This window comes from Rattus norvegicus, chromosome 16 (genome assembly GCF_021556685.1).
Source record: "Rattus norvegicus strain SHRSP/BbbUtx chromosome 16, alternate assembly SHRSP_T2T, whole genome shotgun sequence".
Lineage (NCBI taxonomy): Eukaryota > Metazoa > Chordata > Mammalia > Rodentia > Muridae > Rattus > Rattus norvegicus.
The window spans coordinates 1552501-1671345 of record NC_141549.1 but is presented as its reverse complement, the minus strand read 5'-3'; the positions used below and the strand labels follow the sequence as shown (position 1 = coordinate 1671345).

Genomic DNA, 118845 nt, shown 5'->3' with positions numbered 1-118845 from the left:
CTCATACTACCTCCTCTGCATCTCAAGCTCAAAATACAGCCTGTGGGAGGGGCTAGCCTCAGGAGCAAAGAACCCCATGAACACAGGCCTTGAATATTTCATGAATTCAGGGTGCTTTCTGGACTTCTGTAAACCAGTGGATGCCACATCCTGGATCCTACGTACTAGGATATCCCGGTGCTTGCTAACCTCCTCTCCTGGCCTCAAGACAGTAGAGGCAGGAAGTCCAAAGGGAGGGAGCCAGGGTTGCATGACCTCCCATAGTGGGCCTGGAGTGGGCAGACTTACTCTCTTAAAAGTTCCCAGGAGTCTGTGCCACAGGTTAGGACCCACCAGAACTGTGAGATTTCTCCTATCTTTAGACAAGGATTCTTGATTCTGGGTTCTTATTGCTACACCAATCCCCAGAGAACATAATCAGTATTCCAGAACAGAGACCCAACATCACAATGACTATATAAATTACTTAGGAAATCCCAATGTGCCACCAAGTAAGTACTGGGGCCAAGAACATTGCTCAAAGTCACCTGACATCTCTTGGAAACTGAGACAGGCAACTCTAAAGGCCCCACCTCCTACTTTCAACTCTCAAAACCCTGAGTAACAGGAACACACACACACACACACACACACACACACACACACACAGTTAGGATGTCAAAGAAATGAAGGAAGGTGGCATTGTCTCAGAGTATGAAGAACAAGATCAGAGAGGAGGAGTGTTGAGCTCAAGGCCTTCTGGTCACACACTAAGCAGAACCAAATATAGCCAGGTGCCTCCTGCTGTTGCCAAAAGCAACCATGACCCGAGCACCTGCTGTTTAAATACAAAAGTTCATCACAACTCTCAGGACCTCGAATCTCTCACAAACCAATGCCAGTCAAGGCATCTTAAAGTGCATGTTGAGAGCTCACATACTACAGTTCTTATCCCAGACTGGGATTCAAGATACAGGCTCTGCTTTTTGTTTTTTGGTTTTGGTTTTTGGTTTTTGGGTTTTTTTGTTTTCTTTTGTTTGTCTTTTTTTTTTTTTTTTTTTTTTTTTTTGGAGCTGAGGACTGAACCCAGGGCCTCTACCACTGAGCTAAATCCCCAACCCCAAAGATTTATTTCTTTATTTTATGTACAGCATTCTGCCTGCATATGTGACTGCAGGCCAGAAGAGGGCACCAGATCTCATTACAGATGGTTGTGAGCCACCATGTGGTTGCTGGGAATTAAACTCATGACCTCTGGAAGAGCAGTCAGTGCTCTTAACCACTGAGCCATCTCTCCAGCCCTCTGCTTTTCATTTGGAGGAAGTAGAACAGCCTGTGTCCCCAAATCACTCCTACCCAGGTTTCAAGTTCTGCCTAACATACATTCAGGAAAATTAGCTTGGGCATGAGGACACCCTGGAGGTTCAGCCTCATATCCCTGAGGACAGCTGGGCTTGACACAGTGGAGACAACGTAGACAAGAGTGAACTGGGCAGAATGACTACCTATTGTTCAAATCCTTGTTAGTATAGTGGGCCAGGACCACTTTTGCATGTCTAAAGCATATGTTTCTACTACCCTGCTTTAAGCTCTGGGCAGACTATATTACCAGCCCTATCCAGGTTCCCTTGGAGTTGCAGATCACACACACACACACACACACACACACACACACACACACACACACACACACCTTATTTTTAACATGCCTTTAGCTCAATGGCAGACCCTTCTAAATCTCCTGTACCTAACATGCCCCTTTTTTTCACTCCCAACTCAACACCTCTAATTCTGCCCTCAGCTTAATTGCTCAGTTAGCTTTAGTCCTAGCTCAATACCTCTAAATCTGCCCTCAATTTAGTTACGTTTTGAATCTCCCACCTGCTATCTCAGGCCCAGTCTGGGAAGCAGCCAATGGCCACTCCACCCAAGATCTCACATGGCTGGTGGTTCTCTCTCCCTCCAAAGCATGGTAAATTCTACTAGCCTGTCTGTGGGAATCTGGAAGTCCCGTCTCTGCTGCCCAGCCATCTAGTATCTTTATTGATCGATCAAGAATCAATTGGGGAACAGGACCATCAGCATTCACACACAGATTCCTGATCAGAGCATCAGAACCACCCCTTATTCATGTCATCTTCTGCAGATGAACAGTTGGTTTCTCCAACTTCTTCATCTGCTGCTCCTGCTCAGTGATGGTAGAGGGTTGGGATAATGCCTTCCCAGCAGAGAAACGCACATGAACTTGCATAGTTGATGGCACAGGGATGGAAAAGACCATGCTGAGTCCCAAGAGGAAGCCTGAGGAAGAGGGAATGCTAGAGACCCAGTAGAGCCCTGATAGACCAGGGAAGCTATCACAAGCCATGTCCTTGTCCCCAACCCCCATGGCTAGACACTCTCTACTTGTCAAGTTCTGCCTGGCCAGGCAAGGAATGGAATAACATGGTTCCAGTCCCTGGTACAGAGCCAGAAGGGTGTGGGCCTCCATGAGTATTGATAACTGCTATCAGCGTAAGGCTTGTTTAATAATGTACATATTTTCATGATCCTTTTTCCGGGAATGTCCTCTCTGCCAAGGTTATGATAACCAGAGACATCACAAGTCCAGGAAGTGAGGGTGTGGCTAATGTCTCAGAAAAATGGTAACTGCTGAGACATTCAGGACAACCCTTAAGGTTGTGGAAAAGAACTCTGAAAACATGAATTCAAGAATATATAATTTCTCGACTATGCAAAACATAAAGATGTACTATGAGTTATATAAGGAACTTCGCAGACCTAAAAGAACATAGGCAGTTGCATGATGAGTCAACTTTTCAGAAAGATACTAAGGAAGGAAATAAAGAGATCTAGGGAGTGGTGATTTCAGGGTGGGATCCAGCTAAGTTTTTTGTTTGTGCTTTCAAGGGCAGTCAGAGTTCAAGGTCAGCCTGGGACAGAGCAAGGCTAGGCTCAAGCATAGTAGGAATGTTGATCTCATAGCAAGATCCACTCAGCTAGCTTATTATCTGTGCTTACAAAGGAAGGCAGATTTCTGTATTCATTTTCAATGTTAAAAAAAAAAAGTAAAAAATGTACTTGCTGTCTTTTTCTAAGAAGCAGGGGCCTGGGGTTAGGGAATGCTGATTCATGGAATAGTCAAAGGGGACCTGGGGTGAATGTTTGAATTGATATGGAAATAAAAGACTGAGATTTTGTATCTCAAAGAGATGAGCTGCCCAGAGAGGTTTTTTAGACTCTTTTTTTCTTGAAGAGAGAGCTGTCTCAAGCACAGGACTGTCTGGAAAGCTGTTTTGAGCTGAACACAGGTTGTCAGCTTGTACCCACAAAATTTTACTTCAAGTTGTACTTTGCCTCTCCCAAACACCCCTTCCTCAGAGCCCTAGTTCTTACTGAAGTGTAAGAGCTATTAAGAGTCTTGGCCTGGTAGAAAGTAGGTAGGTTATGGGGACTCTAGCAGCTTTCACCAGTTTTACACCCACTGCCTCAGGTCAAGATTAGGCCAAGTACCAGCTTCTTGCCTCGGGTTAAGGCTAGGCCAAGTTCCATTCTCCACCACAATTTTTGGGAGAAGCAGGGACAGGACATTTTTGAAAATCCACAGAATGTACTGACAGATAGTCTCTTGACCCTCTGGTCCCAGATAGAGCTCCAATGCATGCCATATAAGTTTACACTATAAACTTTCTGATGTGACCTGTACCTCTAAAAGTATAAAAACTGCTTGTTATAGCCATTTGGGGTCACCTTCCAATCACTCACCATGAGGGACTGATTGAAGGTAGACCCCAAGGTACCGGAAAATAAACCTCTTGTATTTGCATCAAACTCTGTTCTTGTGTCTCACTTGGGGGGGGGGGTCTCCCGGTAGTTAAGACTCACTTTGAACCTTACAGTCAGCTTGTACCCACAATTTTACTTCAAGCTGTGCTTTGCCTCTCCCAAACACCCCTTCCTCAGAACCCATCTTCAAGATGAGGCTGGTCCTTGGCACCCACTGCAGTCCTCTTGGCCCTAGAAGGCATAAGCTGAGCCAGACATGAAGATTTGGAGGATGATGTCAGCTCCTATCTGATGTGATACAGGTAAGTCCTAGAGTCCCTATTGTATAGCACCACCAAGCCCTGGTCATGTGTGTTTAAGACCAAAGATCTAAATGTCCAAGACCTTCATGCATGCCCAGGGAGTATCTCCACCCCCTGCCCCTGCATGCCCCGTAATTATCATCAGATACGTAAGGAACCTAAAGCAGTCAGCTGAGGATGAAGTGTATCCACACCTTTCCCTGAGAGGAGGCATTTTATTAGTTACTTTGTGCCTCCTTTGCCACTCAAGGCGAAATTAAGGATCTCCCAGAAAAAATAGCTGTAGCTTTGGCCATGTCCAATTCCTGACTCTGCAAAGTGAGTCAAAAATTCTTGACTCTGGGTCTGCTCTTTGGGAATTCAGAGAAGCAGTGTACACCCTCTGTTTCCCAGAGGCTCCCAGTTGCAGAGCCCCACTACTGGAAGACCCAACTCGAACCCACCTCCTCTAGGAAGCTCCCCATCCATTGTGAAGAGTTCACTGTACCTTTTCCAGAACCATTTTTTCCTGTTTTATACTGAGACCAAAGGCCAGCATCCTTCTGCCTGTCTGTGGTTTCTCTATGCATTGGTTCTCCCTCCCAAGTAGCCTGCTCATTCTTGCCAACACATCTATGGGTGAACTGTAAGTTCACTGAATGAATGTCCTACTCAGTGGCAGTTGTTGTAACCACAACACAGGTGACATCGTAACAGATTCCAGGGCTCTCCAGGATACAATAGAATGGCCAGTAAGAAATGGCTGGTGTCATATGGTACAACCTTTGCCTCCCTGCCAGAAGTCTTGCTTTCTGCCTCATTGGAAACTTTATATCTGTGGGGAATTAGAGGCTCAATTTCCAGACACTGCCCAAGAATGGTTCTTCCCCTTCGTAAAATCCATACTCAATATGATGAGAAATAAGGATGCTGAGAAATTAAGTCAAGAGGAGGAGGAAAAGGAGAAGGAAGAGGAGGAAGAAGAGGGAAAAGGGGAGGAGGGGGAGGAGGAAAGGAGCCCCTGAAGTGAAAAAGCACATAGGGAAGATCCTTGGATCCCTGGATTCATAGTTTGGGAAAGTCAAAACAAAGAGAAATCACAATACGCAGTGATGAGTATTTTTCCCAGGACCCCAGTTGAGCTCATTCTAACACTGAGACTGTTAGCATAGATGTGATGAGCTGTTCACAGGTCTGGCCAGAACCACATGCACTCTGGGTCAGCCCAGTTGAGCCATCAGACATGAAAAGCAAGCATTCCCAGAACGCACATAAGGACCCAAACCTGGAATCAGGAGGCTGACGACAGAGTAGTGGCAAGTTAGAGGTCAGCCTGGGCTATGAAGAACAGCATGAGTAGGAAGACACATAGGTGTACACACACACACACACACACACACACACACACTCACACACACACACACACACACACACACACACACACACACACACACCAATAAAACAAAACACACAGAGCACAGAGTGAGATGGGAAAACATGCTGCAGATCACTGCTACGGTGCTTCAACCAGTGAACCAAAGTCAAATTCCCTGGTCTGGAGCCATCTGTGACAATTTGAATACTCTTGAAGAGGTGGCACAGCTAGCGTTGGGGACAACATCCATTAGAAGAACGTAAGAAGGGAAGAGAGGGAATAGGTAAGAAGAAAGAACCATAGATCTTATACCATAGAGCTTTATGAAAGCCCCACCTCACCTTTCCACTTATCCTGATTGTAAAGAGAAGTGGTTAGCCTGGAGCCAATGTTCTCCAGGTCTCTGAACCATTTCTTCCACTCTGAACCAGTTTCTTCCAAAGTGTTTTCCTTGGACCCTAAGCCCGAAGAGAGCTGTTGGGTGATCTTTGTCTTTTCAGATATGTGTTAGGGTTAGTTCTCTAGAGTAGCAGAACTTATAGAGAATAATCTCTCTCTCTCTCTCTCTCTCTCTCTCTCTCTCTCTCTCTCTCTATTCTCTCTCTCTCTCTCTCTCTCTCTCTCTATATATATATATATATATATATATATATATATATATATATATATATATATATATCAGATTTATAAGAATGACTTACAGGCTGCAGTCCAACTATGCAGCAATAGCTGGGTGTGAATGGAAAGTCCAAGAATCCAGAAGTTGCTCTGACGATGGGCTGGATGTCTCAGCTGGTCTTAGGTAGATGCTGGAAATACCAAAGAAGTCGGCTCTGATGCCAGTGAAGGAATGGACCTACTATAAAGGCAAGGGAAAGCAGACAGAGAGCAAAACCTTCCTTCTTCCATGTCCTTAGATAGGTTCCCAGCAGAAGGCATGGCCCAGATTAAAGGTGTGTCTTCTGGCCTCAAGAACCTGACCAAAGGTGTTCGTCTGTCATACCTCAAAAGTCCAGACTAGAAGAGGATACACCACTTCCAACCAAGTGAAAAGAATCTCTCACAGGTATGCTCTCCATTTCTGACTTGTAATTCATTCCAGAAGTAGTCAGGTTGACAACTTAGAATAGCCATCACAAACCCTGTCTACTAAAGAGAGATGTCAATTTTATTTCTAAATGGGGTCATGTAGATGCCACCAAGGTGAGGCCACGCTGGAGTTTAGGATCAAGGCATGTGCATAAACTAATATTAAAGTGTCCTTATGAACATAGAGACAATTATGGGTGGAAGGCAGAGGGAGATAGAGGACAACTCTGTGTGTGTGTGTGTGTGTGTGTGAGAGAGAGAGAGAGAGAGAGAGAGAGAGAGAGAGAGAGAGAGAGAGAAGTGATGAGTATAGTCACACTGCTTTGTGTCCCAACAGGTCAAGCACTTCCAGCCACTTGTCCAGGAACTCTTTGGATTTGTGAATGAAACACACACACTCATACACACACATACTCACACACACTCTTACACTCACACACTGACACACACACACACACACACACACACACACACACGTTTTAGAGGCAAAAAAATAAAGTTAAGTAGGTTTGGGAGAAAAACCTTTTCTTAAGTATATATTTGAAACCCTGAGGTCTTGGTGGTACCTAGGGGGCAGGTGCCTCAGCCTGGGCCTGCTAAGGGACCCTTCCACTGTATCACAAAATATATCAGAGACCATAAGAGATCAAACGTATCAGACTCCAGGCAACATGGTAGGGAAGGCGGAGTTCCCCTCCCTGGAGCTTTGAGTCAGAGAACAAAGAGGAACCTCAGAGGAATTCCACAGATGCACGATAATAGCCTGCAAAAATGCACTCAGAAGATCTGAGATCTGGGCAGAAAACACACCTAAGAAGAGCCCCCTGCACTCTGTAGCTTGCCCGCTGGTGCGATGGTGTGGCAACATCTCTTTTTTTTTTTTTTTTCCCCCGGAGCTGGGGACCGAACCCAGGGCCTTGTGCTTGCTAGGCAAGCGCTCTACCACTGAGCTAAATCCCCAACCCGGTGTGGCAACATCTTAAGAGAGGTCTTACCATCGAACCTCTCTGCCTTGGCTAACTAAGCAACCACTCTGAGAATTAGTGTGAGCCCAAGAAACTGGCTGTGACTTCCAAAGAGACCCTGGTATAGTGTTATCTGGCTGCTGGCAGAAGCAGAGGCCACCTCCATTTGGGAACTGCAACCTGACCTCTGGAGAAGGGAAGAAAGAGCCTGAGGTTTGTGAATTAAATAGGGGCAGGGACCTGTGCAGCTGAGCCAGCATCGGAGGTGCCTTCCCCTCCTCACTGAGAATTTCATTTTGGCTCAATGGCTTTCTAGGAGACTTTGGGTGGAAACACAGAAACCCTGTAGACATTTTCCACACACACACTGGCAGAGTGCCAGGAATGTAGGACAGCCAAGCAGGCAGTTCCTAGACTTAGCTGACAGGAGAAGCTTAAGGGCAGTTTCCTATGCCTACTGGGTGGCTGAACCTGCACACGGAGAATCTTGGGAAGAATTTGACTCTGCAGCAGTTGTAGAGACATGTGTGCCAGGGAGGGGAAGTCAGGCGGGACCCAGCCTGCAAACAGCACTTTCTGGTCTGACTTGTTTGCACCTCAGAGAGAAAATGCCTCCCAGTTCTCCCACCCCATACGTAAACAAGCCTGAGACCAAAGTGTCTCCACTGCTAGGAAATTCTCCCTCTCCCTTTCCCTCAGTTCCTCCCTCCCTCCTTCCTGTCCCAGCCCCCATCTCCCTCCCTGTCTCTCTCCCACTTCCCTCTCCTTCTCTGCCATTTTTGCTTATCCCACTCACCCCCCTCTCCTCTCACTACTGCTTCTGGCATTGTCAAACCCTCTTTCCCTTCCTTTCTTTCTAGCTTGCTTTCTTTTCTTCATTCCCCCTTTCTTTTTTCTTTTTTTGGGGGCTGGGAATTGAACCCAGGACCTTGCGCTTCCTAGGCAAGCGCTCTACCACTGAGCCAAATCCCCAACCCTCATTCCCCCTTTCTTGATGCCAAATCAGTACTTTCATTTTTCTTTATCAAAAAACAAAAAACAAAGAAACAAAACAAACTAGTTTGACCTATATTGATGTTTTTGTTCCCTTTTCTATCCATATTGGGGTTGTAAATATTTTAACTTTGGGGGTCTTTCTTCCCTCGAGTCTAAGATTTATTTATTATATATAAGTACACTGTAGCTGTCTTCAGACACACCAGAAGAGGGCATCGGATCTCATTACAGATGGTTGTGAGCCACCATGTGGTTGCTGGGAATTGAACTCATGACCTCTGGAAGAGCAGTCGGGTGCTCTTAACCGCTGAGCCATCTCTCCAGCCCCCCTCTAGTCTAATTACCTGGTTTGTTTATGAGTTCATGTGGCAGCAGTCTGCTTCCTGTCCTTTGGGAAGTCATTACTAAGTGGAAGTCAACATAAAACTATAGGAATGCTCATCCCAGCACACATACGAACTATAAGTATACCGAAGAAGTAATATAAACAAGCCAGAAATATGCCTCCTCCAAATGCCTGTGACTTTAATAACCAAAACCAGAAGTCACTGAAACGCCAAAGAATTCAAAAGCCTACCTTTCCCCAATGATCCGTTACCACACAAAGTACACAGCTAGAGAGATGAACAAAGTGAAGACATCAGTTCAAATCTTAGGTAAGAAATTCACCACGGAAGCAAAAATTTCTTTTTAAATAATAAGATTATAAAGGGCTAGGGAAAAGGTCAGTGGTCAGTGGGTAAAAATGCCTGCATCCTGAATGCAAATAGGGACATGACTGCTCCTGGTTGTAGAGAGGGTTTTTATTGGAGCTACAGCCAGAGGTATCTGGAAGAGGCCAGACTGAACATGGCCACTGGAATAGACCAAAATATCAGAGAAGACTCAAGAGGAGGACAAGCGAGGAAGGAAGGCAAAGGGGGCACACAGGCCAAGAAAACCAAAGAGGATCTATAGCTAATATGGCCGGGTTATATAGGAATCAGGAGATGGGGAAAGAGAAGCTCCAGGCTGAAGAGGGTTAGGGTAGGTGACTGGATAAGAAATGCTGGGAGGAGACACAGGTACTGAGTAAGATTTCTTCCCGATCTCTTTGGGACTGATATCCCAGCCTTTTCTTGATGATAAGGGGTGATATAATCTCTTCAATAACAGCTTCTGAGATACAACTGTGGTGTCATTGCCAGGGCGCCCAGGAAGGCTGGAATGTTGGTCAAAGCCAACAAGAGAGTGAGGAGGGCAGGCTGGGGGACATCTGTTTCCATTGCTGCCCAGGTTCTGCAGAACCCTCTGGGCCTGGTGAAAGGAAGGCCTCTTTGAAGAAGTCTGGGATGCAGGGTTCTGAAGGAGCACCTGTGTTAGGGATTGGTTCTAATGCTTTGAATTAATCGGGAATCTGTGTGTCCAAATACTAAAGGCCCTTGTCCCCAGTTGGGCTATGATTCATCAATAAAGATCCAATAGCCAACGGCTGGGCAGGGAGGGGTGTGTGTGTGTGTGTGTGTGTGTGTGTGTGTGTGTGTGTGTGTGTGTGTGTGTGTGAAACTTTTAGATTGTGTGGGCTAGGAACTGGAAAAGAAGGGAGAATCACCAGGTTTTGGAGAAAGACGATCAGATATAAAGCTGCAGAAGGGAAATCATCTGAAATGTAGAGGAGATGGAATGCTGCCCCCAGAAGGACTGCCCAGAAGTGTCTTGGGCAACAAAGACAAGGGGGCCGCCCAGAAAGAACAGGGCAGCAACGATAGATCATAGATTTAGAGGGTGTTGAGTCAAGAGCTCCAGAGGGAAATCTGATAGCTGGACAGAAGATTTGAACTGCCCAGTCTTTGAGCTAGCCAAGGAATTTCAAAAATAAGCTAGTGTGTGTGTGTGTTTCATTCCCAGATCCAAAGAGTTCCTAGGCATGTGGGTGACCCACCGTGATCACAAAGCAGTGTAGCCCAAATTGCCACTATACACCTGAGGCTGGCTTGTGGCAGGCAGTTTTGAAGCATTTTGCAGTCTGCGGTTGATTGGAAACTGTCTGAGATGGATATAGACTAGGGACAGAAGGTAAATTTAAGGGACATAGGAGAAACATTTTATCTTGGACTTCCAGGACCAAGACCAGGAGAGAGAGATTCCACCCACGGGAATAAGCAGATATGGAAACTTAGAATGTTGACTGTCAGGAGTACTTATCTGGAGTCCTTTTGACCTGTGAGAGGAGGATCCCAGTCTCAGTAGCCTTGCCACTTGTGATAGCCATTCTTGGCTGTCAACTTAACTATATCTGGAATGAACAACAATCAATAAATGGAGGGCACACACGTGAGAGATTTTTCTGTTGATTTGAAGTGGGTGAATCCACTTCTAGTCCAGACCTTTAGTGTAGGAAGACATCTCTGATCTGGGTCTTGAGGCAGAAAGACATCTGGACCTTAAGACTGGAAGACACGGGTCTTTAGTCCAAATCTTAAATCTACATAAGAACATAGAAGGAAACTTTTGCTCTCTGCCTTGCAAGTGTATCCATTCCTCCATAGCAGGATTCCAGCATATACAGAAGACCAGCTGAGACATCCAGTCTTGTGGGACTGAGCAACCACTAGATTCTTAGACTTTTCATTCACAGCTGGTCATTGTTGGAATAGCTGGACTGCAGCCTGTAAGTCATTCTAATAAATTTCTATTTTATATATAAGGAGATTTATTCCATAAATTCTGACTGATTAATACACAGCTGTTTGTAATCTGAACTGAAGTCCTCAGTGTAGAAAAAGCAGTAGACTCATGTCATCGACTCATAGTAAAGACTTGGGGACACCACCACCAAAAAAAAAAAAAAAAAAAAAAAAACCAAACATAAAAAACCTCTGGGTTAAAAGCAGAGGGTGGGATATACTTAGAAGGTGACTGTCTTAGGGTTTTATTGCTATGGAGAGACACCACCATAACCACAGTAACTCTCATAAAGGAAAACATTTAATTGGGTCTCACTTAGAGTTTCAGAGGTTTACTCCATTGTCATCATGGTGGGAAGCATGGTGGCATGAAGACAGACAAGGTGATGGAGAAGGAGCTGAAAGTTCTACATCTGGTTCCCAGGAGACTGCGTGCCACATTAGACCTAGCTTGAGCATATGAGACCTCAAAGTCCACCTCCATAGTGTCACACCTCCTAACAGTGTCACTCCCTATAGTCCAAGCATTCAAACACATGAGTCTATGGGCCATTCCTATCCAAACAACCATAGAAACCAAAGGAAATATAAATTCTGATCTTGTGACTCTGATAATAGAAGCAATACTTTACTGGGGTTAAATTACTTGCCTATCAGAGCTTCATTGATTAATATTAAAACTCTGGACTTTTTAAACCTTAGTATAACAATAGCATAGAGTAGGAAACATTTCTCACTTTTATATACCTTAACTCACTTCATTAGACCTTTACAACTTCCATTTCTGTCTTAGACCCTTACAACTTACATAAACTTTAAACTTTTCCTCTTTGTCCAAATGTTTACCATGAGACATAAGTGCTTGATGGCTGATAGTCATTTCCAAGTCATTTCCAAGTGAGTTCTTTTAAATAAAGGAAATAGAAAAAAAGTTACACTGAAGCCTGTGTACTGGCTAGTTTTGTGTCAACTTGACATAAGCTGGAGTTATCACAGAGAAAGGAGCCTCCTTTGAGGAAATGTTTCCATGAGACCCAGCTGTAAGGCTTTTTCTCAACTAGTGATCAAAGGGAGAGGACCCGCCTATTGTAGTTGGTGCCATCCCTGGGCTGGTGGTCCTGGGTTCTATAAGAGAGCAAGCTGAGCAAGCCAGGGGAAGCAAGACAGTAAGCAGCACCCCTCCATGGCTTCTGCATCAGCTCCTGCCTCCAAGTTCCAACCCTGTGTGAGTTTCTGTCCTGACTTCCTTTGGTGAAGAACAGCAATGTGGAAGTGTAAGCTGAATAAACCCTTTCCTCCCCAACTTGCTTCTTGGTCATGATGTTTGTGCAGGAATAGAAGCCCTGATTAAGACAACCTGTTCTGTGTGTTGATCTCGTTTACTGCGAAGTCTGCCAGCAAGGTACCTGTGCTGAGTTTGCCTTTTCAGCAGACCTTAGTAGCTCTAGGAAAATGAAGCTGGATTTTACACTGGAAATGAACTCACCGGGTAGCTGCAGCCTTAGGGAAAGAGCTGGGTACCTGCTGCTGCTGAACTGAAAAAAACTGCAGCTAGCCATCAACACCATCAGAGATCTGAGAAGGATAAGTTATAGCAGAAACTATAATGCAAATGGCCCCTTATCAGCAAAAATGGTAGAGACCTACCAGTACCTGAACTGTTACCCTAGGCTCCCATGGTCTCAATGGCTTCCTTGGGGGACAAAGGTCTTTGGTTCTCACACAGGACAGCATTGCATCTTCAGCTGCTACACAGGGTAGCATTAGCTTTTGACTGCCAGAACCAGGTCTCAGAGATTTTCCTGCAGAGGAGGAACTAAGGAAAATGGATCCATCTTGGCAAGACAGAGTAGAGCAGCCAACCCAATAGTGTCCACAGTTTGGGCAGGGCCCTGGCAGCAGCAAGTGAGGCATGGGGCAGTTTGTTGCCCAGTGATAAGTATTTCCATAACCCAGGAGGAGTTGTCTATATCCCATTGTCCTCTTAGAGACCTTAGGGTCACCTCTAGAAGCTGGCAATTCTGTCCATCATGTGAAGCTTTTTCATTAAACATTTTTAAATGCCGTATTCAACAGATCTTTAAAGAGTTTGAGGACCAGTATCTATTAAGTGTGCCTGATTTTAAACAATCTTTACTTGTTTTTTAGTTCCTTGCTTTAGGCTTAACCTTGAAAACATATAGTTTTGCTTCTCATTGTAAATGAACAATATTTCTACTTGGCATGACTCTGAGCATGACTCTTAACATATTACAGAATCTGGTCATTTGTAAAGTGACTGAGCATTAATTTGCGTGTCTTAATGTAGAGTGACTAAGCATTAGTTTGCATGTCTTAATTATCAGATTACATCAAAAGTTAGCAGCTTATATAAGGCTAGGATTTTACAACTTTAACCCTGTTAGTTTGACCCCTAAACACTTGGACTAAAGATTTAATTGAAGATCCTTCAGCATCAAAATAAAACTTTAAGCCATAAATACAGTTCACAGAGATACTGGGAGCTTTACTTATTTTTTTATAGTTTGCCATTACAGAATATCATAGTTTCTTGTAAGACTCAGTTTATCCGAATAGCTAAAACTCAGCCATTAGCAAAGATAATGAGGCTAGACACCAAAAATGTCAGTTACTGTTAACCTGAGTAGACCTTAGGAATCTGTAAGTCCTAATTATTAAGCATGCTGTGCTGGCCAGTCTTATGTCAACTTGACACCAGCTGAGTTATCTGAAAGGAGAGAAGATCAATTGAGAAAATGTTTCTATAAGATTTGACTGTAGGACATTTTTTAAAAATTAAATATTGATAGGGGAGGGCCCAGCCCATTGTGGGTAGTGTCATTCCTGGGCTCCTAGTCCTGGGTTCTATAAGAAAGTAGGCTGAGCAAATCCATGAGAACAATCCATAAAGCAGCGCTCAGCTATGGCCTCTGCCTCAGCTCCTGTCTCCTGGTCCCTGCTCTGAGTTCCTGTCCTGACTTCCTTTGTTGATAAACTATGATGTGGAAGCTTAAGCCAAACAAACCCTTCTCCCCCCAAGTTGCTTTGGTCATGGTGTTTTATCACAGCACAGTAACCCTAACTAAAACACATACCTTATTTATCAAACATATGTGATTACTTATTTTAAATGTTCTAGACACCTAGTGATGAACAATTAGCAAAGACAATCTGAATAGATGTTTATAACCTTAGAAATGTATACACCGTATGTTTCAAATATCCCTTACTCATCCAACATAGGTTGATACTTATTTAAATTTTGCTAGAAGCCTGGTGTTAGACACAGTTACCAAAGACAAAAATAGTTAGACATATAGGACCCATATCTAAAAGGCTTCTGCTAACCTGGGTACGTCTTTATAACCTTAGGAATTTATAATATAAAAATGGAGCTTAATTCAAAATATTTTGGAGACCTGCTGTTGCTTTCTTTGTCCAAAACGAGACATAATGATAAGCAGAGGGTTCAGTTGGACAAAAAAAATTATAATTGGTACATAATTGGTTTAAACCATACGGTCATCTTAAAGTTACATGGCACTGTACCTTTTAACCTTGGTAAGGATAGCTGCCAGCCATGTGGCTGCTTCCGTTCTAATGAGGTCATTGGCCAAGAGGGAGGGAATTCACATGGTTGCTATTTAAAAATATCTATTTTCCTAAAGAAGAGTTAAATTCAAGTTACATATACAGTAAGTAGATCTACTTCTCTAAATAAGAGTTGCACTCACATATAGCAAATTAAGATTCAACCTTTTGTAACAAGTTTTTTTTTTTTTTTTTTTTTTTTTTTGGAGCTGGGGACCGAACCCAGGGCCTTGCGCTTGCTAGGCAAGCGCTCTACCACTGAGCCAAATCCCCAACCCATTGTAACAAGTTTTAAGCTTGGCTTTTTGTTACAGGTTTTACAGACCCTTTAACTATGTCCAATGAACTTACCAATTCTGATAAAGGATTTTACACAGTAGTCTTAATCTTGAGAGCAGAACACAGAGAAATTACAAAGATAAAAGATTTTCAAGAGTGGAAAGTTGAAAAATCTTGAAGGTGAGAGACTTGCCTGAAATGTAGACCATAAAAAAGTTCAGCTATTAGAGACCTGAGGGATCATTCATTTGTGCAGTGGCAGAAGTTGTCATGAGTTGGGAAATGAGTTGGGACTTTGAAAATGGTAGCATTTGGCCATAGACTTATATAGAGGCTAACTAACCATTTACAGTAAGATACTGAGGCTTTAATAAAAGCACTGGTGGCTTGGGCAGAAAAGAGAAAAAACAGCAAAATTAACTGGACCAGAGGGAGGATTCCTGTGAGCTCCCAGACAGAACTGAAAGGCAGAGGACAGTGTTGCAGGTAGGAATTCTGCACAAGGAAGGACTCCAATACTGAAGAAGCCCAGGAGGGTGTTGAGAAGCTACAGCACTCTGCAAGCAATCCTGGAGGAGTTACAACCCATGCCTTCGGGGTGCTGTGGAATCAGAATAACACAGCCAGTATGGAACTGTCGTAGCAATACACAGGGGACCAGAGCCTGTTCTGCAGGGAAATACATTTGCTGCCACACCTGGCAACTTGACTTCGATCTCTGAGACCCGTGTAGTAGAAAGAGAACAGATTCCTGAAAGTCATCATCTGTGGCATATGCATACTTCCCACTAATAATGTACAAAATAAATAACTCTAATTAATTTAAAAGTAGACGTAAAACCAAGTGGACTATAAGACCCAGAAGTGAGCCCACATAGCTACAGCCATTACATCCTCAACAACATTATCAGAAAGATAGATTAGAGAAAATCTTCCTCTGGTGAGTGGACGAGGGATGCTCAGATGCAGAAGATTGGGGCTAGATTCTCACCTCTTATCCTGTACAAAACTCAACCTCAAATGGATCAAAGACCTTAATATAAACCTGCTTATCCAGGTAACGGTGGCTTAGGCCTTTAATTCCACCACTAGGATCCCTGAGTCCAAGGCCAGCCTGGTGTACAGAATGTATTCCAGAATAGCCAGAGCTGCCCACTGAAATCCTGTCTCAAAAAAATATTTTTTAAATTAAAAAAAAAAAATTGAAGCTCTTAACCACAAGAAGGAAGCAGAGAAAAGACAGCTGAAGATCGCAAGGTATAAGCAAGGACTGCCTGAAGTGGACTCTAAAAGCTTGGGACAGAATAGCAAGAGTTGACAAGTCATTAAAGAAACATAAGCCAGAACTGCATTGAGATTGCACCTCATCGAGGTCAGAGACGATCATGAAGAAAAGAAGAGCAAATGACTCAATAGTTAAGAACACTGGCTCTGCTTCCACAAGTCCTGAGTTCAATTCCCAGCAACCCCCGGTGGCTCACAACCATCTGTAATGAGATCTGATGCTCTCTTCTGACACGCAGGCATAGAGGCAGATACAGCACTCATATACATTGAATAAATAAATAAGTAGGGGCTGGGGATTTAGCTCAGTGGTAGAGCGCTTGCCTAGGAAGTGCAAGGCCCTGGGTTCGGTCCCTAGCTCCGGAAAATAAAAAAAAAAAAAAAAAGAACCATAAGTAAATAAGTAATAAAACAAACTAAAAGTCTCAAGGTTAGCATGTAGAAAGACGACTCAGCCAAGTAAAAGCAGTTGCTATGGAAGCTTGATCATCTCGGTTCAATTCCCATGACCCAAAATAGGAAACAGAACGAACTTCTAGCCTACACAGGCACACGACAGGCACACAGGCATGCAGGCTCAAAGTCAGCATGTAGTAGAAACACCCTTGAACTCATATTTGCGTGTCACTATCGTGTTATGTAAGTGTGCCACTATCACATGTGTGTGCACATTTGTTAATAAAGCACATATAAAAAGTAAAAAGACCTGAAGTTGACAATCTAACTTTGCAACTCAAAGCACCAGAAGAAGAAGATTCATGACACTGCTTTGGCCCATGGTTTTGAAGTATAGGCAATATATATAAAACAGACAAGTAGGACTACTTCAAATATTAAGACTCTGGGCTGAAGGGGGTGTATAAGTGACACTTGGCATGTACAAGACCCTGGCTTCAATCTCCAGCAAGGATGAACTCACCTGTCCCTCAAAGCACACAACACAGAGAAAAAGCAAAGTTACGGAATGGGAGAAAATGTTTGCAGATTGTATCTTAAACAAGGCTAATGCTGTAAAGAATAAAATGTTAAGGGGCTAAAGAGATGGCTCTGTGGTTAAGAGCACTTACTATATTTGTAAAGTTTCCAGGTTCCATTGCCAGCACCCACACGATGGCTTACAACCGTCTATCACTACAGTTTCAGGGGATCTGATGAAGACAGCAGACACATACATGCACGAAGGCAAACACTTACACATAAAATAAATACACACACAAAAGAAGAGTGTATTTTAAAAGCATTTAGAATTCAACAAGGAGAGCAAATCTGCGGTTACATGGAGAGGAAAACAGCACCATTACCAAACCCCACCTCTCACCCATTAGAACAGCCATTATCAAAGCAAGGAGAACTAAGAGGCCCTGGTGAGAATGTCAACAAACGGCCCTGTGCTTTGTGGGAAGTGGAAAGGGATGGAGTTACTATGGAGAAGAGGATAACAGCTTAAGCAGACATCAGGATCCAGCTCTGAAGTTGGCATTGATCATCAACATAACCCAACCTAGAATCACTTGGGAAGAAGGTCTCAATGAAGTGTGCAAAAGAATTCTATCTTTATATTATCTTCATGCCGCCATTCGCTGTAACACCATTTCCTCTGTCTAAGAGGTAGGGGCTACCCAGTGTCCACTGGAGGTGGGCAAAGTGTGGACCCCACATATAATGTAAATTATTTATCTTCAAAAAGAAAAGAAAATCCTAACACAAGTCACACAATAACACACCATGAAGACATTATGACAATAAAAATAAGCCAAGTACAAAAGCAAATATTGTACGAATTCACCTACCCACGGTACCTAGAGTAGTCAAGCTCACAGGAGCAGTAGGGCTGAGGAATTGGTTCCCTTGGTAACGTGCTTGCTCTGCAAGCCTGAGGACCTGACTTGGCATCTCCAGAATCTATGTTAAAAACCCAGGGGCCGATGCTGAGAGCATCCCTGAAACCCAGGGAATTCAGCTGAGGAGACCAGAGTGAGGAAAATCCCTGGTGCTGCCTGGCTAGACAGTCTCTCAATCAGCAAGCTCTAGCTTCAGCGAGAGACTCTGCCTCACAAAATACGGTGGATGGACTAGCGAGATGGCTCAGTGATTAGGAGCAAATATTCTTCCAGAGAACTTGAGTATAGTTTCAACATCTCTGTCAGGTGGCTCACAGGTCTAGATTCAGAGCACCTAAAACCCCAGGCCTCCACAAGCACTTGCCTTCATGGGACTATAACCACTGCCACCCAGACACATATACATACATACACACATGCATACATAATACACACATGCATACATACATACATGCATGCATACAGACATACATATACACATGCATTCATACATACATACATACAAAATAAATAAATATCTTTTGAAAATAGAGAACAGTTTCTCTATTTCTCCCCAAGCAATGAAGAGCCCCCAGAACTGCAGGCACCTGCCAATTGGGCTTCTGCCCTCTACAGCTGTGAAAATAGACATTTTCTATGACTTGGGACGTTCCGTCTGTGGCATTGCTATGGTCGTTCAAGTGACTCAAGGACTGTGGAGTTTCAGGTTGCAAGATGAAAGTTACAGGTACATACCGTCAGGAATAAGCACATAGTTAACACTACCGTGCCACACACTGAGTGACGGTTAGGCTGGTAGCCAGTAAGTATTAGTTACTTCTAACTCACTGTGACCAAAACATCTACCAGAAGCAACTTGACAGAAGAGTGTTTATTGGGATTCTTTTCAGAATGTTTCAGTCCATCATCACAGAGAGGCATGGTGATGTGAATCTGTCTACACTTCGGGAGTGTGTGGTACATGCTATTCACGTGGTGGGTATAACTTTCTTTTTTCTATTTTTTTCAGAGCTGGGGACCGTACCCAGGGCCTTGTGTTTGCTAGGCAAGCGCTCTACCACTGAGCTAAATCCCCAGCCCTGGGTATAACTTTCAAGGTATCACCCTGGCCTATGTCTGCCTGTCAGGACCCATGTAAAAACTCCACAGATTCAAACCGCCATCGGCTGAGAGGCAAGATTTCAAAGCATGAACTTGTGAGAGACACTTCAGATTAAAAACACAACAGATGGTAAATGAAACCGTGACTTTTCTATATGATTTTTTTTTAAACCATAATTAAAATTGAGACCAAGGTGGACATGGATGTATTTGTAGTGCTGACTCTTGAGGAGGCGGAGGCAGGAGACTGACTTAAGCGCAGGAGCTCAAGGCCAACCGGAATAACAGCAAGATCAGATCTCAAGAATAAATTAAGAATAAAAATAATGGCTCCCTTTGTGTGTCCATGAGGTTTATGCATATACTAACTTGAACTTGTTCTGTAATTCTGCATACCTAGGCTTCAATAAATCCACTGATTTCATGCCCAAGGACAGGTTTCTCCTGAATCTGACTCACTGATGTACTTCTCCCCATGTGAAGAAGAACCTGAAACTCTTCTGAGAAGCTCCCCGAGCCATGTGCAGGAACCCATGTTGGGGACTTGGATGCAGAAAGAATAGAAAATCCATGTCCAAGAGGAATTAACGAAAAAGGCTTGAGGCTTAAACCGGCTGCTGTGGAGTTTGGTCTGTCTGCTCAGACACATAGAGGAGCTGCAGCAGCTGTGCCTGCCACGGGTGCAGGTCAGTTTTCACGGCCCAGTATCCTTTGTCAGGCATCCACTCGGCAAGCATGGATTGGAACCATTCGTCCCAGTGTTGGAGAAAGGCGAGATCTTTTTGGTCCGGTTTCCGGAAGTGTTGATTGACAGCTGAAACCTGAGTAGAATCTTCTAAGGGCGGTACAGACAAACCACTGTTCTCACTGGGATTATGCCCTCTTTTTTGGATTGGGAGCTGTAAAGGAGCCTGAGTATGGAAGCCCTCCTTCTCTCCTGGACTTTTTACCTCTGATAAGTGATCAATAAACAGTGAGGGATTTTGATCATCGCCCCTTCGCTGTACAACCTGGGAGGGCTGTAGTACTGTGGTCTCTGGTAACTGCTTCTGACGGCCCCTAGAGAGATCCAAAGGACCATTTGGCGTGTGGGGTGGAGAGAGAGGCAATATAACGGAACAGCTGCTGGTGGGATCTTTGGAAGGAGCAAGTTGACCAGTAGTCTTCTGGGCAGGGCACTGGCTGCTCTCAGGCGGATGAGAAGTTGCCCGAGTACCCTGTTTTGGGTCTGGGTGCCGTGCTCTCCGGTTCTGAAACCATATCTAAAACACATACACAAAAAGAGTCCTTTAAAACACATACATAAAAAGAATCCCTAACAGCAAAGGCGATTCCACCTGTCTCTCTTTTTTTTAAAGATTGATTGATTGATTGATTGATTGATTGATTGATTGAAGTTCTTAGAACTTCATTTCCTCCAGTTAGAGCCCACATTCTACATCTCTACCACCTCCCAATAACTCATTTGGATTTCGAACAGATTCTTTCAATCTAGCTCTGAGCTCTTCTGATCCAATGAGCCCTGGAAACGCCTCGCCTCACTAACACACCTGGAGATGAGCTTGACTAATCTTCCATGTTTCTCAACCTAACTAAGTTGACAATCAGGATTAAGTAAGCCGTGGCACGTGGTCATGGGTAAAATAATATCGCGGTCGAAAAGGTAGACTCCACCCATCTGGTAGCCAGCACTGATAGAGGAGTCAAGTTCTCAAAGGCAGGGCAGATTTCTGCTTACCAAGGAGCTCCTAAGAACAAGGAGCTCCCAGGGCATGGAAGCCCAATGGCTGATCCAAAAAATGGGATTATCTAAGGACATGCTCCAGAAGAATGCTTATCCACCTCCATACACACAGAACAGGGATTCTCAAACTGCAGGCTGCGTTCTAGATTTCACCTCAGTCAGAGGTGAACTGAAGGCTAGGTGTCTGGACGCTAACTAACATCTTAACACACAGGACAGCACCCTTGCCCTCTGGGGTTCAGATTCTGGTAATTTCAAGGACTGTGTTCGCGAAACAAGAGTGGCTTTCACACTTTCACCTGACTGTTATTTCTTACTTCCTATGATTCTGCAGGTCTGACGTGACTGTTTCTCCAGACTGTCACTGGCAATACCAAGTGTCTACATCCTATGTCTAGAGCAGAGGGACAACCCCAAATAGCCTGCCTTTGACCAACCACAGCTCAGGCGAGAAGCAGCTTATAGTAAGGACAAATAAGCTGCCAGAGACAGAGAGCAAGCGCAAGAGACAGAGAGCATGCGCAACTTACATGAATTCTGGATTCTGGGATGCCTGTTTCTTGAGCCAGTTTTTCCCTGGTAACGATCCCTGGGAATCGATTCTTCTCAAAAGCTTCGATTAGAATATCAATCTGAAACTTTGTGAAATGCGTCCTGCTCCTCCCAGCTTCTTTAACTAATTCAATGTAAGCACACAAACAGGGTTTGCAGGTCAGTTTTTACATTCAAACTTGAAAAAAAAACATTTTGAATGAACGTTGTTCATAAAAACAATGGTTTGATGAAACCCCAGAGGTGACAGGACACAACCTTAATAAACAACAATGGAAATAAAAGGGGGAAGCTTTTCTTGCTAAGAGACCATTCCTGTAGCCCAGGCTAGACTCAAACTTGTTACATAGACAGAGATGACCTTGAACTCTCTCTTGATCCACTAACTTCCACCTCCCAAAGCAGGGATTATAGCTACCACACCCAGTGAGATAATGCTTGTATCTCTGACCCTGAAATGCCCAGAGTATGCTCTAATTGGTTCCTAGTTTGAGCGTCCTCTACAGAGTATTTCTCCATAACATGGAGTCACTTATGCTCCCAGAGAAGCCTGTGAAGAAGCTGTGTTTGAGCTCGTGGATCTCACCTCTGGGTTTATCCTGTCCTTGCTCTTGGCTTTCTTCAGAGCAACATTCAAACTCTACTTGTTTCCGTATTTTTCTGTGCTTCTGAAACCAAGTCTATACGGAGAAAGAAAATGAGGAAAGGGGACACAGGAAGTGGATGCAGCTCTATTTAGATCCCTCCGAACATCAGCCAAACAAACTGACTGGGCATCCGCCCTCAAGACCATGTCCGGAAGAGGAAGATATATCAGTCTGTTATTTTTATTGTTGTGTTTATTTAAAATACCAACAAGAATCTCTACACTCTTTCTCCCTCTTGCTCCCCCAACCTCCTACCACATGCGCGCGTGCACACATGCGCACGCACACATGCACACACACACACTTAAAAATAATAAAGAGGGCTGGAGAGATGGCTCAGCAGTTAAGAGCACTGACTGCTCTTCCGGAGGTCCTAAGTTCAAATCCCAGCAACCACATGGTCATTCACAACCCTCTGTAATGAGATCTGATGCCTTCTTCTGGTGTATCTGAAGACAATTACAGTATATTAATATGTAATAAATAAATCTTTTAAAAATAATAATAAAGATAAGGTTTGTTTTTTTTTTTTTTCGGAGCTGAGGACCGAACCCAGGGCCTTGCGCTTGCTGGACAAGCGCTCTACCACTGAGATAAATCCCCAACCCCCAATAAAGATAAGTTTTAAAAACTATATTCACTACTATAACTAGAGTTATTTGCTATGTGGGGTTTTTATTTGTTTTTGTTGTTGTTGTTGTTTTATTATGTTTTGAGTTATTTCTGAGTATTTTCTTTGGAAAACCTGATTATTCATTCTAGCACTCACAACCTTAAAGACCATCCTCAGCGGCCCGGTTGTTAGCCATAGGCCTTGCGGTCATAAATCACCGAGTCCAAGCTTTGTGCTCAAAGGATCTTCATGTTTTCCAGATTCGATATTCAAAATAAGTTTTCAAATTACGGCCTTATGAACAGCTGGGAGCTTCCAACTAATGAGTAGACAGAAAGGTCCTCAGAAGCCACCGGCATCCTCGTGACTCTGAGCCTTTCCATCAGTTCAAGTCTCTCGGGTACCCAGTCACCAGGTGTGCCTACATGGAGCGATTTCATTAGTTCACGTCTCTCGGGCACCCAGTCACCAGGTGTGCCCACATGGAGCGATTTCATTACCATTGTTTGTGTAGACCGTCTCCCATACCTGGACAGTTTATCAGGATATATGAAAATTATCTTCTCCCCAGGATTTCAAAAGGCTAAAGTCATTATGGTAAATCCCCGTGTGCCGAATATAAGAACTGGAGTCTATTTTCTCGCCTCTAAAGGTTTAAAGGTTTATCTTCACTGGTTTAAATACCGATTCTTGTGATAAAAACTGTACATCCCACTCCTCTAGTTCATCTTTGATTATCAAATCTGCAATCCCGAAAAACCAAGCCAAAGCAGCCCACGGTCCAGTAAATAATCCCATACCTGTACACAGACAAACAGCTCTGATAAACGTGTCAGATTATAAAGAAGGAGAAAGTGGGGGAGGGGGAAGGGAAGAGAAAAAGAGAAAGGAAGAAAAATGGAGAGGAGAGAGAGAGAGAGAGAGAGAGAGAGAGAGAGAGAGAGCGCTGCGATGTACACCTCTGATCCCAGAACTCCAAAAGCAGAGGCAGGCAGATCTCTTAGTTCCAGGCTGAGGTCAGCTTGATCTACACAGTGAGATCCTGTCTAAAAACAAACCAGGCGATTGTTGGTACACACCTTTTAATCCTTGCAACTCAGGAGGCAGAGGCAGAGACAGAGGCAGGAGGATCTCTGAGTAAGAGGACAGCCCGCTCTACAGAGAGAGTTCCAGGATAGCCAGGGCTACAGAGAGAAAAAAAAAAAGAAAGAAAGATGAAAAGTAAGAAGGAAAAATGAAAAAAGATGTCCAGAGGGACCGGTAGGAAAATAAGAGAAGGCGGTCCCCAGCTCCGAAAAAAAGAAAAAAAAAAATAAGAGAAGGGAATTCAGAGAAGATGGAATTGTCACAGGATAAGTTAAAGTATTGATAAGTAAAGGGGAAAAAAGGACTAGCTTACAAACCAGCAGTTTTCATAAAACCTTGACTTCCCTAATTTCTTACAGATGTGTGGCAATTTTACTCCATGTGCGCTAACAATGAAAGGCTCCGCATTGCTCTGCTGATGACATCACTTCTTAAGTTCTGTAACTCTTGAGATACAGAGTTTATTATCTCCTACGGGGAAACCATGAGCTGGCCATCCCTTTCCCTCTGTGCATTGCCTATGGAAGAAACTTAGCAAAATATAGCAGCACACTTACCAGAATTGCCCAGAAGAATATAGCCTAGCTTTGTTCTTTGACTCAGAGAGAGAAGGAGACCCAATGCCTACCATTATTTGAGACTCAGAGATGCCGAGTTTCTTAGCCAGATGTCCCCTGGTAGCTAAGTCAGGATTGGGATTCTTTTCAAACCACACACGAAGGGTGTCCTTTTGACTCTGGTTTAGAATAATCCTCCTTCTCCGGGCTTCTTTTTCCAGTAGGCCTAGCAAAGAGAAGACAGATAAAGAAGTGTGAAGGATCTTTCCTGGCATGAACTCCTGCTCTGTCTGCTCCATGCAGAAAGCCCAGACATACAATGGTGACTATGTATTTTTACATTAGGAATAGTCTTAAGTCATGACAACAAGGACATACACATGCATAATAGAAAGGATGATAATCATGTAAGACTAAACGCAGGAAATGACAGGACCTCCCTATGGTACACACAGAGAGTAATGGATACCAGAAACATGAAAAGTAATGAGATGAGCACATATTTTACATGAAAGTTGAACTTTGGAATAAAACACTTCCATAAAATTAAACTTCAGGTGTTTTATTCTCTTCATCCAAAGTGTCAGCTTTTAATACTCTAAGTAGAAGTCTCCTTTGAAAGAGCCCTAGAGGTCATTGTAAATTGTAAGTTACAAGAATTCAAAATACTTGTCCATCTACCCACACAAACTGTCACTAAAAACCCACTCTTGGACACTGTAATGATCATGTGTGATATAAAATTCTGAGGTTTGAGGAAACAAAAGAGGGAAACCCTGGACGTTGCCACAAGAACCAGCAGGGAGGGCACTTACCACCAGTGCAGTTCAGATCCATGCTGCAGCCACCTGGATCCCACGAGGCCCAAGAGAGCTATTCACAGAGACACAGGATGTAGCAAAGCCCAGAGTGGCCCACCCATCCCTTAAATACCTGTTGTTTAATCCCTTCATTAAATATGCGACAGCACTGGCCAATCTTGACAGTCAACTTGATTGGATTAAGAGGTTCCTGGGAGATTAGTGAAACCGGCCTCTGGGTGTGTCTAAGGTGTCTCCAGTGAAGATTAGATCATAAGAGAGTTGAGCTAATCACTGGTTTAACCCTCTGATGGACTGAAGTTTAGGACTCCTGACAGACAATGAACTATGGATGCTGTGTGACTTTAAAGGACAGGTCTTGGCCCTGGAATAATGCATTCTTTTCTCCCTCTCCCTCTCCCTCTCCCTCTCCCTCTCCCTCTCCCTCTCCCTCTCCCTCTCCCTCTCCCTCTCCCTCTTCCTCTCCCTCCCTCTCTCCCTCTCTCCCTCCCTCCCTCTCTCCCTCTCTCCCTCTCTCCCTCTCTCCCTCTCTCCCTCTTCTACATATCCAAGAAAAATGAACCTCAGACTCACTACCACAATGCCATGATATTCTGCCTGACCTTGGGCCCACAGCAATGGACCCCCCATGATCACAGATAGAGCTCTGAACTAGTGAGCAAGAAATGAATTCTTCCTCTCTTAAGCTGTCTCTGTGGGGGCACTTGTTAGAGCAATGTAAAATTTGACTAAAACAGCCACCTAAGAGGAATTTGAAGTAATTACCACAAAGGAGAAGCTGAATTTGGAGGAAAGTACAGATTCTTCTGGGTAATTCTGCCTCCTCCATAACACCTCTCCATGTTTTACTTCTGAGCTCTCTAGGTTGTACCTGCATGTTATTTCTATAATCCTTGATCTCCTCCTCCTCCTCCCCCTCCCCATTGTTTGCTGTGCTTGGGATGGAAGCCAGTCTCAGACAGGCTGGGTAAGGAAGTCTTCTGTCACTGAGCTGCAGTCCTGGGCCCTCCTATTCCTTTCCGGTTGTCTTATCTCTTAATCACCTGGACTTGGCCATATTGTGTAATATACTAGGAGTCTCCCCTTTTTCCTTATGTTTCAACTTTTTCTCATCTTCTGCTAGAACACATTTCTGCTTTTGTTCTGCCCTTGCTGACCTGATTGTACACCCAAGAAGCCAGCCTAAGCTCTCTGGGGTATTGACTCAACCTCAGTGTGGGTGTGCCGTGAATGGGCTTGGGAAATGTGATTAAAGAGAAGAACTAGGTTCCTTAATCCAGTAGGGTGGGGTTAACCGTCTAAGTAGGAAGGGGAAACAGTATAGCTGAAGACCTCACCTGGAGAGGGTCAAGGATGTAGAGCCACCAGCACTGTGGCTCTGGCCAAGTCCCAGCCTGCTTCCCTCTCCTTTCTTAGCCTGTCCTGCTGCTATACATGTGCATATGTGTGCACATTATATATACGTGCTTTATGAGCATGCTTATATGCAGACTTGAAAGACTCTTCCATTACCTTCTCTAGCGATACACCGTATATTAATAACAGATAACTCCAGAGGCCTGCGAGGTGGCTGAGCAGGTCAAGGTGCTTGCTGCTAAATCCTGACAATCTGAGAGAGGCAACTCCCACAAGAGGTCCTCTGACATTTACAGATGCCATAGCACCAATGTGCCCCACCCCATACACACGCAAGCAAAGGAATGAGTGAATGAAAGAATAAATAACTTTACATAGCCACATTCTACGTTTGGTAAGGAAAGAATGAACCTCACCCAAGAGCCTTGTCCTCCTGAGTAAATGTGTTCGCAGGGGAGAAGTATAGACAGATAGAACTATGATCTTGCTGTTTTTATATGCATCTATGAATAGCTTAGAAGAGACATAGGCATGCCAAGTTTGCATGGCTATTGTGCCTCTGTTGAAAGCAACAGTTGAATTAAAACTGCTAGTGAGGAATAATTTCAGTTGTCTCTGCTGCTAAAGAAGAAAGAGACAGTTGGTGCTTCGGTGAGTCTAATAGGCTCGGGATATTTGAGAAACAAACTTAGTTACCTTTCTGGGTGTGATAAATCTACCCTGACGCAAGCAATTTAAGAAAGGAAGAGTTCATTTTGGCTCACAGTTCCAGGGCACAGTCCACCATGCAGGGATGTCGGGGCAGCAGGAGCCTGAAGCAGCTGGTCATACTGTTTCCGAAGTCAGGAGGAAGACAGCCATGGGCGCCGCTGCTCGGAGCCACTTCTCCGTTTTAACGCAGTCCAGAACCCAAGCACTATGTCCCGGGAATGGAGTACCCTGCTTGAAGTGGGCCTTCTCGCTTTAGTAACCTAATCGAGAGAATCGCTCACAGATGTGTCAGGCTTTTTCCTTCTAGGTGCGTACCAAACCTGTAGAGGTGATCCATTCAATCACAGCAATCCTACGAAAGCTAAGGCTTTACCACAGGGGGTCTGTTCTACCGTTGAGTTTTCTAGTATGTTTTATATTATAGTCAGACATTAATGTCTTAAAGATTACTTGCTGACCCCTTAATATTGCCAATTTTCTACTGACTGTAGCCAAAACTTACATTTCATACGCACGTAATGTTAAAAATATATATATATATATATTTTGTCGACAAAAGATAATATTCTTGTGGCTTGGGATAAAACACATTGTTGTGTTCACTTAAAAAATAATTAAGAAAGCAAAAGTTAAAAAAAAAAAAAGCAAAAACCCTGGGAGCCCCTGTACCTAGATGCAATTGGTTGCATTAATTAACCTTTATGGAGTGTGTTACAGATATCTGTGTATGATACGAGTGTTAGTTTTAAAAAAGCCACGTGACTAAACTAATGAAAAAAAATACGTGTGTGGAAAAATACTACCTCGACCCACAGGAACCTACCCGAACGGCAAAGCAAGGAAAGACCCAGTAGCCGTTCCTCCCCTCCCATGTAATTGCAATTACAGGAATCAGGGATCGAGCCTGGGTGTTTCAGTCAAGCAGCAGAAATTACCTAATTAGGGCACTCGCATCTGAAACTGAAGGATGTGGAGAACATCTCTCCAGCAGCAACTTGGTGTCCCACTGATACTACCTCGTCCTCTTCGTAGTCTCCTCCTCTCCCCACTCCACATACCCACTTCCCCACTGTATCAGAAGGGAAAATGTTTGCTTTCTGGGGTAAGATGGCGGATTGGACGCTTCCTCCATTCAACTCCGAGATAGAAGAGTCAGAGTAACAAAGGATAGACCATATCCTCGGGACGGAAAGAAAGAATGAGCATCAGAAAGAGGTGACAAGACAGATGAAAAAGGACGGTAAAATAGAAAAACTAAGGCAAGGACAGGCGGAAGCAATCTGCAGCCCCAATCGCCGCAGGGGGAAAGAAGAGTCAGAGCCCCAACCACTCGTAAGCCTGTCAGCCTTGGTGACAAAAGACTGGCAGTCCCAGCTGCAGGATAAACCCTCAGTACTAGCAAGCCTTAATCCAGGGGGGAGAGGGAAGGGGGGAGGGGAAATAATGCCTCCTCCGGTGGGGCCCGTTAGCTGCGGAAAAAAAAAAAAAATCCTGCATCCAATCCCGGCATCCAAACCCCTACCCAACCCGGTGCTTCAGGAGTGCTGCACCAGATGCCTAGCGGAGAAAGGATCTATTGTTTGAGACCAGGCTACTCTGGGACTCTGAAAACAAGGAACAGTCAGTCACAAGTCAGAGAGCATGGGGCCACTCTGCCATAGAGCCAGAGTGACAGCCCGCTACCAGACGCAGATGCAGAGGGGGCGGGTCGGACGTGGGCCGGCTGGGAAGTTTTAGGGGCGGGAGCTCAGCGGAGGCGCCCCCTCCCTGAGTGCTGGGAGCCGGGGCCCCACAGCCAGCGGATCCCTGCAAAGACACAGAGAGATCCAAGTCCTGGCTGGCGGATTCCTCGGCCTCTGGAGTTGCCTCTGGTTTGCTGCGTATTGAAACAAAGCACCAGGAGCCTAGAGGGAGGTTTGCTGCTGGGCTGGGGCTGCGTGCCCGGAATCAGGCAGACAGTTTGTCATCCTCACCCAGTGCGGAAATCAAGCACTCCTCGATTCCCCATTCTGATTCACTCCCGGGACATCCCTGTCCTTACTGGATATACAAACTTAAGAGGTGGGCGTCTATGGGTTGGGAAGCTGCCCGGCCCTCAGGCCACAGAGCATACTTGGACCAGCAGCAGCTGTCAGGACACAAAGAGGGGAAGCTAATAGCTCACAGCCCACCCTTGACTGAGGCAGAACCCCCTGCATGAACAAACCAGAGGCTTTCAGCAGGTTTCAGCACTGATTCACCGCCCTCCACCTGGCAGAGTTCAGTACTAAGAACCCAGAAGAAAGTCTCTTGATCCCCCCACACACTTTTTAAAAAAAAAATTTTTACTGTATTATATTTCTACTTTATTTTGTTGATATTTTTAATTTTCTGCTCCTCTTTTACATACCTTTACCTACAGACTTTAATTTTTTTTTTCCGGAGCTGGGGACCGAACCCAGGGCCTTGCGCTTGCTAGGCAAGCGCTCTACCACTGAGCTAAATCTCCAACCCCAGACTTTAAATTTTTACTTCATATTTACAGCCTTTTTCACACCTTTGCTTAACCTAGTTTCACCTCTCCCTTTTCTTTGCCCCTTCCTTAATTTCATCCTTTTACTAGTACCTTTATCTTTACTAATTTTAAGGCTTTTTATTGGTGTGTATTAATTAGACATGGCAAGGCATTTCTGTTCTTTTCCGTGCACGTATATAATTTGATGGTATTCATCCCAGTTGCTTGTCTTACTGCTGAGACAGAATATCTGACAGAAGCGACTCACAGAAGGGTTTATTTTGGCTCCCAGTTCCAGCAAATGGCAGGGAGAGATGGTGGAAGGAGCTGCATGGAGCTAGGCATACTGTGTCCACACTCGGGAAGCAGAGAATGAATGCTGTGTTTTCTCAACTTACCCGTGGCTATGCCATTGTGGAAAACACCTCTCCCTCTGCAAGCAACCACTGACTGTCTGTACATCCTCAAGAAGCAGCAAGGCCCCTGAAGGCCCTCTCCCCTCATGCAGGATGTGGACCAGCCCAGTCTTGTTCAGGTCTTCAGACACAACTACTGAGCGTTCAAGAACACAACAGCCAGTGCTGCCTGGATGACGTCTTTATAGACCCTGCCCCTTCTCTCGGCTCTTGGGGTTGTTTTTTTTTTTTTTTTCTTCCCCCAATTCTGAGCCTTGGAGGGCAGGACTTGGGGCTGATCAGTGAAAAGTCACTTATTTTTAGCCCTTAAACCAATTGTGAGTCTCAGTACTAACTACTACCTTTTGTGATAAGATGGTTCTCTGGCCGAAACTGGCAGAACCACTAATGTAATAGCTGGATTCACACTTGAGTCCCTCGGTATTCCTTAGCTTTATTGAAAACTTTTAAAAGATACATTTAATTATTTGCATGTATGTGCCTATGCATGCGAGTACACACAGAGGTTCCTGAACCTCTCTGTGTGCATATGGAGGCCAGAAGAAGGCAATGGGTGTCTTCCCTTTATTCCTTTGAGGCAGGGTCTCTTCCCATGGGGATCATGTTCTCAGCTATACTAGGATCCAGCAAGTCCCAGGAATCCTCCTGCCTCTGTCCTCCTTGGAGCTGGGGTTACTGGCATATACTAGATGCCCAGCTTGTTACACAGAAGCTAGGATCTGAACTCTGGGTCTTGTGAGCACTCACTTAGCCCTCTCCCTCTAGCCCTATTAATTTTTAAAATTTTTTTAAAATTTATTTAATGTACGAGTGCTGTACTGCATATGTATCTGCAGCCAGAAGAGAGCACCAGATCCCCTTATTGTGAGCCAATGTGGTTGCTGGGAATTGAACTGGGGAATCTCTGGAAGAAGGAACAGTGTTTCTAACCACTGAGCCATCTCTCCAGCCCACTCTATTAATTTTTAACTATAGTTTATTGTCATAGGTTTTCCAGGATGACTTGAGGTGTGCTAGTTAGATTTATTCCGATTGTCATTGCATTTCCATATCTGGTTTATTTGGGTGCTGGTGCTTTGGTGCTTGGCTTCCTTGCTTCTGGGTTGGAGCAGCCCCAGGAGAAGGCTGCTTAATAAGAAGTCCACCGGGAACAGGAGAGATGGCTCAGAAGTTAGAAGAGTGTTTACTCACTGCTCTTGCCGAGGACCAGGGTTTGGTCCCTAGCACTGACGATAGGCAGCTCACAAGTGCTTATACCTCCAGCTTCCTGGGATCTCAGGCAACGGCACAGCCTGCCCGTTTCCTGGGGACACATGTGTCTGGCTGGATATAAAGATAATGGACAATTTGCTCTGCTGAGGGATTTCAGGATGGGATGGCTCTCGGTGTGTGCCGTGGTTGCTGCTTTCTACTCTCATTCGTGGTTTACAGCAAGAGAGAGCAAGACATGCACTAGAAAGAGAAGAAGAACGTGGGGTTCACCAAGGGAAGGGATGGGAGTGAGCTTAAGGTTCAGGCAGGGAGTATGGAGGCTACAAAACATCTGCAAGCATTGGGGTTAGCGTTGGGGTTAGCAGGCTGGCACTGTGAAAGAGCCGTGAGGCTGGGAAGACAGGTCAGTGGGTAGAGCATTTGCCAGGCACTGAAGGCATTGAGGACTAAAGTTCGAATCCCCAGAAACCCACGTAAAAGCTGAGTGAGCATGTGGCTCAGCTATATTCCCAGAATTCAAGAGGCAGAGAGAAGCAGAATCCCAGGAGTTGGTTATCTGACCAAGTTGCCTAGAATATTCCATTTCAGATTCATCAAAACACTCTTCTTCAGGACTGGGGAGATATATCAGAGTTTCCTGAAAGGAAAAAGTTTAAAATTGACCCCTAGACAAAAGTTGAAGCCAAAAGAAAGAAAACTAGTCGGGCCCTGGAACTGCCTGTTGCAGAAACTAGCTGATCACAGAAAGAGTAATTGCACCAGCTGGTTCAGCCACTTTGTTCCAGAAACTAGCTAACCATAACAGCAGCTGACCATAACAGCAGCTGACCATAACAGCAGCTGACCATAACAGCAGCTGACCATAGTAGCAGGAACTGGTTAACCATAAAGTTAGATTAAAATCTTAAAGAACAATCATGAGAAACAGGAGGTTCTTCCTTGTGATTCGGTATGGTTTTTCCTTTAAATACCCCTTCTCCCAACCATTTGAGGTTGAATTCCTCTACCCCTGCGCAGGATACAAGTCTCGACCCCAGTGCACTGGTTTCTGTCATCCCTATCAGTAAACCTCTTGTTGATTGCATCAAGATCGGTCTCTCATGAGTTTCTGGGTGGGGGGGGGGTCGTGTCATCCCGAGACTTGAGTGAGGGTCTCCCCACTTCGGGGGTCTTTCAGTTCCTACGTGTAGGAAGGACCCAGGTTTGATTCTCAGCACCTACCCAGTGGCTAACCACTATCAGTGACTGCAGTTGCAGGAGATCTGGTGTCCTCTTCTGACCTCCAAGGGCAACAGGCATTCACAAGGTGCACAGACATACACACAGGCACAACAATCATACATATACAATATTACTGAAATATAGCCTTCCTTAATGTATACCGTGCAGAGCCATCAATTGTGAAAATGTCCAGCATCAACCTTCCAAATGTATGAAGACACAAATGCACTTGTACCCACTCACGTTTACCCACATGAACATGCATATACACATGCAAGCATACATACATGCATGCAATGCATACTGCACACACAAACATACATTAAAGGAGGAGAGAGATCCGGTGCCCTATACTGGAACAACAGAAAAGGTATTCTGAGGGTGAAACTCCATCTCATGAAAATGCAAAATTAACCTGAACAGGTAGCACCTAACCTATGTTGAATGTTGAATGAGAATGTTGAAAAGGTCCCGTTTACCAAAAAACAAAACAAAACCAGCCTAGAGTCTTCATACAGATCCCAATTCAACTGTGATTCAAAGAAGCTGGCATCAAAACTTGGCAGTTTGTTAATGTGGTATTAGTTTTGTAAGCACAAAAGAAAAATGATCGGGGGGGTCAAGTTGTGGAGTCTCACTCGCTCCATGATTCCAGAGAATGGCTAAAGCCAGGCAGTACATGGGAGGAGGTGGGGTCTAGCCAAGGAGATCCTGAGAGCTCATTTCAGGAAGCTGTGAAAATGGACCCCTTGTGTGGTGAAGATGCCAGGACAGTGTCAGCCAAGAAACCTGCAGGCGTGGAATAGAGCCAGCCCAAGGGACGGGTTAACTGTGGGCTGTGGGGGAGCATTGGCTCTGTCCAAGTCTTTTCAAGCTCAGAACATTCTGTTGTGGCCCAGGAGTCACATGTGGAGCTGTAGAATTTGCTATTTTCCCTGCTGGGTTTTGGTCAAGCGTTGGTGCAGTCATTCTTTATCATGCCCCCATTTTCCTCTTTGGATGAAAATGTTTGTTTTGTGCCACTGTGTATTGGACAGTACTCAGCTTGTTTTTATTTTACAAGAGCTTCGATAAGATATTTGGTAAGAGATCCCCTAAGACTTGGATGATGTAAAAGTATCTTTTATTTGCCTGAAGTAATTGTCATCTCAGAAGTTAGCCTCAGTCTGGTAACCTAGGAAGCTTCTAGCCTCTACACAATCTAATCTAGCCCTGGAATGTTTTCAGTCTCAGAGACTTGCTTTTGAATAAATTCACCCTTTCTAGCTCTTTCTGAACTCTGGCTGGGTGGTTCAACTCAGCTGTTTTGGCTCAAATTTCTCTCCAAGTTGATTGATTTGAGACAGGGTTTCTCTGTGTAGCCCTGGCTGTCCTGGACTCTATAGACCAGGCTGGACTCAAACTCAGAGATTTGCCTGCCTCTCTCTCCTGAGTTCTGGGATTAAAGGTGTGCCCCACCACCACCCTACATAATCCATCTCCTAAGTAAAATGTTTCAGTCTGTCTGTCAATCTCTGGCTCAAAATCTAAAGATCTACCTGATCGAGAATCTTAGAAATAGGCAGGGAGTGGTGGCACACGCCTTTAATCCCAGAACCTGGGAGGTAGAGGCTGATAGATCTTAAGGCCAGCCTGGTCTACATAGTGAATTCAAGAACAGCCAGAGCTACCTATTGAAAGGTGGGGGGGAGGCATTATAAAAAGATAAGCATTATACTTTAGATCTCAAAGGCTATAAGCTAATGATGTGATTGCCTGCTTGTGGCGCTGTTGCTGGGAGGGGATTAGGATGCAATCTAGGAGGAGTGTGGGTGGTCACTCAGGGTATGCCTTGGAAGAGGAGATTGTTTCTGGTCGCTTTCCAGACAATATAGTTAGAGCATGCACACAGAGCATGCCAATAAAGCATGGGTTATCTACAGAACAAGCAGCAAACGGAGGCCCCCCCATGTCGTTTCTGGGAAAAAGAAGAACCTTTATGAGGTTTGGGGGAAGGCCACCAAGGGTATACTTCGAAAGAGCTGTTAGTACCCAGCCCTTTCCTCTTTTCAATTCTTGGCCCCTCAGAGTGGAAGCAGCTTTGTTCAACTAAGCACTCCTCACTATGTGTGGCCATGCTGAGTGCCCAAATGGCCATTAAAAAACCTCACATGCACAAAACCTGCCTATACAGAGCTGGTCTGCCCGGAGCACTTTTACCACAAAGATCAACAGGCCCACAGGCTCACAGGCCCACAGGAGAGACAAGCTCCAGTCAGAGACAGCAAGACCAACTAACATCAGAAATAAACAGATGGCAAGAGGCAAGCACAGGAACCTAGGCAACAGAAACCAAGACTACTTGACATCATCAGAACCCAGTTCTCCCACCACACCAAATACTGGATATCCCAACACACCAGAAAAGCAAGATTTGGATTTAAATCTCATGATGGATTCACATCTTATGATGATGATAGAGGACAGTAAGAAGGACATAAATAACTCCCTTAAAGAAATACAGGACAACACAGATAAACAAGTAGAAGCCCTTAAAGAGGAAACATCAAAATCCCTTAAAGAATTACAGGAAAACACAACCAAACAGGTGAGGGAAATGAACAAAACCATCCAGGATCTAAAAATGGAAATAGAAACAATAAAGAAATCATAAAGGGAGACAACTCTGGAGATAGAAAACCTAGGAAAGAGATCAAGAGTCATAGACTCAAGCATCACCAACAGAATACAGGAGATTGAAGAGAGAATTTTAGGGGCAGAAGATACCATAGAAAACATTGACATGATAATAAAAAAAAATGCAAATAGCAAAAAGCTCCTAACCCAAAGCATACAGGAAATCCAGGACACAATGAGAAGACCAAACCTAAGAATAATAGGTATAGAAGAGAGTGAAGAATCCCAACTTAAAGGGCCAGTAAAGGGGTTGGGGATTTAGCTCAGTGGTAGAGCGCTTGCCTAGCAAGTGCAAGGCCCTTGGTTCGGTCCCCAGCTCTGAAAAAAAGAAAAAAGAAAAAGCAATAAGGGGAAAAGGTCAAGTAACATATAAAGGCAGACCTATCAGAATTACACCAAACTTCTCAACAGAAACTATGAAAACCAGAAGATCCTGGGCTGATGTCATACAGACCCTAAGAGAACACAAATGCCAGCCCAGGTTACTATATCTGGCAAAACTCTCAATTACCATAGATGGAGAAACCAAGATATTCCATGACAAAACCAAATTTACACAATATCTTTCTGCAAATCCAGCCCTACAAAGGATAATACATGGAAAACTCTAACACAAGGAAGGAAACTACATCCTAGCAAAAGCAAGAAAGTAATCTTGCAAAGAAACCAAAAGAAGAGACACACAAACATAATTCCACCTCTAACAATAAAAATAACAGGAAACAATCACTATTCCTTAATATCTCTTAACATCAATGGACTCAATTCCCCCAGTAAAAAGACATAGACTAACATACTGGATACATAAACAGGACCCAGCATTTTGCTGCATACAGGAAATGCACCTCAATGACAAAGAGACACTACCTTAGAATGAAAGGCTGGGAAAATTTTTTCCAAGCAAATAGTACCAAGAAACAAGCTGGAGAATCCATTCTAATATCAAATAAAATTGACTTTCAACCAAAAGTTATCAAAAAAGATAAGGAAGGACACTTCATGTTCAAAGGGAAAATCTACCAAGATGAACTCTCAATCCTGAACATCGATGCTCCAAATTCATATTCATATAAGAAACCTTACTAAAGCTCAAAGCACACATTGCACCTCACATACTAATAGTGGGAGACTTCAATACCCCACTCTCATCAATGGACAGATCATGGAAAAGGAAACTAAACAGAGACACAGTGAAACTAATGGAAGTTATGAACCACATGGATTAAACAGACATCTATAAGAGGAAATGTTTTTCATCCTAAAACAAAAGAATATACCTTCTTCTCAGCATCTCATGGTACCTTCTCTAAAATTGACCATATAATTGGTCTCAAAAGAGGCCTCAACAGATACAAGGAGATTTGAAATAATCCCATGCATTCTATCAGGTCACCATGGTCTAAGACTGGTCTTCAATAACAACAAAAACATCAGAAAGCCCACATACATATGGAAGCTGAACAATGATCTAGCCAATGATGACTTGGTCAAGAAAGAAATAAAGAAAGAAATTAAAGACTTTTTAGAATTTAATGAAAATGAAGGCACAACATACCCAAACTTATGGGACGCAATGAAAGCAGTATTAAGAGGAAAACTCATAGCTCTGAGTGCCTCCAAAAAGAAATTGGAGAGAGCATACACTAACAGCTTGACAGGACATCTGAAAACTTTAGAACAATAAGAAGCAAACACACCCAAGAGGAGTAGACTGGAGGAAATAATCAAACTCAGGGCTGAAATCAACTAAGTAGAAACAAAAAGGACTGTACAAAGAATCAACAAAACCAGGAGCTGGTTCTTTGAGAAAATCAACAAGATAGATAAACCCTTAGCCAGACTAACCAGAGGGCAGAGTATCCAAATCAACAAAATCAGAAGTGAAAAGGGAGACATAACAACAGAAACTGAGGAAATTAAAAAAATTATCAGATCCTACTATGAAAGCCTATACTCAACAAAACTGGAAAATCTGGAGGAAATAAACAATTTTCTAGACAGATACCAGGTACCAAGGTTAAATCAGAATCAGATAAACCATCTAAACATTTCCTAAAGAAATCTAAAACCCTAAAGAAATTGAAGCAGTCATTAAAACTCTCCCAACCAAAAAAAGCCCAGGACCAGATAGGTTTAGTGCAGAATTCTATCAGATCTTGAAAGAATACCTAATTCCAATATTCTTCAAACTATTCCACAAAATAGAAACGGAAGGAACACTACCCAATTCGTTCTTTGAAGCTACAATTACACTTATATCTAAACCACACAATGACCCTACAAAGAAAGAGAACTTTAGACCAATTTCCCTCTTAAATAACAATGCAAAAATACTCATTAAAATTCTCACAAACTGAATCCAAGAACACATCGAAATGATCATTCAACATGATCAAGTAGGCTCCATCCCAGATATGCAGGGATGGTTCAATATACGGAAATCCATGAAGTAATCCACTATAAAAACAAACTCAAGGAGAAAAACTACATGATCATTTCATTAGATATTGAGAAAGCATTTGACAAAATTCAATACCCCTTCCTGATTAAAGTCTTGGAAAGATCAGGAATTCAAGGCCCATACATAAACATAATAAAAGCAATATACAGCAAACCAGCAGCCAACATCAAACTAAATGGAGAAAAACTCAAAGCAATCCCATTAAAATCAGGGACTAGACAAGGCTGCCTACTCTCTCCCTACTTATTCAATATAGCACTTGAAGAGAGGTCAAAGGAATACAAACTAGAAAGGAAGAAGTCAAAATATCACTATTTGCAGGGTTGGGGATTTAGCTCAGCGGTAGAGCGCTTGCCTAGCAAGCACAAGACCCTGGGTTCGATCCCGAGCTCCAAAAAAAAAAAAAAAAAAAAAAAGGAAAAAAAAAAAAAAAAAAAAGAAAAATGAATCACTATTTGCAGATGATATAATAGTATACTTAAGTGACCACAAAAGTTCCACCAGAGAACTACTTAACCTGATTAAAAACTTCAGCAAAGTGGCTGGGTATAAAATTAATTTAAACAAATCAATAGCCTTCCTCTGCTCAAAGGATAAACAGGCTGAAAAAAAATCAGGGAAATGACACCTTTCACAATAGCCACAAATAACATAAAATACCTCCGTGTGACTCTAACCAAGCAAGTGAAAGATCTGTATGACAAGAATTTCAAATCTCTGAAGAAAGAAATCGAAGACCTCACAAGATCGAAAGATCTCCCATGCTTATGGATTGGCGGAATTAATGTAGTAAAAATGGCCATCTTGCTGAAAGCAATCTGCAGATTTAATGTAATCCCCATCAAAATTCCAACTCAATTCTTCATAGAATTAGAAAGAGCAATCCCTTGGATTGGAAAAGAAAAAACCCAGTGTCTTAGTCAGGGCTTTTATTCCTGCACAAACATCATGATCAAAAAGCAAGTTGGGGAGGAAAGGGTTTATTCAGTTTACACTTTCCACATCACTGGTCATCACCAAAGGAAGTCAGGACTGGAACCCACACAGGGCAGGAAGCAGGAACTGATGGCCATGGAGATATGTTACTGGGTTGCTTCCTCTGGCTCAGCTTGCTTTCTCATAGAACCTAAGACTACCAGCTCAGGGACAGCACCACCCACGATAGGCGTGTCTTCCCACCTTGATCACTAGTTGATAAAATGTCTTACAGCTGGATCTCATGGAAGCATTTCCTCAAAGGAGGCTTCTTTCTCTGTGATAACTTCAGCTTGTGTCAAGTTGATACACAAAACCAGCCAGTACACCCAGAATAGCAAAAAACTATTTTTTTTATAACAAAGTCTCCCCCCAACCCGGAGGTGAGGACCGAACCCAGGGCCTTGCGCTTCCTAGGCAAGCGCTCTACCACTGAGCTAAATCCCCAACCCCGGTCACTTGATTTTTGACAAAGGAACTAAAACTATCCAATGAAAAAAAAGACAGCATTTTCAACTGGTTGAACTGGAGGTCAGCATGTAGGAGAATGCTACATATCCTTGTACAAAGCTCAAGTCCAAGTGGATCAAAGACCTCCACATAAAACCAAATATGCTAAATCTAATAGAAGAAAAAGTGGGGAAGAGCCTCAAACACACAGGCACTGGGGAAATTTTCCTGAACAGATCACCAATGGCTTATGCTCTAAGATCAAGAATCAATAAACGGGACTTCATAAAATTGCAAAGCTTCTGTAAGGCAAAGGACATTGTCAATAGGACAAAACAGCAAGCAACAGATTGGGAAAAGGTCTTTACCAATCCTACATCTGATAGAGGGCTAATATCTAATATATACAAAGAACTCAAACAGTTAGACTCCAGAGATTCAAATAATCCTATTAAAAAATGGGGTACAGAGCTAAACAAATAATTCTCAACTGAGGAATACTGAATGGCTGAGAAGCACCTGAAGAAATGTTCAACATCCTTAGTCATCAGGGAAATGCAAATCAAAACAACCCTGAGATTCCACCTCACACCAGTCAGAATGGCTAAGATCACTGTCACTCAGATGACAGCAGATGCTGGCCAGGATGTGGAGAAACAGGAACACTTCTCCATTGTTGATGGGATTGCAAGCTGGTACGACCACTCTGGAAATCAGTCTGGAGGTTCCTCAGAAAGTTGGACATAGTACTACCTGAGGACCCAGCTATACCACTCCTGGGCATATACCCAAAAGATGCTCTACTATGTTCATAGCAGCCTTATTTATAATAGCCAGAAGCTGGAAAGAACCCAGATGTCCCTCAACAGAGAAATGGATACAGAAATGTGGTACATCTACACAATGGAGTACTACTCAGCTATACTCAGCTATTTTTTTTTTTTTTGGTTCTTTTTTTTTCGGAGCTGGGGACCGAACCCAGGGCCTTGCGCTTCCTAGGTAAGCGCTCTACCACTGAGCTAAATCCCCAGCCCCTATACTCAGCTATTAAAAACAATGACTACATGAAATTCTTAGGCAAATGAATGGAACTATCATCCTGAATGAGGTAACCCAGACCCAAAAGAACATAAACGGTATGCACTTACTGATAAGTGGATATTAGCCCCAAACCTTGGAATACCTAAGAAAAATTCATAGATCATATGAAGCCCAAAACAAAGGGAGACCAAAATGTGGATGCTTCATTCTTTATTAGAAGGGAGAACAAAATACTCACAGGAGGAAACACAGGGACTGAAGAAAAGGTCATCCAGAGACTGCCCCACCTGGGAATCCATTCCATATGCAGCCACCAAACCCAGTCACTATTGGGGATGCCAAGAAGTGCATGCTGACAGGAGCCTGATATGGATGTCTCCTGAGAGGCTTTGCCAGAGCCTGACAAATACAGAGGTGGATACTCATAGCCAACCATTGATCTGAGCACGGGACCACAATGGAGGAGTTAGAGAAAGGACTGAAGGAGCAGAAAGGGTTTGCAACCCCATAGGAAGAACAATATCAACCAACCAGACCCCCAGAGCTCCCAGGAACTAAACCACCAACCATAGAATACACATGGAGGAACCCATGGCTCCAACCACATGTGTAGCAGAGGATGGCATTGTATGGCATCAATGGGTGGAAAAGCCCTTGGTCCTGTGAAGGCTCATTTCCCCAATGTAGAGTAACGTCAGGGCCTTGAGGTTGGAGTGGGTGGGCGGGAGTGGGAGCATCTTCATAGAAGCAGTGGGAGGGGGAAGGGGGTACGGGCGAGAGGGAAAAGGGAACATTTGAAATGTAAATACATAAAATATCCAAGAAAAATAAAATTATTTAAAAAAAAAAAAAGCGCACGTGGGCTAGAGAGATGGCACAGCAGTTACGAGCACTGACTGTTCTTCCAGAGGTCCTGAGTTCAATTCCCAGCAACCACATGATGGCTCACAACCATCTGTAATGAGATCTGATGCCCTCTTCTGGTGTGTCTGAAGACAGTGACAGTGTACTCATATACATAAAATAAATAAATAAATAAATAAATAAATAAATAAATCTTAAGAAAGAAAGAAAGAAGGAAAGAAAGAAAGAAAGAAAGAAAGAAAGAAAGAAAGAAAGAAAGAAAGAGAGAACACGTGCCAGGAGGTGGTGCATGCTTTTATTCCAGGTACTTCGGAGGCAGAGGCAGGTAGAACTTGTAAGGGTTCATGATTCGTCAAAGAATGATACCGCAGACTCAAGTACTGTGTAAATGTAGAGTGTTTTACTCTGTGTAAGTCCAGCACGCTGGGGTCTCCCAATTCCAAGATAGACAACCAAGTGAGCTTGCAGGTCTGGTTCAAAGCACATTAAGGGATTCTGGCATTCCAGAACCATTACTGGGGTGTGGGGGCTGGAGCCTGAGTATTTTTTTCTAGTAACTGAGTTGCCTGGGCTTGCCCAGTTTTTAGCCCTAGTCTTCTGGACTGCCATTTTGAAGCCTGTCATGGAGTCATCCTAGCCTTCTCAATCTCTGTGAATTTGAGGCCAGCCTGGTCCACAGAGCAAGTTCTAGGATAGCAGCCAAGATGACACAAAGTAAAACCATGTCTGGAAAAACCAGAAAGGAAAAAAAGAGGAAAAGAAAACTCTGTGTGCTAGGAACATAGCTCCGTTAGTGTTGTTTTCCTGCTATACACAATGTCCTCAGTTCGACCCACAGCACTGCACAGACCAAGTAATGTTGGCACTCACTAGTACTAAAGAAGCAGAGGCAGAAGGATCAGAAATTCAAAGTCATCATCAGCTACATTGTACGTTTGATATGTAGGGAGTTCGGAGCTAGCCAGGAACACTTGAGCCTTTGTTTCAAAAAGAAAGGGGGGGGAGGGCACTAAAAAGATTGTTCGGCCATTAAGAGCACTGCCTGCTCTTCCAGGGGAGCCAGGTTCAATCTCCAGGCCCCACAAGGCATCTGGAAACCACTTGTAATTTCAGTTCCAAATGGCTCTGGCACCCTCTCCTGACCTAAAGCTCTACACACATGGTACAGACATGCAGGCAAACAAACACACACACACACACACACTCAAAAAGAAAGAAAGAAAGAAAGAAAGAAAGAAAGAAAGAAAGAAAGAAAGAAAGAAAGAAGAGAGAGAGAGAAAGAAAGAAAGAGAGAGAAAGGAAGGAAGGCCATTTCTATGATTGAAAACGTTTTAGAGTTTTAGGTTGTTTATTTTGGTGATAAAAGGACAATAAACATTCGAATTGAGTTGGAACCAGTTAAATGGCCAGTCTGGTCTATGTACTAGAAGCTATCCTCTGAGATCTCTGACCTGGCCAGTGAAAGGGTTCAACTGAAGGGGAAATGGCCTGAGCAGGGAGGGGGAAGAGTGCCTCTCTGCTGCTTCCTCAGCTGCCACTGCTGCTGAGCCAAGCCAGGGGGGATGCAGGGGAGCTTCTGGTGGTGAAAGCTCTGGGAGAGCAGTTTTCTTCCGAGGCAGTGTTACAGCTCTTGTGACAAATGCTCTCAGACAATGGAGTAATTCTCACACACCTTTATTCCTTCTGGATAGGATCTTATATACACTTTTGGGGTTGGTTGGGGGTCTGACAGTAGGTGCTTCCTATTGGCTTAGTCTGAGATGTTAGGGAAGCCTCACCTACATGTGGAGGGGCTTGGGGGTGCTGACCCTACATGACTGATGGCCACAGTTCTCTCTGGGGTGGGGTGGGGATCTGGGCCTATGTGACAGGGGCCTGGTAACAGGAGCTGGCGAGGCTCCTACTGTCCCTTCAGGGTCCCTGTGGCTTCAAGCCTTAGCTTGATCTTATCAGGCTTCTTCTCGTGGTCCACCTCCCCACAACTCCCCCTTGCCTTTTTATAAAGGAGAGGTGTCATCAGAATAACTGTCTCCTATGTTGGGGACAGTTTGATACTGAACAAAGTCCTGACTGGTAGTAATCTTTGCAATGTTACTCAGTTGCTGCTTTAGAAACTGAATGAGACAGGGGGCCAGGAGAAGCACGGCTCCAATGGCTAGTACAGGGCCAAGTGTAGTGAGCCATATTGGATTTGGGCCTGGATAGCTCAAAGTGGCTATGTCACTCTTGGCCACACATACTCCTAAGAGCCTCTGCCATGTATTTACGGCACAGGAAGAAAAGACCAAGTAGTAAACACCCGGTGTCTCCACTGCATGACCTCTGCTGAGCCCGGCTGATGCATGTGGAACTGACACACCTGGACCACACCTGGGTGGTGGTCAATTTACTTCTGCCTTTTGCTTCCTCAGCCTTTATCCTTGCAATTTAGGCTGGTCTTCTCGGATTTCTCCCTAATTAACTCAGGTCTCATAGTTGGTCTTTTGTTGCCGAAGTCACCAGCCAGGGTTTCCCACTGTGCTTCCCAGATATTTTCTACCTGGGGAACTTGGGTATATAAGTGGTGAATAAAGCTACAGGAGGGGCTCTCCTCTTTCTTCCTCTCCTGGCTTGACACGGATAACCTGTGTGTGTGTGTTTCTTTCATCCCACAGGCTTTCGCCCGATTCTCGGTACCAGGTCGGTGCTGGCGCCGACAGCCAAGGAGGGGAAGAACCCAAGCTACCGAAGGGTGAGAGTACCAAGGGAAAGAGCATTGGAAGTGTGGCATGCCCAGAGGTCCCCCAGAGCTCTTTGACATCTGTATTTCGTGTTCTACCAGCCCAGATTCATTGACATAGAAGCAACGTTCCTCCCCCAGCAGAAGACGAGTCCATTCAGCAGTCAGTAAGTCCAGGGCTCTCCAGTGCTGGAGAGCATCTCCTGCTAGGGAGGTTATCTGGCAATGAAGAGACTCAAGGCCGTCTGCAGGATAAGCCATTGCCTGGTCAAGCTTGACCTGGAAGTTGCAGGCCAGATGTTGTGTTTGGACAAGGGCTACTCCAGCAGTTCCTGTTGCACCCAGTGAGGCAATGAGGCACAGACCGATGAGCAGAGGGATGAAGATCTCTCTCTTTGTTCAGCTTCCTCCCATCTACAAGGCGAGTTCTTCAGGTTCGTAGAGATAAACCTGGGGGACAGTTATCATGGGAGTGCAGGAGCCTTGAAATCAGGGGTTAATACAGGTACCTGTAGTGCCTTTGCACCAGAGGAGGGTTAACGCATACTGACTTGATGATGGCGATGTCACGGGTACATGTAAGATGGGGTTTCGAGGAGGGCAAAGTGGGGAGGGGAGGTTGAAGAGAGGAATGTCCTGTGCTTTCCTTGAGGGTAGGGTTCCATGGAGGTCATGGAGGGAAAGGTTAATGGGAACGGCTGCTAATAATGGTCAGAAGGAGAAGCACAGAAAAAGCATTGGGAAGAGTTGGGGTGGGTGGTTAAGGGACATCATTCATACGTGGAGACCTCCTGGAGACAGACATTCATACATGGAGACCTCCTGGAGACAGACATTCATACATGGAGACCTCCTGGAGACAGACATTCATACGTGGAGACCTCCTGGAGACATTCGCCTGTGTTTTGGTAAGGAAAGCAGAGGAGAGGGATGGGGGTAGTAGAGATGGAACCTGGGTGTAGGGGGATCTCAATCCTGGTCTGACATCCTTCCAATGGGCAGTCCTGGCTTCCTGTAACTTTGTGGTGTCTGTTGTAGGTTTCCCCTATCAAATTACCATTTTTTTCAGCTCTGTAATAGCTGCCAACTGAAGGGTGGCTACTGAAGAAATAGTTTCACAGACGTGAAAAACAAAGCTGTAAAAACAAGGTTTTGAGAAATGCATCTGGTGGTCAGGATGCCTATGACAAGCTTGTGACCTTTCTGAGAGATACATCTGACGTCAGTCAGGATGCCCAGTGATATGATAAAGTCTTGGTGATCAAGATATTGAGGCAATTCTGACTAAGCTAATTAAGAGAAAACAACAACTATTTCTCCCTACCCCTCCCTGTGGTAAATTCTGAGAACAACCACAAGATGCCATCCTGACCCTGCCTGACCACCCAGTTCACCACCAACTCTAAGGGATATGACAACTTAGCCCTTTCCCTTTGATTCACCAAGGCCAGGTGTAGGGCTGGATGAGGAAAGTGACCAACTGAGCCAAGAACAGCCCATTGAGCAGGCCAACCAATACCTGACCAGATCCTTTGTCCTATGTACCACCAATGAGAATAGGCCAGCTAACCCTGTTGCTGAAGTCTGCCCTCTGTAATGAATAAAAGTTGTGTGCTTTTTGGTTTTGGGGTTGCCTCTCCCTGTATGGATGAGCAACCCCACGTACGTGGATTAAAACCTTATACCCTCATGCTATTGCAGTGGTCACTTTGTCAATCTGTGCTCTGTGGGTGGCCCTCCTGATGTAGGGCCACTTTGGGGTCTTACAACAATACAATGGGGGCTAGAATGCCATATACGTCTGATATAGGGCAAAGGGAAGAAGCATCATCCAGTTCCCACCAGTCTCTAACACAGACAGAACAGCCTCAGTACCTTGCTACCTTGCTGGCGAGCTGTCACTCCTCCCATTCACCACTCTCCTGTGGGTCCCACACAAGAGGCAAATTTACCAGACAATGCACCAAATGTGAGGTCTGAGTTGAACCTCTTCCAGGACCACTTGAATGAGATTCAAGATCGATGCAATAGCAAGAGGGGTTTAATCCCAGCATGGGGGTCCTCCCACTTCAATGGGAGACAACCCACTCACCCCACCCCAGCAGACTCGAACAGGGAATCGTGTGTGTGTGTGTGTGTGTGTGTGTGTGTGTGTGTGTGTGTATATATATATATATTGCAAACAATTAGGGCAGAATTCAAATAATTGGTAACTAGGCTGGGTATTATTGATGGGGCAAAATGACCTCCAAGCTGACTCTACTGATAAGTAGACCATTCTGGGCTTTCCAGGGGGGATGGTTGGGAGTCACAGGTAGCTTTGTTTGACAGTTTGGTCTGCAGTTGCTCTGGGAACTAACTCCTTCCTAGAAGGGAGGGGTCTTTGTGCTTGTAGGTTTTCAGTGGAACTTTCCCACTGGCCCTAGATTGACCCCAACTCTAGCTCTTTCACACCCACCCAGTCATTGGCTGATGAGTGGATTAAGTGTATAATACTATTCAGCTGTTGACACAAAAGGATCACTGTAGCCTAACCTGGACCAGCAGGTCATTCTTCAATGACAGATTTCTGAGAGTAAACCAAGGCATGAGAAGGTAAGGAAGATAGGAAAGCTTGGGCCATGAGGTCATGCACAAGCTGTCTAATCCAAACAAGCTTATTAGGAAGTGCAGCTTCTTCTAAACAGCCTTTGGGGTTGAAAGGGTGTAGTGGAACCAAGTCAATGAAAACTATTATCCAATGGGACAAAGTCAGTAGGAAATCTTATGTTGCACAAGGGTAACACAAGCCATTCCAAGCCATTACAGAGGACTCAGCAGCCTTAAGACTGATATCCACAGCCCTCTATGGGGGAGGAGTTGAATCCTCAGGATGAAGTCACAGTTTTCCTAGGCCGCTGGCCCCAGGTTATCACTAACCTTGCCAAGCATGTTCCTGGTTTATGACAAAGAGCTACATTCCTTCTCCACACGTCATGGCCTCAGGGAATGCCTTGGACTGGCCTAGCTCAACTACAAGGGCTTGAGACAATCCTAAGCAACAGAGCAAGACTACTGTCCTAGATACCCCTAATCCTAACAAAGAAACCCTGTTCTACACATCGATGAACTTGAAGGATGTTATTCTAATTGGCCAACATTCAACATGAAGATGAGAGTCCATAATATATGATCCAGTATTTGAACTGTGCTGAAATTCTGTGAGTTGGAGGTCTAAGAGTTGGAGAAGACATATTACCTGCAATAGGCAAAGATAAGTTATTTTCAAAGCAACGCCCTCCTGGAACGAAGGCAGCTTGTGAGAGACAGAGTTTTAAATTAGCTCAAAACTCAGCAACAGGATCTGACTCAGGAAGACAGATTGTTAAAAATTCAGGAGAACTGGTACAAACTCACTGACCCTCTGCTTGCCCGCTAAGGGTCTCCCTTCGGGGATCTTTCTTTTTTTTTTTTTTTTTTGGTTCTTTTTTTCCGGAGCTGGGGACCGAACCCAGGGCTCTACCGCTGAGCTAAATCCCCAACCCCCTTGGGGATCTTTCACTTGGAGATTTTACCCAGGGAGCCTACACATGCTTCCAGGGGGTTGGTGAGCATTCCTGAGCATGCTCAGTTTATCATCACAATTAAAAAACCCAGAATAGACCTATTCAGGCATGTTTAGCTCCAGGTCGTGGAGCGTGTGTGTAAAAGATTATAGTCAGGAATGGCTCTGGCCAAGCTCAGCTGGATCTATAGTCTTTCCTGAAAATAAAAACAAAGCCACTTTGCAGGTGCGTTAATATGGGTGTTGTTCTACCTGCCTGCCTTGCTCAACGGCTAACACTTTTCTTACGTGTAGGAGCGTTTTGTCTGCAAGTGTGTCTGTGCACCACATGTGTGCGCAGTACCCTCAAAAGTCAGAAGACATTGGATTCTGACAGAAACTTATAAGCCACCATGTGGGTCCTAGGAACTGAATCTTGGTCCTCTGCAAGGGCAGTAAGTGCTCTCTCAATGGCTGAGCCATCTCTCCAGTCCCCTCGCTAAATCATTTAGTGAGAAAGAAATATTTGTGAATGTAGGCACAAGGGTGTGCTCTCACACTGTTAACCTACAGCAGACTGAGGAGGTGGTACACAGTTGCAATCCCATAAGGAAAACAAAAACCTCATTTTGGGCCAGAAAGATGGCTCAGCTGGTAAAGCCACTTGCCCTAAAGACCCAAATTTGATCTTCAAAACCCAGTAAAGCACGCTCCCAGAAATGGTCTGACCCCCCAAGAATGCAGGTGTGCATCAAACACCTCCATAATAAATATGTAAAAAAGACTAAAGTTTAAAAAACATGATGGGGTGGGGCTGTGAGCAGGCTTCCCTACAAAATGCTTTGATGGAGTGAGCTTCAGAAATTCGGTTAGCTCCTACTTCAGAGACATCAACAGCTCCTCTCTAACCAGTTGAGTGAAAGCAACCTGGAATCCAGATGGATTGCGTGTGCATCGACAGAAATCCTTGAGAAATAACTGATGGAAACTGATGAAAAGACACTTTTAACCAGGCAATGACACACCTACTTTTTATAATGAGGGGCTGGAACTCTGTAGACCAGGCTGGCCTTAAACTCTGAGATCCCTCTGCCTCTGGCTGCTGAGTGCTAGGACTAAAGGTGTGTGCCACCACACCTGGTGACATGTTGTTGTAGAAATATAAAAAATTAAAAAAGTATGTTTGTCTCTTACTTAGATAGCTTCAACACCCTAGTGCTCCAAGGTATCTGCTAGGTATCTTGGCAGAAGCACATCCCAACTCCAAGGCGGCGGCCCAGTGTCTCCAGCTGCTGCACACTCTCCTACACTCAAACCATCACATAAAAGAACACACAACACAATAAGCTTTGGCCCATTTGATAAGATATAATTGCCCACCTAAACATACAAAGCCCAATATGCATCGATCCCTTAAAAACATTCTTAACAACCTATAAAAGTACAGCATGGAATCTTAACGTCACCCGCCATATTGTCCTGCTGTGGCTTCTCTCCCTCTTCCTCCTGTCTCCTCCTCCTTTCCATACCAGTCTCCTCTTCTTCCTTCAAACTTCTCTCCCCCCATCCTTCCTCTCATCCAATGACAGGCCTCCTTCTATCCTGTACCTGCCCCTCACCTGTAATTTACAAATTCAATGGGAAGAAGGTTCTGCTGAAGTCACCTGGGTCCTGAGTACCTGACTAGGCAGCTGTCATTGGGGCATTGAAATTAGCATCAAAACACAGATAACTCCAGGGCAAACCACAACAGTGACACACCTACTTTCCAAGAAATTGAATCTTTATTTGGCTAAAGAAAAAAAAAATCTACATACAGGTGTTTTGGTTTGGGAGTTATTTTTTAGAATATCTTTTATTCGTCCTTTGACAATTTAACACTTGTATACAATGTGTATTCACTGCCTCTCATACTCTGAATACATCTCTCTACCTTTTCAAGTGTTACAACAGTTGATTATATTCTCCAGAAAAAAAAAAAAAAACTCTAATAATCTAAGCAGCATCCTAAGATTAAAAATAAACAAATAAAATAACCCCTCAAGGGAGTTAGGAGGAAACAAACAATATGTTGTATGTTTTAAAATATTTACAAAAACAATTAATAAACTTCAGGTTAACTGGGCCAAACAGCCCCTCCTTCTAAACCTTCTATTTGCTTAAGTTTGGCCAAATGGGCATTGGCTCTCTGGGTGACTCTTGCTCCCCTACATCTAAGATCTGATCAGGCCAAGTGACCATCTAAACTTGTAAGCTAGGCTCTGTCAGGTTGTTGTAGGTTTAAAGGACCTAGCAGCTCAGTACTCTAGGGAACATAATCTCAGACCTCCCTCGGGTTCCTGATGTGGAGTCACTGAGAAGATCAAAGCCAAGAATCCTGTCTATAACGTCACTTGGGCTGTCTCTGGCCACCGAGGCCCTGGCGCTCTTGCTGGTTTGACAAGCTGGCTCTCCTTTTCTACCTCGGGCAGCAGCATGCCACCTGCCAGAAGACTGGCTAGTCTGGTTCATAGAAGGTAAGAGCATTGATATACCTGCCAGATTTGGGGAGAGAAAAAAGGCTTATAGCTAGGACAAGGTCACAACTCACACTTAAAAACCTTCCTCTGCTAGAACCATTCATGGGGCCCCTGCATCTTTGTTAAGTGTTAGGGTTTCTCAGAAGACTACCTTAGCCCCCATGCTGCTTTCTAAATCCCTGCACCTTGTGAGTTGTAGGCTGGACCCAGTATACCGTGTGTGCTCTCCTAAACAGTGTAGCTGACAGCACTCCCTTGCTGCCCATGTAGCCCAAGAGGCATTTGGTGGGACCATGACGGCTGCTTGCAGAGGATCATCTAAGAGCCTGCTGCACCTCCATTACTTGGAGCAAACTGATCCTGATGCTCTGAGGGAAAGAAGGAGGATACCTGCTGCCCTAAGTCTAGAGACTCTGTCTATGACTCTGGTGCACAATGAGCCAGTCTGCCAAGGAGGCCCTCTCTTGGTAGCTCTGAGGATGCTGCTGTTGTTGCTGATATTCCCAGTTATTCTGCTGTTGTCCTGAGAACATTGGGGAGTAGGTATAATCCATCTGCCTTTGCCCCTGCGTACAAGGAACATAGTCAGCAGGAGAGAATGTGGAATATTGGCTTTCCTGTGTCTCAGGCTGGTCACCCACATAACGCGATTCAGACACCGGGGGAAGAGTATCCACGACGCCACTTGATTTCGTTCCGATGCTTTGGACCACATAGTCACATGACCCATACTGCTCACGAGAAGCTTCCTCAGTCTGCACAAAACAGAGAGCAAGGCCACCCGGTGCCACTTGGGTGTAAGAAATCTGTCCAGGGTCGCAATTGGAAGCTTGTACCTGGGTATCCTGGCGACCTATAAGCATGTAGTCTCCAGACTTGCGCATTCCTCTGATGGCAGAAAATGTGTCTTTCAGTTCTTGTGGGGTTCTGGCCCTTTTATTCTGAAACCAGTTCTAAAAGAGGAAAAGGAATTCGTTACTCAAAACTGCTTTCTAGCAGTGCCCCACGGTGCTTCTTCACTTGTTTGGCTGATTGATTGAGACAGGGTTTCTCTACTATACAGCTCTGGCTGTCCTGGAACTCACTATGCAGATCAGGTGGGCCTCAAACTCAGAGATCACCTACAGAGAACTAAGTAAAGGTGTTTGTCACCATGCCCAGCCCCACAGTGAGTTTCACATCACTTAGACTCAGCCTTACTATCTTGCTTCCCTTGAAAAGATGGGGAAAATGAAGGTGGCCTTTCCTAAGCCTTCACATCATGATGGAGATTGTGAACTGTGCACCCTCCAGTCAGCCCCCAGTCCTACTTCCATGTTTAAGCGTGGAGGTCCGCTCCCGCTAACCCTGCTCTAACCTCTGCATCTAGACAGATGTGAACTGTCCCTTAACACTCCCTAGACACTCCACCAGGCTGCCCCCAACCAAGATACAATGTATTACAAATTGTGATTCTCAAAGATGAGAATCTTGGCAAGAGTTTGTCATGCCTTGGTATTTTATTTGGTCCTAAGCACATCTGGGCTTCACTTCTTAAAAGCCTCCTTAAAACAATTATACATGAAAATTATTGTCCAGAATATTTTTTAGGGGAGGGGGCTAAAAGTTGTAGAAATGATAAAATGTTGTTTTTTTAAGAAGGGGGCCAGGCATGAAGGGACACACTTTTAATCCCAGCACTGGGGAGGCACAGGCAGGAGGATCTCACTGAGTTCTAGGTCTACAGAGTGAGTCCCAGGATGGTCAGGGCTACAAAGTGAGATTCTGCCTCTTGATGGTATACACCTGCAATCCTAGCACTTGGGAAGCTGAGGCAGAAGACTCAGAGTTTAAGTACCTTAGTTAGGGAAGCTACTCACTTTACTAAATGAGCCATGTGGTCAAACTGCCTTCTAGATACTTTTTTATAATATAGATTTGTTCTGCTTTCACCCTTGGTCAAAGAAACAGTAGTTGAAGCAGATATTATGTATCTGTCAAGGAACTGGGCACTTTGTGAATGTTTAACCCTCACTACAGGGACATCTACATCAACAAACCCCTCCAAGGCTCAGGGACATCATGGAGGAAGGTTAGAATGTTTGCAAAGTGCTGTCTTTGTGAACGCACTTCAAGCAAATAGATTTTGTTAAAAATAATAATCACAAGCCAGTCAATAGTCCATCCCCCATGGGGCCTCTACATAGAGAGAACTTCAATGTTCCATTTCTTTCTTTTTTTTTTTCAGGGCGATTTTTATCTACCCTCCCTGCCCCTCCTTTATACCTAACACCTCAGCAAACCTTCCAAATGTTCAATATTTGCAATATTAAAATGTCCTCCCTAGACTGGAGAGATGGCTTAGCTGTTAAAGGCTAGGCTCACAACCAAAAATAAAATGTTCTTCCCACAGTAAATGCCCAGTGTGAAACCAATGCAGTTGCCACCCTGGATGGCACCCTGGGTAATAACAATAACTTTTAATTTTTTGGTTGTGGTTGTTTTGAAGACAGGTTTCTCCTTATAGCTCCAGCTGTACTGAAACTTGCTCTGTAAACCAGGCTGGCCTCAAACTCAAGAGATCTATCTGTCTGACTCTCACAAGGCCCAAGTCAGTGTGGCCTTTTTGTTTTGTTTTGTTTTGTTTTATTGTTTGTGTATGGTATTTTGCCTGCATGTGTGTCTGTGTACCATGTGTGTGTAAAGGCCAGAAAAGGGTGTCAGATGCCCTGGAACTGGAGTTACAGAGATATGAGCTGCCAAGTAGGCGCTGGGAATCGAACCCTCTAGAAGAGCAGCCAGAGTGCTTAAGCCATCTCTCCAGTCCCATGACAATAGCTCCTTAAATGTGTCCCTGCTTCCAAGTTGTCCTCATAATAGGTTATTTTCCATAAGCCGAGTCACATTAAAAGATGAAAACATGGGCTGGAGAGATTGCTCAGTGGTTAAGAGCACTGACTGCTCTTCCAGAGGTCCTGAGTTCAAATCCCAGCAACCACATGATGGCTCACAGCCATCTGTAGTGGAATCTGGTGCCCTTTTCTGGTGTGTCTGAATCAATAAACAAATTAAAAAAAAAAAAAAAGATGAAAACATGGGCTGGAGGGATCGCTAAGTGGTTAAGAGCATTGACTTCTCTTCCAGAGGTCCTGAGTTCAATTCCCAGCAACCACAGGTGGCTCACAACCATCTGTAATGGGATCTGATGCCCTCTTCTGGTGTGTCTGAAGATAGCAACAGCGTATTCATATAACTAAAATAAATAAATCTTTAAAAAAAAAAAAAAGATGAAAACAGACATGTTAACACTGCCCACAGCAGTCAGCTTTTACATGACTATGCATTTTCCAAATGGCTTCAGAAAAGGACATCGTCGCAAAAAGCTTCAGATATCTAACTCACATCGATCACATCCACTTGGCATCGAAACTGCCGTGCCAGCTCATCCCTGGTCGTGAAATCTGGATAAGGGGTGCATTTAAATTCTTGTTTAAGTCTCTTCAGCTCATCGTTGGTAAATTTATGTCTCGGTTTTGATTTTCCTCTTCTACATCCTGCTCTTGCTCTGCTGTGATTGACTTCTTTTTCTGGAAAAAAATGGAAACAACAACAACAAAAAAGATTGAGCATCAGTGGCATCTAGAGAAAGGCTTGTTTGATGACTGAAGTTTGTTTTCTTTTTTCTTTTTTTTTTTTCTTTTTTGGTTCTTTTTTTTTTCAGAGCTGGGGACTGAACCCAGGGCCTTGCGCTTCCTAGGCAAGCGCTCTACCACTGATCTAAATCCCCAACCCTGAAGTTTGTTTTCTTAAAGTGAAGCTCTACCTCGTTTCTACCCATTAAAGACCCAATTTTAAATTGATGAGGATAATTGAATTTATAATCACTAAAACAGGAAAGAAATTTCTTCTGCCTAACAAAATTATATACACCCTATAGAAAGATTCTAATGACACCACTTTGTTAGTAATTGAGGGTGTACCAACTCACAGTAACCTGATAACAACTGTTATGGGCGTAGGTGGGGCTGGAGAGATGGCTCAGCTGTTACAGAAGACCAGACAGACAGAGTTCAAGTCCCAGCACCAGGTGAGGTGGCTCACAACTGAAGCTGCTTGAACTCCAGCTCCAAGGGGATGAGATACCTCAGCCCCCTCAGGCACTGATACTCATGTGTGCATGTACACACACAAATGCACAGAACACATACGCAGAGACACACACAGAAAGGCACACACAACTAAAAATTTTTTTCTAAAATTATATTCTAAAACAAAATAATAGCATTGAGGCTAAGTTGATTATTTTGGAATTGCTTGGTTTGTTTCTTACTATCCATTGAAATGGGGTATACACATTTTCAATTTTATAGCAATCAGATAAAAGTCACTTGAAGGTTTTGTAGCAAATTTACAGTCTTTTCCCAACTCCTCTTCAGTGTGCTGATTGTCTGAAGGCACTGTTCTTGGGCTGGCAAGATAACTCGGGGTAAAAACACTTAGCACAAGAGCTTGACAGTCTGAGTCTAGTCTCTGGAACCCACAATGGGAAGGGAGAAACAGTTATCCTCTGACCACTTGTATGTCCCCCCCCCACTTCACACATAACCCCCCCCGACATACACACACAAAACAATTTAAGCCAGGTTAAAGTCCAATAGTCCATCCCCAGTGTGGAACCTTCTCATGTTCTCTTTTTCCTAACTAGTTAAGGGGAAGGGGGCACAGCACCCTAGACTTGAAGGACAAAAGAGCTATGATAGAAGTTTACAAACTGAGATATTCAAAACATTCAGTATAAGTGATCTAGCCACTTATACTGAATGTTTTGGGTTGGGGATTTAGCTCAGTGGTAGAGTGCTTGCCTAGCAAACACAAGGACCTGGGTTCGGTCCCCAGCTCCGGAAAAAAAGAAAAAGGAAAAAAAAAAAAAAAGAGTACTGGTTTTACAAGCCCAGGGTTTAGCTAGTGAATCTCTTTGTTGTTAAGGAGCAACATTGTTACACATCATTATTAAATCTCCATACCTTACAAGAATAAGTTTGTTTCCTAAGTCTGCAAACCATGTTTTTCTTTTTTTCTAATTTCCTTTTTAAAAAAGATTTATTTATTTTATGTATATGAGTACACTGTAGCTATTTTCAGATACACCGGAAGAGGGCATTGGATCCCATTACAGAGGGCTGTGAACCACCATGTGGTTGCTGGGAATTGAACTAGGGCCTCTGAAAGAGCAGTCAGTCCTCTTAACTGATAAGCCATCTCTCCGCCCCCTTTAATTTATTTATTTTCTCATATTACCTTCCAGACTGCAGTCCCTCTGTTCCTCTCACCCCCCACTCCTCAACGGAGCATAGCATAACGAGTTGCAGTAAGACTAGGCGCCTCCCCTCATGTTAAGGCTAGACCAGGCAACCTGGTAGGACCCTTGTCCCAAAAGCCAGCAAGAATGGAAGACCACCCCTTCCCCCACTGTTAGGAGTTCCACAAAAGACCAAGGTACACAACGATAACATGCAGAGGGCCTAAGTTAGAACCAGGCTCCCTGATTGTTCATTCAGTCTCTGTGAGCCCCTGAGCCCAGGTTAGTTGACTGTAGGGCAAACCAAGTTCAACCTTCACTGAACTTGTGGCCCCATGATGTATGTATACGCAGCCCTTTGCTTTGCTAAACTCCTGAACCTGTGATATATGATGGCCCTTTTGCCTTATGAAATGTGTCTTACCAGATACCTCGATGAGTCCTCTTTCACATGAAGAGTCTTGTGTTTACCCCACAGGCAGCCTTGAGCCTAGAGTATCCCATTCATTCTTCTGAGTACTTACACCTGTTTTCAGTCAGTCCTAACCCTTCCCCATAAAAGGGACCTCAAGTCAGTGAGGGGCTGTTCTCTGAATCCTAACATTGGGAGAAGCAGCTAATGGCCAGTCTAAATAAAGCTTGCTTAATCAGATACTTGTGGACATGTTTTTCTCAGGTCTAACAAGTTCCCAGTGCCCGTGTGGTAGCTCACACAAGTGCATGCACAGTCAAAACATTCATACATATACAATAAATTTGTTTTTGTTTGTTGACGGTTTCTTTGTGAAGCCTTGGCTGTCCGGGAATTCAATCTGTAGACCAGGCTGGTCTTGAACTCCTTGAGATCCATCTGCCTTTGCTACTGAAGCTGGGATTAAAGGCACAGGCCACCACTACCCAGTATAATAAACCTTGAAGTATATCCTAGAGAAAAACATGCACAACAAGCTCTAAGCAAACTGAGCTGATCTCTGACAGTACAAATCTGTAGAAAATCTGGAGGAGCCCAGGAACAGAATAATCAATTAACCAAGACTGAGACAACTCACTGCATTCAAGAATAACTCTGCACATTAGCTAGATAACAAAGAAAAGAGACAGCCAGGGGTGGGGTCCTGTAATCCCAGCTGTTCATGAAGCAAGAGAATCAAGGCTTGCTTGGCTACAGAGAACTCAAGCAATTTAGGAATCGCATATCTCAAGATAAAATGTTTAAAATGCAAAATGTTAAGGGAGTTGGATAGAAGGCTCAGTGGTTAAGAGCACTTGTTTGTCTTGCAGAGGACCTGGTTCAGTTCCCAGTGCCCACGTAGAGGGCCACAACCACCCAAAACTGCACTTTCAGAGAATTCAACTCCCTCTTCCTACTTTGCAGGCATCAAACATTCACACAATGGAGACATAAAGGAGACTAGGGTTGGGTGTAGTGACACAGGCCTGTAATCATAATACTTCAGAAGCAGGCAGATCTCTGTGAGTTCAAGGCCAACCTGGTCTATATAGCAAGTTCCATGCAGAGGGTCACCCAGAAACCCTGCCTCAAAACAAACAAAACAAAAAATGGATAGAAATTTAGATCACTAGTCTATGGCTTTATCAGCAAATGCAAGGCCCTATGTTTATCACAATGGGCAGGAATAAAAGTATTCCCAGGACTAGAAGGGCTAGCGTGATCAAGCTATATAATCCATCCTTGAAGCTTGACCAAGTTGGGAACACTGACCTCAGGCCATGAGTAATTTTATCAGCACTATCTGCAGCACCAAAACTCAGCAGAGCAGCATTCTTTAAATTCATGATCTCGGCATGTAAAGTCAAAACATCCAGAGAGGTGTTAGAATTATGCTAAACACCCTGCGAGTGTCCTTGAACTTTCTCCCAATTATAGTGACTGTCATTGTAAATTTTAGAAGTAACACAAATCCAACGCTATTTAGCATGATGGCTTCTCACTCTTACACTCTGAACTCCCTCTCTGGGCCTGCCATATTGATCAGTTGTCCCAAGCCCCCACAACCCCAAGCCAGATTTTTGGCATGGAACTCATATGCCCTGTTGACTCTTGGGTCCACTATTGACAGGAAAGGCTCTAACAGATGAGTCCACTCTTGCTTGTTGGAACATGCATACGATAGGGACCCATTGACAGTCAACCCCAGAGCCCTCTATTTTCAAGCGGGGTTCATCAGTAAGAGGTTAAACTGCAGACTCTGCAAGTTCCCCTTCCCAAAGAACAGAAGTTGTGTTAAGGTGTTAAAAGGCAGCAACTTCAAGCAGCACATTAATGTTCAGATTTTTACCTTTTTTACCCTACTACCTCTTTCCCTTTCATTCATTTATTTTAACTAACTAATTTTATTTCCCTTTAGACAGGGTCTCACAATGTAGTCCTGGCTACCCAGGAACTCACTGTGTAGACCAGGTTGTGGTTCTCCAAGTCTACCTCAGCCTCCCAGTAGTGAGATTAAAAGGTGTGTGCCACCATTTTTACTTAGGTTTTCCAGTCCTGAGGATCAAGTCTAGAGCCTTGCTAGCTAGGCAAGTACTGTTGCTACCAACTCCCATTCCCAGTCCCATCTCATGAACTTAAAAACCAAAACCCAAAACAAACCAACTAATCAAACAAACAAAAAACAGGGGTAATGGTGTTTGCCTTTAAACCCAACAGCCTGGTCTATATAGGGAGCTCCAAGAGAGCCAGGACGATGTAGAAAGAAACCCTATCAACACCCCAACCCCTGAAAGGAAAAAAAAAAAAAAAGAGCGCAAAGTTCCTAACTCTTGATTCAGCCCTCTTTCCTCTGCTCTAAAGATTAAACCTAAGGCCTTGATTATGACCATTTTCTCTAATGTGGAATGCTACTTGGCTCATGCCACTCACTCACCCACACATCCTGGTCATCTCCACACGTCACTGCCAAGAATCTGAAGCATAATCATTTTACCTGCAAACATTTCCCATACAGACCCTTACAGTAGGAGACCGCCCTTTGAGGTAGTAACACCCCTATTTGTAGGTTCTTGAGTCTCAGGGGAAACTCCACTGCCAATCATTTCGGCATGCAGCAGCTAAGAGCAGTCACACTGTTTACCAGAGCTGTCCCCATCCTACGAGCCTACTTTTTAAGAGGTAAGAAAGAGATGAGAACTCACATTCCTACAGACAACAAACAAACAAAAACCCAGATGCAGCTCGTGTCCAAGCTGTAGGCAGAATGTGTCCTGGGATAGCTATGAATATAGCCCAACACATTTGTAGATAAATATACCAAAATACCCAAACAGGGAGACAACTCTGGGTAAAGCATCAAAGAAATAGCTCCAGAAGCCACAGTTTGGTCCCCATCCAAGCAACTTACTTTCTGAAGACATGTTGGAAACCTCCAGTCTCAGTCCTTGCTCACTGAAGAAGAAACAATTTTTTCTGGTTACTGCTAATCATGTAAGCTGAAGTTGTCCCCTCCCCAGACACACCCTAAATAGCCCACCCAATCTTCACACAAAACAAGGATCCACCCTTGACCCAGGATCACCTCAGGTACACCTACTGGCAAAAACCAAATCTCTTTTCCAGTGCACCTTCATTCATTAAACAAACACCAATAGGAACCTTTGGATTTAATCATGCTATCTTTATAGTATTAGTATTTTTTTTTTTATCCCTACATAGACCAGAGGGCAGTGAAGACAGTGTGCCTAGACCTTATGCTTGGCCATATCCCATTGATATGGTACAGGTGACAGCTATGCAAAGAAGGCAGACTGGTGAGGTCACAAAAGGCCCACAACATTCAATAAATGACTGATTAAGGAACACTGAGAATATAGGCAATAGAGTGTGCCCGCCGTGACATTGAAAGGACATCATAAGACTTACGTGTTCTGTAAGCACTCAGTTGTTTGGCTAACTTATTCTCCTTGTGTTTCGAGGAGCTCATGTGGCCCAGGTTAGCCTCAGTTCTCTAAAGGAGCAGAAGATGACCTTAAACTCCTGATGCTCCCACTTGTAATTCCAAGCTACACAAGAGCTGAGATAAAGCCGGGTGGTGGAGAAGGTTGTGTCACATGCCCTTAATACCAGCACTGTGGAGGCTGAGGAAGGCGATCTCTGAGTTTGAAGCCAGTCTGGTCTACAGAACAAGTTCTAGGGTTACATGGGAAAACCCTGCTCAGGAAAAATAAAGTTAAAAAAAAGAAGCAGGAGGGTCCGGAGGGTCTACAGTTCAAAATGAACCTAGGAAATTTGCAAGACCCTGTCTTTAAAAAGAAAGATGTGGGATGATGGTGGTACACACCTTTAATCCCAGCACTTGGGAGGCGGAGGTAGGTGGATCTCTGGGCATTTGACCGCAGCCTGGTCTACAGGGTAAGTTCTAGGATAGCCAAGGCCACACACGGAGAAACCCTGTCTTGAAAAAAAAAAAAAAACAGAGATAAATAAATAAAAATAAAGAGAACTAGCCCAAACTGGATGCCGTTGGGTTTCTTCACAGGTCTATAGGGCAACTTTGTATTCTCTCCACGTGTAGGAGAGATAAGAAGACCTAGAGCCGTTAGTCGTTTTCCATAATCAAGATATAGAAAACACATACATCTCACAGCTGCAACATATTAGTTCATCTGGATGAAAAGAGCTCGAATTCCTCTTTGTTCTTAAACAATTTGCTACAAATGTACGTTTGCTGCCTCGTTGCAGGTGGAAGCACTGGTTTTCCTTCATTATTCCCCAGCAACCTGATTGGAATCTGCAGGTATATATGTCCTAGCTAGGTTGACTCACACCTGTAATTCCAGTGCTCCAGAAAACCAAGGTAAGGAATTTAGAAATCAGGTGTTCAAGGCCAGTCTTGGTGACATACAAATTTCAAGTCTTGGCTGCTTAGAAGTTCAAAGAGATCAACTATTAATTATTAGTATGATAATTCACTATTAGCTATTTACCTAGAAAGTCAACCTTTAAAGGGAGAATGAGTAAAAGATGGAGATAGTGTTTTTTATTTGGGTAGTTTTTTGATTTGTGTTTTTTTTTTTAATATTCATTCAATCATTCATTCATTTTGAAACAGAGTTTTTCTCTTTGTGTAGCCCTAACTGTCCTGGAACTCACTCTGTAGACCGGGTTGGCCTCAAATTTACAGAGATCCTCCTGCCTGTGCCTCCCCAGTACTAGGAGTAAAGGTATGTACCAGCACTGACTGACAGGGAAAAAAAAATGTTTTTCTGTATTTTTTTTTTTTTTTTTTTTTTTTTTTTTGGAGCTGGGGACGGAACCCAGGGCCTTGCTCTTGCTAGGCAAGCGCTCCACCACTGAGCTAAATCCCCAACCCCAAAAAAACGTTTTTAACTGAGCAAGTTAACGACAGGAGTCCAAGCAAAGGATCAAGGTCAGACTGGAGTTCATAGGTTCTGGCTCGATTCCAGGATAGATTATGTTCAGTAGTCATAATGAAGCAGAGGTTCAAGGACATACATGTGGACAAATGAAGTCCTGGGCAGCCCCGCTCACGAGCTATGGCTGGAGTGGCCCTACACTGTCTGCTTGAGGACCTCAACCATTCTGGGGTAATACCATGTTCTCTAGGGTAAGAGTGATGCTTGAAGGGGTTGGGGATTTAGCTCAGTGGTAGAGCGATTACTTAGCAAGCGCAAGGCCCTGGGTTCGGTCCCCAGCTCCGGAAAAAAAGAAAGAAAAAAAAAAAAAAAGTGATGCTTGAAATTCACTGAGCAAGCAAAACAAGCCAAAGGAAGCACCTGGGAAAAACCTCCTCTGCCTTGTTCTCGGGTTGCTGCCTGTTTGCGGCATCGGTGTCCTCGTCCAGTGAGAGCACAGGCTTTGATTGGCTCTCACAGCTTTATCTCCAGTCTCTGCAAACATTAGTTCTTTTTAACCCACTGGCAGGCCCACCACATCAGATAAGGCCCCCGACACCCCGCCAGTCCTCTAGATCACCACCAAAAGCTTACAGGAGAGAAGGCAGAACTGGAAGAGAGTTGTCCGGGGCGGGGGGTGGGGGTGGGGTGTTTGGAGACGTCCCAGCTGGCATAGATGAAAGGGATGAGGCCAAGAAATAGAAACCCACAATAACCAGACAGTAAGAAAGAAAAAGCTAAAAGTAAAGTGGGGGAGGGGCTGGAGAAGTGACTCTGTGGATAGAGTACTTGTGTAAGATGAGCAAAGCCACGGGTTCAATCCCCAGCACCACCAGAAAGTGGATGTGTGTGTGTGGGGGGGGGGGGGGGCACAGCGGTATTTCCAGCACTCAGGGAATGAGAGCAAGAAGATCAAGGTCAACAGGAACTACAGAAAGTAAGACTGCTCAAAAAGCAAAAGAAAAAGAAGATGGTCAATCTAGCCCTCTCCACCTCCACCCCAGCTTTCCATCTTGGAGCCAATGGTTGATCACCTTGGCCCATGCATGATCACCAATGAGTTTAACTCTCCACGATGTGCAAAGCACGCTCCCACCCTAGGCAACCAAAATGCATGAACTTGTAGTAAAGGCGGAAAGTAACACAAGTCGCTTGCTTCTCTACTTTCTTTTGAGCTAGAAAGTGTATGTACCATGCCTGGTTCAGGCCTTCAGACCTTGGGTCAGGCCAGTCCTAGACACTGGGCTCTACATCATCTTTAAGGACTGTTTGGTGAGTATTTGGAACAGTGTATCTGACAACAAGGATTTGTTGCTTCATTTTGGTTTTGTTGTTTGTTTTTTCTGACAGTGAGACCTGTACCACAGCGAGTCTTGACTGTCATCAAGACTAAATCAACGGGCCCAAAAAAGACGCAGTGCATATAGCTGGTGGATTTGGCAGACTTGGTGGTTTGGCAGAATGGCGTTCTTCTAAGATGTATTTTATTTGTACTATGTCTGTGTGTCTGTGGGTGGATACACAAGTCAGTACAGGTACGCTCCAAGGCCAGAGCTATCAGATCGTCTGTGGCTGGTTGTGAGACTACTGACTGGGTGCTGGGAGTCAGACCCAGGTCCCCTGTAAGAGCATTTGATTCTCACTACTGAGCCTGCTCTGTGGCCCCAGATGCTCCCCCAGCCCCCCAGAGTTTGGCAAGAACATTTTATGTCAATTGCCCATTGAGTCTGTGATTTCTCTAAAATAAATTTTAGCCATGTGCTTCTTTCTCACGCAGTACAGTCATGTAAGTACAGAACAGCAAGGGTGCAGCTCATGCTGCCTGACTTTTCATTCCCCAAGCAGGTTTTAAAAAAAACAAATGTCCTCTAGGCCAACATTCTTTACCACGTTTGGCAACTTGTTTGTGCAAGACCTTGGGTTCAATTTCCCAAACAAATTTGAATTAAAAAAAAAAATCCCCCACAAAACCTAATTATCATAACTGATCATTATTCAGATTTGAAGGGTTTGTTTTCCTCACCACACCTAGCTCCACACCCTGTGGATTTCTCTGGTCTTTCATTAATCAAGTGGCCCCAGGATGCTTCTGTTCACAATTCCTGAAACACAGCCTTCCATTATTATGCAAAATGGGGGCTGGAAGTGAAGCTCAAAGTGTGGTAGCCTAGCTTGTAGGAAGCCCTCAGTTTGATCTTTGTTCCCTAATGCCACATAAGGGCACAGAGTAGCTGGTGGCTTGTACCTGCAATCCCAGCACCCAGGTAGAAATGAGAGAACTAGAAGTTCAAGGTCATCCTCAGATTATGTTGTGAATTTAAGACCACCCTGGGCAACGTGAACTCCAGCCCCCCACTCCCACCCCAAAGGCATAAAATAGAGCTAGGGATGGTAACTCATAGCTGTAATCCCAGCACTTGGGAACCTGAGGCAGGAGGATTACTGTAAACTCCATGGCACTCGCCCTTGAATGCAAAAGAATATAAAATGGGTACTTCTCTTCTAGGATACCACAATCCTGTCTCTAACAAACTCCTAGAATCCTAATAAGACTAACTGGAGAACCTGACTAGGCCTGTCTTGTTCACAGGTGCTGGTACTACACCTTACATTGAATGGCTCCTATTCCAAAATAACAAGGACTACGCCAGCCTCGTGCTAGCCTCTACTCCTTCCCGTCCGTCAGTTTCCTTTAACCTCACCCAGTGCACCCCACACAATTTTTTTTAAAAGATCTATTATTTTATTTTAATTGTGTGTATATGTTGGGAGGTGCTGGGGACAACATACGATGACAGGAACTGCCAGCAGCAGGCCAGGATGGAGACATCTCGGAAGCCTGCAGCAGCTCCTTGTAAAGTAGGGTAGCCTCTGGGACACTGAGAAGCAGGAGACACATCCCTCCAGGGGACCCGCCATCTGAAATAAGAGGCTGCCTGCAGTAGGCCGGGATGGAGACATCTCAGTAGCCCGCAGCAGCTTTGTAAAAACTGGTTGTTCCCATTTCACCTACCCTTAGCCCTGGACAACGGCTGCATAGATTTCATTTCTGTGTGGCTGCCTTTCAGACGGCCTTGGTGTGCATAATTATTCTATTATATCTGACTTTCCTATTTCTTTCTCCTTCTGCTCTGGTGGATTCTGAGAAACTAGATGTTCCTTGATGTAATGATTCTTAAACAATTGGAAATTGAGGCACAGGGGCACAGCACAGCACAGCCCTAATGGCCCAGGTGCATGCTGTGTGCTCTCATCTTGGAAACAATGTAATGACTGCACAATAATAGTTCCAGAATAATGCTTGACTTGCAAAGAAAGTTTAAAGAAATTATTAGAAAATGAATTAGAGCCAACGTTGGGACCCTAAGAAAGGAAAAAGTTATTGAAGTTAGGAAATAAGTTTTATATAACATTTGAGAGTGGTTCCTGGATCAGGAAGTATAGAATATATAAAATTGTATACTAGTAAACTAAGTCAAAATACTGGGACTCTTACGAGAGTCAATGTGTGCAAGGAACAGAACGCTAGCAGAACTACTGAGTTCAGGGTTAACTTGATTCTTTCTGGCCATTGCCTGGCAGCTTTGCCTATGTCATTTATCATTAGAGCTTCCCAGGGGAATGTAAGCAGCTGACCTCGGAGCTTTGAGGTGAAAAAGTTAAAAGTTAAAGTTTAAATAATGATAAGATTACAATTATTATTATTTTGGCCACGGCCCTGGGAATAGGGGAAACTTGAAGCTTTGAAGAACAATTGTAATTCATTTATTATATACAAGTACACTGTAGCTGTCTTCAGACACACCAGAAGAGGGCATCAGATCTCATTACAGATGGTTGTAAGCCACCATGTGGTTGCTGGGAATTGAACTCAGGACCTCTGGAAGAGCAGTCAGTGCTCTTAACCACTGAGCCATCTCTCTGGTCCACAATTGTAATTCTTAGTTCTTTGCGGGATGTGGTTATTTTTTTGAATTTGATTTGGCAATGATTATACAATGTTTTCTTTCTACTTGCTTTTGGATTATCAATAAAAGACTGGGGCAAGAGAAAGGCTGGAGAGCATGAGAGAGAATGTGGAGAGTGAATGAGAGAGGGTATGAGGGAGTGAATGAGAGAGTAAATGAGAAAGCAAATGTGAGAGCATGTAAAGCGTGAGTGAAGAGATTGTGAGGTGTGTATGCAGATTGTGTGTGTGTGTGAGAGAGAGATATGTGTGAGGTGTGTATGAAGAGTGTGTGAGAATGAAAGGGTAATGAAGAGAGGTGTGCATGAGTGTGGGAGTTCAAGAAAAGAAAACCACAATAAAAAAAAGCAGGGTGCACAAAAGAATGCAGAGTGTGTGCAGCCTCAAGCTGTGTGTGTGTGTGTGTGTGTGTGTGTGTGTGTGTGTGTGTGAGCAGGGAGGGGGACTGTGAGCTTGAATGCAGATACCCATGGATGCCAGAGGTGTCAGACTCTGCAGCTGGAGTTACAGGCAGTAATGAGCTGTCCAATGTGGGTTCTGGAAATCGAACTCAGGTCCTCTGCAAAAGCAGCAAGTGCTCTTAACTGCTGAGCTACCTCTCCAGCCCTGTCTACAGCACACATTTTTAATCCCCAGTGAAAATTTAAAAAACAGACAAACACACCATCAATAACTCACCTCAACTAAGGGACCCAAAAGCCCCCAGTCTACTATCAACCCCATTCTTGGTCAAGGTCCTCTTAGTGGAGTGGGAATCAAAAACAGAACACCAAGAGAAGAGTTTGCACACAGAACCCAGGTTCTTCACAGGGCGAGCTCAGGTTCTCTGGATAAACCACACCTGTATCCATTGAAGGCTCTGCAGTTCCATTTGAATTTCATCGTTGTGGAGATTTGGCCTGCTACAGAGGGAGAGCCCAAATCATCTTGGGTCATTTTTACTCATTAGCAGCCATTTACATTGAGTGTGGTGTTGCATGGCATCCTGGAGGTCGCAGCAGGTGCGTGACTGCGAGTTCAAAGTCAGCCAAGCCTATGTAGTAAGACACTGTCTCAAAACAAAACAAACAAACAAACAAAAAAAATCATTGTAGCCACTTAGTACTGACTCCAGACCTGACCTAATACCTATTTGGTGTAAGACTTCCAGAATGCATTTTTAAAAAATGTTCTTTAGATTTATTTCTAGTGCTTTGCCTGAGTGTGTGTCTGCACACCATAAACATGTCTGGTGCCCTCCAAGACCAGAAGAGGCAACTGGAAGTCCTGGATCTGAAATTGCAGATGGTCGTAAGCTGTCCTAATGTTGCAAATGGAGCCAGGATCCTCTGGAAGAGTGCTGAGTGCTCTTGGCCGCTGAAGCATTTCTCTAGCACCTACCCACAATGTCATGTTAAACTTAACAGACATCTAGGTTCTATGAACCCTAGAGCTAAGTCATAATATCTGAAACCCAAAGGAGAGGTTTCCCTGAACAAAAAGAAGAAATAGAAAGGAAAGGATATGACTGCTCCTAGGTAGGGCAGATAAGAAAATTTATTATAGATGAAAAGGTATAACCAGAGGCAGACTTCTGGGAGAGTCCAGAGAGGCCATGACCAGACTGTGCTGGGCCATGTAGGGAGATGGGAGGCAGAGTGGAGAGAGGAGAACCAGATGCAGCAGCCAGGAGGCCAAAGGTACAAAAGAGAACAGGTAACCAAAATGTCTCAATTATATATGAAAGAGCAGCCCAGTCTCTGGGCCAGGTTGTTCAGGGTAGAGGGCTGGGTATGCCAGCCCTACCCTACCATAACAGGTAGGGACTAAGGGATATGGGGAGAACCTGGAGCCTGGGTCCACTTTGATGTGTTTAAGTAGGCACCTCAATTGCCCAGGTTAAAATTTAACATTCCCTACCTTCCTGTTGCAACCTTCCTTCCTGATGTCCCCACCAATATATTGGGTAAGTATGTTGATTTGCGAGTTTCTTTTGTTCTGTGACTATAAAACCACACATCTCCCTTGCTGGAACATGATATTCATGGTAGCCTAAATCTGTGCTCTCAGGTTGTGATCATTCCTATTTGGCTCTTGTTTCCTTTGTCCCTCCTGTAAAATATAAGTCATTATGGTTCATTTTTAGCATGGGGTATGCTTGGAGAGAGAGCTCATGAAAGAGTCACAGATCAGCAAGAGGCAGGAGGCCCCTCCCCTCCCCTAGCAGGAAGCCAGTGAGAGTTCATTTTCTCAGAACTTTGGAAGTTAGAACATTGTAGGGAGTCAGCTAACTGTGCACCATCAAAAACAAATGTCCTTAGCTGGACAGTGGTGGTGCAGCATTTAATCCCAGCACTTGGGAGGCAGAGGCAGTCAGGCCAGTGAGTTCGAAGCCAGCCTGGTCTACAGAGAGAGTTCTAGAACAGCCAGAGCTACACAGAGAAACACGGCTTCACCGGGAGCAGGGCTTTCCTGAATTAATAGGAGGGGGACTTGGGAAGGAAGCTTGTGGGACATAAAACCTTGTCAGGACGTTTGGTAAGGCAGAGCAGGCTGAGACCCGGAGACCCAGATGGGCACACACCTAAGGCTTAGGTGACTCCCAGCTCCCTGCCAGACTCCTGACTTGGAACATGCGCAATGTTTCTCACATAAAAGAAACATAACCTGTTGTCACAGGCTCAAGACTCCATGCTAATGAGTTACTTAGCCCTGAGGGCTTAGCCCGTAAGCTTCCCTCCAGACATTCCTCCCTGCGAAAGATACTAATCTCAGGCCCACCCTGAAAGGGGGTATGGTTTTAAGCATGTACTTTCCATCATGACAATAAACTGTTTAGAACCATAGACCATCTCTTCATTGAGATCTGCCATGGGGAGCCAAAGGAGGCCTTCGCCTGGAGCCGCTGCCTAATCTCCCATAGAAGGCCTCTCTGTGCTCCCAGCCACAACTACCAGCAAGCCTGCATCCACCAAGCCAAGGACTATCCCCACTGGGACAAGCTGGAGCCCTCCTTTCCCCCACTGGCACGGGACTAAACAGTCCCCAGCCCAAGGGCCCTGACTCTGTTCTCTGCTCTTCAACTCCTAGCGGAGCCTAGATGTCCAAGAGCCTGAGAATCCCACAGCCCCAGCCTTGTTGCAGGCTGGGGGACCCTAAGCCAGTTCCTGAGTCTCAGACTGTGCTTTCCCACCTCTGGGGTGGTGTCTCGGTGTTTTCCTAGGGCCCAGCACCTGCCCCTACGGGGAGTGGAACAAGAACAGTCAAACTCCCCGCATCCTGCTGTCGGCGCCAGCACCAACCTGGTACCAAGAATTGGGAGAAAGCCTGCGGGATGAAAGAAGCACACACACGGGTTATTCGTGTCAAGCCAGGAGAGGAAGCCAGAGAGAGCCCCTCCAGTAGCTTTATTCACCACTTATATACCCAAGTTCCCCAGGTAGAAAATATCTGGGAAGCACAGTGGGAAACCCTGGCTCGTGACTTCAGTAACAAAAGACTGACTAGGAGACCTGAATTAATTAGGGAGAAATCCCAGAAGACCAGCCTAAATCTCAAGGATAAAGGGTGAGGAAGCAAAAGGCAGAAATAAATTGACCACCACCCAGGTGTGGTCCAGGTGTGTCAGTTCCACATGCATCAGCCCGGCTCAGCAGAGGTCATGCAGTGGAGACACGGAGTGTTTACTACTTGGTCTTGGTCTTTTCTTCCTGTGCCGTAAATACATGGGAGAAGCTCTCCTGGAGTATGTGTGGCCAAGAGTCACGTAGCCACTTTGAGCTATCCAGGCCCAAATCCAATATGGCTCACTACATCTACCCCATTATTTATTTATAAAAGACCATTAGGTGGAAGTAGTGGTCTGAGAGAGATCAGACATGCCTCACAGAGTGCCCAGCTCGGCCATGGCGAGCCACTCTTGCAGTTAGGACTGCACCCCAATGGCTAAGAATGAATGCTGTAACACACCGTTCTGGGCTATACGTGTGTGTTTATTGGGGGAGAAACTGGGCAGAGGAGCATTTGACCGACCCGCACGTTTAAACAGGGGTGTAGCCACTTCTGTCTTAGGATCGACCTCTCAAACCCTAGCCTTATCCGTCATAGGATTACCTTGTCGCCCTCAAGGCTCCATGTCTAGATTGGTCAAGGGTCAGAGGAAGTTGCCCGTCACTGAATATGACTACTTCAGGTCATCTTCTCATTCCTCTTATTTGAGCCCAGAGGCGAAAGAGTAGAAACCAGATGGCATTAATTTAAGAGACTGTGGAAGTTGAGCCTCTCCCAATAAGTAGTGGGCACCTCATCTGGTTCTCCTCAGCTGCTACGGCCATACCACCAAGGGCCGTAGTCAAGCCGCTCCTGTAATAAAATTTAGAATTCCCAATTGTTAGCAACTACTCCAGAAAGTTCACCCACTGTGCTTGCCTAACAATAGGTTGGGGGAGGATAACTCCAGACACTGCAGACACAATGGCTGCAGCAGTAATGGCTGCTACAACAGCAGCAAAAATGCCAAGGTCTTTCCCAGGACAGTTCAGGATCACTGGAACAATCAGCCGGACAATGGAACCATGTCTGAGATCTGCAGAACCAGGGCAGAGTTCCCCAGTCCACAGCAGCTTCACGCAGATGGCATTCCTGTGAAGCTACAGACTGCAAAATGACAACACCAGTTAAGGGAGCAAGAGTCACCAGGGGAATGAGGGGGGCAGGGGTAACAGCTGGAGTCCAGTCTTCTCCAGCAAGCAGCAGTGCACAGAGGGTTGGAGCGCAGGCTGCAGTGGGATGGGACACACGCAGTGGTAACACTGTAGCAAAACACTGACTGTAGCAACGCCAAAATCTGTGATGACAAAAGATGAGGGGGAATCCTCTATCTTCCTCTAAGGGCACAGGAATGACTCCAGGGACCCGAACCAGGAGAGCTGAATCTTGTTGTCAGAAGGCAGGGCAGCTGCTTTTTCTGGCGTCCTATTGGTGGACATCGCTGCTGACTGGAGTGTGCTCCTTATTCCCACTGGTATCAGGATCACGGTCTCCATCGGTACCGGATTCCGTGGAGACAGGACGAACAACGTTCAGGAATCCAAATGGGTGCTTCAGCATCGCTAGGAAAAACACAAGCAGAACCCCTAACCCTAAAAGACAGGGTCAGGTCCCTTCCATACTCCTGAGGCCAAATCTTTCCAACGGACCATACCTTCCTTATGTCTTTTTCCTTTCCAAGTCTATCTGCTGCTGGAAGTTATTCTTATCTACTAACAAAAAATTTAAAATATAGGTAATAAAGACAAGTTTAGCAGGTGGGGAATTCTGGTCCAGTGTTTTAGTTTTTTCAAGATAATTCTTAAGTGTCAAGTGAGTTCTTTCTACTATAGCTTGTCCTTGAGGATTATAAGGAATGCCAGTCTTATGTACAATATCATAATCCTCACAAAATTTTCTAAAAGGCCCACTAGTATATGCTGGACCATTATCAGTTTTTAATTGTCGTGGGACTCCCATAAAGGCAAAGGCCTGTAAGCAGTGACTTTTAACATCTTTAATTTTCTCTCCACTATGAGCAGAGGCAAAGAGCAGGCCAGAATAGGTATCAATAGACACATGGACAAACCGTAGCTTCCCAAACGAAGAAATATGGGTAACATCCATTTGCCAAATATCATTAGGTTGTAACCCTCTTGGGTTAACTCCCAAATTGGGAGAGGAAATAAATGGGGCACACTGGGGACATTGACTGACTATTTGAGCTGCTTGTTCTTTAGTTAGTCCATTGTGAAACCTCAAAGAACTAGCATTAAGATGAAATTTTCTGTGCATTTGTAAAGCTTTATCATAGGCAGTACCATTCATTAACACATAGCAACACGAGGATCGAGTATAAGAATCAGCCAATTCATTGCCTTGTGCCAAGGGGCCAGGTAACATGGAATGACCTCTTATGTGGGCCACAAAAATAGGTTCCGGACACTGCCACAGCAAGGTCTGTACTTGTAATAAGCAGGCACAAATGGATGAAACAGGAGCAAGGAAGGCAGTGGTCTCAAGGGGTGAAACAATCTGAGACACATATACACTATCAGTGTATATACACATATACACTATCTGTATATGTTACAAGGTTCATCAGGAAACATAACCAAAGCTAATTGTAAGGCTTTCAATTTGGCTAACTGTGCAGAACAATTAGGAATTTTTTTAAAAATTTTTTTTAAAGATGTATTTATTTATTATATATGAGTACACTGTAGCTGTCTTCAGACACACCAGAAGAGGGCATCAGATCTTATTACAGATGGTTGTGAGCCACCATGTGGTTGCTGGGAATTGAACTCAGGACCTCTGGAAGAGCAGTCAGTGCTCTTAACCACTGAGCCATCTCTCCAGTCCACAATTAGGAATTTTTATAACCTCTACCTTCCCTCCAGACACTACCGCAGCACTACCATTGGAGGAACCATCAGTAAATACTAAACGAGCCTTTTGTAAAGGAGAACTAACAATGATTCATGGAAAAATTACCGGATGCATTTTGAAAAATTGACAAATCTTACTATCAAGATAATGGTTATCAAATTGACTAACAATTGTGCACATTAAAATAGCCCAATCTGTAAGTCCCTGGGCTAAATGTTGTAGCTGTTCTTTGATATAAGGAGTAATAATAAGATCTGGTTCTTTACCAAAAGTCTGTAAGCTAGTTCTTTGAGCCTTAAACAGTAGTTGAGCAACAGCCTGAGGATAAGCCATCACTATTTTCACAGGTGAAGCTTGTAAATAAACCCACATTAAAGGTCCATCTTGCCAAAAAAGTCCCGTTTCCCGGAAGGTTTAAAGGCTGCCCTTCAACATCTTCCTTAGATCTATACTCACTTCTCCAGTGATGGCCTTTACAGCACCGAGGGCATAATCCAGAGTCTCCTATCTTTTTGTTCTGAGGGCACCCTCTTTTAAAATGACCAGGTTATCCACACCCGAAACAAGTCGTGGTTCCTCCGTTTCCCTTCCGCATGGCTGCAGCGATGACCTGTCCCATTACATAATTCCCATCTATTTCTTTACACAACTTAATATAGTCAATCAGACTCTTATTCTTGTGGGATCTAATAACCTCCTTGCACCATTTATTAGAATTCTCATATGCCAATTGTTTCACTAAAGGCATAGCAGTATCAATGTCTCCAAACAGCCTCCCAGCCAACTGTAATAATCTATCCGCAAATTCCTGGAAAGGTTCCGAGGGTCCTTGTACGACCTTCGATAATTGTTCCCCGGCTGCCTTATTGGGCAGGGCCTTCCAAGCTCTAACTGCCGCTGTGGAAATTTGAGCATAAACGGCAGGATCATATTGAATCTGGGCTGGAAGGGCCGCATATTGTCCTGTTCCTGTCAACATTTCTACATTTCTCTGGGGAAACCCTGCTTGCGCATTAAGTCTAGCTAGTTGCGCACACTGTTCTTGAAATTCTCCCCTCCATAACAGAAAGTCTCCCCCACTCAATGCTGCCCTACAAAACTGTTGCCAATCTCCAGGAGTCAAAGTGGATGCAACATAGGACTCAAAAATGGCAGAAGTAAAGGGAGCGAGGGGACCATAGGCAGAGACTGCCTCTTTCAGGTTTTTCAACTCCTTAAAACTCAGAGGAGCATGCTGTCTGATGGATTGATCCACATTGCTGGGGTCCAGGACCTCAGCAATAGGAAATGCCACCCCCTGTCCAAGGGGAGGCTCAGAGAAAATTACCCCTCTCCTTGTAGCCTTGTCTTCACAACACCACTCCAAGGAGGAATAGGGTTCATAGGCAGGAGGAGCAGTAGCTCCCTCTCCTTTAAAGAAGGGATTTACACTAGGGGGACGAGATCCTGATCTTTCAGTGGCCCTGTGCTTATTAATCTTTCTCTTAGGCACCTCTAAATTCCTCGACTGAGGTCTCTCCTTTTTCCTCCTCTGAGCTAGAATCCTGATCTGGATCAGAGGTTTGTAAGGACCTACGAGAAGCATCATCTTGTGCTGCTCCAAATGTTCTTTCTATCTCTGACCTCCGTCCCCTTATTTTCAAGAGAGCATCCTTGACCAATCTCCACAAAGAAAGTGTGGCGGCAGGAATGCTCTCAGGGCCATATTTCCGCAGCCTTCTTTGCAAATCTCTCATAACCTGTTCCCAATCAGGAATATTAAGTTCTCCTGAATGGGCAAGCCAAGGACTAGTTTTTTTCTAAGGTTTTAATAAATTCTTCAACTGTTTCTTCCTTTACACCAATTCCCTGATGCTCAAGCAAAGTAACTATCTGATCAGCTAGCTGTGAAGTAGAACTCGCAGTTCCCATGGCGCGAAAATTTTCCTTTTCGCTATCTACTCACCCAATCCGTCCCTTCTATGCCGGCCGGGCTCCGGGGACGTCCCGTAGGTACCCCTTTCTTCTCCGATCTCGGTGGAACCTCCAATTGTCAATCGCCAGCACCCGCGAAAGCCTGCGGGATGAAAGAAGCACACACACAGGTTATTCGTGTCAAGCCAGGAGAGGAAGCCAGAGAGAGCCCCTCCAGTAGCTTTATTCACCACTTATATACCCAAGTTCCCCAGGTAGAAAGTATCGGAAGCACAGTGGGAAACCCTGGCTCGTGACTTCAGTAACAAAAGACTGACTAGGAGACCTGAATTAATTAGGGAGAAATCCCAGAAGACCAGCCTAAATCTCAAGGATAAAGGGTGAGGAAGCAAAAGGCAGAAATAAATTGACCACCACCCAGGTGTGGTCCAGGTGTGTCAGTTCCACATGCATCAGCCGGGCTCAGCAGAGGTCATGCAGTGGAGACACGGAGTGTTTACTACTTGGTCTTGGTCTTTTCTTCCTGTGCCGTAAATACATGGGAGAAGCTCTCCTGGAGTATGTGTGGCCAAGAGTCACGTAGCCACTTTGAGCTATCCAGGCCCAAATCCAATATGGCTCACTACATCCTGCCTCCCCAAGCATCTGTGTCTGGTGATGGAGTGGCTGTGATGAAACTGGCCTACAACCCTACTGGGGCTACGCTTCTAACTCAAAGATAGTACCCTCAATGGTATGACAGCCTGTGGGAAAGAGACAGCAGGAATTTCTCACAAGCAGGAACTTAATTTACTTGGTTTGAGGTATATGGGTGTTTTTACCTGCGTGTAAGAATGTGCACCAAAGTACATACCTTGTGCTGAGGCCAGAAGAGGACTTCTGATTGCTTATTTGCCATCATGTGGGTTCTGGGAATTGAATCCAAGTCGTCTGGAAAGCTCTTTCCCACTGAGCCATCTCTCCTGTCCTTGTATTTAGAAATTAAAAAAAAAAAAATTAAAAGGAAAAAGAAAAGAAAAGAAAAGAAAAGAAAAGAACCTTCTGTCTTTAGCCAAATCAGCGTGCCAGCCATTTTTGCCTTGTTTCTGTGTTGGCATCCCCTCCGAGGGTCAACCTGCTAAAAACTGCTTCTCACTGACCAATTCTTAAACTTATTACAACATGAGGGGCTTGTTTCTATGCACCTAGCCGGAACAAGCTGGAAGGGCCCTTGCGGATCATTTAGGAAAGAGGTTCCCAAAAGCTTAGAGCAAGTTATAGATTACCTAGGAGGAAAAGCTGTTCAGAAGGGGAGAAGGCATCCTCACGTGAGTGGTGCTCAGGAGTTCTGACCACACAGGCTCTTATACTTCCCATGTTACAGGCGGCTTCTGCTCTTCCCCTGGGTGATTTTGGTGTCCTAAGGAAGTTCATCTCACAGTCATGCCATGGGTTGCATGGTCCTTAGGGTAGCGTGGGGAACATTATTTCTGAAAACAAGGTTTAAGTAACTAAAGCTTTTAAAAACAATTTATTTGCGGGCTCAGGTATGGAAGGGAATGGGGGACACCTCGTTTTTACAGGCTACTGCAGGGGAGAAGCCTCTGCTTCTCAGTCTGCTGAATGGAAGAAGGCTACATCTGACCATTCCAGCTGCCCCTGTGCTATGCCAATTCCACTGTCCTACCAGGTATCCGTACTCCTGTGGGACGATAGAGGGGAGCTCCATGCCCTATTGATGAAGCCCTGTTTGTGTATTTGGGTTTGGGAGTAGAGTTCCAGATGTTTGCTTTGTTCCTATCCCATCCCAGGAGGTAACTAATTATCCCAAAGTCATCTGATGGCCCGCCCACCCTCCCACCCATCTCATTCCCTCTCTAATCTGAAGTGTTTCCTTCACCGTGGGGTCAAGGCTTGAATACACACAGGTCTATGTCTGGAGTAATTGTTTTCCCATGACCTTTTGGCATGTCAAATACTAAAGGTATTATCTTGGTTTGGGTTTGTGAGGTAAAGTTCACTATATAGCTCAGGGTGACTAAAAATTCCCTTCGTTCCTGTCTTGGCCTCGAGAGAGCAGGTGCTACTGTTCCCAGCTGCCTGTAGATTATTTTTGCTTTATTTGCAGATATTAAGGGGTCCTTACCCTTGGCAATCTGTTCATTTTTCTATCCCAGTCAAATTGTCTGAGGATGCTCAGTGCATGACCTCTGCTCTTTTTCCCACTATGACCATTGAAGACTTCCTTGAAGTCTTTTACTTTATGATTGTCATAAGAATGGATTTTTTTGTTGTTGTTGTTGTTCAAGTGTGGGGAGATCTCTTTTTAAATGTCTATTTATTGTGAACTAAGTAAATGAGGTCAAACTCATTGAGAATTAGTTCACTGCTTCCACTGTATGGCTTTCAGATTTGATATGGCAGCAAGCACCTAGCCTTCTTGATGACCTCCCCCAGGTCGTTTCATTTTGTTTTATCTTGTTTTGTTTTGTTTAGGAGGTGAGTAAGTATTTTGTTTTTCCAAGGCAGGGTTTCTATGAAGCTCTGGCTGTCCTGGAACTCATTCTCTTGACCAGGCTGGCCTCAGAATCAGAGATCCTCCTGCCTCCCCAAGTGCTAGGATTAAAGGTGTGCACCACCACAGCCTGGCTCCTGCACTAGGTTTTTTGAAACAATGGTCATATAACCCAAGCTAGCCCCAAATTTGCTACATAGCTAAGAATGACCTTGAACTCCCGACCCTCACACTTCCACCCCCTAAGCCCTGAGATTATACAATGTGCCACTGTACCTAAAAGTGAATGAAAGTGAGGGCATGACCGCTCCCAATACTGTTGAGAAGGATTTTATTGTAGATATGATATGAGAGTTTAGCCAGCAGCATCTGCCAAGAGTCCAGACTGAACTGAGCCATGAAAAGAGGGGAAGGGGGAGCAGCCAGAGAGGAAGAGAAGAGTAGGGGTGGTACAGGGAGGGAGGGAGCTAAGGACAAAGAGAGCACCTGGCCACTGCAAATTTATATAGGAGGGAGAAGCTGGGAGAAGAGAAGTGAAGCCCCCCTACCCTGACCCTTCCGCAGGCAAGAAAGATTTAGGGGCTGGGTAAGTGCTGGGAGGAGCTACAGGTATGGAGTGAACCTTGTCTCTGGTTTCTTTGAGACCTGACACACTGAGTATGATGTTTTAAATTCTGCTCACTTTATTTTGATCTATGCTGCCCTTTGTTTGTTTTGGGTTTTTGAGACAAGGTTTCTCTGTGTAGCCTTGGCTATCCTGGAACTCTCTCTCTGGAGACCAGGCTGGCCTTGAACTCACAGAGGTCCTCCTGCCTCTGTCTCCCCAGAGCTAGGATCAAAGGCGTGAGCCACTATGTCAGGGTTCCTATGTTGCTTTTTAATATTTGCTAAGAGCTTGTCTTCCTTCCAAGGACTGTGAATCACTCTACTTCCCTGATCAGTTTCCAAGTGCTGGTCATTACCACAACAAAAAAGGAGGAAGTATCCAGGTGTGAGACCCCTGCCAACCTAGAGAAACCAGCAGGCCTTCTCATCAACCAAGTGACTGGATTCTCTGGATGTCCTGTATGTGAAGGCTGTCTCATTCAGATTTCTCCAGCTGTAATAACGACCAAAAGCAACTCAGGGAGGAAAGGATTTATTTCAGATTACAACTTTCAGCCACACACTCCATCACTGAGAAAGCAGACGTCAGAAGTCATGGGGAAATCCGCTTATTAGCCTGCTTCTGGTTTGCTCAGTTTTCTTATACACCCCAGGACCACCTACCCAGGGGTGGGTGGCGTTGCCCACAACTGGCTCAGCTCTCCCGCCTCAGTCACCAGGCAAGAAAATGCCCTACAAAATTGCCAGTCCCACAGAGGCATTTTCTTAAGATTTCGTCTTCTCAGATGACCTTACCTTGTGTGACATTGGCATAAGACTAGCCAGCAACTACCAGATCCTTGGGCTGGGGGCTGTAACCACTCATCCCTCCATGGTCAGGGGTGGGGTTGGGAAACACCAAGCAATTTACCAGGTTGGGGGTTTGGTGAAAGAAGGCATTGAGTTCAAACACTCGGTCCCTAGGTGATAGATAGCTCTGTGCTGGGGAGGTTGTAGAACTGTTAGAATATGTCAGGTAGAGCTTTTAGTGGGAGGGGTGGGGGTGGGGCTATGGAAGTTTAAATATAGCCTGTGGTGATTTGAATAGGAATGACCCCCACAGACTCATGCTTTCGTGCTTGGGCCATAAGGAACGGCACTGCCAGGAGGTGTGGTCTTGTTGGAGAAAGTGGGTTACTTAGGGTGGAGGAGGGCAGGTTTTGAGGTCTCCTATACTCAAGCTATGCCAGTGTGGAACACAATCTTTTTCTGCTGCCTGAAGATCAAGATGTAGAACCCTCAGCTCCTCCAGTGCCACGTCTGGCCACACGCTGCCATGTTTCGCACCACGAAGATAAACTGAACCTCTGAACTGTAAGCCAGCCCCAATTAAGTTTTTCTTCATAAGAGTTGTCATGGTCATGGTGTCTGTTCACAGCAGGAAAACCCTAACACATCCGACTTCTATTTCCAACTCTCTACTTCATATGCTGGAGAAAATTGGCGGCTTCCTGTTCTATGCCTTCCTTGCCATCATGGACTTCCCACATAGAGATGCAAACAGAACGAACTCTTCTTTCCATGCGTGTTGTTATTTTCAAACTGGGTTGTTGTTGCTCTCTTGGTTTTTTAAAACTTTTTTAGACTTACCGTTTTGCCTGTGTCTGTGTGCTACAAACACGCCTGGTGCCTAAAGAGGTCAGAAGAGGGTATCATATCCCCTGGTACAAGAGTTACAGGCAGTTGTGAACCCTCATGGGGGTGCTGGGAATCAAGACCCAGTCCTTGACAAGAGCAACAAGTGCTCTTAACCACTGAGCCAACTCCCTGCCTTGGTCACAGTTTTTATCATAACACAAAAGTAACTAATTCACATGAGTTCCAGGGGCCAAAGTCAGGCTGTTAGACTTTTACTCACCGAGACATCTTCAAAGCTCCAAATATGTATGTGTATGTCTGTCTGTGGGTGCCTATGGTCCAGGGGAGGGTGTCAGATCAGAGTGAACTACATGCATTTGAGCTCCAGGCCTCCTGACTGCACGGCAAGTCCTCTGAACCCCTGAGCCATCTCTCCACCCCCTAGAAACATTAGTTTGGTTTTTGTTTTTGAGACGAGGTTTCTTTGTGTAGCCCTGGCTGTCCTGGAACTCCCTCTGTAGACCACCAGAAGGATCTCAAACTCACTGAGATCCACCTGCCTCTGCCTCCTGAGAGCTGGAATTCCACCCCTGCCCGGCTAGGATATTTGATTTTAAATTGCTGCTCAAATTGCTGACTTGGCTTTCCTTTTACAGACTGTTTAATGGCTTTTGGCTTGAGGTTAGGACAAAGTTCCCAACAGTCTCCGAAATGGCTCTAAACATACTTCTGCCAATCCAGATCACATACAAAGAATACAATGCATGCTTCTCAGCACTGGCTATTATAAAATTAAAATATGGACCAGCTCTGAAAAACATTGAAAACAGTCTCTGTCCTGCAGCACCAAAGACTCAGCCAAGATTCGAGTCAATTTCTAAATAATAATCATTCACTCTATGCATGGTACCTGCCATGTTGCATCCACCGTGTGGGTTTTGAGGATCAAACTTGGCTCACAACACTTAAGAGAAAGCCACCAAGCCATCTTGACAGCCCAGGATTTCTTTATGTAAGTGAATGTGCACATCTATTAGCTGGTACATACATTCGGAAATGCCCTTGGTAAAATGTTAAAATTAGATATATAGCAAAAACTATTGACCTACTTTATGACTTCTTGTCTGTAGTGTTTTGAAGGTTTGTAGGTATATTTTCTATGTCCGTATATACTGGGGGTGGGGGGGAGGGGGACCTACAAACTTCTCAAGTGAAAGACATCGTGAGCAGATGATGTTTAAGCAGTTCTGCCCTAGAGCTGAGTTGATGTGGGGGAAAACAAACGGATCCAAGGTTGGAGGAGAGGGCCATTAACATCAAGAGGGTAAGCTCTTCTCTTGATTTACTCTCTGAGCCATATTCCCAGTCCCTCGGAGGCACTATTATTTTGGCTGGGCTGGGTCTTACCATTCGGTCCACCAAGGGCCCAACCTCATAGCACTCCTCCTCTGCCCTCTGAGTTCTGGGATTACAAACATGGGCTGCCATCAGGTTATTTTAATCCATTGTTTTTAAGTCCCAAGCAAAACTTGCCTTTCTCCAAAGATGCTTAATTAAAAACAGTTAGGTACCCTCTGTCTCCCGCTACATGAGATGTTACTAAGCATGGAGAGGGAGCGAGGGCTAATGCATACACTGCCTAAATTATAATGTTTAACCAGGAAGTAGAGTTAATAGTAACCACTGATAATTAGTAAGTAGTATAGGTTAGAAACTTAATGCTTTCTTTTTTTTTAATTTATTTATTATATTGTATAAGTACACTGTAGCTGTCTTCAGACACACCAGAAGAGGGCATCAGGTCTCATTACAGATGGTTGTGAGCCACCATGTGGTTTCTGGGATTTGAACTCAGAACCTCTGGAAGAGCAGTCAGTGCTCTTAACCACTGGGCCATCTCTCCAGGCCCCATTAATGCTTTCTTTTTAGATAAACCCAAAACCTCGAGCTAGGCTAACACATGGCAGTTTTTTATGGATAGAGTGAAACACACATGGGCTAAGAAACCACAATAAGCTTACAAAAAGCAAGAGCCTGATTCTGTAAGCCATAGCTGTGTATGGCTCCACCCAAATGAGGTGAGGTAGGGACCGCCTCACTCCGTAGGCTAGCGCTGTGAATGGCTCCACCCAAATGGGGTGAGCAAATGGGGCGCAATGCTGCTCACCACGCTCAACTCATTGAAATGGCTCGGAAACTTGACTCGCCGTTATCAAGGAGGCAAGAGAGCGGCTACTATAACTGAAATTGAGAGGTGCCTCCTGCACCGGGAGTACGGAGACTCGGTCCCCAGGTCACTGCAGCCAAAACCTTCCGGGTCTGGTGCACAGGAAGCCGCTCGCCCCTCCCCGGCCACCTTCCACTGGGTGCAAGAGACGGTCCGCTGGGGTCGCTGCAGCGATGGGGACGGCCACAGGCGCTAGCTACTTCCAGAGGGGCAGCTTGTTCTGGTTCACAGTCATCGCCGTCTCCTTCAGCTACTACACGGTAATGCCCGCGAACCGCAGGCAGGCGCCGCGCAAGCGCACTGGCCAGTCAGGGCTAAGCCTGGGGAACCGGCTCGTCAGGCTCTTCCTGCGTGGACCGGGGCGGGAAGCGATTCTGGCCCAACGATTCAGTGTTTAGGTCTCTCGAGATGGTGTTGGCGAAGTCGGAAGCCCGTAGGGACCCCACTGCATACTTCCGTGCAGCCAGACCCTGGCCCTCGCTGATCACCGTCCTGGGGCTGGGCTACTTCGCGGTAGGAGTAGGGGGAGTGCTGGCAGTTCTGGTCCTAGTTTGAGCTGGGGCAACTGGGGCGGGGGGGGGGGGGGGAGGCGGGGGGGGGTGGGGGGGACGACACAATTCTGCGCACGCGCACGGCGGTTGTCTAGGTTACTTATGTACACGGAAGTTCGTGGGCTCGGAGGGATTTCTTTTTTTTTTTTTTTTTTTTTTTTTTTTTTTTTTTTCGGAGCTGGGGATCGAACCCAGGGCCTTGCGCTTGCTAGGCAAGCGCTCTACCACTGAGCTAAATCCCCAGCCCTCGGAGGGATTTCTAGTTGATAGTTTTCCTGTCCTGGCGTCCTTGGTCATTGAGAGTTAACCAAGTTTTATCCTATAGTGAAGAGAGAAGTGAAATTACTGTATTGCGGTAGATGTAACAACTCAGGATAAGATTAGAAGCAGAGTGCTTGAATAAGTTTGAGTTGCTTGCAAAATGTTAGAGTTTATATTGGTAAGAAGGAAGAAAACAGATACACAGAGGAAGATTTTGTTTAAAGAATAATGGGAAAGATGCTGGGAAATACATTGGGCTCAGCTGGAATAGTTGTGGAGAAACGCTATTTAGATTTTGCAGGACACCCTGGGATTGTCATGTCCACAGTGTTTATTGGAGTCAAGGGTCATCACCCCTATCCTAATTTCACCATATGCAGAGGTATGAATTGAGAATTTTCAAGGCTGCATTTTTGTTCTAAGGTCCCATGTCTCTGATTAGTAGCATATAGAAGGGAGGAAGTTTTTGCTAGTTCAGAGAGATACTGAGGGGGTGACAGGTGAAACCCTTTAGTTCCACGGGTTGGGAAAAAAGCAGTCACAATATAAGCTTCATTAGAACTTTATGAAACATCAGGAGACAGGTACTGCTGCCCTTGACAAAAATGGACAGGCCCAGAAAAGTGTTGGCATGAAATAATTCTCAAGACATGCCAAGCTTGCAGAAACTACAAGACAGAGACCGAGAGGATGCTAATCCAGGTACGGAAACCTTGCGCAAACAAGCGGTTGCGATCAAAACTGCAGAAGGGTGCTTTTCTTCGTTTCCCATGCCTATGCCGAAGGCATCCCCAGTTTTAGGGGTACAAAACGTGGAAGAGAAGCGGTTCTAAATTAAATAGGAGACTGGCTCAAGCTGTAATTTCTGTAGTCTCGCCGAGGCATATACATTCTTTTTTTTTTTAAGATTTATTTATTTAACGTATATGACACTGTCACTATCTTCGGACAACCAGAAGAGGGCATCAGATCTCATTGCAGATGGCTATGAGCTACCATGTGGTTGCTGGGAATTGAACTCAGGACCTCTGGAAGAGCAGTCAGTGCTCTTAACTGCTGAGCCATCTCTCCAGCCCCAGCATATACATTCTTGAAAAGCTAGTTAATAACCTCTATAAAATAACGTTTGTTTAAGAAAAACAGTCACCTCGGACAGTGATTCTGGTATTTCCTCTGCATAAGTCTCACAGTTAAGTTGGCTTGAGAACACAGTTGTTGGGAAAGGGGGGGACTGGATGACTTGTTGAGTTTCTTTGGTGTGTAGTTTCTGTACAGTCAGTATTGTTTCACAGATCCTTTAGAAAAGCAACCATTTGCTGGAACTGTTCTGTGCTTTTGGTTCTCTTGCAGTGGGTTGTCTTCTGGCCTCAGAGTATCCCCTATCAGAGCCTTGGGCCCCTGGGTCCCTTCACAAAGTACTTGGTGGACCACTATCACACGCTCCTGAGGAATGGGTAAGGAAAGCTCGATGCTGGGCAGACACTTCAGCTCCAGGATCTTGGTACCAGGAAGGCTTGCAGTTCTCTTTAGGTAGTGAACAGTAATGCCAGTTTGCCATCGGATGCCTTTCTCTTTAAAGTTTCTGTGACAGAATTGATTAGCAAATAATTATCACCTTAAACTTTAAAAAAAAAAAGTTTTTTCTTTCTTTTTCTGGTTTCAGGTACTGGCTTGCGTGGCTAGTTCATGTGGGAGAGTCCTTGTATGCCTTGGTATTGTGCAGGTAAGCCTTTGTAATAGGAACTTGCCACTTTAATCTTGGTATTGGGTGTAGGTCGTGAGTAGCCATCTCTAAATAATTCATACACCTTCAGGCTGAGAGCATGCTCTATTGCAGCCTGAGTCCCTATACGTAATTCTGAGCCCGGAACAGACTATTCGATATATATTTGATGGGTGAGTGCAGTTTCCTGTGTTGCTAGCTAATGATCTGGTTATTTACCTGGGATTCTGCCTAACCAAGAGGAACAAATGGATAGGAGTCTATCTTCTAGTCGGCAGAAGAGCTGAGCTACTCCTCTAGGCTGGTGATTTTCAATCCAGTTTCAAAAATGGAGTCACATGAGGAGCTGTTTCAAAAACACACAAGCCAGGTTTCCAGACCCAAAGACTGTGATCTGACAGGCTCTGCTTCGGAAATGGGTATATGTCCTTCCTTAAAGTCCTCAAACAATTCCTTGGGTCAATGTAAATTAAAAGCCCCAAATGAGATCCTCATAGATTGGACCTCGGAATTATACAGAGAACTAAAGTAGAAGACAATTGTTCCCTGGAACCAACATTAAAATTCTGTTGTTTACATTTGCTCTCTTTCAGGCGTAAAGGAATCACAGACAGCCAGGCCCAGCTCCTCTGGTTCCTACAGACTTTTCTGTTTGGTGTAGCCTCTCTCTCCATCCTGTTTGCTTACAGACCAAAGCACCAAAAACATAATTAAAGGAGAAAGCGGGGTTTCCTTTCCACTTCTTCAAGCCCTCCTTCAGTGGGTCCTGGTTTCCAGGATGATCTCTCTGTCTTCTAGGTAGTGTTGTCATAGAAACCTGTCTGAGACCCTCTAGTTACTATGATTTTGGTGCTCTGACCAACCTTGGTTAGACCTATTGTTGTCTAACAAAGAAATAAGCAAGGCCCTGCCCTTCCAGCTCTGCAGGCTTCTGGCCTGAAGAAGGCCTCAGGCCACTTTCCTGAGGTCCTTAGCTGAGCCATTTCCCACCCTTTGACTGAGACAAGTAAACTAGATTTGTCTGTGGGTCCACCTTTGCTCCGTGTAGTGTTTTGAATATGCTTGGCCCATGGGAAGTGGCACTATTAGGAGGTGTGGTGTTACTGTGGAGGCCAGGCTTTGAGGTCTCATATATTAGCTCAAGTCTGACCAGTGTGAAACGGTCTCCTCTTGGCTGCCTCAAGATCAAGATGTAGAACTCTCAGCTTTTTTCCCAGCACCATGTCTGCCTGGACACTGCCATGCTTCTCGCCATAATGGACTGAGCCTCTGAAACTGTAAACCAGCCCCATTAAATGTTGTCCTTTGTTAAGAGTTGCCTTGGTCATGTCTCTTTACAACGATGAAACCCTAACTAAGACACTCCCCGTTCTCACTAGCGCCCCCTCCTCTCCTCCCCACCGATATCTTAGCTTCTAACCCCCAATTTTTCCTGGTTCTGGACTAAGATAAATTAAAGCTTCCACATAACATCGGTTCCACATGCATTTATTAGGTACCTCAAGGCAGGAGCTTATCCACCCACACCTAACCCCTCACTTCCATTTCTCCAGCTACAGAGAAAGACAATGAAAACAAGCAAGGACTTGGCATAAAAACCTGAAAGACCTGCTAAGCCCAAGAGGGTAACATGAGGGGTGTTACCTGATGCTGCCAGCCAGAGGTGGTGACCCAGTCCCACTGTGGTCTTGTATTCAGGGAGCCAGTCCCTCTGTTGGGTTGCTCCTTCAGCCCAAGCCATTTCTGCCTTTGTTTCATCTTGGCACTCTGGCTCCAGCTGCACCCCCATCGTGGTAATCCTTCAGGGGTGCTGACCGAAGCTGAAAAGCCCGTCACCTTGTTCCATATGAAACCTTCTCCTGCTCCGTGGGAAAACTGTTGAGCTCCATGGGAAAACTATTGAACCTGTTTCCCGCACCCAGCAACAGAAAAGCACAAGACCACTTATGTCTTCTGTTGGCAGCATCCCCGCTGCGTGGGTCCCCCCTGAGAAACCTGCCTCACACATGCCTGCTCCATCATTCTCTGTCCAGCCCTGGCTTAGTGACACCACCGCTCCTGATCTGGTTATATTAACCCACAGGTTATCCAGCCTGCTACTAGTACCTCCCCATTTACTGTGTATACCTGATTAGTACTCAGTGACGGGGAAGGCTCACTACTCTCTCCCCTAACCCTGGCAGAATGTCCCTGTCGATTCTAGGATTTGACAACCCTTATTAAAAGTAAGTTTAAAAAAAAACAAAAACAAAAAACAAAAACAAATCTAAGCCTACAGGCTGGTCTACGTGGTGAGCTCCAAGACAGCCTTTCTATGTAATAGACCTTCTGGTGGAGGAGTGAGAGGGGGAGGGGAAGAGGAGGAGGAAAAGGAAGAGGAAGAGGAGGAAGAAGAGGAAGAGGAGGAGGAAGAGGAGGAAAAATGCAGGGATTCCTAAAACTAAGGCAGAAATTGGAATTCTTCACCACCTCCCTACTCTGAAGACTTCTAGAACTGGGGACAGATCACTAAAGCATGGAAAACCCAAGCAGAAAAACTTATATAGTACTTTCTAGTCTCCTTCCCTCAAGTTGCCTTAGGATATGATCGTTGTGTCACCCTTTAAACACAGTACAATGGTGTATAACATACTGTTCAAATCATTTAGTCAACAGAACTGAGAAGAAAAGTGGGGTTTTTTTTCTTTGTTTTGTTTGTTTAATCTTTTGAGACAGGGTCTATGTAGCCCTGGCTGTCCTGGGATTCAATATGTAGAACAACCTGACTTTGAACTCACAGACATCCTCCTGCCTCTGCCTCCCTAGTGCTGGGATTAAAGGTGCTTAGCCAGGAAAAGCTCCTTTACAACTCCTGAATCAACAGAGATTTGTAATTCCAGAACACTGCCACGGGGTTCTTCCCCTTGTGGCTCCAATGGAAAACTCTGGTTTCCACATCACTCCGTGAACCCCCTAACTCCATTCAACTTTAGAAGTGTGCTGTGTCCAGTTAGTGCCCCTGCAAACTGCAGCTGCCTTTGCAATCTTCTCGCTTGCATCTGAGTTCTTTTGGTTTCTCCTGAAAGTGCTATTGGTATTGGGGGAGAAGGGTGAGTTCGTTTACTAACTGGAATTGCCTGTTAGGTCTTCTCTCACCTTCCTCTTTCTATAGTGTACCCTTGATATCCATAATGCTGATAAAGCCCCAAAGGTGAAACTACATCAGAAGGTGTACTCAGAGAAATCCAACTTCCCTCCCTACCCCTCTCAGCTCATTCCCACCCCACCCCCATAGTTAAGGGCTCAGCTAAAATGTGTGCAACAGACAGTACCTAAGGAGATGGAAAAGACAAAAGGAAGGCCACTTTTCATAGACAAAGATGGACAGAGGCTGTGTCATAAAACACCCTAGGTGGTGGTGGTGGTGGTGGTGGTGGTGTCCTTCATTGGGAGAATAAAGAATCCCATACACGTTTTCTGTAGAGATGGCTGGTCAAAGTACTGAAGTAAATGACTGTGGAGTGCCTGTCCTTGAATGGGACATCTATATGAACCTCCAAAGCTTGGGGAAAATTAAGGCAGAGGGGACAGAGAGAATGAAAGGGCCATGGATGTGAGGGCAATCTGGTTTTGACATCTCTCACCCCATTGATTGCCAGGGTTTATTCAGCTTTCTATTTCAACACCCATCTATGTCATCACCTCCAACCTTCTGGAATACTAAGCTCCCAGATTAAATGTTGTCTTCTATAAGTTGCCCTGGTCATGGTGTCTTCACAGCAATAGAAAAGAAGCAAAGACCACCGTTGTCCATCAGTCTTCAGTCAAAGGCTACATGAGTAGCCATGTTCCCCTGCTAGAAACTAAACAGTCTGTCAAGACTAGAACATCCAGACTATGGAGAGGATTGTTGTGCAGCACTGTCCCGAGCACATGACATAGCATTGCACTCTCGACTTCATGCCAGCTGCAGTGACCTATACAAGATTGGACCCATCACCTATTTCACCATGCGCCTGGGAGGGGCAAATGATGTTCCACACTCCCCATCTTAATGGAAAGCTAATGAATGCTGTAGAGGGGGCAGCATCTCCTTCAGTGATGTAACCACCCATAACACCTGTATTGAAGCAAATACACCCTCATTGACCCTCCATAACTTGAGTTGCCATAATGCTCAATGGGTCCCACCCTCCCACCCACACTTACAAAGAGGTGGAAATAGGAGATTGCTTAGAAGACAGTTTTCAGTGAGAGGAGGGAGAGACCTAATAAAAGGCTGAATCCAACCAAATATCCATCATGTACATGTGTGAAATTCTCAAATATTTTAATATTTTTGCTAATTCTTTTTTTTTTTTGGTTCTTTTTTTTTTTTTTTTTCCGGAGCTGGGGACCGAACCCAGGGCCTTGCGCTTCCTAGGTAAGTGCTCTACCACTGAGCTAAATCCCCAGCCCCATTTTTGCTAATTCTTTGAGAGTTGTATCTCGAACGCATCCATTCCCTTTCCCCCATGTCTACCCATAACCACCACCTTCACCCTCCCATTCCTTCCCACCCAACTTTGAGTTTTCTTCTCCTCCAACTCCCATCGAACCCCTTTGTTTTGTGCAACATGGTTGTTCAGCCTGCCCTGAAGTGTGTGATCTACCCTCTAGGGGTCATACCAGTAAAGGACACTGCTTCTCCCCGCAGCTACCAAATACCTATCAGCTATCAGCTCCTCATCTGATGGTGGGATTGTGTGCCCACCTAAGCCCCTTTGTGCTGGGGTTCTGTTTTGCTTGAGCTTGTACAGGTGTTGCCCACTGTCACTGTCACCCTGAGTTCATTTGTGGAGATGCCCTTCTGAATCCAACACCTCAAGCTCTGACAACCTCTTCCACCCCTCTTCTAGGAGATTCCCTGAGCCTGGGGGAAGGGGAGCGTGTGTGTGTGTGTGTGTGTGTGTGTGTGTGTGTGTGTGTGTGTGTGTGTGTGTGTGATGTGTAAGAGATTAAGAGATGAACACTCCATAGTCTCTTACTTGCTCTTTGTTGACCATTTATTTAAGGGGTTTGAATGAATATGTTTAGATTTTTGTTTTGTTTAAGACAGGGTTTCTCTGTGTGGCCCTGGCTGTCCTGGAGCTCTGTAGTCCAGGCTGGCCTCAAACTCAGAGATCCTCCTTTCTCCACTCCCTAGTGCTGTGGTTAAAGGAATGTGCCACCGCTGCTTGGCTCTGACAATATTTTAAAAGAACCGTATCTTCAAGAACTTCCTGCTTGAACTCCTGAGAGTCCAATACCATTTCATCGGGCCCGGGATCATTTACACCAAGATTATCACAATTCATTTCCTTTCCTTTTGATACTACTGGGACTAAGATGAGCCAATCACAAAGAGGCAGAGCCCATCCCTTCTCCCCCAAAAGGAAGACAGCCACGCATGTGTACTTCCAAGGACAAGGCAGCACACAACAACCCTCTGAGATTCACAGGACACCTTTTTTGTTTAATTCAGTTTTCAGGTTAGCATGCAATGTAATGGCACTTCATACATACGTGTCGTTACACAACGAAACCTAGCTCAGTCTTTTATTACTGCTGCTGTTCTCTCCTGTGAGCAGAAGGCAGTGACTCTGGGTTTACACCTTCAAGTGACAGCTCTGTTCAATTACTCTCCACTTAAGAGTTCTGTCACCCAGGGAGAATTACATCATCTCTTTGTGTCTTCCTACCTTTGTTTTTTCTTTTATCCCCATTCCCTGCTGTCTTCAATCCTGGGCTACAATTCCTATGTGTTAGAGCTGACTGTCATGTAGACATGCATTGTTAGTGTGTGTGTGTGTGTGTGTGTGTGTGTGTGTGTGTGTGTTTAATTGAATTTAAATAAACAGCAATGTGTTTGTAATGGAGAGGCCCTGTTATGTTACAACATGTCAGACACTACTTAGGTTTGCCAACTTAGGAAAGGCTCTTGAGTACTTGTCTGACTTTCATTTAATTCTTGACAGTTTGCCAAGAATAGCTGAGTTGTTCACATCTCTTGCTGCTCCCTTAGGGAGGGGACAATCTGTCTTGAAGACAGCGCAAGAGGCAACTAAGAACTACTTGTGAGGGCTACACAGAAAAACTCTGCTGAGGGGGCAGGGGGAAGGGCCCAAGCTGAGTCATACAGTTCATCATGGAATCAGACACCTCCAAAGTTCATTTTATTTTGAACAATTTAGCTAGAATGGCATCAAACTACATAGTTGAGGGGGTTGGGGAGACTGCTCAGCTCTTGCCACCAAGCCTAATGACCTGAATGTAAGCCCAGAACCCACATGGTGGAAGGAGAACCAACTCCTGCGGGTTGTCCACTGACACTACCTCCACCCCCTACTCCCCACCCCCAACTCCATCCCCCCATCTCCACTCCACCCCACCCCTACCCCCCACCCTCACCCCCACCCCCTAACCCCCAACTCCACCCCCACCCCCTAACCCCCACCTCCACCACCTACCCCCCACCTCCATCCCCACCCCTACCCTTACCCCCCCCACCTCCATCCCCATCCCTACCCCCCACCTCCACCTCCACCTCCACCCCCTACCCTCCACCCCCACCCCCAACCCCACAAAATCCATGGTGCATGCTCCACTCAACATTTCCCCAAGCTGCCTGTCTTTTTTTTTTTTTTTTTTTCGGAGCTGGGGACCGAACCCAGGGCCTTGCGCTTGCTAGGCAAGCACTCTACCACTGAGCTAAATCCCCAACCCAGCTGCCTGTCTTGAATGTGGAGTGAACCATCCAAAGTCATGTTCTCAGCAGTCTGCCTCATGTCCCAAATATTTTGTAAAGAATTTTCCAAGAAAAATACACTGAGAGAATGGTCCCTGTCATTAGCTGCCTTAAATCCCTGCATCCTGTTCATGTTACTGTCACCCGCCTTTGTGTGTATCCATAGCAATGCACAAATAGTGAGAGCCCTCGGCAGGCCCCAGGGTTTAGGAAGCTTTGACATCTGCACAGCCAGCGCTCACAGGCTTATGCTCCAAGTATTAGCCTATTTCCTAGGAAACTGAACATAAACACATCATGACATTTCAGTGATTTATGTGTCACCACTGTTACCGTGGCAGCTTGTCAGGTCTGCATTGAGACATACTATAGGACCCTCCTGGGGTCCCCTACAGTGTTTGACCCCTGCTGAAGCCCTGCTGAAGTTCCTAACAAAGGAACACCCTGGCCCTGAGGCAACACACCTGGGCGTACACCTGGGAGATAATCAGTTCCTGTTTTTTGTTCCTTTGTTCCTGAGGGCATAAGCCGGTTTTCCCCCTGTGCTTCCTGAATTTTCCACCCAGTGTACTTGGGGTATATATTCGGTGAGTAAAGCAAAAGATTTGGCATTTTTGTGACACGAATGACCCGAGTATGTGTTTCTTCATAAACCCACAGACTTATGCCCAGCTCTCCGAACCACGTCAGTGTGGGCACCAACAAATGGAGGTCCCACTGAGATCGGAAAAGTGAGGAAAATTCCTGATGGGAAGCTGGCTGGTGAAGAAAGAGGGACATATTTGTAATTAAGAAAAAAATCAAACGGGTAGAGATTGTTACAGGATTTACAAAGGGTTGATGAGGCTATGGGACTTGTGAGAGCATTACAGCCTGTTTGCTTACTCCAACTGCCATTTCAAGATAGATTTAGAGGATTGGTGCTTTTTTTTTTTTTTTTTAACTTGAGTATTTCTTATTTACATTTCAATTGTTATTCCCTTTCCCGGTTTCCGGGCCAACATCCCCCTAACCCTTCCCCCTTCCCTTCTCTATGGGTGTTCCCCTCCCCATCCTCCCCCCATTACCGCCAACAATCACGTTCACTGGGGGTTCAGTCTTGGCAGGACCAAGGGCTTCCCCTTCCACTGGTGCCCTTACTAGGCTATTCATTGCTACCTATGAGGTTGGAGTCCAGGGTCAGTCCATGTATAGTCTTTGGGTAGTGGCTTAGTCCCTGGAAGCTCTGGTTGGTTGGCATTGTTATTCATATGGGGTCTCGAGCCCCTTCAAGCTCTTCCAGTTCTTTTTCTTTTTTTTTTTTTTTTGGGTTCTTTTTTTTTTTTTTCGGAGCTGGGGACCGAACCCAGGGCCTTGCGCTTCCTAGGCAAGTGCTCTACCACTGAGCTAAATCCCCAACCCCAAATATACTTTTTTTTTGGGGGGGGGTTCTTTTTTTCGGAGCTGGGGACCGAACCCAGGGCCTTGCGCTTCCTAGGCAAGTGCTCTACCACTGAGCTAAATCCCCAACCCCTCAGTTCTTTTTCTGATTCCTTCAACGGGGGTCCTGTTCTCAGTTCAGTGGTTTGCTGCTGGCATTCGCCTCTGTATTTGCTGTATTCTGGCTGTGTCTCTCAGGAGAGATCTATATCCGGCTCCTGTCGGCGTGCACTTCTTTGCTTCATCCATCTTGTCTAATTGGGTGACTATATATGTATGGGCCACATGTGGGGCAGGCTCTGAATGGGTGTTCCTTCAGTCTCTGTTTTAATCTTTGCCTCTCTATTCCCTGCCAAGGGTATTCTTGTTCCCCTTTTAAAGAAGGAGTGAAGCATTTGCATTTTGATCATCCGTCTTGAGTTTCATGTGTTCTGTGCATCTAGGGTAATTCAAGCATTTGGGCTAATAGTGAAGGATTAAAAATTAATAATAAGCCGCCTAGCTACCCAAAAAGAAGAGGTAGGGTCTGTGAGAACATGAACTTTTCGCCCCTCCCTTGCTGTGCAATGGTTCCCGGAACATTCTTGCATGAAAGGTTTCCTGGAACAGCCACAATGACCCATAGCCTCCGGCCACAATGGTCCAATGGCCCTGTAAAATGTCACTACCCCTAATCACAATGTCACAAAGTCCTAAATTGTATGGGCAGTTTATGGTTTTGGAATTCCCCTCCTCCCTCCCTCTTGATCCTCCTGGTTTGTGGTTTTTTCCTTTATAAGCTCTGTGAAAATTCAGGTCGGGGTCGAACTCCTCTACTCCCTGTGTGGTGTATGAGTCTCGACCCCAGCATGCTGGCCTGAGCTCTCGTTTCATCTCGCTCACAATAAATCTTCCTCGTGTGATTACAGCAGGTCGGTGTCTGTGTCCTACTGGGTGCGCGTCTTTCCCGAGACTTGAGTGGGGGGCTCCCTTCGGGGGTCTTTCATTTGGGGGCTCGTCCGGGATCTGCGCGACCACCCAGGGGTCCTAGACCCACTTGGAGGTAAGATTCTCTGTTTTATCTCAGCGCTGTGTCTGGGTCTGTGTCTATGTTCTGTCTGGGAATCTGGTGCGATCGCTGTTTCGGTTTTGCGGACGCTCAGTGAGACCGCGCTCCAGGAAGGAGAGCGGGGTGGATAGGGATAGACGTGTCCAGGTACCCACCGTCCGTTCGCCCTGGGAGACGTCCCAGGAGGACAAGGGGGGACCAGGGACGCCTGGTGAACCCCATCTGATAGGTCCAGAGGAGACTTTACTCCTTGACGACCGGTTTGTTAGGCAAGGTCTGCGACCTGCCGATCAGTTTCAGTGCCTCTGGTCGACACGAAGTCGACGTCGGTTTTTTTTTTTTTTTTTTTTCTCTTTTGTTTGTGCTCGTGTGTGTGAGTGTGTGTGAATTAAGTCCTGTAGTCTGTGTTTTTCGGTACCGGTTTAAGGTCTTAGTGCACTGTCTGGGCAGATGAAGGATTCCTGCCCTGTGCACGAGAGTCTTAGTGCACTGTCTGGGCAGAAGAAGGTTTCCTGCCCTGTGCACGGGTGGAAGAAGGTTCCCCACCCCGAAATGGCGCCTGTGAGTAGATGAAGGATTCCTACTCCGAATAGTCTTTTTCTTTCTTTTTTTTCCTTTTTAGAAAGCGCACCGGGGGCCGCCCCAATCGCGCAGGCTCTGGGACTCGTGAGAGACGTTCCACGAGTCAGCCTTTGTTGGGTCCTGGCTCTGGGACGCGTGAGAAACGTTCCTCGAGCCGAATTTTGTCGGGAGGACCCGGCAACGGACAGTCAAAAAGATCTGACTGTGACTTTGGAGGTCGAGTTCGGCTGCCTATTTAAGTATAGGCACGGACAAGTGTGCTTAGATGTGTTAGTGTTTGTTGTCTGTATTCTGTTTCTGTGTTTGGTATCCCAGAAGCAGCTAAGGTTAAGCTGCAGTTTGGGCCAGGTACTGAAGGTACCAGGCATCTGTGGAAATTGGTTATAGGATGCTTTGTCTTGGTCTTGTTTGTCTGGATTGTTTTCTGTGGTATTGTCCAGTGTTTTTTTGACTTTTGTTTCGTGTTTGAATTTGGACTGACGACCGTGTTTAAAATCTTGGACTGACGACTGTGTTTGAAATCATGAAACTGTTTGCTTTGTTCGTCGAAGAGTTTTACTTGGTCCCCTTAATGCTTAGTAAGAAACTTAATCTTATGGACCCCGCTCTAGTGGCGGTGTGTTGGTTGATAGCCAAAGTTAATTTTTAAAATAGTGTTTTATCTGTGCTTGTGCTCACAGCACACAGTAGAGGGAAGCGAAATTAGCTGCGGAGCTGCTGCAGCGAGCATGGGAACTTCTCAAGTCTCACCCAATTTTTCTGGCTCTTCAGGAGCTGTTTAAAAGGAAAAGGCTTAAGGTAAAAAGAAACACTATAGAGAGATTTCTTAGTGAATTACTACACCTTGGTTCGCGATCTTTGGGAATCTCATGGTGGACAGCTGAGATAAGCTGGAAAAGGATTTAAATTTTGCTTGGGAGCAAAGAATCTTAAAGGTGGAGTTTCAGCCGGTATGACACTTAGTGCGTAGCTGCCTAAAAGATCAGAAATGCTGTTAATAGGCTATAAAAAAAGGGACAGGCTGTGTTAGAAATGCTACAGAAGAATAATCTAAAAAGGCTGAGAGCTAGGTGGGGCTATAAGGAAAACAAGAACAGGAAAGGAATTTCTGACATTTGCTCACAGAAGGAGAGTGCTCATTTAGAGAAGTTCTTTAAGGAAGCCTGCCTTATCTGCTGTCTTTATTCCAAGGGAGGAGTCAGTCTCCAGCACTAAATTACTTGGAGGTAGCCAAGGTCAGGATTAATGTTTTCTTTTCCTTGGCCCCTTTAAACCCAGTGAGACAGTTTGGTAAAGGGCTACTACTGAGGTCCTGATAGCCCCAGGTGAACTGGTTACAATTCTTTTATCAGCCCCCTGGCATCTAGCACCCAGGTTCTAACCATCTCTCCATCCTTTTGTTATTAGTTGTTACTAGAAGCCTAGTGTCATTTGGAGGCTGGTTCTCTTGAGAGGCAAAGCCATGGAGCTGACACTGACAATGGCCTTTTTGTTCCAAGAAAGGCCTCCTGGTTTAGCTGTGTGACTAAATGCTGTTTGCCCTCTTCGGTAGACTCTATTCTCAAGATTCTCTTGTTTTCTCACCATCCCATTTGATATGCTTGTTAGTAACTGTTACAGGTCTTCTTTACCACCGATGAAAGACGGAATCCTACTGGAGACCAGAAAAAAAAGGGTTCCAACACGCATAGAAGGCCCTCACTTCTGCCTGCTCTCTTCATACCCCTGAAGGTAGGGAGTGCTCCAGGTCTGCCCCCAGGCTCCAAGGGTGGGTCTCCTAGGGGCTGGAAAATGCCCCACCAATCTGGCTAAGATAAGGAAAAGATATGAAGAGAAAGTTACAGAAACTTGAAGGGTTAAGCTAAGTCGCTGAGAGAGTTATTGTAAGTTGATGCATGGTTCAGGGTCTGTGCAGAAAAGTGGACAGCACCTAATAGCTGTAGAAGAAGATGCAGAGAGACTGAAAAAAAAGAAAGAAAGAAAGAAGGTAAAAAGAGCAGGAAGCTAGGGAAGAAAAGAGACTAAAAGAAGAGGAAGCTAGAGAGCTAAAGAGAGATAAAAGACAAGAGAGGAACATATACTGGCCACAGTAGTTAGGGAACCTAGGAAGACAGTACCTGGCAACAGAAGAGAATTCCTGGCTAAAGATCAGTGTGCCTAATGCAAAGAAAAAAAAGACACTGGGTCAGGGACTGCCCCAGAAAGAACAAGAGGGGACACTGGAGAGCCTCTTGGTCCTAGAGTGCTGGCTATGTACAGAGATAGAAGGGAAGTGTGGATGCAGGGACCCAATGCTCTGTGCTCCTATGCCCCCCTCCAGTGGGCCAGTATCCAAAGACCTTGGGTACAGGGGCCTACTGGCAACAAACAATACTTATGGACTGCCCGAAGAACAGTGGACCTTGGCGTGGGCCGGGTAACCCACTAGTTCATAGTCATCCCTGACTGCCCCTATCCCTTGCTCATGAGAAAATTGCTCTCCAAAATGGCTTGCGTGGGCTGAAATGGCTGGGTGAGGCCATGTGTATGCATACCTACAGACTGTGTATGCGGAGCTTAAGACCTGTCTCAGTGCACCAGTACCTGATGCTGGGAGACGAATGGCTTAGCGCTGTTCTACTTGGAACATATCACTCCTGCCAGCCGGGCACTAACAATTATCACCCAACCCAGGACTTAAACTGTGATAGAGTGGCTGATGTTCTGCCTTTGAATAGAGTGTCCCAAAAGATGGGACCACTGGTCAGCTGCCATGGACTAGATTCTCCACCGGTTGGGGACAATCTGGTCACCTTGCTGCCCAATCCGGACCTGGAGCCACCACAGCACGAGTGTCAAGTACTGGCAGAAGCCCATGGGTGGAGGAAAGACCTCTGCGACTGGCTGATTGACCCCTGCTGAAAGCCGAGGACCTTGTCCACAGACGGGAACAGTTCTCTTCATGAATGAAGGTCAGAGACAAGTGGGTGCTGCCATGGTGGACAACACAATGTCATCTGGGATGGCTGAACCTCTACCCCCCCAGTACATCAGCACTGCAGATGCCTTTACCATCTCTTGGATGCCCTGGTGAAGCCAACAACTGTGAGTACTATTCATTGCTCAGGATATCAGGAGGGAAGAGATTCAGTGACATGGGGCAATAACGAAGCAGATAAAGTGGCTCGAAAAATGGTTATGCAGGAGCCCATCCTGGTTGCAGGCCTGCAAGAGACAGCCACTGGGAACTGGGATCGGACTAAGGGATGGCCTCACTTAGAAAAGGCCCAAATTGCTTAAAAGATAAAGGACAATGGCACATTGAGGGGAAAGCTATACTTCCCAGAGAACAAAGAAAAGACTCACTTTGCCAAATACAGAAATGGACTCAATTAGGAGATAAAAAGTTTGTCCAAGTAGTTAAGTGTATGTAATAGACTTTAAGATTTTAGCCAGAGAGACAGTAGAAAGTATAAGGTATGTCAATAAGTGAATGCTTAGCAAGCAAACAGGGCAAAGAGATCTAGAGAGTTTGGTGAAAAGTCGAAGTGAACTTCACTGAGATAAAACCAGAAAAATATAATCACAAGTATCTCCTAGTGCTTGTAGATACTTTTTCAGGAATAGATAGAAGCTTTCCTCACCAAACAAGAGACGGCCTCTGCAATCATCAAGAAGATACTGGAAGAAATCTTCCTCCGATTTGGAATGCCCAAGGTAATCTGGTCAGACAACGGCCCTACTTTCGTTGCCAAGGTAAGCCGGGGTGTGGCCAAGTATTTAGAGGTCAATTGGAAATTACATTGTATTTACAGACCTCAAAGTTCAGGACAGGTAGGGTAAATAAATAGAACTCTAAAAGAGACCCTGACCAAATTAACCATGGAGACTGGCACAGACTGGGTGACACTCCTTCCCTCTTGCTCTCTTCAGAGCAAGAAATACCCCTTCCAGATTCAGCCTTACCCCCTTTGCGATCTTATATGGGGCCTCAGCCCCCCTGACTGTATTAGATGATGTTACTGAACCAACATGTCATAGTGCCATAGTAATAATGATTTGTGTGCCAGGCTAAAAGACCTACAGGTGATACAGAAAGAAATCTGCTCACAGCTGAAAGCAGCCTATGCCCCGGAGACCCCTGAGACATCCCATCAGTTCCAGGTTGCAGCTACACTGAGCCCAGACACTCGAGCCTCGCTGGAAAGGACCGTACCTGGTGCTGCTGACCACCCTGACAGCTGTCAATTCTCAGCCCTCACCAGCCGTGTACTAGCTGTTGGGGCTGAGAGCTGGGACCTAGAGGGAAATTCAGTCATGTTTGTCCTGGGTTCTATCAAGATAGGTGTGGGATAGGCTTGATTTCCATTACAAATGATGTAACATTGCATATGTTAGTACTCTTAACACTTCTTGGGACTGTGCCTCAGGGATCACAGTCCGTATAAGCTTAGAAGTTCTAAAAGCTAGTCATGACCTTGGTGGATAGGCTTGGATAGTGTCCAGGTTAGAATCCTCATGTTAAGACTACAATACCAAGCTGTTATGCTAGATGAAGCTGAGTTCTCCATGAAGTTCTAGGATTAGAACTATTAACAAAAAGAAGAAGTGGGGAATGAAGGATTAAAAATTAATAATAAGCCGCCTAGCTACCCAAAAAGAAGAGGTAGGGTCTGTGAGAACATGAACTTTTCGCCCCTCCCTTGCTGTGCAATGGTTCCCGGAACATTCTTGCATGAAAGGTTTCCTGGAACAGCCACAATGACCCATAGCCTCCGGCCACAATGGTCCAATGGCCCTGTAAAATGTCACTACCCCTAATCACAATGTCACAAAGTCCTAAATTGTATGGGCAGTTTATGGTTTTGGAATTCCCCTCCTCCCTCCCTCTTGATCCTCCTGGTTTGTGGTTTTTTCCTTTATAAGCTCTGTGAAAATTCAGGTCGGGGTCGAACTCCTCTACTCCCTGTGTGGTGTATGAGTCTCGACCCCAGCATGCTGGCCTGAGCTCTCGTTTCATCTCGCTCACAATAAATCTTCCTCGTGTGATTACAGCAGGTCGGTGTCTGTGTCCTACTGGGTGCGCGTCTTTCCCGAGACTTGAGTGGGGGGCTCCCTTCGGGGGTCTTTCAATAGCCACTTATCAATGAGTGCATACCATGTGTGTTTTTCTGTGATTGGGTTACCTCACTCAGGATGATATTTTCCAGTTCCATCCATTTGCCTAGAATTTCATAAAGTCATTGTAGAGGATTGTTCTTATGCTGTTGCTTTACATCCTGGTGATTGTGAAAGGTTTTCATTTAGTGAGCTTGCTTATAATTTTACAGAGCCCATGAAGTGACATCATTGAAAAGTTTTAAAAAAAAAAAAATGGCTAACATTATGTAATTTTGTCGCTGATTCAATACAAGAAGTTAGTATTTTGAATCCTTCAATATATATTATTCATTATATAGGCATTTTATTAGCTGACCCTTCTGGAAGAATTTTACTACAAGCCTTTGCTCTTACAACGTGCTTTAAATTTTGGGGAGTAGCTGTTGCTCCAGAAAAGATTCAATATTCCTTTTCAATATTTGAGACATCGGTTATATCCTAAACAAAACAGAAAATTCAAGATAGTTTACTTTAAATAATCTTTAAAAGATTTTTAGGTTTGTTAATTGGCTAAGACCTCACCTTAAGTTCACCACAGGAGGAGTTAAGCCTTCGTTTGATATCCCCAAGGAAGATGCAAATTCTATTCCCCTAGACAGTTAACTGAGGAGTGACTGAATAGCTTTACAGAAAGTAAAGAGAGCTAGATGCAGAATTGTAAGATTGAGTCATGGAAGTATTTTAAAAAAGAACCTGATGAAACATACCTTATTCCAAACAGCAATTAAATTGGTTATCTAATGAAAAGGCAACACGTGTAATTGGATCACGTTCATTCTCTTGACTTTCCCCCCTGCTTCAGCGCAGATTATTGGATTATGTGTTGTAGCTGCTGTTTTTAAAATGTTAAAAAAATCAAATTTCCAATTCGTATACTGATAACCAATGATAGCTTATGATTTGCAATTGATTATTATTTGTGCAAATACAACTGATTTAAGAGAATGTACTATTCCTTTATAGGCCATTTAAGATACCAGGTAAATTATAGGCCTTACATAGGAACAATTAGCCAAACGATCTCATTCTTTATATCATCAAAATAGTTAGAGACAATAATTTGGTATACAAGTCAAATTGTAAATACAAGTCCTCAGTGTCCTCAGTTTCTTCCTGTATCACATAATGGTGATAATCCTCGAGGACGTATACCTTATAAGTTATGGCAAATAGATGTTACCCATATTATTGAGATTCCTTATAATTCTCAAAGACAAGATATTGTAAAACATATATTATAAAACCTAAAACAATATCTTAATAAATAAAAAAGGGGGAATTATTTCCCTGTATGTCATACAATTATTTAAATAATGCTCTTTTTATTTTAAATTTTAAATTTTGGATGCCAAGGAACTCTGCTGAGTGTTTATGGCACCCTACAACTAGGCATACTTCAGTGAAATGGAAGGATCTACTTACTGGCATATAGCATGATCCACGAGACATGCTGATGCTGGGACAAAGGATGATGCTGACCTGTGTGTGAGCTTGCTGAGGGCCCTGACAATGGTGACAGGAAAGCTGTTTTGGGCGTATGTTTCTGACCCATCTTTACTTGCCTATAACCCCGATTGGACAAGCTGCCTTGCCTCAAGCTTTTAGACCTTGTGGGACAGAGAACATGGGGACTATAGAAAATGCCTTCAGAAAATCAAAGAGAAGTTATGACTTTTCTCTTTCCCTTAATGTGACAAGTTATTCTGACTCAATCATAGACTGGTCAACCCAATATTGGAAAGAACAGTTTTCATTTGGAAGATTGATTCTGGACATTTTCAGAGACATTTAAAAGTTCACAACAATTGTCTTGTATGGAGTCACATTGGCAGTGGAAAAAATTGATACAGGATCTAGATTTTAAACAAATGTTAGTACATGTGCTAAAACTCCTAATCTTTTATTTATTGGTCATGTTAAAGTTACTTTTGTTTCTTCTACAATATTTAATGCAAGTTATATTGATTGTACACTCTCTAATGTTGTTACTGTATTGAAATCTGTCATATACCAGCCTTTGTTTTATTTCTTGTGAGTATTATAGGACCTTGATATTCTAAAAGGCTTACAAATATTGGAAGAAGTGAGTCAGGCTTTAAACAGAAGCAATAAGTAAGATAGTGGGTTTGGTTATTTTTGGTTATTGCTGGTATAGTGGTATAGCTATTTAATTAATAACACTATTGCTTCGACCCAAGAAGTTAAGACAGTTACTTTTGTTGATCATTTAGCAAAAACATTAATGTTTTGAGTATTCAAGAAGATTTATACGTTTCGAACAATGGATTGATGGTCTTGGTATTATCCGAATGGTGCTGATGCTGGAGATTCTTTGCAGGAATGCCATCTTTGTGAGGCTGCTGGGGACCAGAGAGCTCTGCTCTGGTTATGCAGATCTCAGGCAAGGTTCTTTTGCCTGTTGGTCATTCTGGAGAGAAAACCAGTTGATGCTGAACCATCATGGGAAAGACTTTGACATCTTTGATGCTATTGTAGCAGCCATTGCTGCTGCAGCCACTGTGGCTGCAGTGTCTGGGATTGCCCTCCCCCAATCCGATGTTAAGGCAAGCACAGTAGTTAAACTCTCAGGAGAAGTTGCTGACAATTCAGAATTCTAAATTTAAATCAACAGTTAGTGCTCTTTTACAGCTTGACAATGGCCGGTGGGGTTATGGCCCTCAGGCGCCCGGGTAGTTGGCCTTGTGCTTCTTATCACATGTGCAAACAGCGCTCCCAGTCACAGGCAGTGACTAAGCAGGTGTTGCTCTCCTTGGCAGGAGACAATCCCTCTGCCCAAATCTGGCTCAGCCTTTACAAGAATTAGCCGAAGACCAACTCTTTGAGAACCAATCCTCACCTAAGACAGAGGGCTCTGAGACTGGCAGAGTTTCTCAGAGATAGGCAAGAGGTTGCACCCCAAAGTGTCCTAAGACAGGTGCTTCTTGATAAAAAAATAAAACTCGTTGGACCCCTGCTGAAGCCCTGCTGATGCATGTAGAAGCCTTTTGTTCCTAAGAAAGGAATGCCCTGGCCCTGAAGCAACATACCTGGGTGTTATACCTAGTTGATAATCAATTCCTGTCTTTTATTCCTCTTTCCTTTGTTCCGGAGGGCATAAGCCATTTTCTCACTGTGCTTCCTGAATTTTCCACCCAGTGTACTTGGGGTATATATTCGGTGACTAAAGCAAAAGATTTTGCATTCTCATGACATAAATGACCCGAGTATGTGTTTTTTCTTAAACCTCAAAGGCCTCCGTCCAGCTCTCAGTACCATGTCAGCTTGGGCACTGACAACATACCTTCCCCAGCGGAGGGCTTCTTATGGGATCCCATCTTGTCTTTGGACTCAGCAGAATCCCACAGAATGGCTTCTATGTTAGTAAGAGCAAATTTGATTGGACACTCACTGTGTGCCAGGTATTGTGCCAGCAACTGTGCCTTCCTCTCGTATGATGAGAATTTGATCCCTAGACATACCCACATCCCTGATGTCTTTATATTTCACCAAGATACCTGTGAGAAATGGTGAATGTTTTGCAAATACTAGATAGGAAACATTACTACTAGCTCAGTTTTTCCAACTTGAAACACTCCAGCACTGGGGAACTAAGAAATAAGAGGATCATAAGATCTGTGGTGGTTTGAATGAAGATGGCCCCCATAGTTCCATAGGAAGTGGCACTATTAGGAGGTGTGGCCTTTTTGGAGAAGTATGTCACTGAGGGGTGGACCTTAAAGGTTTCAGGTGCTCAAGCCAGGCCCAGTGTCTCTTCCTACTACCTACCAATCTAAATGTAAAACCCTCAGCTGCCTCTCCAGCACCATGTCTGGCCACATTCCCCTATGCTTCCTAACATGGATGGTAATAGACTAAACCTTTGAACTGTAAGTCAGCTGCAATGAAATGCTTCCTTATAAGAGTCATTGTGTGTCGTTCACAGCAATAGAAACCCTAAGAGATTATATTAGTGTGGGCTACACATCGAGTTCTGACTAGCCTGGGCTACATAGTTTGAGACCCTTTCTCAAGAAATCAAAACAAAAGCAAGGAAGGCATCAGGAGCTGAATGAATTTGTAGCTTATTTACTATCAGAACCAGCAAGTCAGGAAACCAGGAATCAAGCCTAGACCCTGTGGCTCCACAGCCTAGGTCTGTCACAAGTGTGTCAGGCTGATCACCTGGTAACCATGGCAGCGTCATCCCCAGTGTCCATATATCCACAGTGAAGTGCATTTTCCTGTGGAAGTCATATCTGAAATAGACTCCACTATCCAATTCCTTTTATGAAAATTATTCCATCTCTTAGAATAAAGTGTGGTTCTCCCGGTGCTCATGGACATCAGCTGATCTGATCCAATCCATGCAGGCAAAGGGAGTAGAGATGGGTTGGGGGAGTGAGGGGGTGAGGCGTGAGTATGTATGGTGAGTGACCACACCCAGATGAGTTGGTCAGGAGGTAGACCAACTTTACTTAGGATGATTCAAGGCTTATACAGTTTTGGGGGACTGAGGGTAGAAACATTCAGGAAGGGCAAATGTCATTGGCTGAGGGCTTAAGGTACTAAAGTGACTCATTAGCATGGGGATGTATTTCAGCAATCTCAGGTGCTAGCTGAACAGGTTCTAATCAGGATAAAGGAAATAGATCCTGTAATCTAATTGAGACCATGTGGCATTCATTCCTCTGGTAAAGGCATATGTGCAAGAGTTTTTTTGTTTTGTTTTTTGTTTTTTTTTCTGAGCTGGGGACCGAACCCAGGGCCTTGCCAGGGCCTTGAGCTTGCTAGGCAAGTGCTCTACCACTGAGCTAAATCCCCAACCAAGAGTTTTTTAATTCTCCAGACAAGGTCAGAGAATGAGAAACCCTGCTAATGAAGGGACTCTCCCATTACTTGCCAAGCCACAGACTGCTATCCAATCAATGGTAGACTTTGAACTTAATTAATAGTTTTCCCACAGCAAAGGGCCCTTTGAGATGCCTCTTTGAAATGGGATCCAGCAGGAAAGTAAGTACCTAGCTGACTTGAGTACTGAGTGACCACCGTTCAGTGTCTGCTGGGACCTTGAAGGGGATTCCAATGATGCCTCTGTTTTCTCACATCAGGAGTTAAATCTTCAGGATGAGGAAGAGAGGCTAGGTCAGACATGCAGTTTGCGGTGACTAGGTTGATGTTACTGAGTCTCAGACATCACAAGTTCATGTTAGTAGCTCTGAGACTCCTGGGGTGGAAGTAAGGATGCTCAGGCCTCTCCTCTGGACGATGAACAATATTCTGAACTTCCAGTCCTCACTGTGAGGAGGATGGCCCCAAACAATTCATCTGTAGCTAGCCGCCAGGTACCTTCTGCTGTAAAGGTATCCAGACTAAAAGGAACAGACCAGGAATGCCCACTGCCCTCCAAGGACTGTCAACAGGAGATGACCCATCCTCAATAGGGTCAAGGTGGACAACAAGAGTCCACTTAGCAGGGTTAGGGAGAAGCTGGCTGGAGAGAAATGGCTCGGCGTCACCCAAATTTGGTTACCAGCATCCACATCGGTAGCTTACAGCCCTCTTAACCCCATCTCCATTCTCAACTCTTCCTGGTAATTTTGCTACCAATCATGACACTTGAAGGGATTCTCCCTTTCCCCCTTCCTCCCCCTGGCCCACAAGTTCCAAGGCACGATGTGACTCTAATTCCAGAATCAGTCAGACCTCGGCCAGAAGCCTCAGAACAAGGCCGGAAACTGTTACTGCCATAGATAAATTCCAGCAGAAGGTGAGTTTATTTGGCAGAAGTTGCAGGCTACACAGCCTTCCTTAGAGGAGACTGTAAAAACTAATCAACTTGAGTACTTCAGAAATACCCAAAGGTAGACTCTTTATAAGTCTATCTGGAGAAATCACCATGGTGTGTACCACTGAGAAATGTCAGGAAGAGTCTCTAACATCCTGGGTTTCCTTTCTTTAAAAAAAAAAAAAAGATTCCTTATTTTTATTATTCATATGTATATGTGTGTACCTGTGTGAATTTGTGTCACGGCATGTAGATACCCACCCCCCAGAGACCAGAAAGCATAATATCCCTTGGGATTGGAGCTACAGGCTGTTGTGAGGCTCCTGATAGAACAGGATGTGGATGATAGGAACCACGTTTCTTGCAAGACCAGTAAGTACTCTCTAACTCCTGAGCAATCACTCCAGCCCCACTGGGTTTTCCTGGGAGAGTCAGAAACCTTTCAATGAGACACAAAGATGGGGCTAAAGAGGAAAAGCTGTTCTGTTCTGTTTCTATGGTGCTATTGTTTTAATCACAGGAAGGTTTATGCAGTATATCTACAGCATGTAATGTATAAAACGTGCCCAAATTCCCACTGACATCAGAATAGATAACGGATCATCTATCTTAATTAACAACGTTGTAGACAAAAAGACAAAGAAACTTTCACCAGAATGATGTGTTGTTTAATTTCTATGCTCTGTCATTGGTTCTGGGTATTGTTAAAATGTATGCATACTGTGTTTCCAAACTTAAAAAAAAAAAGCAAACAAACAAACAAATTTCCTGACTCCAAAGCTCTTGTTATTTTAACTCAGTTGTTTCAACATCAGCAGAGTAGAGAAAGGCTAATCTCTAACCTCTGACCTCTGCCTAGCCCCACCCCATCCTTCTCCTCTAGAGTTAAACATTGTATACATCTGATGTTGACCTTCCCAGTTTAGGACTCTTCAACCCACCCTAGGGAGGATGAATTCTTTCACTCTCTCCCAAGTGGAAGGATACAAGAGTGAGGCATGACTTGCCCAGAGCTCCACTGTCCAGGGGGGAAGAAAGTAGAAAGAGCTATTGGAAGTTAACATCACCTAGTGACCATTCAGTTACTGCCTTGCTAGGATTGTCAACCACATAAGGCAGAAAGTTAAACTTACCTGACTGACAGTCCCCTTATTTGTAAACTATCAGCTGCCATTCCATGCACTGGTTAAAAAATAAAAGACTTCTGATTTGGTTTGGTTGGCTGGCTGGCTGGCTGGCTGGTTGGCTGGTTTTTGAGACAGGGTTTCTCTGTGTAACAGCCCTGGCTGTCCTGGAACTCCTTTTGGAGACCAGGTTGGTCTTGAACTCACAGAGATATGCCTGCCTCTGTCTCCCAAGTGCTGGGATTAAAGGTGTGCCCCACCAAGCCCTGCTTGGGCCCCCCCCCCCCCAGCTGGGGACCGAACCCAGGACCTTGCGCTTGCTAGGCAAGCGCTCTACCACTGAGCTAAATCCCCAACACCCCCTGCTTGGTTTTTGACTTGAGAGTTTTGCTAGCTATCCCAGACTGGCCATGAACTTGTGGTCCTGTCCCTTGTGCTTCTCCTGGGTGCTGGTGAGACAGACAAGCATAGGAGACCGTTGAATAATCTTGGATTCCATTTGGTTTGGGGTTATGCACACTCTCCCTTCTCATAATCAGGTACTTGGAAGCTCAGTACCCTCACCACACTGTGGGTGCACACACGCTCTTCAAATCTTCTAAAAAAGTAACTTAAAAACCTGGAAGAGCCTGGTGTGACTATATCTATAGCCCCAGCTATAAGAAAGGCTGTAGCAGAGTGTTCTCTTGAGTGTGTGTGTGTGTGTGTGTGTGTGTGTGTGTGTGTGTGGTCTTAAACTCCCTTTGTAGATAAAGATAATTTTGACCTCCTCCTAAATGCAGAGAGTCCAATATTTTGAGGCCAGCTTAGACAACACAATGGGTCCTCATCTCAAAATCAAAATGTAGACAAAGGAGTTTGCACTGGACATAAGTGCAAACACCTGTAGTCCCAGAACTGGGAGTTGGAGGCAGGAGGATCAAGGTCATAACTGGTTTCAGAGCAAGTTCAAGGCTGGCCTGGGCTTGAAGAGATCCTATCTCAAAACAAACAAAACAAACAGAAAACAAAGGATTGTGAAAGTTCTCGTGGGAAAGAAATGATAAATGTTTTTGCTTAGCTTGCCTGGACTTGAACATTACCCAAAGTCTGCGCACAAACTGATGGCCTGTAAATGTGTGCTGTTGTGTGTTGGCTGGGCGAGCAGACTACATAAGGCTATGGTTCCAGAAGTGTTTGCTGTGACGATGTCCTGGGTCAGTTAAACCCTGCCACACCTCCACTGCCATCACTTTCCATGCCACTTTGCCACTTTGAATGTCCAGGAGATCTGACACTGCTCACACCTTTGTACCCTGAGGAATGTTGAAATTATCAAGGGCCTGACTGAACAGCTGCAGGCTGGGAAAAGCCTGGAAAACAGCTCAGAGAAAAGCAAAGGAATTCTGCTGTGTTTTGAATGTAGCCCAGGCTGGCCTTGAACTGTCAATCCTCCTGTTTCTCCCTAGAGGTCTGGGAACACAAGGAGGTGCCACCACACCCTGTTTTACTTGAGATGTTTTTACTATCTCATTTTCTTTTAGGGTGGATATTGAAGATGCAGGGTTGGGGGTGGAGGCACTGCCTAAGACTACGCTGCCAGTAAACACAATCCCGGGATTTGAACCAACTCCTTGCCTCCATTACTAACAGAAACTAACTCTGAGATTCTTCAAATGGCTATCCCGGCATTGTCTGCAGACAATTTTTATGACAACACCCACCTCCAGGAATCAAAACGAGATAATCTCTCTAGAGACTGAAGCGGAGAACATTCTCTAAGGGCTGGGGGTAGGGATGCCGGCTGCCTCCCGTCTCTACAGGGGATCCTAGAGCATTTAGGAAACTCCATGTTTGTATTGATCAGCTGGATTCAGCTCTGTGAACACACTGTGAGCATCCCTTGTGAACTCCCCAGAGCTCAGCCTGCAGGTACCACACTACTGTTAGCATTCACCCTTTCCCTCACTGTACACTTCTTGTCTCCCGAGATGAACACACGTTTCATCTTCCTTTACCTCCTACCCCTACCCCCCACCCCCCGTAGAATGTTTGGGACCCAGAAACAGCCAGACTGTAGCTCAATAAGTAGAGCCCTTGCTCAGCATTTACAAAATCATGCATCCAACGCCCCCCCCCCCCCCCCCCCCGCCCAGCACCAGGCATGTGGAGCACTTCCATAATCCCAGAACCGAATGCAGGAGGATCAGACGTTCCAGATCATTCTTGGCTACATGAGTTCAAGGCCAGCCTGGGCTACATGAAACCCTGTCTCAATAAAGTAAAATAATAAATAAATACTCGTCTTTCTAAAAGCACCAAGTCTCAGTCAGGCATGGTGACACACACACCCTTAACCCCGAGCTTAGGAGGCAGAGACAGGCAGATTGAGATGCCAAATCTCTTAAATTCAGACTCCATTTAGACCTAAGTTTGAACTCAGACAAACTCCCAAGTTTTCCCCCAACAAGACCCAAGCCTAGCTCCAGTCTCTAGGTTAATCCCCAACAAGACCAGCGTTTCCAGGTTACACCCTCAATAAGAGGAGTGACTCCAGGTTATTCCCCCAACAAACCTGCACCCCCAGGTTAAAGCCCACCAATGCAGAGGGGAGTAGAAGTTAAGTTTATGATATGACTCCCAGCACCAGCCAATCATGTTAAAGGCCACGGTAGCTTTCCAATTAGATGCTTGCATAATAATCCCTGCTTGCTGCTTCCTCTAGAGCCTTTCCCTGATGGACATTTGGGCTCCCCCACAACCAAAACTGTCCTACATAACAGTGGTGCATTGGGGGAAAGGGGGGCTAAGCTAGCTTGAATAAAGACCCTGCTGTGAGTTGCATCAGATTGGCTCCTGTTTTTGTTTTTTGTTTTTTGTTTTTTTGGGTTTTTTTTGGGGGGGGGGTCACTAACATTTCCCTGGCACAACGAGATCTCTGTGAGTTTGAGGCCAGTCTGGTCTCCAGAGCTAGTTCCAGGACAGCCAGTCTGAAACCGTGTCTCAAACCAAAACAGCATAATTAACAACAACAGCAACAACACTAACTCTCAACATTTCAAGACTTCTGCCTCACTTCCCAAACCACTGCAGAAGTCCGTGCCAACCTAGGGACACCTTTTCTAAGTGTTAATTCTGTGTGCTTTGGCCAGCAACTGCCATCCTTTTGTGCATAGAGAAGCTAGCTGGACGTGTTCATTCCACCAAGGAGGCTCCTCTAGCCCAGGCCTCCCTGTGGCTTTGGAAGTCCTTGCTTGGTACCAAAAGCCGAGGACAAGAAGGCTTTGTGCATTCCAGACACATACGTCCCCCCACCCCCAACAGCCATCCACTCTCTTCCAGTTGGATAGACCCGGCCACTATGCCCAGAGGTTCAGCCAGCCTCTATTTCCTGCTTCCCTTGGCCCCTTGCCTTTGGCCATGAGCAAGGAGAGCAAGCCCCTGCCAGATTCCCAGACATGTATCCTTCAGCAGCACAGGCTGAGGAGACCCAAAAACAGGCTGTAGCATGCACACGTCCTGAGGTGACACTGGAGCAAACTGCTGGCGTCCCTAGAGGTCCTCTGAGCCCCACATTCCACTCACTCTCTGTGGCTTTCTGCAGCAAGGAAATGGGAGCATCGCAGGATGGGGTAGCTCTCCGAGAAAGAACACTTCCCTCTGTGGGTGGCCATGAGTACCCAGACCGTTCAATACATTTTATCAAATATCAAAACAGGGCTGCAGATCCTACCTGGTTGCTTCACTGTGCTAAGACCTATGTATGCAGCCTTAGCTGAGCACTAGGTTCAGAGAAGAGATTTAGAAAATGACAGCGTAAGAGTGGACATCGTCGGCACTTACTCCCACTGCGTCCAGCCGGTTTGCGCATGCCCGTGATGCCTGGCCGATGCCTGGCCTAACCATCCCTCTAGTTCCTCCCATTGATGCCCACCTCCGAATTCAATGTCAGTGCTCCTTTCTGGGGAGTGCTATAGGAGGCCCTTGAGGTGGGCAGTTGCTATTGTTTTGTAAGCATTCCTTTGAATGTTTGGGGTGACTTCTGCGGTGAGAGAATGTCAACACTGCTGTTCTGCCAGCTTAATGGAGTGATTCCTGACATTCTAGTTCTGCTGGATTTTGTAAGAAAACAAGCACCTCTTCTACCACTAGCAATATTTTGTCTCTTGCCTCTTGTTGGGGCCAGGGGAGATGGCTCGATGATTAGGAGCACGCACTGTTCTTGCAGAAGACTTGGGTCCTAGCATCCACATGTAGTTCCAGGGAATATAATACCCTCTTCTAACCTTCAGGGCCATTGCATGCACAGGCAGTTACACACACACACACACACACACACACACACACACACACACACGTATTATACGATATATATTAATTTAAAGAAATTTGGGCTGAAGAGATAGCTCAGCAGTTAGGAACATACAGTGCTCTTCCAGAGAACCCCGACTCCGCTCCCAGCACCACATACATCATGCTGCTCACAGACACCTACAACTCCCGCTGCAGGGCGATCTGACAGCTCTGCCTCTGAAGGAACCTGCACTCATCTCCACATCTCCAAACACTGACACGTAATTAAAAATAATTTTAAGAATTAAAAATATAATAATAATAAAAAAATGTAAAGAAATTGAAGTTAAAGACCATGCAAGAGTGAGAGAAAAGGTAGGTAGCACACAGAGAAGCATTAGCATACTATCAAGAAGTGTGAAAAGTGGGCTGGAGAGATGGCTCAGCGGTTAGGAGCACTGACTGCTCTCCCAGAGGTCCTGAGTTCAAATCCCAGCAACCACACGGTGGCTCACAACCATCTGTAATGGGATCTGATTCCCTCTTCTGGCCTGCAGGTGTACATATAGATAGAGTTCTCATATACATAAAATAAAATAAATCATAAAAAAGAGAAAAAAAGAAATGTGAAGAAGAAAAGAGAAGTAGGAAAAGGTATTTGAATAGAACAGGATGCTCAGCTATTAGTAAACAGTGTAAATAAAACCCATAGCAGGGTATAATACTCCATCGTCAAACCAGTGCTGGAGAACGCCCCTGGCTGGCCTCAGGGCCCTCCTAAACTGAAGGCTTGTACTGCTGCACCATCCCTACAGAGAGACAAAATGACAGCAACCTACCTCAGTGACAGCTCTTTAAACAACAGCAAACAGGCATAGGGTGGCACACGCCTTTTAGCCGGGCACTTGGGAGGCAGAGGCAGGCGGATCTCTGAGTTCCAGGCCACCTGGAGCTACATAAGTGAGTTCCTGGTCTACATAGAGAGTCCCAGGCCATACTGACAGTATCTCTAAACAAACAAACAAAACGTCTCTGCTCAGACATAACGTATCTGTGAAATATGTATAACACACACACACACACACATACACATCTCTGTCTTGAGAGACTTCAATAGAACAAGGGGGCAAGAAGTTGGTGAGAAGGAAAATGTATGGACATCAGGGCTCAGACAAAACCTACACATCCAACCACTGAAGCAAATGCCTATAAAACCGCTGGAAAGAGCTCCCCCTCTAGTGGAAGGCAAAGAAACTGCTCTTCCTTACTGGCCCGGTACAGTGGTGTCTCTGAGATCTTCTGACATCCGTCAACCTTACAAACGCAGCATACACTCACTCAAAAGTCTCCTACATATAAATAAAAATACACATATACTTTCAAAAATTGGATTTTGTAGTGCGGAAAGCCAATCACTACCTGTCTACAGTTTTGGACTTATTAGTCCATCCGAGATAAACAGTGATGTATCCATGCCTGGGAACTCTGCAACACTTTCTTTACAGTTTTGTTTGTTTGTTTGTGGTTAGTTTAATTTTATTTTCCATGCATGGGTGTTTGGCCTGCACGGGTGCCTATCGCCATGTGCACAGTAACCCCGAGAAGCCATAAGAGGGCATTCCTTGGAAGTAGAGTTACAGACTCTACAGAGCTGTCATGTATACTGGGAATCCAACATCACTGTGGTTAAGCAACTAATCCATCCCTCCTCCTTCTGCTCAGAAGCAGCATCAGACGAATGTAGTTATACTCATTTCTGTGGACTTTTCAAGTTATTAATGGCCTTCTTCCATGATCGGTAGCTATAACTGAGATAAACATAAATGTACAAAGTATCTGTCATTTTAGGTATGTCTGAATAGATATTAAATAGATACAGAGTCTGTGGACAGAGACTAGGGAGAAGGCACCAAGCTTCAGACACTGGGCTAGAGTGATGGAGCCGGGGCAGAGGGGGTTTACACTATATACTTCATCACTTTGCTCTTCATAATCAATTTCTTTGAGACTGAATCTCATTGCGTAGCTCTGGCAGGCTTGCAGCTTGTTATACAGACCGGGCTCACATCGAACTCACAGAGATCCCCCTGCCTCGGCCTTCCAAGTGCTAAGATTATGGGTGTGTGACACCTCACTCACCAAATTGATTTTTTTTTTAAAAAAGATTTATTATTTTTATTTATATGAGTACACTGTAACTGTCTTCAGACACACCAGAAGAGGGCATCAGATCCCATTACAGATGGTTGTGAGCCACCATGCGGTTGCTGGGAATTAAACTCAGGACCTCTGGAAGAGCAGCCAGTGCTCTTAACCACTGAGCCATCTCTCCAGCCCAAATTGATTTATTTTTAATTTAATTACCTTTATTCCTGTAATTTAATTATGTGCATGCATGTGTGTATTCCTCTGTGTGTGTGTGTGTGTGTGTGTGTGTACTACATGGTGCTTATGAAGGGCAAAGCTGTTCCCAACATGGATGCAAACGCAGGTCAGCAGGCATTTTTACCCACTGAGGGTGGGCCATACTTTGTGATTGTTCACTGAAGAATACCCCATTGCACATGTTGCTCATTTTCCTTACTTTATTTAGAGTCAGGATCGCATTATGGAATTAGGTCTGATCCTGATAACTTCCTGCCTATACCTTTTGAGTTCTGGATGACAAATATGTGCCAGCAATGCCAGATTTTGCGTTTTCTTATTTTAAATTCAAGTAATTAAGTCGCTCACTGGCTCTGAGCTGCAAAAATCCTTGTGGGTTTAGGTTTCATTTTGTTCTACAATCTCACGCCCAGCTAAGCTAAATCAGAATGCCCTATCAAGTATAGCCAATTCTTGGCATTACCGAGATAAATCCTTCCCACAAAACCAGCTCATCTGGGCATCCTAATCCTCAAGGGGAGAGGGTGCTTTTTAAGAATTAGATCCAAGTCTTGGTGGCAGACCTGATGGCTCCTAGTTTGAATTTCTGCATCACAGCCTACAGGAGAGGGGGAGATGAAAAGGAAAGACGGCTGGTTAATGCAGGGACTGTGGTGTGTAACAGCCTTTCGGCTGACACAGCATGCTGGTACTGCAGAGACTGGGGAAATGCACTAGCATGCGAGAGGGCTCACTGCATGCTGGAGAGATGGTTCAGTGGTTAAGAGCGCTCACTGCTCTTGTAGAGCACCCAGGTTTGATTTCTAGCACCCGCCTCAAGGGTGATCACAACTGCCTGTACCTTCTTGGTCTTCGAATGGGTCTGAGGATAGGCCCCTTGTGGGATTACCCCTGGGGGTCAGAGGGTATGGCAGATGAGATCCCTGGCTTGGCTCCGGTTTATAGCATAATGACTGCTGGGACTGTGAACTCCTTAACGGTAGACAGCTACACGAATATGTGGTTATTTCCGTTTTCGCCTCTCCTAGAGACTACCAAATGTTAAGTCTCAAACCCTGCGACAAATGTCTGAGGCGCCTATCTAATATCAAACAGGACCTGGCCCCCAGGCTCCCCCAGCATCCCTCAGTCCCTACCTACTACAGGGCGTGGCTGGCATACCCTATCTTCTACCCCCAGCCCCTGATCTCCATCCCGGCTTCCGGCTGCCCTTCCTCCAAAGGCTCTTTTCTATAATCCAGCCATGTCGGTTACTCTTCCCTTTTTGCCTTTTGCCCTCCTGGCTGCTATAACTAGCTTCCTTCCTTCCCCTTTTCCTTCCTTCCCCCACTCCTCAAATGGTTCAGGGTCATGTCCTCTCTCTATTCTCCCAAATGTCTCTGCTTTTGCCTGTTCTCTCTTCTAGCTACAATAGACCCTCACCCCCACTGTTCCTAGGAGTAGTCACAACCTTCCTTTTAATTTTTTTTTTTTTTAACTTACCGAGCACTGGCCAGTGCAGGGCTAGCATATTTGCTAACTTATGCTCTGACTTCCGTTTACTTTTGTCTCTGGGCCATTACTTGCTTTTTTTTTTTTTTTAATTGTTTTGTTTGTTTCATTTTGTTTTGAGACAGGGTCTCCACTGTGTAGCCCTGGCTGTCTGTCCTGGAAGTCAATGTGTAGATCAGCTTGGCCTCAAACTCATAGAGATCCTCCTGCCTCTGCCTTCCAAGTGCTGGGTGTAGAGGCCTGCTCTGTCTCCACCTGGCTACTGTCCCTTGCTTTTAAACTGCTTTGAAGTCGTAACTTGTAAGAAATGGATAAAGGTGCAAGATAACTCTTCTCTCTAGATTTGAAAATTCTGCCTGTGCTAAGTTCACTTACTGCTGGTTTCACTGCTTACTGTTGTGTGGGGAAAGCCAGGTGCCTCCGAAGCCAGGAGCACCAAATGCACAAGCAGGTCGATATCCCAAGTCTAGGCAGCTGCTTGGACAGCGTGTAGCATCTCCCACCTTTGCTCTTTAGGAAGGAGTTAAATGAGTTTTATCGGCGGGTTTCTGCAGAGGGCAGACATTAAGCCCTCCATCCGTTCTCACTAGCCTTCAAAGAACATTTCCAAGATCCTAGGAGTCCGGGACTCAGAACTTGTGCCAGCCTGTGAGGGACACAGAGGAAGGTCTTCAATCTGAGACTCAATTTGACTGACTGTGAAATGGGCTCAGAAGCAGAGCCTGGGGCCTCCATCTCCACTTCGGTGCCTGATCCCCAAGGGCAGGGGTAGGGTGGGAAGCTGGACGGGATGCTCTGATGGAGAGGTTGCCTTTGAGATGGGATCCCGGACTGCGCCTTCTTTCAGGGTATGGTGGGGCTTCTAGAGGGGGCGGGCAGGTTCTCTGGAGCCAGAACCCGGAGCCGCCCAGGAATTTTGGCTCGGACTGCATTTCCTCGGGCCGGGCGGGCGCGATCCCCAGGAGGCGACTACGGACAAACGGCTGCACTCGGTGGCTCCCTACCATGCAGCCGCTGCTCTGCGCGCTGGCCGGGCTCGCCCTGCTCCGTGCCGGGGCGGGCGAATGGAGCCAGGGTCCCAGGGACATCCCCGGACGACGAGGTAGGAATGAGAGAGGAACTGGAGACAGACACCGGGAAAAGCAGAGGGAGGGAACGGAGATGGTGAAAGAAACAGAGATCGAAGGACAGAAAAGGGAGGAGATCAAGGAAAAAGATGAGTAAGAGAGGAGAGTCTGGGAACGAAAGAGGCTTTGGAAATGTATGTGGGTGAGGAGAGCAAGAGACGGGAGTTTGAGAAAAACACAAACAAGAAGGAAAGAAATAGGAATGGCAGGAACAAACGTGGAAAGAAAGATTTGGGGAAAGGAATGTGGCAACCGGATGTCAAGAGAGTTGGAGAAGACTAGCCGGCATGGGCGGAGGTCCAGCTGCAGGGTGTGGCCGCCCTCGGGCCAGAGCATCCAGGGGAAAGTTCCGAAGAGCATCCTGTTGGAAGGGGAGTCTGAAAGGGTCAATGGCCCAGGCAGGGCCAGTACCATCACTGGGGAGACGGATAGAAAAAAAAAAAGGTACAGTCTCACCTGCCTGGAGGCCTGAGGGATCTGTAGTGAGCTGAGGAGGCCATCCTTGAGGTGCCCAGAACGTTCTAAGAACTCTGGCTCATCCTAGCTGTCTAGAGGAGGAGTGAGCTCAGGCTGTGTTAAGGCAGATCCAGCACCAAATCCCAGGCCTCTGGCACCCTCGGTTGTTGTTCAGACAGGCAGAGATGCCCGGCACCGAAACTGAAGCTCTGGTTGCTTTTCAGGGCCCACAGAGAAACGGGAGACTAACCCAGATCATTAAAGGAGTCCCTGTGGGGTGAATCGCTTTTCTTCTCACAGGCTGACTTCAAGGAGTGTAAGAAAGGTCGCGCCCACCAGTGAACACGTAACACTAGCTCTCTCAGATCATCAACGCCTCTAGCCTCAGTTTCCCTATCTATTAAGGAGTGACTGGCAATCTGTCTAGCACAAGGCACCGACCTCCCCTTTCCTTCCCCTTTAGATCCTCTAAGTTCTTCTTGGACTACAGAGGTGGGGACCGGAGCTCAGCTGGAGCCTTCTGGAAGAAGGCGCTGTCAAGTAGTCATGCCCTCCCTGCACCCATTTGTTTGATCCAAGCAAGGTTGCATGCCTGGTTAAATTTGACTGACATGTCTACTGTCTCTTTAAATGTGCAATCTCTCTTCACTCTTCCTTTTTTTCCCCCTCCCGCTTGAAATCAATTGTTGAGAAAAGTTTTGCGGGTGGGCGGTGGTGCTTGCCTTTAATTCTAGCATTTGGGAAAAAGAAGCAGGCAGATCTCTGAGTTTGAGGCCAGCCTGTTGTATAGAGAGAGTTCCAGGACAGACAGGGCTACATAAACTCTGTCTTGAAAAATCAACACGCAAACGCACACGCACATGTACACAGGCACACGGGCACTCACGCACACGTACAAAGTGTGTGTGTGTGTGTGTGTGTGTGTGTGTGTGTGAGAGAGAGAGAGAGAGAGAGAGAGAGAGAGAGAGAGAGATATTGAATTTCTGGGTGTCATTCAACTATTCTCCCTCTGTGTTGTCTATAAAATTGAAGGCTATTTATAGAAGCTTGATCTAATTCCAGTTAGATTTTTCTTTTCGAAGAAACTACTTTCTACATGGTATTTACATATTTGGTATATATTTGGTTTTTCGAAACAGAGTCTCTCAGTGTAGCCTGGCTGTCTTGGAATTCACTGAGCTCTCTGCCTCCCAAATGTCAGGGCCATGCCTGGCTATTTTTAATATATATTTTTTGTAAAGAACAAGGTCTCTTGTAGCACAAGCTGGTGCTAAGCTTACCCTAGTGACTTTGAACTTCTGCTCCTCCTGCCTCTACCTTCCAAGTGTTAGAGAGGTATACTACCGTTTCTGTTTAGGTTGTGCTGAGGGGTAAACCTGGGGCCTCAGAATGTCAAGGCAAGCATTCTACCAACTGAGTCACATCCCCAGGTCATCTTTTATTTTAACGGAATGTCTCTGATTCCTGCTAAGGATAGACTCTTTTCTTCAAGGATGTAGTGGTCCTGCCTGTGACTCTTGTAGACTGTTAAGTCAGTAATTTGTTCAGTATTGTGCGTGGGGTTGCACAGTGTAAGTGAGGAAGTCAGAGGGCAGCTCTGTGGAGTCGGATCTCTCTTTCCACCTTTATGTGTGTTCTGAGGATAAAATTCTGGTCTCTGGGCGGAAGTTGTTACCCATGAATGGTCTTAGCAGCTCCCTTATAGAGACCTTTTCAGAGGCCAACCTCAGCTCAGTTGCTGTTTTGATTGTCAGAAGATTTCTCCATGTCTTCTTCTTCCTTTCTTCGCTCACTCACTCACTCACTTGTGTTTTTTGAGACAGGGTTTCTCTGTGTAGCTTTGGCTTCCTGGAACTGGCTCTGTAGACCAGGTTGGCCTAGAACTCACAAGGATCCACCTGCCTCTGCCTTCCCAGTGCTGTGACCAAAGGTGTGCACCATTACTGTCTGGCTCTTTTACTTTCTATAATTAGAAAATTGTATGTATGTATGCATGTATGTATGCATGTATGTATGCATGTATGTATGCATGCATATATGAATGCATGTATGTATGTATGCATGTATGTATGCATTATGTATGCATGCATGTATGTATGTATGCATGTATGCCTGTGTGAGTTCGTGTGCACCAGGGATTATAGATTATACAGTTATAGATTACTATAATGTAATTATACTATAATTATTAATTCTTAAGTAGTCTCGTTTCATTTATAATTTCACCTCTGCTGTCACCCCTGAATTATTTTAAAGGAAATTCCAAACACTTTATTTTTTTAAGTTCTTATTGTTTAGCTGTCTCATACAAAAAGCAGGTGTTCTTAGAGGCCAGAGGGCATAACATCTCCTGGAACTGGAGATATATTGCTGGGTCCTTCAGAAGACCAATAAAGTTAACAGGTGAGCCTTCTCTTCAGCCCTGTGTCTCTCTTTCATTTCTTAACTTTATTTGATCTACATGGGTGTTTTGCTTGCACGTATGTCTGTGTACCATATACATGCCTGGTGGCCAGAAGAAGACACCTTAGAATTGGAGTCACAGATGGGTGTGAGCCACCATGAGGTGCTCGGTATTGAACCCAGGTCCTCTAGAAGATCCAGAGCTCTTAACCCTTGATCTACCTCTCTCACAAGAGCTGTATCTCTTCTTGCAAGCAGGTATAATCATCCTCACCAACACCTCTGGATTATAGCATTTTTTTTTTACTATGCACACAGCCCCCTTACACACACACACACACACACACACACACACACACACACACACACACACACACACACACCATGGTTGTGACCAAACCACGAGGACCGAACCAACATAGAAGACAGAGACAGAAACAGAAAGGTATCTTGTTGCCCTCTGTGTTTACCCCCATTTTACAGATGGTATAAGAAAAAGTGCCCCTCACCTCATGGTAAGAGAACTAGGGATGCAGAGAACCAATATCAAGGTAGATTATTTTGATCTTGCAAAGTCAGGTGTCAGGCTACAGAAAAGACAAAAATGGTCGACACGTCAATTTGGCACAAAATAGTGTTTTTGTATGTTCCTAACCACATTTTCCTGCCCATGAATCCCTCATCAGCTAAGTTCTTTAGGGATGTACAGTCTTCCTGGTATCTAATATTACTGCCTCCAAATTCCCCATCCCATTCTTTCAGAATGCAAAGCCTAGCCTTCTCTGATGTTCATAGATAAACCTGGAGTTCAAGATGCCCTCCTTTGCACGGGCTCAGTCACATAACCTATTCTCTGAAACTTTTCAACTCTAAAATAAACTGAAAATCACCCAGGAGGCAGGCACTAGCTGCTAGCTAGGAAAAACAGGGTCATGTGTGTGGGGTGTGTGTGTGTGTGTGTGTGTGTGTGTGTAAGAATGAGGGAGACAGACAGACATAAAGTAAGGGAGAAAGAGAGTGAAAGGCAAGGAGAGAAAGACAAGGAGATACAAAGAGAGGGAAAAGAAAGAGAGAGGAGAGAGGCAGAGAGAGTCTCACTATTGTAGCCCTGGTTGGTCTGAAACGCACTACATAGACTAGGCCGACTTTAAACTCTCAGAGATCTACATGCCTCTGCCTCTCAAGTGCTGGCGTGTGTGTGTGTGTGTGTGTGTGTGTGTGTGTGTGTGTGTTCCATCTAAATTGTGTTTGAATTCTAAATGGCCTGAAAATGAAATATAATGATTTATTTCTTACAAGGGGAAACAGTGGGGACCCCAAGATACAAGAACTTAATTACACAGCCACAATCCTGTCACCTTCCAATCCTGTCACCACCACCTTCTGGCTATGTAATCTTACGTGTATCACTTAAACTTTTGATTTCATAAAACAACAATAATAATAATTTGGGTTTTTGTTATGTTTTTGAAACAACCTGTTTTTTGATTTCTTATTTATCTACCCAACACAGGATTGCTCTGTGTAGCCCTGGCCATCCTGGAACTCGTTATATAGACCAGGCTGGTCTTGAACTCTCAGAGATCCGCCTGCCTCTGCCTCCTGCGTGCTGGGAATAAAGGTGTGTGCCACCATCTCCTGGCTGAGACAAATTCTTGCTGTGTATCCCAGGCTGGCCTTGCACTTGCTATTCCCCTGCCTCTGGTGATGGGGTTACAGGAATGACTCATACTTAGTGTAAAAAGAAAACCTCTTTTTTTTTTTTTTTTTTTGGTTCTTTTTTTCCGGAGCTGGGGACCGAACCCAGGGCCTTGCGCTTCCTAGGCAAGCGATCTACCACTGAGCTAAATCCCCAACCCCTCAAGAAAACCTCTTTTAAGGTAGAGGAATATATAATGCCACACTTGGAAGGCTGAGGCATCAGAGGATTGAGAAGGAAAGGAAAGGAAAGGAAGGAAAGGCGTGACTTCATTTATTTACATGGTCAGCCCTGACAACATACATAGAAATAACGCTGTACAGACTGAGCAGGCTACATTTAGGAGTGTATAAGGATATGCATATATGCATGTAATAAAATTAATGGAAAAAGGCCACGCATTTAAAGGAGATCAAAGAGAAATTTGTGAGAAGGTTTGGAGGGAGGAAAGGGGAAGAAAGTAAAACAGAAAAAGAACTAGAATTCAATGACTGGCACATAGCCACATTCAGCAAGAAACTCATCGAGATAATGGACCTCAAAGCAATAGAACTTAGAAGGCAGACGTAACAAAAGCCAGGACCCAAGAAACGGAATTGGCTTGTAGCAGATAATCCAGTCAGGTCAGGGCTGCCCCAGCATCCTTGCTGAAGAAGTCCCTCTGTAATGTGGCACCTTCTGACTTCCTGCATAGATTTGATCCTAGAGAGATGTCCTTCTATCCTGAGACCTGATCCAAATGATCTCACTGAACTATAGATTCCACGGGAGAGGCAGAGCAAGGGGTTCCCTGACCTACTGGCTCCATCATTCTGAGCCTTTATCTGCTCAATGCCCAATACTTTGTGTCTGTCACTGCAATTTGGGAGGGA

At 45.0% G+C, this 118845-nt stretch overlaps 4 protein-coding genes across 11 annotated transcripts in view; 2 read left to right on the top strand and 2 right to left on the bottom strand.

Annotated features, from left to right (window-relative positions):
* Window positions 1-18988: 18988 nt before the first annotated feature.
* On the bottom strand, window positions 18989-29008 carry Dux4 (double homeobox 4). Of its 5 annotated transcripts, none has more exons than XM_087588044.1 (7): window positions 28256-29008; window positions 27306-27640; window positions 25248-25305; window positions 24504-24658; window positions 22116-22209; window positions 21508-21653; window positions 18989-20495 (listed from the first exon to the last, which is right to left on the bottom strand). In XM_087588044.1, exons 3-7 carry the CDS (start codon window positions 25267-25269, stop codon window positions 19839-19841), a joined length of 1074 nt encoding a protein of 357 aa, XP_087444170.1. In that variant the 5' UTR covers window positions 25270-25305; window positions 27306-27640; window positions 28256-29008; the 3' UTR covers window positions 18989-19838. The 5 variants fall into 5 exon arrangements, with proteins under 5 accessions (XP_087444170.1, XP_087444168.1, XP_087444171.1 ...); XM_087588042.1 differs by having other exon boundaries at window positions 27306-27580; XM_087588045.1 differs by having other exon boundaries at window positions 27374-27580.
* Window positions 29009-48729: 19721 nt separating this feature from the next.
* Window positions 48730-69594, bottom strand: Cphx1 (cytoplasmic polyadenylated homeobox 1). Its single transcript, XM_087589563.1, has 4 exons — window positions 69507-69594; window positions 53273-53457; window positions 50728-50844; window positions 48730-50646 (listed from the first exon to the last, which is right to left on the bottom strand). The coding sequence occupies exons 1-4, from the start codon at window positions 69592-69594 to the stop codon at window positions 50296-50298; spliced, it is 741 nt and encodes a 246-aa protein (XP_087445689.1). The 3' UTR covers window positions 48730-50295.
* Window positions 69595-79706: 10112 nt separating this feature from the next.
* On the top strand, window positions 79707-83612 carry Tmem254 (transmembrane protein 254). 4 transcript variants are annotated; one of them, XM_087587595.1, is made up of 4 exons: window positions 79707-80276; window positions 81926-82029; window positions 82239-82298; window positions 82892-83612. In XM_087587595.1, the coding sequence occupies exons 1-4, from the start codon at window positions 80172-80174 to the stop codon at window positions 83010-83012; spliced, it is 390 nt and encodes a 129-aa protein (XP_087443721.1). In that variant the 5' UTR covers window positions 79707-80171; the 3' UTR covers window positions 83013-83612. The 4 variants fall into 4 exon arrangements, with proteins under 4 accessions (XP_087443721.1, NP_001008298.1, XP_087443723.1 ...); NM_001008297.1 differs by having other exon boundaries at window positions 79725-80023; XM_087587596.1 differs by lacking the exon at window positions 79707-80276 and adding an exon at window positions 81153-81277.
* A 29657-nt stretch (window positions 83613-113269) lies between these two features.
* Plac9 (placenta associated 9) overlaps window positions 113270-118845 on the top strand; it is a 14837-nt gene continuing 9261 nt past the window's right edge. Inside the window, exon 1 of the mRNA NM_001108395.2 lies at window positions 113270-113390. Coding sequence (NP_001101865.2) covers window positions 113294-113390 — 97 coding nt within the window. The 5' untranslated portion in view covers window positions 113270-113293. The remainder of the gene's footprint in view (window positions 113391-118845) is intronic.

Excerpts from the sequence above, each read along its gene's own strand:
- Cphx1 (XM_087589563.1), bottom strand. The coding sequence starts at position 69,594 with ATGCTGAAGCACCCATTTGGATTCCTGAACGTTGTTCGTCCTGTCTCC. Across the intron at positions 50,845-53,272 it reads GCCAAGTGGATGTGATCGAT|AACTGGTTTCAGAATAAAAG; the intron begins GTGAGTTAGATA and ends TTCCTCTTTTAG. Across the intron at positions 50,647-50,727 it reads TAGGTCGCCAGGATACCCAG|ACTGAGGAAGCTTCTCGTGA; the intron begins GTACAAGCTTCC and ends TGTTTTGTGCAG.
- Dux4 (XM_087588044.1), bottom strand. The coding sequence starts at position 25,269 with ATGGATCTGAACTGCACTGGTG. Across the intron at positions 22,210-24,503 it reads TCTCTGAGTCTCAAATAATG|ACTTGGTTTCAGAAGCACAG; the intron begins GTAGGCATTGGG and ends TTCTCCGTATAG. Across the intron at positions 21,654-22,115 it reads AGGACAGGATAAACCCAGAG|TTAAAGAAGCTGGGAGGAGC; the intron begins GTGAGATCCACG and ends ACATTGAATTAG.
- Tmem254 (XM_087587595.1), top strand. The coding sequence starts at position 80,172 with ATGGTGTTGGCGAAGTCGGAAGCCCGTAGGGACCCCACTGCATACTTC. Across the intron at positions 82,030-82,238 it reads CACACGCTCCTGAGGAATGG|GTACTGGCTTGCGTGGCTAG; the intron begins GTAAGGAAAGCT and ends TTCTGGTTTCAG. Across the intron at positions 82,299-82,891 it reads TATGCCTTGGTATTGTGCAG|GCGTAAAGGAATCACAGACA; the intron begins GTAAGCCTTTGT and ends GCTCTCTTTCAG.